The 144179-nt window shown below is 34.5% G+C and overlaps 4 protein-coding genes and 1 long non-coding RNA gene across 6 annotated transcripts; 4 read left to right on the top strand and 1 right to left on the bottom strand.

The window, feature by feature from the left end:
* Window positions 1–7579: 7579 nt before the first annotated feature.
* LOC105172215 (putative 3-hydroxyisobutyryl-CoA hydrolase 3) lies at window positions 7580–18037 on the top strand. Its single transcript, XM_011093586.3, has 15 exons — window positions 7580–7727; window positions 7853–7904; window positions 8597–8677; window positions 8907–8975; window positions 10062–10125; window positions 10210–10289; window positions 11744–11827; window positions 12560–12644; window positions 14211–14296; window positions 15718–15839; window positions 16605–16665; window positions 16783–16881; window positions 17371–17472; window positions 17558–17599; window positions 17728–18037. Exons 2-15 carry the CDS (start codon window positions 7866–7868, stop codon window positions 17860–17862), a joined length of 1149 nt encoding a protein of 382 aa, XP_011091888.1. The 5' UTR covers window positions 7580–7727; window positions 7853–7865; the 3' UTR covers window positions 17863–18037.
* A 4609-nt stretch (window positions 18038–22646) lies between these two features.
* Window positions 22647–23315, top strand: LOC148786671 (uncharacterized). Its single transcript, XM_088886225.1, has one exon. It carries the CDS (start codon window positions 22647–22649, stop codon window positions 23313–23315), a length of 669 nt encoding a protein of 222 aa, XP_088742351.1.
* An 8430-nt stretch (window positions 23316–31745) lies between these two features.
* Window positions 31746–34469, bottom strand: LOC110012748 (uncharacterized). Of its 2 annotated transcripts, XR_016067943.1 has the most exons (6): window positions 34351–34469; window positions 33012–33296; window positions 32844–32932; window positions 32464–32735; window positions 32285–32384; window positions 31746–32202 (listed from the first exon to the last, which is right to left on the bottom strand). It is a non-coding gene; the product is annotated as an uncharacterized LOC110012748 (long non-coding RNA). The 2 variants fall into 2 exon arrangements; XR_002287970.2 differs by lacking the exon at window positions 32844–32932.
* A 5543-nt stretch (window positions 34470–40012) lies between these two features.
* Window positions 40013–78096, top strand: LOC105172216 (putative 3-hydroxyisobutyryl-CoA hydrolase 3). Its single transcript, XM_088886079.1, has 17 exons — window positions 40013–40160; window positions 41215–41358; window positions 41453–41505; window positions 43248–43328; window positions 48633–48719; window positions 56736–56804; window positions 59814–59877; window positions 60009–60088; window positions 60544–60627; window positions 61331–61415; window positions 65557–65642; window positions 74416–74537; window positions 75057–75117; window positions 75235–75333; window positions 77292–77393; window positions 77474–77515; window positions 77705–78096. The coding sequence occupies exons 3-17, from the start codon at window positions 41467–41469 to the stop codon at window positions 77840–77842; spliced, it is 1239 nt and encodes a 412-aa protein (XP_088742205.1). The 5' UTR covers window positions 40013–40160; window positions 41215–41358; window positions 41453–41466; the 3' UTR covers window positions 77843–78096.
* A 44860-nt stretch (window positions 78097–122956) lies between these two features.
* Window positions 122957–124730, top strand: LOC105172218 (Seed maturation protein). Its single transcript, XM_011093590.3, has 3 exons — window positions 122957–123163; window positions 123243–123524; window positions 124132–124730. The coding sequence occupies exons 1-3, from the start codon at window positions 122981–122983 to the stop codon at window positions 124348–124350; spliced, it is 684 nt and encodes a 227-aa protein (XP_011091892.1). The 5' UTR covers window positions 122957–122980; the 3' UTR covers window positions 124351–124730.
* Window positions 124731–144179: the final 19449 nt, after the last annotated feature.

Below are 144179 nucleotides of genomic sequence, written 5' to 3'. Positions count from 1 at the left end.
CCCTATTAAGCCTCCTATGAATCTAGACATAGGGGGGATTAAGTACATGATTGGTTCCTAAAATATTAACAAATCATCAATCACATATTTAAAGGGATCCTTTCCAAAATTCAGCAGATTATTCCTTTTTTTCTCTTGCGAAAATTGCATCTTTCCTTTCTTCATCCGTGTTGACTAAATCACTAAGGATGGGCACGTTTAGTCAATCCTGCAGAACTGCCTTGAAATCTTTTCTTCCCTTTTTGGTGCCTTCAATTTTCGTTTTTGACTTGATTTTGCCATCTTTATCCCATATCATCCCTTTTTAGCTGAATATGCAATAAATTCACATGATTACGAATATTTTTAGCTCAAAAAGGGAGATTAAATCACTATAAGATCATGACAATTTGTTTAGTTATCAATGAGATATCCTCCACTCGCAAAAGCAAAGGAGAGCCACGAGGGCATTTCAACCCCCTTGATCCAAAGAATGAGCACTATACTCCACTCATCACTAGTCCTGCCAGAATGCTCATGGCGTCGATCGGCATCCTATCTTACAATGGCCTAAGGATGTAGAGGAAGGTCCTTAGCTCCCAAAATCTAAATATTTTTGCAGGTAAAACGGGGAGCATAGGCATGACTCCCACCAATGCCGTCTGTAGAGCAAGATCTAGGAGGCAGTTAGGTTAAATTCCGTGTCGATGGAGTGCTCCACATGTTAGCTACATAATAGAAAAGGAATATCATAATATGGACTTATCTAGATTAAGATATGACCATTTGACCAAGCCTTTCCTAGTCTTCCCGCCTATTTAGGGATGTAGTTTCTTACTGCTAAAGAGTCAATTTCAGTCGGCTCTTTTGGAGTTAACTGGAGATTTTTTTACTATGACATTTCTTAATGTGTTAGCCACCTGTATAATGTGGTCTCCCTATTGTATGGTGATAGCTTACTGGATTGGGCTCATTCTTTGGGCCTACCAAGTTAGAAAATGAAACAGTTTATTGGGTTTATACCTTAATCTTGGTCCAATAGAGCTTGGCTTGCTGGACACCCGTGGTAAGGCCTACTACCTACCTCTTGGGCTTTGAGAAAAAATATTTAAGAAGGTATCAATATGTAAATACGAAAAAGTGTAATTATAAGAAACTATTGTTCTCAAATTATTGTCATTAGATAAAAAGCATCTTTGATGAATGAAAAATCGACCATATTGATAATAATTTGTATGGATTGTTGAATGAGGCGTAGAATTAGAATGGCCTCAGCATTTTTTCTCCAAACCCTAACAGAAGGGATACTGTTATAAATAGAGAATTTTCAGAAGGGGCATAAGTGTAATTTCTAAAATTTTTGAAAAATAATATAATTTTTTATGTTTAGAGGACGTCTACGTGTAATTAAGTGTGGAAGGCTAGAGTAATTAACGTTGGTTAGTAAAATATACATTGATCAAAATAACCTAAGCGTATATATTCTTATTCATAATCATATCTTTCTTATATTTTCTATCAATAATATAATATACATATTGATAATACCCCTTCAATTTATTGGGCCAAACACACAAATTAGGCATACTAATCTAGCCAACTAGCTCAGCAGTAGGATCGATAAGGGCCCACCAACAGGACGAATAAAGCCCATCAGTAGGAAAGAAAGGCCCACAAGCTTACCTACTACTTTACTAAACTGGAAATTCCAAGAAATGAGCCCATTTCATCCGGACATATCACTATACAACTGGGAGGACACGTCATATAGCTTTCCAACACCTTTGTGCACCTCACCCTAAAACATCTCAAAGTGGTTTCAGGTAAATCAGTGATAAACGAACTAGAAAATCTAGAAAAACTAACTCCCGGATATTTAGGCAGATTTGGCAGGTTTTAGTTCAGCTAACATATCTCAGCCAATACTTATTATCCAAGTCACCAACGATTTATTGCGGATGACAGCTAACTCAATGAGCTTTCCAATGGCATATGGCACTTAGTAATTGACCCCGTATTCAGCTCTGTATGAGCCTATAAATAGAGGACTTATGCATGTTTTTGGTGACATGGTTCTACAATACACTTATTCCCAAACTCTTACTTTCTCGTATTATTCTCTATCTCGATTCTTGAGTTATTTCAAGTTTATATTTTGCACTGCACAAGTGTTTATCACTCTCACATCATATCTCACCATTATTCTCACTTAATTTCAAGTTTCTCTTTTATTTCTCCTATAGTACGTTACTGACTTAAGTATCGGAGTTCTAACCTCTGTTTTGCAGGGTTAGTCCTTTGATAATCTTAGAATTTTTCTAAAAATCCTTCGGCACTTGTGGTGTGGCCAAATTTTTAGTACACATCACATATATATAAAAAAAAGTTAGTAAAATTATGTGAAAATAATATAAGTTAGTTATTTATTTTATTTTTATTCTCTTTACAAAATTAAATCAATATAATAAAGTTTAGGTTACACATATTCATAGAGTGTGTACTAATAAAGTTGTATGTTTATGAACATTTTCCACTTATGACTTAGGGGGTGTTTGGCTAAACTTTTTTAAAATATCTTATAAGCTCCTACATGTTATAAGATATTTTAGGAGCTTATAAGATGTTGGATCTTATTTTAAAAATAAGCTCCCAAACCGTTTGGATAAAATAAGATGTTAAAACTTATAAGATGTATTACATCTTATAAAATGTTAGGGCATTTGCCATTATAAGATCTTTTATTGATAAAATGACCAAAAAGGACATGTTACTATTTAATAAAATAAGTTGTTATTTTTTGACATATTTTATATTAAAATATTTTTAAAATACTTTCATAAGAGGTTCACTTTAAAGTAAATAATATGATTTATTTAATATATGTAAACTAAATAATAATTTAAATTAATTAAAAATATACAATTGTTATGATTGTTAACAAAGATATTTAAATTTGGAAAGTGAACTTTAGTATATTAGTCTTTGTAGTGTGGTTTTTAGTTCAATGTTTCAACCCAATTTTATACTTTTTAGGAATTTAGATATTTAAATAAATATATTGATAAATTGTAGTCACCTCCCTTGAGGTTTTTATATACTTCTTATTATTTGGGATACAAATATTCTTTATTTTTAATGTCCATCTAACAATAGGTCTGTTTTGTCCACTAGGATTTCATTCAATTTTTATGGTGAATTGACTAAAATGTCCTTTTGGACTATAAATTTTAATATTATATACTTTTTGAATTTTTTGAAAATATTTTTACGAACTAATATGCCATATTGATTATGTACTTTATCCACCCTTAATTTTTTTTAAATTTTTCAAGTATTTTATTTTTATTTATTTAAATTAGCAAGGGTAAAAGTAGTAATTGTCACCCACTGTTTAGGTGCTATATAATTATTTTTCATTAGAGGGGGGTGCTTGTAATTTGCCAAACAATAATGGAGTATTCGTAATTGATGCTCCCTAAAAGCTCTGGGACAGGGTCCACAAGGTAGATTACCCAACTGGCTACTAGCACAGCTAGCCTATCAGCAAGGAAGTAAGGCCCATAAGTTTACCTCCTACTTTAAAGAACTAGCAGGATAAAAAAACAAGCTCATTCCAGTTGGACACATCATCATATAGCTAGACAAACACATCACATCTGCTTGCCAATATATCAGGACACATCATCCTAAAATATCCCTAGGTGGGTCCTAGTAGATTAATGGCATATGAGCTGGGAATTCACGAGTAATGGATTCCCAAATTTTCAGGTAAACCTGGCAAGACTCAATAAAGTTAATGTATCTTAGTCAAATCAAGTCCAAATTGTACACAATTTATTCGGTTAGTTAGGTAATTCAAATTGATTTCAAATGAACTATGACTCTCCACAACAACCCCGTATCCTATTAACAACATTAAAAATTAGAAAGGCCTGATTCTAATTAACAAATTCCTATGAGGATAATTCGTTTAAATTAGATCATGCATTTTTCATAACATAACTAACTACTTTGACATAATTAATTATGCTATGGTGCTACTAAGTATTAAACTAAACAAAAAATTATACGGATCTGTAAAGTTCAATTGGCTAAGCGAACCTTCTTGATAATGAACAACCGACCAAATTATTCATAAATCAGATGTTTGTAATAAGACAGAGAATAACATGAATCCTTATTTAACAAGCGTAAGATGCGCACATTAGATCTCACAACAATTTACCAATCAAGCAATCACCATAACCTTAACCAAAAAATAATAAATTTAACTGGACATGTTAGTGGAAAAACACACAAGAAAGTGGAATTCCATTAACTCTAGGCAATGAGTAAACACAAAAGAGAGAGTGAAAATAAAATTATCTATTGAATTCAAGGTGTCTCCACAAATTGAAAGACTCCCCCTATTAAGCCTCCTATGAATCTAGACATAGGGGGGATTAAGTACATGATTGGTTCCTAAAATATTAACAAATCATCAATCACATATTTAAAGGGATCCTTTCCAAAATTCAGCAGATTATTCCTTTTTTTCTCTTGCGAAAATTGCATCTTTCCTTTCTTCATCCGTGTTGACTAAATCACTAAGGATGGGCACGTTTAGTCAATCCTGCAGAACTGCCTTGAAATCTTTTCTTCCCTTTTTGGTGCCTTCAATTTTCGTTTTTTACTTGATTTTGCCATCTTTATCCCATATCATCCCTTTTTAGCTGAATATGCAATAAATTCACATGATTACGAATATTTTTAGCTCAAAAAGGGAGATTAAATCACTATAAGATCATGACAATTTGTTTAGTTATCAATGAGATATCCTCCACTCGCAAAAGCAAAGGAGAGCCACGAGGGCATTTCAACCCCCTTGATCCAAAGAATGAGCACTATACTCCACTCATCACTAGTCCTGCCAGAATGCTCATGGCGTCGATCGGCATCCTATCTTACAATGGCCTAAGGATGTAGAGGAAGGTCCTTAGCTCCCAAAATCTAAATATTTTTGCAGGTAAAACGGGGAGCATAGGCATGACGCCCACCAATGCCGCAAGCTGAGGCAAGAGATAGAAAGGTCTATCGAAATCGGCTACCTGAAGAACTACGTAGATAAAGAGAAGAGGTGTGAGCAAAAGAAAGGACGCACTCGTCAACCACTGCTCCCACAAGAGTAAGAAGTGAGCAGATGACCCTTCTAAGAGGGAATACAGAAAGAAGGAAGCCCGGCTGAGGAGATGAGCCCAACAAGAATCCCAGCTAAGGGTGTGATCTATACGATGGAAAGATGAGCCACTAATGGGGATTCCGGACGAGTCAAACGCACCCATGCGCAGGCTGCTAAAGTCATAATGGAAATCAATTACAAGGCACCAACAGGGGATCCAGTGATCCACTTTAATCCTGTTGACGCACAGGGAATACATCTACATCATAATAATCTGCTTGTTATGTCTACTATTGTAGTTAATTACACTGTTCAACGCATTATTGTGGACTCTGGCAGCTCTGTGGATGTCCTTTTTTACAAGGTCTACCAGCAGATGGAGCTAGGCGATATCCTACTAGAGCCAGTGGAAACCTCGTTGTATGATTTTGCAGGAGAGATAGGACACCCCTTAGACCAGATTATGCCCTCTTCCTAGGATCATAACCCACTAAAAAGACCAAGATGGTTCATTCCTTATCATAGATATATGCCTAAAATGTGATAATAGGGCTAACTGCCTTAAATACCTTCCAAGTGGTTGTCTTTACATACCACATGAAGTTAAAATTCCTTGCTGGAGCTAGAGTAGGAGAGGTCACCAGCAACTACTATATAGCCTGGAAATGTTATGCCGAATTGATAAAAGCGGGTAGGGGGAAAATATGGACGTAGACCCTTCCAACAAGGAGAAGGGCAAGAGGTCCATCTAGTATGATGAGCAAGGAACTGCAATTCTCGCTCACATGCAACTAGCTGAAAAATTACTAAGCATCCAGTTGATACCCGGAGAACCAAATGAAATCACCAGGATCGACTCCCAGCTAAGTCCTGCGCTAGCAAGACGATTAACTACATTTTTGCAGGAAAATGCAGATGTTTTTGCGTGGTCGGCTCACGAGCTCGTTGGCATTGACCTTAGCAAAGCATTACATAGCTTGAACGTAAATTCAATCTTTCCTCTTGTTAAGCAGAAAAAGAGACACTTTGACACAGAGAAGGATAAGGTTACATAAGAAGAGGTAAGTAAACTCCAGCTGGTGGATTCCACCTCTGCTAACCAATTATTAAGTCGAATTGATGTCTCGCAGGGTTATCACCAAATTATGCTTAATCCTGATAACTAGAAGTGAGTCGGCTTCATCACATCAGGGAGGACCTATTGTTATATTGTTATCCCCTTTGGATAGAAAAATGCAAGTGCTACCTACCAATACCTGCCTTTGTTTTGCAGGGTTAGTCGCCGTTCATCTTAGAATTATTCTTGAAGATCTTTCGATCCTGTGGTGTAATCAAAAATTTGGTAAGCATCAGTAATTTGAAACCTCAAGGAAGGTACCTGTAATTTATCCTAAAAATATATTTTTACAAACAAAATTATTTATGTTTTTAGGAGGGATGAAACTGCAATACAAAAAAAAGAAACTCAAAACAACATAAACAAGGGAAGGTGATTTTATAACATCAAGAAGGGTATTTCAGTCAAACTGGATTCAGAAGGCGGTGAAAAGATGTCAAAAATCAGTCCATTTTGTATTGAGCCCGCGTGAAATCCATCTTCCATTAGTTCCTAATAGAAGAGAGGTTTCATGTAGGAACTTTCAAAATACAGGATTTTGACTATACTAGAAGATTTTTAACTTTTTTTAAAAGAAACACGGATGGTAAAATAGACTTTGGCCATGTAAATTAAATTTTAAAAGAATGCAATATTAAACGAAATTCATACTTTTCATATATAGATTTAACTACCAATTATGGTCTGTTTTTTACAAAATTATAAATACACTCTTTATATTTAGGGGCAAAATTTTACGAGTACACTTCTTGAGGTAAATTACATCGGCACCTTCTGAGTGGTGTAATTTTAATTTTATATACGGGAAGGGATATTTTTAATAATTAAACTTAATTTTATGATGCATTGACACTGACTGAAATTAGGTCTAATTACAGATGTTAAAATGGATTTTGGCCTTGTAGATTAAATTTTTAAAAATATGTGATTGACTCCCTTAAGGTAAACCACGTTGGCATTCTCTGAGGGATATATTTCTAATTTTATAAAGGGGAAGGGTTATTTTTATAATTAAATCTAACTTTAGGGTGTGTTGACACTCCTGAAGTTAGGTCTAATTACACAAAAACTCTATTCGCTTTGTAAAATTACAAGTATATCCCTTCAAATTGTAGTTGTAATTACAAAAACACTCCTATTGAAAAATAAAATTTTACACAAATACATCCGTGTCCATTGCACTGATTAACCCTAAAGAGGTATACCAGTAATTTCATAAAGAGTGAGGAATTTATACACGTAACCAAACCTCATTGGGTGTGGACGTAGTTTTACCCTTATTTCATTTGTGTATCACTGTGTGCCCATGTCCTGCATATCTGAGAATTGAATGTGGTTGTTAGCTAGCCCTAGACTGGCTGCACAGTGGAATAAATGCGTACGTACAATGGGGAAGCTTTATAAAACGGAAAATGCAGAGACGAAAATGGTGCCGACTGCGAACCTTTTCTCTTTGCACCAGCAATAACCTCTGTAAGTTTTGCATTTTGAACTGTAATTTATATCCACATTAGCAAGTAATTTTTTTCTGATTTTTTCGTGCTTTTTGTCTTCTTGATCCTATAAAATGAGTTATTTTGTAAATGTTAATCCTGCAGCTCCAGGATTTCCATGGCTTCCCTATTGTCTTTCGATCGTGATCTTAATCAGGTGATCATACCTCTATACAAGTTTTTCTGTGTCGCTTTTTTTAGTAAAAAGTATTATTTTAGTCCGCTAAGTATGTCTAATTTTAATTTTAATCCGATAATTATGTCCATTTTTATTTAGGTTCAGTATCTTACGAAATTACTTACTTTTAGTCCTCTGACAGATTTTCGGACAATTTTACCCCTATGAGTGCATATGAACTAAAACTGCCTTTCAAAAGTTGCATAGAGATAAAATTGTCCGAAAATCTGTCAGAGGGACTAAAAGTAAGTAATATCATAAGTTACTGGACCTAAACAAAAATGGACATAGTTATCGAACTAAAATTAAAATTATGCATACTTAGCGGACTAAAATAATACTTTTTCCCCTTTTTTAAATTCGATTTCTTACAGCAATTTTTTTTACGGTCTATGAAATTCTAGTTCAAATCAAAATTGTTTGGAATGTGAACTAATTTACAACACGTGTTATACATTTATCATGTGATCGGTGCACATATAGAAATATAACCAATCACATATAGAAAAAACTTAAAGTCGGGAAAACATTATTTCTTTGTAGCTAAATAGATCTTTCTAATTTTCCGGTTCCTCTTATTCACTTCCTTCTGAATTAATATATTATACTCTTTTTTTTTTTTCCATTTTAGATACGTTTATTTATTTTAATACTCACGCACCCAAATTTAGGTACTTTTTGAAGGAAAGCATTGGCTACGAAAGGTTGTTCTCAACAGACCAGAGCAGATGAATTCGCTTACTCATGAAATGGTGAGAAACTCTCTTCATCTTTTAGTTTACAGGATTAGTGTGCTTTTTAATATTTTTAATTAATTTTTAAATAAAAGTGGGCAGAAGAATTAGAAATAAGAAAAAATTTAAATTATGAGATTATTCATAATAATATCACAATGAGACTAACCTATGAGATCAAAAATACAAATACCTCTGTTTTTATATCTAAGTAAAAGCGTTCAATAAAATTTTGTTCCGCACACAGGTTTCCGAAATGAAGAGGGCTTTGGAAGACTATGAGGTTGATGACACAATCAAGCTTGTAATGTTGACGGTACGCTCTCTATTCATTGTAGCTAATAATCCTACTTAATTTATGTACTTTATCATTTGGTTTATTCCGTTAGTTATTGGTTAAAGTACAGAGAAACGCAAGGTGGAGATCGAATAATAAGAAGTATTAAAGGTTACAATGCAATTTTGGTCATGTAGCGATAAGGGTGACACTATTTGTTATCCTCGATTTTTAATTTGTAATGATGAATTTTATTTTCTAATATATATATATATATATATATGTATTTAGTCTAGATGTGGTTGGAAAATGCCGATTAATGAAACACTTAGCATATACTTAAGACGTGGGCCCTTATAATTTTGGGTATTTTTAATTTTCCAGTCAATGTGACATTTTTGTCCCGGCAAAAGGAATGAAGCTTGTGAAGAGAGACCCACTAGTTCTTTTCAAAATTCAGTACTCCAATTTGGGAAAAACGACACTTGATTTGTCCTCATTTCTACCAGTTTTGGTTATTTTTCATTAAACTTGGCCCCTAATGGTATAAGACTACTCATTTTATACTTTTATTATGGCTTTAACACTAATTTTTCCCTTCAAAAGCAGTCTCTATCCATTAGGCTAAATGGTCAATTAATAGAGAGAGTCAATTTTTATGATTTTAAAAAACTTAGGGACCAAAATTTACAAAGTCGAAACATGGGGTACCAAAAGTGATTTAGTGCCTAATTTATGACCAAAAATGAAATTATTCCTTTAAAAAATACTTTAAAATCAATAAAAAGATTTTAAAATATTAAAAAAAAAGCAAGCTTGTGGGTGGAATCGTGAATAAAAGTATTTGGACTCGAGCTTGGCTCGTTACAAGTTCAAGCTTGTGTAGGCTCAACTCGAGTTCGACAATAAAAACTCAAATTTGAATTATACTATAATTCGAGTTGGCTCAAAACGACTTGTCCCCTAAATTGGTATAAAAACTCTAGCAAAAGCCTAAGTGTATGTTACCACTATAAATCTTCAAATCTACATATATACACTGGTGTATTAGTTCTGAAAAGGGCTGGTAACAATTATTACTCCACAAGTTATGTTTCAAGTGTACTTATAAAATCTCAAACACAGGGACAAGGCAAAGCATTCTGTGCTGGTGGCGATGTTGTTAGATCTATTCAACTCGTTTCAATAGGTATACCATTAACGCTCAAAGTATTATTACAGCAATCAGAATATATTAAACTTAGTTAATAATAAGTGATTCATTTAATTATAGGTCATTGGAGCTTGACTGCCATGTTCTATAGAAAACAACTCTTGCTGGACTATCTCATTGCAACATATAAGAAACCACTGGTAAGATATATGTCTACTTTTTCCGTCGTAGTTAAGAATTTCAATCGATGTCTTATTGCATGAGGAATAGTACATTGCTAATCAAAATCGTACAATTTTATCTTGAAAAGATATATTATTGTGGAGAAAAGATTTTTTAAGGCTTGAAATACTACATAAATAGATAATATATAAATAAATAAATTAACTGGTGACATAGGAAAATTATACTAATTATATGTATTAAATTCCAAAAATATTTATTTTATTATAAAAATATTATATTATATTACAACGTGAGACGCATACCAATATCATCATATTCTTGCATCACGTTTTGGGCTCAATCAATGCCACCTAGTTAGGTGCCCACCCAATTGGGTGGCCTATTGACATGTAGCCTGGAGGGCCCACGCCTTATGCGTTTCGGCTTTCTTCGGTCACTAGAAGAGAATAGAAGATTAGTCACAAAAGAAAAAAATGATGATTTTTGGCACTAATTATATATATTTAGTGAAAAGACTGTTTATTTTGTCATAATAAAATATTTTATTATTTTAATATTTACTATTATTTTGTAAAAATTATTATTAACATGAATTGTAACAAAAGATTATGTACAAAGTTGCTACTAAATACAATAAGTGACTCATATATAGCAACGATCTGGTGACAACAAATAATAGTTGTAACTATTGTATGTTGTCATTATAAATGTGTCACTAATTGTATTCAGTGACAACTTTATACGCATATAAGATAAAAATTATTGTCACTTAATATATATTATTAATGATAACTTTAAAAATATCACTTGATAGTTTGTCACTAATACTATATTTTCTTGCGGTGCGTCCGCACTTGTAAGTATTATTATATATTACATCTTAATTATAATAGATTTGGTTGAATTTTGTAAATCAACATCTTTAAATTTTAATTTAACATATAATATCAGATCACCGTATTTAAAATAAAAAAAAACGCTATTCGATGTTGGCTAGTACATACAACAAGTCCTAAAATAAAAATATTTAATGAAAATACAACTACAATACTCGATCGAATTAACTATAACTTCAAAAAAATATTATTCTATATTTTAATAAAATCAGTATTTCTGAAAATTAGCTAAAATTTGTTTTAGTAAAATTAGATTTGATATTAACTCATTACCTAAATATACAGATATATTTCTCACCTAAAAAAAAATACTAATGTGGAGAAATATTTTACTCTATGTCAGAATTTCGACTATAAGTAAAAAAAAAAAAGTGATATGAGATAAATATGTGGTAAATAAAAAAATAAAAAATAAAAACAAATAAATTCTAATTAATAACATAAAAAAATCAGGTTAAAAAAACCAAAAATACTACTGGGTGGGCACCCGGTCGGTCGGCGTCGACCGGACCCACGTTTTGGTTCCTTGTTTACCCTACTAACAAAAGATAAATTATTCCTTCTTTTAAAAGGTTATTGTGATGAATGGCGCCGTTATGGGGGGAGGTGCAGGACTATCCATGAATGCAAGCTTCCGAGTTGTCACCGAGAACACTGTACTATTTTCGAATTTTTTCACTTAATACGTATTTTCTGAGCTTAATGTAATTTACCACTATGATATTATAAATGAATAAATTATTTTTTTATATAAAAAATTAATTTATCCTTCTGTATTTTTAAAGTTAAGCAATTTATCTCCTTGTCTAAAAAGTTAAATTGTTTCATTTAAAAATACATGGTAAATTACTGTATTTTAAAAATATAAGAAGGTAATTACTTTTGTTTTGTTGTGTGTGTTTTTTTTTTTTTTTTTTTTTTGCATAAAAGAGTGACTTACTCATTACGATATCACATGGGTTGTTTGTATTTTTCTCCGTACTTTTAAGAATGATCGAAAAGTCATGAGAACCATTCTTATTTTTATATATATAGGGTGAATAGCAATTTATCCCCCTGTGATATTAAAAATGAACACATTACCCCTCTATGAAAAAAATATAGCAATTTACCTCCTTATACTTTTTAAAATGAAGCAATTTACCTCCTTATATAGGGAGATAGATTGCTTCATTTTAAAAATCATAGGGGCGTAAATTGTTGTATTTTAAAAAATATAGAGAGGTAAATCGCTATTTATTTTTTCACAAGGGGGTAATTTGCTCATTTGCAATATCACAAGGGGATTGCTTGCATTTTTTCCAATATATATATATATATATATATATATATATACCAAATGATGTCTCTTTTTCTCTATTATTTTTTCTTTTTAATTTTTTGCATAGGTGTTTGCAATGCCAGAAGCCTCAATAGGACTTTATCCTGATGTTGGTGCTTCCTATTTCCTGTCCCGACTGCCTGCACATTTTGGTAATGCTCTGCAATTTGTTGAAATTGACCCAATTTTCCTTTTTTTAATAGATTAGTAAATGACTCTGTTACCCTTGTGATGAGACAAAGGTGTCACATCATTCCATCATGTACTTATTTTGGGTTGGGAGAAAACATAAAATATTGAGGTCAAGCTTGGAAATGAAAATTAGGTCACATTGTGGTGGACCCAAATGATTAAATAATTTTGGACTTTAGGGGATTGTATCGGGCCTTGTCATAGAATAATGGGCCGATCCAAAAGTAAGTAAATAACAAATAAGTCACGATTGTGGAAGATATCACCACTAATCACTCAATGTAAATGAGCCTGAGCCCTAAAGGGTTGACTACATGGTTCTCCCGTACTACTAGTGGTCAACATTCAAATGGGTTTAATGCAATTTACTCTCCTGTAATATTAAAAATAAAAAAATTAAATAGCAATTTATCTCCATGTGTTTAAAAAGTAAAGTAACTTACCTTCCTGTCTAAAGAAGAAATTGCTTCAATTTTACATAGGGAAAATAAATTGCTATATTTAAAAAAATATAAAAAAATAAATTATTATTTTAATTTTTATAAGGGATTATTTACCTATTTTTTATAAGACAGATAGGTAGGTTGCAATTTATGGATAAGACTTTTTTTCTTTTATTTCTTTTTATTTTCTTTTGTCCTCCAGATATATATATATATATATATTGAATAATTTATTTGTTTTATAGAACGGAATTTATATTTTTCACAATATTGAAAGTAAATGAGCAGTATTCCTTATTGTAAGATTATATGTCAAATTAAAAAAGATAATTAAGATATAATACTGAAAAGTTTTAGCTTAGACTGACTTCAAATGGAATATAAAATAATAAGTATAATTTAATTATTATATAATTAATATACAATTTAAAATTAATAAAAAAATTTAACTCAACACAACTATCTAAACTAGAAAAGTGGGTGTCCGAACTCGATGGATACCTATCTTATTGTTAAAATTATAAATACATTTATTCGTAAGTTAAATTAATGTGAGAAAATTGAACTTATCAGAAAAAAAAAGTTAAGAAAATATTATTTTAAATATAATAATGAAATCAGATTTTGTATTATTGAAAATAGATAAGATAATTTAAAAAGTTAAACTAGCAATTCATACTAATTAAATGTGATAATAATATTATTTTTAACCAATCATGACAAAATCATAGTTTATGTAAGTTTGATAGTAATGTGCAAAATTGAATATACTTATTGTAACAGGGGAGGGCGTTGTACATATATGTCGAAGAAAATTGATATAAACATTTGACCAGACAGATCGGACGGCTGATTCACTCGTCTTTCTTATTTTAGAGGATGTTCAGTAGAGGATACTTAGTGCTACATTATCTCCCTCTGTTAGTTCTTATGCCATTTATAAAACATAGCGTATCTCTTGTCATGTCAAGTGAGAACTCACACTTTGAACATTGTTATACTATACGATTGTACCATTTACTTAATAAAATTTACATTGACCTAAAAAAAAATTGATACAAACAGCTTGAAATGTCTTTGCAGGTGAGTATTTAGGACTAACTGGATCAAGAATTAGTGGGGCTGAAATGTTGGAATGTGGTTTGGCCACTCATTTTGTTTTCTCAAAGGTATTTATTACTTCTTGGCTTATTTAATTTGCATGGGTTAATGAACCCACTATAAAAAAAATAAAAATGAATTACACCCTGTATGATAATGAATATGGTATTAAAATTATAGTAAATTAATATTTTCTACCACGATCAAATAAAAATTAATGCTAAAACTTGAATATTGATCGTAGGTAATCAATATTTATCATGATTTTCGATATGATTAAATATTTGTTATAATTTTTAATTAGGCTTAGCATTTTGGCTTCGACTGCAAAAAAAAAAAAAAGTAATATAGTTATTGAACAATTATATTTCATTAGCATTTGTTATAATTTTTTATTTTAAATCATGATATGTAATCACATAATTCAAATATTTTTTTACATTTTGATTGTAATTGAATCCAATTGGTTAAACATCTCAGGTGAGCTTTTATGTTTGGATTAACTCCAAAAGTATGATTTTTATGAGAAAAAATATCTGCTTAAAGAAAAAAAGGAGATAGATAAGATAAGTGAACAAACTAGTTAAGAACAAGTCCCCTTCCTTTATAGAGGACTTAATTATATATCTTGCAAAGGTCCAAATTTAAAGACCTCTGCAGGATAAATCTCATTAGAAAATTGAAGTAATAGAAGAAAGTTATTTAGTTATGTAGTTTCTCATATAATATATAGGGTTGATTATATTTAAACTCTATTAAAAAATACGAAATTATATTTTTTTAAAAAAAAATAAAATTATATTTATACACCATTTGAAAATTCTTCCTTTACACCTAACACCTTTTCGTTAGGATTTGTACGAAAAATGCTAATACTAACAAAAAAATCTTACATAGTTTTCAATTTATCCTCATTTAACATTCCTATGTATATTTTTGTAATTATGAAGGAAGAAATGTAATACATATATATATGTGGAGTGAGGTTAACATTATTATAATTTTCCCTTATAAGTATAAAATTATTACATGAGAATGTTAAATAATGGCTAAAATTAAAAATTCATATAATTTTTTTGCAAACATCAATATTTCGTCCAAATCTTAACGAAAGAGGGTCGGGCGTAAACAGTAAATTTTCAAAGGGGTGTGAGTGTAATTTTAAACTTTCTTTAAAAAAAGTTTAATTTCGTATTTTTAGAGACGGTCCAAGTGTAATGAACCCTAAAATGTATTCTTTCAGAGATAAGGTGAGCTTGAGTTCAGTTCTCGAAACTTTTTGGAGAACTTGATCAACTAGTTTAAGCACGTGAAATATTTCTTTTATAAATGAGTGACAATCATGAGATTCAAACCCAACACTTTTTTTTTTTTTTTTAACTTAGTGCTAATATTAAGTTAAACCACTACCTTATCTAAATATTCAATATCTTTGAAAATATGGCGTTGTACACTTTGAAAATGGTATATAAAGTTGATCTTTATGCAGGATCTAAAATCTATGGAAGATGAGCTAGGCGAGGCAGTGTACAAGGATGTATCAACAATTGCTAGTACTCTTGAAAAGTTTGCTCACAAGCCAAATTTGAAAGAAGATAGTGCTTTGACAAGGTAAAGCATGAAGAATTTTATGTTTTCACTAAGGACATGTAAATTAGTATGTTATTGTGTTTTGCTATCAATGAAATATCAAATATGTACTTTCAAGTTAGGCTGATAGCAACTTATCCCTCTGATATTGAAAATAAGCATATTATCCCTCTATAAAAAAAATATAGCAATTTATCCCCCTATACTTTTTAAAATGAAGCAATTTACCTCTTTATACAGGGAGGTAAATTACTTCATTTTTGAAAAATAGGGGCGGTAAATCGCTATTTGTTTTTTCATAAGGGGGTAATTTGCTCATTCACAATATCACAAGGGGTTGCTTGCATTTTTCCCTTTCAGATTAGTATTTTATATAGGGTGAATAGCGATTTATTCCTATAATATTGCAAAAGAGCAAATTATCCCCCTATGAAAAAAATAATAATAATTTACCTCTTTTACTTTTTAAAATGAAGCGGTTTGCCTCCCTGTCTAAGATGATAAATTGCTTCGTTTTAAAAAATATAGGGAGATAAATTACTATTTCTTTCATAGGGGGATAATTTACTCATTTGCAATATGACAAGGCATTGCTTTCATTTTTCTCTTTATAGTTTATATATACACATCATGTATGTAAAATGTTCCTTTAATATACAAATAACATGCATTATATATGTCTAGTATGCATATAAAGTAAATTATAAGATAAAATACGAATTTAAGAAATCGGCCAATTATAGAATTTCTTGTTTACAAAAGTTAACATCAATTATTCATGAACAGATTGGATATTATCAATAAATGCTTGTCGAAGAAGACCGTTGAAGATATATTGTCGTCTCTTGTAAGTTCACTTGTACTTGTCAAAATTGACAATTACCAATCCCCCCCCCCCCCCATGGATACTATATTCGTTGAAACTAGTTCTCATTAACCAACCTTTACATATTTCTTTTATTAGGAAACTGAAGTTGAGAGCTGCAAAGACAAGTGGATGGTCAAAGCAATCAATTCCATAAAATATGCTTCTCCAACAAGTCTTAAGATTTTCTTAAGATCCGTAATACCTTCGTACTCATTTTTTTAGGGATAAATAAGTTGACACCCCTCGATTATGATTTATTTACATAAATTACTTCTATTTTATTATCTAATTATATAAATTATCTGGCAGCCAAAAAGTAGAGGAATGACATTTTTTGTTGGAGGGGTGTGTGTGTGTTTTTCAAAACGCGTAGGTGGTTTATGTAGGTAATGTCGACATTTTTCGGAGGTGTATGTGTTATTTTTCTAAAGACAGGGATGGTTTGTGTAAATAGAATATAAGTCAGGGGTGCAGATTCAATTATCCATCTTTTAAGTATTATTGCATTATGAATGAAACATTAAATAGTATAAATTACACCATATTAATAGTAGGGATTCGATATTATACTAGTGTGGTGCGAGTTAAACAATTTGATGTTTTATTAGACTGGACACCTATGAAGAATTTTCAATAATCGTATCAGCATAATTTGTTTCCGTTAATCATGTTCTGATACTGCAGATTAGAGAAGGACGGAGCTTGACGATGGAAGAGTGTCTGAGGCATGACTACACTATTGTACGTCATATGCTACGAAGAACATTACACAATGATTTTTTTGAGGTACCAAAAGAATTCATCTAAATATTACTTTTACACATTCACAAATTTTGACAATCTAATTGCTATATTTGAATGTAATATGTAGGGTTCGAGGGCGATGTTCTTTGATAAAGATAAAAGACCAAAGGTAAAATCTAATAAAGTTTAAAATAATTCACTTGAAGTAATATAATAAACAGATTCCATGTTATTTGGAGGCATCTATGTCGTGTCGATTGCTAAGTAGAAAATTATGATCGGTTTTTTGTATTGCAGTGGAAGCCTCCGAGGTTGGAAGAAGTAAGTGAAGAATTTGTGAAAAACTTCTTCATCGGTGCTGATAATGATGAAGATTGGAATAACTTGGAACTTCCAGATAGAAACAGAAAAATGAAAATTTCAAAATTGTGAGAGTGAGTGTATGGGAAATTGCATGTTTTCTGTCCCATAACCTAGATCCAATATATTTTTATTATATTGCGGGATTTTTTAAAATAGTCCAATAGTTTGTAAAACGTCTCATTTTCAATCATCTTGGGAACTTTCCATATAAAAATGATGGGACCTGACCATTATTTTTTCAGAACTGAGGAAAATTTGCACGCTTTTGTTTTTTATTTTTGTCAATTTTTTAAATAAAATTTATAATAGGACTAAAAATGAGAACTTTCTACGTCATGAGACTGTTGCCAAGAATTTTTTAAGCATATGAAACAAACTAATTATTATAATGCACGTCTATATGTTGCCCGAATAATTGCTTGATTTATATTTGACTGTCTAAATGTACGTGTTCTTAAACATAGGGAACATATTAAAATATAAAAGGAAAATAAGAAAGATTAACTTTTTGTTCAATAATTACTACCACAATTAATATTCCAAAGTTTAGGTATAAAAAGCTTGCCCAACTTTTATGGAAAAAATGCAAGTAACTCTCTTGTGATATTATAAATGAGCAAATTACCCCTTTATAAAAAAATAAATAGCGATTTACATCCCTATATTTTTTAAAATACAATAATTTACCCCCCTATAATTTTTAAAATGAAGCAATTACCTCCCTGAATAAGGAGGTAAATTGCTTCCTTTTAAAAAGTATAGGGGGTAAATTGCTATATTTTTTTATAAGGGGATAATGTGCTCATTTTCAATATAATAGGGGGATAAATTGCTATTAACCCCAACTTTTATTATCGAATTAAACGTGTTTCTCTCCTTCAAACTGTTAACTACAAACGCACCTTCTTCCAAAATATTGGGAGACTTAAACTATTGTTTATAGTCTTCCAAAATATCACAAATTGCATTTTTGTGATATTTGTGAGTGGAATATAGTCCTAATATATTTTGTGCTGAGCTCATTTAATGAAAGGGTTTTGCTGTGCGATATAAGGGTACGAGGAAAAGAACTAGTTTGAAATTCCATTATGACTAAACAAAGGCTTCGACTTGATTTTAAAACGAAAAATCTTCAAATTATTTGATTCTCAAATAGTGTATTGTTTTCCATTAGAAAATAGTATATTTTTTGACGGAATTAGTTCTTTAAGTCATCTTTCCATCAAATATAATGGAGAACATTTTTACTTATTTTTAGACATTTCTTCAGAGCCAAAAATGGAGAACGTTGGCACATCGTATCACTTACAGATTGAGCTTCTGAATTTACCTAAAAATATATAGAATATTTATTCCTAGAAAAATAGCTTGAACTCAATTTTTGAGGTTTTTCTTTGCCAATGCTCTTCATTCTTGTTCTACAATGGGCAAAAATGACTACTTCCTTTCTAAACCTTTAAGAGGGCCACTTCGCAACAGGACCAAAAGACATCTTAGCTACCATGCAAAACTCATAGCAAAAGGCTAATTCGTAATAAAAACGAATTTGCTATGAATTTGGGTCATAGGGAAGATTGGCATAGCGAAAGGTTCGTTATGGACAAAATTTGTAGCCAAAAACATATTTGCTATGAAATATTTGCTTTTACTATGGCAACATCTTCGTAGAAAAAAAATAACAAAAATCACCATTTTTTGCTATAATTGTTGAGTCATAGCCATTGCACAAATATTTGCTATGAAAAAAATAATTACAACGAGATATACATAATAGAGGAACAATAAGAATCATCACCTTCTCCATGGAGTTTTGATTTTCTATTTTCTATTACAAGTATCGAGATGTTATTTTTAATATTTATTCTTTTTTTAATTATGTATATATATTTCTTTTGATAGTAATAATTGACAATATTCTTCAAATATCAATATCTCTAAAAATTAAATTACATTAGAACAATATTGCCTTTAACTAAATGAATATCATAAGATAACTTGCACATATACAACGGGTCAAATTCATTTGACCCCCTGTGAGATATGAAAATATCAAAAACCCCTATATGAAAATTTTAATATAAAATATCACCCTTGTATTATGAATAAATTATTACACTGCCTCCTGGTCAACGATTTTAGTCCCATGGATTTCATAAAATTTTGCATATTTAGTCTTTATTCACCTCTAATTGCGTGCTAATCCCCTAGCCTTGAAAAATGGTATCAGAGCCTAGGTTTATTGAAGAAATATATGATTATATTATATTTTGATATTATTTATCTACTAATGGAGGAAACTCTCCAAGAGAAAATCGAACCGAACGAAAGTTCGAGTTACTCTAAAAATAGGGAAAATTTTCAGATTCTGGAAATACAAAGAAGAGAATTTCTCATGAAAATTCTTGACAAGTGTGACAATGGTCCCAAGAGGATTGATCCAAAACTTCTCACGCCGGAAGAAGAATAAGAGTGGCTGAGAAATTTTGAAGTTCGACAAGTACTACCAGGAAATGTAGTGAGACGTCTACACTCCATCGAAGTCCATGGTAGAATCCCAGCCAGGAGAAGCGGAACGGATAAATTCCTACATAATTTCAGTTCTAAAAATTATGACTGATTGGAAAGAACTCGAGCCGGATACATCAAAGATCTTCCAAGATCTAAGGGAGTTACAAAAGACAATTCAAGACAATGGACATAGGTTAATCCATATACCTATGAAAATAAAATCTTTGAGCCAAAAGATGGACGAGGGCCTTAAGATCCTTCCCGATCTACACAAGAGCCTTACAGATCTAAGGACAGAAATTACAGATATGAAGAGAAACCAGAGGGAGAACCCTGAGACATCTAAATCCAGACAGGAGCGAATTAGGGACGCCCTTGGAACAGTACCTCTTCTACACTAGAAGGGGAAGACCACGAAGATTCCAAAGCCAGAAACCAGAGCGGATTCGATTATCGCATCTATCAGATCCATAAAATAATGAAGGCCATGAGAGCAAATCTATCAGATCTGCAAGAATTGACGGAATCCTTTTCCCAACTAGGGATTGTGGATTTGGTCAATATCCAAACAAATGAGATCATTCCAGCACTACCACCGCCGGAGGGAAGTACATGTTCTAATGATCCTCTACAGGATCAACCAATGAGAGAAAGTGCGGATTTCCACACTGATGCCACTCCAACGTTTGTAGGAACCAGGCTAAAGGAGAATCCAGGGAGAAATCCAAAAAGAGTGCTAGAAAATACACCTTGGGCAAGGACAATGCTCCAGCCGTTACATCCATATGGCGCTATACTGAATCTAGATATTATCGATTTTCGAAATATCAAGAAATTGATAGACGAATGGGTTGCAGCAATCAAGATAGTAGCAACTACCATAGAGCTCAACAAAAGAACACAGGGATTACTTTAAGTAAGACGTATAGGGAAGATATAGCCCTAGTAGCGTTAAGGGGTGCTACATTAGGTGGTATCAGAGTAGGGATTCGATTTTCTAGGGATAGTAGAGGAAATATAATATTATACATAAGGTGTGTATATCAGGAATCTACTCACATGTGTGCATTTCATATAGGATGTAAGCGTCATGAGAAAACGCTGCTGGCCCAACTGAGTCATTAGAGTCTATGCAGGATCATGATTCAGGATCAGAACATCAAGGGTTAGAATCCTAAAATAAAAATGCCCCACAACCAGAAATGAACCCCTTAATGCAACAGTTTCTAGAAATGATGTAGAGGATGGCTCCATCGCCACAACCCCAACCACATGATGCAGTTATTGATAAAAATTATGAAACAGTGAGGAGACAGGGAGCCAAGGTATTTGCAGGTACAATTGACCCTGCATAAGCAGAAGAATGACTGAGAAACACGGAAAGGGTGTTGGACAGAATTGAGTGTACTTTTGAGCAAAAATTGAGGTACGTAGTGTCCTTATTGGAGAAAGACGCTTTAGACTGGTGGAAAATAGTCCCGGGGAGCAAGAACCGACCTGTCAGTTTGATGTGAAATGACTTTTTGAAAAAATTTTCTAACAAATATACTCCACCAGTCTATAGAAACCATAAGAAAGTTGAATTCCTTGAATTAAAGCAGAATGGTTTATCTGTTGCTGAGTATGAGTTGCAATTTGTGAGATTGTCAAAATATGTTCCAAAAGAGATGAGTACCGATGAGTTGAGGAGAGACAGGTTTGAAAGAGGATTGAGACTCGAGATTCGGGAGAAAATAGCAATTAAACCTCCGAGTTATGGTGCTTTGCTGGAAGCGGCACTGAGGGCAGAAGAGACATCCATTGAAAGGAGTTCTATAGAAGCTAAACGGAAGAAATTGACAGGTAACCTGAATCCTAAAGCGGGACAAGGTGGTGCAGTTTCCTTTAGGGGTTGTGGTTCACAGAACGGTTGGTTTAGAGGCTGAGGAGTGGGTCAGACAAGTAGGTCCCCTTCAGTGTTTTCGAGTAGATGCGGCCCTACTTCAGTTGGATTTGGAGGAAGACAAGGTCCAACCAGATCGTTCAGTGGAGGATCTACTCCTTCTTGTGCTAATTGCGGTAGGAGACACATTGGTGAATGTTGGGGAGCCTGATCAATTGTATGTTATCGATGCCGTCAGCCGGGACATATTGTCAGGGACTGTCTTACATGGAGGGATAATTCCAAAGGACCTCAAACTTCAGAGTATAGCAGTGTGGGGGAAAACTCACAACGAACAGGTGTGAGTAGAGGACGAGGTAGAGGTGGTTGAGGTAGCGGGAATATTTCCACGACATCTACAAGACAAGGTAGTCACCCTCAAGCACAAGCAAGGGTGTATGCAATCACAAAAGAACAAGCTCCTATGGCACCCGAGGTTATCACTGGTTGCTTTTCTATTTGTGATTCTAGTGCACATGTGTTGATTGATCCAGGATCTACTTGTTCATTTATATCACATGATTTTGCATCTCGTGTACATGCTAAAATAGAACCATTTGGACATGACTTATATGTGTCTATGCCTGTCGGTGGGTTTGTATTAGTGAATACGGTGGTGAGATCTTGTCCAATAGTAGTGGAGGGTGTTACTTTATATGCAGATCTGGTTGTAATAGACCTTAGGGAGTTTGATGTCATTCTGGGGATGGACTGGTTAGCTAGTAATCATGCTTTAGTGGAATGTCAAGCAAAAGAGGTGATGGTTGAAGTCAATGGGAAGATGAATACGGTTATAATGGGGGAAAGAAAAGTGATACCCAACTGCTTAATTCCTGCTGTGACCGCTTTTAATCTAATTAAAGAAGGGTGTGAGGCGTATTTAGCCAGTGTGCACAATACCATTAAAGTTAGTCCGGGTGTATTAGACGTTCCAATGGTGAGGGAATTTTCTGATGTTTTTTCTGATGAATTATCTGGACTACCACCTCATCGAGAAGTAGACTTTGAAATAGATACTATTCCTGGGGCGGCACCTATTTCAATTGCACCGTATAGAATGGCTCCGTCAGAATTGAAAGAATTAAAGAAATAGTTGGAAGTGCTATTGGATAAAGGGTTCATTCGACCTAGTATTTCACCATGGGGAGCACCAGTATTATTCGTAAAGAAGAAGGATGAGAGTATGAGATTATGTGTCGATTACAGACAACTTAACCGAATCACAATCAAGAACAAGTATCCTCTGCCACGGATTGACGATCTGCTTGATCAGCTAAAGGGTGCCACTGTATTCTCTAAAATTGATTTGAGGTCAGGATATTGGCAACTATGGATTGAGGAAGAGTCGATCCCAAAGAGAGATTTCAGGACCAGGTATGGCCACTATGAATTTGTCGTTATGCCATTTGGATTGACGAATGCCCCTGCAGCTTTCATGGCTCTGATGAACAAGACGTTACAACCATTCCTTGATCAATTTGTGATTATATTTATTGATGATATTTTGATATATTCGAGTAGTGCCGAGGAACATGAACAACATTTACGAACATTATTTTACAGGTCTTGAGAGAGAAACAGTTGTACAGTAAATTCAGCAAACGTGAGTTTTGGATGGAGGAAATTGCTTTTTTGAGGCACGTTGTTTCAAAAGAAGGGGTACAACCTGATCCAGCAAAAGTTAAGGCTATTTTAGAATGGGAGCCACCTAAAAATGTGTTCAAGATCCGGAGTTTTCTTGGATTAGCTAGTTACTACAAAATATTTGAAAAGGATTTCTCTATAATTGCAAAACCTCTGATGAACTTGTTGAAGAAGAACACACCATTTAATTGGAATGACAAATGTGCTCAAAGTTTTGAGGAGTTGAAGAAGAGGCTCACCTCAGCACCTATCCTTACTTTGCCGTCTGGGGATGGAGGATATGTGGTATTTACTGACGTTTCACGACAAGGACTTGGTTGTGTTTTGATGCAGCATGGGAGAGTTATAGCTTATGCTTCGAGGCAGTTGAGGCCACATGAGATGAACTATCCTACCCATGGTCTGGAGTTAGCAGCCATAGTACATGCACTGAAGATCTGGAGGCATTATTTATACGGTGAGACATTTCAAACATTTACAGATCATAAAAGTTTGAAGTATATCCCAACACAGAAAGAGTTAAATTTGAGGCAAAGAAGGTGGATGGAGCTTTTGAAGGATTATGACTGCACCATTGACTATCATCCTGGAAAGGCAAACATTGTAGCAGATGCTTTGAGTAGAAAGACGATGGACCAACTTGCGGGTATGATCTGCTATAACATGGAGTATATGCGTGCCGAACGTGGAGGAGTTGAGAAAGAAAATTATGCACGAGGCGCACTATGCTCCGTATGCTATGCATCCTGGCAGTACTAAGATCTATCGGGATTTGAGACCCTATTACTGGTGGCCAACAATGAAGAAAAATATGTCAGAGTTTGTAGCAAATTGTTTAACTTGTCAGCAAGTAAAAGCAAAACACCAAGCACCAGCTGGTAACTTCATCCTTTGACTATACCTGAATGGAAGTGGAACAAGATTACTATTTGGGTGATTTTTGACAGATTGACTAAATCTGCACATTTCCTGCCAATCCGTCAAAATGATTCTTTGGATAAGCTTTCCGAATTGTATGTTTCAGAAATTGTGAGATTACATAACATTCCTACCTCTATAGTTTCTGATAGAGATCCTCAATTTACTTCTCATTTCTGGGGAAGCTTGCAAACGGCCCTGGGTACAAAATTGCATTTTAGTACAGCGTTTCACCCTCAGACCGATGGGCAGTCAGAAAGAACGATTCAGACATTAGAGGATATGATGAGAGCATGTGTAATTGAATTCAGAGGAAACTGGGATGATCATTTACCACTGATGGAATTTGCTTATAATAACAGTTTTCATTCCAGTATTGGAATGGCTCCATATGAAGCTTTGTATGGAAGAAAATGCCGAAGTCCAATCTGTTGGGATATTGAGGGATTGAGATAGCTTGAAGGACCGGAATTAGTTCAAGAAACAGTGGACAAGATAAAAACAGCTAAAAAGTGTTTGAAGGCAGCACAGGATCGGCAGAAGTTACGTCGATAAGCATCGCAGAGAGATGGAATACGAAGTGGGGGAAAATGTTTTTCTAAAAGTATCACCATGGAGAGGAATCTTGAGATTCGGGAAGTAGAAAAAGCTGAGTACGCTATATATTGGGCCATATAAAATTCTGGAGCGAGTTGGACCACTAGTCTATCGATTAGCATTACCGACAGAATTATCACAGATACATGACATGTTTTGCGTATCTATGCTACGACGATACCGATCCGATCCTAGTCATATTTTGCATGAGCCAAAGATGGGGATATCAGAGGGATTGACATATGTGGAAGAGCCAATGAAAATTCTGGACCGGAGTATAAAAAAATTAAGAAACAAAGAAATACCTATGGTGAAGGTCAAATGGAGTCGTCACTCTCCAAGAGAAGCCACCTGGGAAGTTGAGGAGAAAATGAGAGAAAAATACCCATATTTATTCCCTAAACCGGTAAGTTAGTTAAATTTCGAGGACAAAATTTTTATTAGGAGGGGAGAATTATGACGCCCCAAAAATTATAATATATAATTGAGGGATTAATTGGTAAATTTTATAAAACTTAGTTAATTAGTAAATAAATTATGTTCTCTAGTTGAGATATAATAAAACTTCAACAGGTTAAATTGGAGCTTGTTATAATATTTGAGAGTAAATTATATTAATTAAGAAATTAGGAGGGACATCATGCGTATTTTGAGAAAAGTCTAATTAAATAAATAAAGTAATAATAATATCATACATATATAATATATATATTACTAAATAATATATATATATATATATGTAAATGATATAGACATATTAGTAAATAATATGTTTACATACATATATATATATGAAAGAAAGAGAAAAAAAAAGAAAAAAACAAAAGAAAAAGAAAGGGTAAAGGATTTGGGGGTGAGCCATCATCCACCGCCCCACCTCTACACACACACACATATATATATATATATATATGTATGTGTTTACTCACAATCACAAATATACAACTTATCAAAATTGCAATTTTCATTTTAGGTTTCAGCAGTACGCAGCGGAGGTAAGGTTTCTATTTTAATTTTTATGAATTTATATAATTATATTATTTAATTAGTTCATTTATTAAATGTTGTTTATACTAAGCGATTTATTATTTAATCGGAATATTTTACGAGTTTGACTATTTAAAATAGTGTCAAATTGAATATCAAAGTGGATATAAAAGTGATATCGTTGGTTAATTAAATTATTAAATTTATTAGATTTGAATATTACTATAGCTAATTTATACAATTCCATCGGAATTATTAACCAAATACGCAATCCTATGTATTATTGTTCAATTAAAGAGTATAATAGCGAGAAATTGATTGAAAATTCATAGAAATATTCCGAAAATTATATTTAATAAATAGTATGTTAATAAAGAGGAAAAACGAAGATTTGTATTTCGATAGAAATAAAATACTAAAGAATTATTAGAAATTGTACAAATGATATTCAATATTATATTTAAAAAAAATTACGATATTTTTGATATATTAATTGTGTGTGGTATAACTCATTATAGGATACGGGGGTAAAGTGAAAAGACCGAACCACTACCTATTGGATAAATAAAAGCGTTGTAAGGTTGAGGTAAGTAAATAATTAGTATTATCTATATATGTCCCATTTATTTGTGGTTTTACTTTTATATAAATTTGTGGTTCATGCTGACATTGATTTATCTGAAAGTATATGAGTGATGAAATGATTTGATTGATTGACGATATTGTGTACGTAGAATGAGAAAATGCGTCGAAACATTATGTTTGTTGTTTGATGCGTTGTGGATGTCTGGAATGAGAATAAGTTGATATATTGCTTTACGTTACTAGTTGCTTACAAGAATGGTGATATGTGACAAGGAGGGAGTGGTGGAAATTGAATATAATTGTAGTGTGAATACCCATTGATGTATTAAAAAGCCTATAAGGCGAAAACATGATATGAAAAGAGCTATGTGCGAAATGAAAAAGCTATGTGCGAAATGAAAGAGCTATGTGTGCAACAAGATTGATAAGCCAGCCTGTCGAGGGGATTCACTTGAATTTATATAACGGTGAGATTGAGTTGATGGGAAAAACACAATATCACCTTCTGTTAAAAAAACTAGGAAAAATGAAGTTTGGTTAATTGTCTTATTATGAGATAGTCATGTGGTGTAATAATGCTGATTATGTTGGAATTAAATTGATTGTATTCTATGCGTGTTGCCTGTTTATCTTGTTTGGGCTGTGTTTCATATGCATAAATAGATAGGGCTGGTTATTTACTTACTGAGTGGCAGACTCATCCCTCTGTTGACGTTTTATTTCAGAAGTAGACTTTGAGGTGTCTGACTATTGAACAATAGGTCTATGCGCTATACTCAAGCAGGTCGGGCCAGTATGTTTTATCCTCTTAGTCAGTTAGAGTACAAATCACGTTTTGTTTGTACAGAGAGAATATAAGCGTACGGATTACTTGTGATGAATCACCTTGTGGTGTTTGATATGTCTATATATATATAATGTTGTGGGTTGATAATACCTGCTATGACGTGTTGTAATTACGTATGTAAATTGATTAGATGATTATGTGCAAATTTATATATATAAACACATGGATTACTTTAAGTAAGACGTTTAGGGAAGATATAGCTCTAGCAGCGTTAGGGGGTGCTACATAACTCATCTAGAAGGAGAAAGAAAGCAGAAGTCCTATCCTTTAAAGCAAAGGGAGCAACAAGAGGAAGATCAGGGATCCACTAGTGAGGGAAGGCCTACTGTCGAGGAGACAAAACGTAAAGAAAGCTGCCCTTCCAGCATTTGGGCAAATTAGAAGCAGACAAAAATTGCACCCCACCACAAGGGGTGAAATTAAAAACCCCAGGCTCAAGATGCTTTAATTGAAAATATTAAAAGAAGACCTTACTGGAAACAGAGGCACAGTTATACATAAGAAATATGGCGAAACTAGCCATTAGATGAAAAGAGTTCGGATCCAGTTGGTTGAGAGAGACTTGAAAAGGGGGGGCAACTTATTCATAGAAACCGAGGATGGGAAAGTGGAGGCCGGCTCGAAGTTGGGTGGTAAAAGAAGCACAAACAGCCAGGAGGAGGGGAGTCAGGGTGACTATAGGGAGAGCGGACATAAAAATTATAGTTAGAAGGAATCCCAAACTCTTCCATCAAACGACGGACTTTAGCCAGCTTAAGAGAGGTAGGGTTCCAGTCCCTCACAGACACAACAACCTTCCTTTCCTCCTCATCACTCACCCCCTTTGGATTGTCTTTTACTTCTTCTCCTGGGGGAAGAACCCTCGTCTTCCTCATTCTCCCCCGGTTTTCCTCTTCTCCCTCTAAAGATTCATCTATAAGGCGACAAGTGGTAGTGGCAGCCTGCCTTAGGCTTCACCTCTGTGCCCTATTAAAGCAAACGAGCTTGGGCCTATCCTTACAAAGTAGCCTTGGAAGGATAAACGCCAGCCAACCTCTCTTTCATGAATCTTACAGATTTATTTGAAGAAGCCATTAACACAGAAGAAACGCACACACAAAATTAAAAGAAGATGAAAAGAAGAGAAAGAAGGAGCAAGGCCAAAAAACATACAAGAAAGGAAGAGCCAGAAAAATGCTAAGGAGGAAAACTTTCTCTAGATGTGGGGGAAAGAAGAGGGAGAGTTTTAGAAAACGGAGGAGAAGGTGGGTGCTTAAATCTCTGTCAAGAAAAAATAACTGCCTCTCATTGGGTGATTACCAAGAGTATAGGGCATGTGCGAGGGCGGTTACAAGCGCCCTACGCAGGAAAAGATGACAAGTAGTGAACCATGAAACCCAAGAACAAGGCCTTTTATAAATTCCCCATGGACAGGCAAGGAGGTCCCTGTAAAAAGCTATCATCTCTAATGGAATGGAAAAGCTCCCCTCCTCTAGAAGAACCTCCTACTCTAAGAAGAAGCATGCTGACTTCCTCCTCAAAGGGGGGGTGGGGGACCTAAATGGTGTGGTCACAAATCAGTAGCTCAAATGTAGCTCAACGACGGAGTCCAGAAGGCACAAAATGGATAAAGGCATCAAGGAGGGCTTTCTCCAACCCCCTTCTTTTATAAAGGAACAAAGTGAAGGACGAGCCCAAACGAATATAGAACCTGAATAAGTCTACAGGCCTGAATCCATCGTGGCAACCAGCTAGGCACATGCCCAGGTGGAGAAAGGTCATTGGGTCCAGGTAGGACAAGGAGCTCCAAAGAGTTAAACTTTTGAGGATGTAGGCTGCTCCCCTCACTAAAGTCCCCAAGCCAAGAGGGGGACTCTTGCAGCATCCGCCAACTAGTTTGGATGAGGATATCATAGAGATACTTATCATGAATTAACCACCTCCCCAATCTTCTCGGAAACCAGTCCCCCTCACTGTTGGCTCCCTCATAGTGGAGGAGGTTTTTCTTTTTTTCTTCAAAGCATTTTAGTTGCAAAGCTCATTTCCTACACATATTATTCTTGATCCCATCATAAATCAACATATTATAATCATTTTGTTTTCTATTTCGAATATTCTTATCTCATTATCACATACTGAATTTGAGCATTGGAGTGCTAACCTCTTTTTGCATGTCCTGCTTTTCAGGTTTGCAAGTTATTTTGCCCGTCGACGAGCTCTAATCCATATTCAATTGGACCCGTACATTTTTTACACGCATCATAATCCAACCTTCAAAAACACAAAAATATAATATAGAATAAATTAATACCCTCAATTTTATTAAATTAAAATATTGTTGAAAAACTTGAGTCAGGTGGCTCCTACTAATCAATTTTATTTTAATATTAATATTAGATAATTATTTTAGACTGTAAACTTTTTCATAATATAATGGACTTATCATTTTGAGAATAGTAATAAGTCTAACTTATGATTAAATACAAAATAGTCAGAATCTCTTGAGTGTTTATCGTATTGTAAGAAAATATTTTTACCATTATTGGAGTACATTTTCATATTATCTCTTATTGGGTTATATTGATAATCTTTTATTAAATGGAACTTCTTATTAAAAAAATCTGAAATAAGGAGCTTTGACTAATTATTTTTATTTTACTATTGAATTTTGATTATTTTTATTTTCATTTTCATATTAATTGACTTGATACAAGATAATGAAATATAATCATAGTAAATACAAAATTTTAATTTTATAAAATATTTTTATTTAGTAGTACCAATTAAATTTAGAAAGTGAATTAAAAATAATAGAAGTAAATAGTTTTCTTATCGATTAAAATAATTATTATCAATTTATTTTGAAAATATAATTATATAATATTAATTTTTCAATAACAAAAACATAAATAATATCATAAACTTAATATTTTTATGACTAACTATAATAATATATTTGTTGGAATGGGTGATCAAAAGTCAATTGCAATGGTTGTTTGCATTCGCCGATCTTTATCAAATAATATTGGATTGATGATGTAATGTCTGTAGGTTTCTATACATAATTGAAAGACTAATTGGTAATTATTTAAAAAATTGAATTTAATTATAAATAAATTATATGTTGAAATTCGAATATATTAAATTTTTAAAGGAGTAAATTAGAGCTCATTATAATATTTGGGATCAGATTGTATTAATTAAAAAATTAACAAGGACGTAAAGGGTATTTTAGAAAAAGTTTAAATTAAATCAAAATAATATATATGTATATATATATATAGAATAAGTATGTGGTGGCTCACTACAAAAATATCATTTCATTGGAATGGCATTTTTTAATTTGTAACGCATTTTTTTTTGTAAGGAACGGCTAGGCCTATTGTGGCTAAATGAGACGTTACAAAGTATTTGTAACAGCTTGCACAAAAGTCGTTACAAATTGTAACAGCTTTTATGACGATCGGTTCTAGTCGTTACAAAAATAGTAACATGAAAAAAAATTAAGTTGGAACGGCTTTTGTTACTACTAGGTTGGATGTGATATAAATATTATTGTAACGGCTTTTGCAACACATTTAGGTATGATTTTGTTAAATATTTGGAACTGCGTTTGTAACACTCTTTGTAACTGTTTTGTATCATATTTGTATCTTTTTTTGACATTGCATTTGTAATTCATTCTTTTGCTTATTTTCTAACGATTTTTGGAACGGCCTGGGTTTTAATTTGTCACTATTTTTGGCACATTCTTTGTAATGGCCTGACGATTATACATTGTTTTTATGTGTTACAAAAGCTATTAGAAATGCTATTACAAAATTTATTATTTTTTTAATATATTTTAATATTTATTTTATTTAATTTTTTAAATTTGTTTAATATATTGCAAAATTCATTTTGTTTAATTATTTATTTAATATATTTTAAAATTTATTTTTATAAAATTAAGTAAATAAATTTATATAAAACACACATAATATAACAAAAAATAATAATAATTCAATTTACAAAATACCAAAAAGAATTCTAATCTAAATTATTATCCCCAGCGGTCGTTTGTTCGTCATCGTCATTGGGTGCTGGGGGATCAATTGGAGGCTCTGGCGCTAGATAATCGGGCCAGTTGGGACCGATGCTTCTGATGTAGCGCTAAAGTGCCAACACCCGATCTTCTATGTCGAAGCGCTGCAGCTGTGGTGGTGAAGGTGAGGGAGCAGTCGATTGGGTCGCTTGGGATGGTCCAACAACCGAGTGGTGGGCCTCAGAGCCTAGTCCGAGTACTCGGCCCCTCTTCCAGCCACCCACTGCTTACATCTAGACCTGCAGCTCGTTTGAGGTTACTCATCCTTGAGAGGACAATGGAGTCGCTTCATTGTTGTTCTGTTGCTCTGGCGTTCCTCCATCATTCTCAAGAATATGTCTTGCGAACATGTTAAATAATTAGATTAAAAAATAATATAAAATTAAAAGAATAAATTACGTAAAATTTTCTAATTACTTACCGCGACCTCCTTCCCCCTCGGTCCACTCCACTAGTCATCCTCCTTTTTATAAACCTTCTTGAACACTTCCATCTGAGTGACAGGGTGTCCGAGCTGTCTCCTGTTCAAAAAATCAATTCAAAAAATGATTAGAAATAAAAAAATTAAATGAAATTAATAATATGATTTGAAATACTTACCATCTTTCTCTTGTGCACCTCAACTGATGACGACCTCCTGTGGCAGCTGCTTTCGAGTTTGCTGCTCGGTTGACCTTATTTCTGGCAGACTGTGCCTTAAATTCTGGGCTCGACCAGAACTCCAGGAGCTCGCGCCAGATCTCCTCGGCTAGCCACAACAGTCGGGCCAACTGGTTTCGGGCGTTAGCAAACCGCTTCCGCAAGAACTTCCCTGCCTATGACTTGATGAGTTTGAACATGCTCTTGTGATTGCAGTCCCACGAATACGACATCTGAAAAATTGACAAATAAAAAAATATAATTATTCGATAAAAAATATAAATTTTAATTAAAAATAAATAGTATTATACTTCAACTTTTGGAACCAGAATAGCTGGTACTTTTGTGAGATTTGAGATATGTTGGCCTAAGGATGCGGATAGTGCACTTTGACCGTATTATTGATGGCCGTGTGAAAATCACGATCGGACTTGAAAATAATAATTAAATATTAAAATCAATTCGAAACAAAAAAATATTAAATCAATTCACTAAATTATTATACGTACCTCGCACCCTAAAGAGTAATGAAACGCCTCTGGGCCATTGAGGGAAGTAGTGGCGCTGGTGGTGGTGCATCCCATGGCTTCGTCGGGGCCTGTGTACTGCTGGCCCCCACAGTCGAATCTAACCCCACTGCGAGGGAGTCTGTAGGTATTGGTGGGAGCTCGGGACTCCGTCCGAGGATGGGGATGCTGGAGGTGCATCCGCTGACTCATCCTAGAGAGGGCTGGGAGGCCACGACCCCGACCACAACCTCAATCCGAGGGTGACAGAGCACCGACCATCATTATCTACGATATAAAAATTCATTAATATTTAAAACACATAATTGAATAAATTAATTTTTTTTGTAATTTTTCTAATAATTACAATACCGTCCAAGTTTGGCCTACAAATTGCATTCAAGTTTATATTTTTTCTAAAATGCATAATTTTACTAAACAATTGCAATAAAGTCCAAATTGCACCAAAAATTACAGTAAGGTCCTCTAATTTTCTAAAAATTTTACTTAGGTACATATTTCCCAATAAATTGCATTGGTGTCCTTAATTTTCTAATAACTTCATAAAATTTTTATTTTTCTAAAATTACATTAAAAGTCTTCTAATTTTCTAAAACTTTGATTTAGGAGCATAATTTCTCTAAAAATTGCATTGTAGTCCTTAAATTTTTAAAAAATTTATAAAATTTATATTTTTCTAAAATTACATTAAGGTCCTCTAATTTCCTTAAAATTTTATTTAGGTGCATAATTTCCCTAAAAATTATATTGTAGTCCTTAATTTTATAATAATTTTATTAAAAATCCTATTTTCTAAATTACATTAACGCCCTCTAATTTATATAAAATACATATGTAATAAAATTACACATAAAGTTGAGAAAACTATAGAAGATTATAGAAAGATGTATAAATTTTTAAAAGAAAGTTTCAGAAACCTACAGAAAATAAAAAATTAGAAATTATGAATTTTCTTAAAATTACAGAAAATAAAAAAAATTCTGAAATTATGAAAAACTTATGAATTTTTTTAAAATTACAGAAATTAAAAAGAATTTCAGAAACTTTTCAAAATTTCTAAAAAAATTTTAAAATTATGCAAAATAAAAAAAAATTCAGATATTTTTTCAAAATTCTGTAATTTGAAAATAAAAATAAAAAAAATTCAGAAAATTTCTGATTTATTGTAAATTACAGAAAAATATTTTTTTTAGAAATTATCCAAAATTTTCAAAAAAATTTATAATTACTGAAAATATTCAAGAAAAAATTAATACATTTAAAAACATATTACATACATTTAAAATTTCAAGAATAAAATTTAAAACAATAAAAAACTTACCTGGCCGGAGATGGTGGTGCGGAAGGGAGTGAAAGGGAGAAAAAAAAAGAGAGAGAGAGAGAAAGAGAGAGAGGGGCGGTGGGACAGGGTGGGGTGCGGCACGCGGCGGTGGGTAGAGGAGAAAGAAAACAAAGAAGAGGAAGGAAAAAAAATTGCAAGTGTTGTATATATATATCATTTTGGAACGGCCATGGCCGTTCGAAAAGTCGTTCCAAAGAGTGTTACAAAATTCAAGAAACCGTTATAAAAATCGTTACAAATTATATAGTGTAATATATCCGATTAAAAAGCTGTTACAAAAACATTTACCATGTAATGATAAGACGTCATTTTGGTGAATTCCGTTAAAAAAATCGTTACAAAAACCGTTAACATTTAATTAATTAATTTTATTGAAAATATTACAAAAAAAAAGATACCATTTTCAACGATTTAATGCTATGGAAACGTATAATTATACTAGAATAATATAATTGAAATACAATTAAAAAATAATTTTTTTTATTTGACATTAATAGATGTACACAGTTTGCAATAAATTTGTATATTCATAAATTTAGTATTACATTAATGTAACTATCATCTTACAGTGTTGAACTGTATGGGTTAATCAGGCCGTCAAAATTACGATCAAACCGTCATATATGATTACACTTACCAAAAAAATTCATTTTATCAAGTTGTAGCCTTATTGGGTGTACGATTTCAATATATCATTCCTGGAACGTAATAATACGCATTCAAGATGGTGTATTTCTAAATCAGGCCATGTGATTTAAAATCATAACGTCTAATATGATCGAATGGGCACATACTTATATATATTTACATTTGATATGAATCGAGTGTCTAGATGTAAAGATATCGTATTTTTCAATTTGAATTTATGAGATGACTCCTTTTTTGTAGCTGCTTCTGTAACAGCTGGTATAATTTAAGATTGTAACTGCATTTGTAACGGGCTTCGTAACAGCTGATCAAAATTAAAATCTCCACCTGTTCTTTTATTTTAATTTCAAAAAATTTTAGTTTGTAATGGATTTTGTAACGGCTTTTTTGAAATTGGGCCGTTACAAAATTTCATTTTTCACCTGTTGACCGCCTTATTTTGTAACGGTTTTTAATTGGCTGTTCCAAATAATAATTTTTTTAAAAACTAAAGAAAATTTATAATTTTTTGAATTTTACAACATTGCAATAGAAAAATTTTCATTAAGAAAAATACATGATGTAGCCTTGTATTCATCATTGCCAGTCTCGTAGTCCTCGAAGTTGTCTTAATCATCCTCTTTATCTTCATTATCAGTTTGACCAGCTTTAGTCTGCGAAGTACCTGCAGCCTGCTGGTTTGCAATCGAAAGATTGATCACAATTAAACCAGTGGGATTACACAGATCGTACAACTGATTTTGTACTCTGAACTTTGTGGTTTTGTATTTTCGGCAAGGACACCTAATTTTGTTTCCATCCATTTGTCTACACTGACCTTTTGCCCATTCTATGAAAGTTTTAAGCGTAACATGAAGATATATATCACTATATTCAGATATAAAAATATATATCTAATTGATTTTCTAATTTGACGTCCTACATATTTATAGATATTACGGTACTACGTACACTATTTAGGAGAAAATATATAATTAACATGAAATAAGATTAATAAGTAATGTACTACAATTAATTTAATTAAACACAATAAAGTATTAAATTAGTTTTTGTTACCTGGTCAACTAACTTAAGTGATGATTAACCCTAGTTGACGGTCCAAATTTCGAGTAATAATCTACAAGCTAGTCAAATATATATGTACGAAAATCAGAGTGTTGAGAGTATTTATGGTTAGTATAAGAATTTTTACAACAAATAAAATCAAATAATTAGATATAAGTTTTTTTATAACGACTTTTGTAACGGCTTTTGGAATGCCAAAGGTATCCGTTGAAGTCTAGCCGTTAGAAAATGTAGCTGTTATTTTGTAATGGCCTTCACAAAAAAAAAAACTGTCCACAATGTGACGGTTCTTGTAACATCGTTTCTTTGTATACTTTGAAACGGTTTTTGCCACTGCCGTTGTAACTGCTTGATATCTGAAAAATTATCTGTTACAAAAATAGCACAAAAACCATAGCATAATAGTAATGACCTACAAATTGGAACGGTTTTAGGCGCACACCAATTTTGTAGTGGGTGTCATAACGGTTTTGACTATTACAAAAGAATTTTTTTTATTATCCTCTTAATTACGTCAGTACGTCCAATCCGTTATAAAAATCGTGTGTATTGTGACCGTTCCAAAAAAATCATTACAAATTCCACCTTTTTTATAATGAGGTGGGCCATTACTCCCACCGCCATACCTATACATAATCAATTAAATATATGAAAAAGGAAAAACAAACCCATTTCCAAATTTTCACAAACACATTACAGACACACACTTAATACAAACATTTCGGGCAAACAGAGAGGTAAGATTTTGATTCTGAAATTTTATATTAATTTATATAATAATATTATTTAATTAGTCATTTACTAAATGTAATTTATATTGTCCCATGTACTGTTTAATTAAACTATTTTATGAGTTTGATATTTAAATTAGTGTTGAATTAAATATTTCAGTTGCTTTAAAATGTTATAGTTGGTTAATTAAATTATTAGATTTGCTAGATTTAATCACTAGTTACTTTAGTCAATTCCATTCGACCTATTAACTAAATGCGTAACTATATATATGATGTTTGATTAAATTATATAATAACGAGAAATTGATAGAAAATCAGAAATATTTAGGAAATATATTTGAGAAACATTAGAAAATTCTTATTTGAGAAATATTACAATTATTAAAAAGAAAACGTTGTTATCATAAATGTTATTAAGAACGATATGTATAAAGATACAAGGGGTTTGAATTCTTATGAGTTAGTTGCTAAATTAAATATAAACCTACAAAGTTTAGTTATTTAAAGAAAATGGAATGGAGGTTTGAATCGATATAAATGAAATATTAAAAGATTAGAGAAAACATACGAATATTATTTAATATCTTATTAACATTTATGATATTCTCAATGTATTGATTATATGTATAATACTTTATTACAGGACGTGACGACAAGATAGAAGGTGGATCAGCTCTTTGTGATAATTGAATCATTTTGAGATTTGAGAAAAGTATAGTTAATTGAATTTATAGATTTATATATATATATATATATATATGGATATGTATATATTTGGTTGTATACATGATTGTTTATTGTTGGTTATTTATCTGGACTACCTTCTTATCGGTGGACTTGTCATCACATGCTTATATATGGTTATGGTTTAAGAAAATATGTATATATATATATATATATATGTGTGTGTGGATGTATATGTACATGTGTTGTTTATGTGATCATGAATTGTGTGTGTTATACAAAAATCAGATGAATGATTATGTGATTGTATAATTGATTGTCCAGTGAAATCGAATGATCAAGTTATTGATGAGGAAATAAGTACTAAATGAAATTGAATGATGAAGTTAATGATATTGTTATTGTGAATTGAAATATAAGATGGCTTACCTAACTAGTAGGGGGTGTACTATAGTAGCTTATGATGATATGATTAATAACGAGCTGTGTGTTGTCATTGATTAATGGAGATGATGTGACATATCATGTGAGATATGATTGGTGATGGGATATTATACAAGTTGTGTGCTGTATGGTATCAGTGATGATGGGGTACCATACGAACTTTGTTTTGTGTGATATTGAGGAAAAAAAAAAAAGAAGTACTATGATTGAGATAATGATGATAGCTGGCAAATTCATTGAGTGATGCATTTCAAATTGGTTAAGTAGGGCCCTAAAAACATAAACTAAAATGAAACCATTATGTAGTAGGCTAATACATGATTATGAGCGTATGTTATTTCATATATCTACTGGTATTATTTGAAGAATATTGATTGGTTGATATGATTGTGTTATGTTTGACTTGCGATTATGTATATATATATTTATTGACTATACTTATTGAGTAGGTAGCTCATTTCTTTCCACGTACTTTTCAGAAGATAGGTCACACTGAGTAGCTACATTAAATTTTAAGTCGTGTCGTTATTCTTATTAGGTTGGTCTGAAATGTTCAAAGTCGAGGACCTCGAGATAAGGCATCGAGGGTCTTATAGAGACTTGCATTAAGTACTGCAGCTATGTTTCACCGGCAGGAGACGTAGGTTGTCTGTGTAATTTCAGTGGGCTAATTAGCAAGGTAGTCGACTGACTAAAGTGACTCACAGGAATCGTCATATGGAAGCCTCTTAAAGCTTGGTTAGTATGACGGGAATTTCCGATTTCGATACTACGAGATTAGTCCTCGGGCTTGAGGAATCATTGCAGTCATGTACATACAAAAACTGTATCTTAGATATGGCGAGCAATTACTGTGTCGTGAGGCATGGTCATCATAAGCCTTATCCACTGCAGTCGGAATATGTACCGAGGACGGTAGATTCCAAGAGAGGATTTGTCCCCTCTCAGTATGTAACAGTGAGTTCTCCTATGAGCTCAAAGATTATTTATACTCTAAAAGTCTTTATCCAAAGCAATTGATCGATCATGGATAGATTTCTTAGATCGGATCAGTAAAATAAACACGTCTTGAGTATCACACATAGTTGACTAGTCAAGAATGGGAACCAAGATCCAATTCCATGGCTTTAACTACGGCCGAGAGATAGTTGAAAGTAGGAATGTACTCGTATGGACTCGGAACATGAATGTTCACTCCCCTATTCATCTAATCTCTAGCGCCATGGACTGTTAATAGACGGGCACTCATGGTAACGGGTTATTTTCGATTATGAAATAATCGAAAATAATTAATTAGATTAGATTTAATTAATTTGTTAGTCACACACGTCCCAGTCTAGTTGGGGGTGAACCTAAAGAGTCACACCTTACCACTATAATAGGAAGGAATTAATTTGGAATTAATTCCAAAAAAATTAGATTAATTTAATTGGACAAATTAATTCTTGGAGAGAATAAATAATTGGATCATTTATTTAGACCAATCCATTGGATGGATAACTTGAAATTTAATTAATTGGATTAGTTAGAATTTTAATTTAGCCACTAAAATTAATTGAATTAATTTTCTTGGGCTTGGTCCGATTTATAAATTGAACAAGAGATAATAAAAGGTCTGAATCCTTTAATTGGATTAAAGGATGTTTTAATGTTAGTCTTGTAATTAAATTAGGTTTAATTAAGGTCCATTAGATGTGAACTTGATTTAATTTTAATTATCAAATTCAATCTATTAAAATACAAGCCCAAAATCTTGTTTAACTTAACGAGGAGTCAAAACTCCTCTTAGGGTATGTGTGCCCGAATTTGTGCCCTATGGTACACCACAATCGGCCACAAGGTAGCTTAATTGGCTAGGGTTGGTTTTAGAAGTCTTGCTAGGTCAAGACTTCTTGGTATCTTGTGACTAAGTCACATATATAACTCTAAAATCTACCCTAGCCGACCAGCAATTGCTGCCCACACATGCCACACGAATTTTTTTCTTCTTTTTCCTCTCCAAACTCTTTCAAAATCTTAAAGCTCGAAAGAGAGACAAAGAGTCAAACGTTAATCAACAACGTTGTTGTTCTTTGCACTTCTGTTGAGGTTTTGTAGCACGAAATCTCCACATCCTTTAGTGGTGGTGTGTCATTCTTTGGAAGATCTCCAAATCGAGATCGTGAACGAATTCGGAGAAAGGACGCAAGAAGTCTTACAATAAGAACGCCAAGGGTAAAACTACTATTTACATTTTTTGCCTCCTTTTATTTTTCTTGTTTGTTCTATGACCCATTTTTTTTAGAGTACCTCGAACGACCAAAAAAAGATCAAAAGTGTACCCTTGATCAGGATTTATTGTATGTTGAATCGTATTTTTTCGAGTTTTCACACTTTCACCATTATTGCCGAACCAATCCCCTAACTTCAATATTTACCTATAAAAATATATTTGTACACGTCAGGTCATGCTTCTTAGTTAATTAAAATGTCTCAAAATTTGAAAGCTGCTGTAGATAGATTTCTGTCCACCGGTTTGAGGAATTAATTAAAAATACAAAAAGTCAGCCAAAATAATTGAATGAATAGTACTATTCCTCAATTTAAATTAAAAAATCATAGTAAGATATACCTTCGATATAAGCATTTTTCTGTTTTTCTCAAATCAATCCCTCTATAACTTTTTATAAATAACATCCATATATTTTGAAATTAGACTTAATAATATTATTTTTTTATTTTTAATAAAATTATTGATACATCCTCTAAAAAGACGTCAATACAATGTACTACGGGAGTATTTATTTAAATTTTCGCCACTGAGTAAGGGCCCAACTTCTAATTACAACTACATTTTAAAGAAATATATTCATAATTTTTTAAAAGGGTATGAAATATTTATTTAATTAGCTCTAATATTAAAGGAGGTCAGTGTAATTTAGCCATATAACTTTTATTAATTTCAAATATGCATATTTATATTTATTTAGAGTTAATTATATTGGCATCCTCTAAGATTAGGTCCATTCATCAAAACGTTGTTTGTTCTTTATAAAATTACAAGTACACCCGTTATTCAAAAGTAAAATTTATAACTACACCCTTTGAGGTAAATTACATCAACACTCCATCAGGATTTACTTTGACTTTTTAAAGGAGATGGGTATTTGTGTAATTAAATCAAACTTGAGGGGTATTTACGTAATTTTACCCGTATATTTATACATAACATAGAAGTTGCACAAATTTCAAAACATATTATTTCATCTGTATCACTGTGTGTATACAGTATACCCATATCCTGCATCAACAGCATTGAATTGAGTTGTCAGCTTTTAGAATAAATGCGTACGTACCATGGGGAAGTTGGCTTTATAAAATGGACAGTGCAGAGAGGGAAATGTGCAATCCTTTTCTCTTTGTGCCGAAATATGTAAGTTTGCTAGCTTATATGATATTTCTTTGTCTTTTTTCTTCTTATTGTTCCTAAATTTTTTGAAATTATTTTGTAAACATTAATTGTACAGCTGCTGGGATTACCATGGCCTCCCCATTATCTTTCGATCGTGATCTTAGTCAGGTATATAGAATAAATATATATATATATATATGAATGTATGTATGTGTAATTTACCATGAGAATTTTGTGCGTAATTAGCATACTGCACCCTCCCAATCCATCTAACTTGCATTATGCACCTTAAAATTGTTTCTTGAACTTTTCGTTCTTGAAATCCGTAAAAAACTTAGCATTTTGTATCCTGAAGCCAATTCCCGCAAAAATTCCATGGGAAAATCTAAGGACCCTGACTTTGCAAGGGCTTTGTCACCTCATTTGTTTCTCTCTATGGTAAAAACACAAGTGATATTATTCTTTGGCATTCTTCGTAAGAGGTCTCATTTGACATGTACGAGAACCATTAAAACAACAATCATTGTTCAGAAATCGAAGTTGGTAGTTTCTTGAAAATCAGAAATGCATAGAGATTGCAAGAGCAGTACGAGGAGTGTAGGGTGGAAACACCTTGTGGTATTTTCTTTACACAAAGTAGACTTAGCCAACTATTACAATGATTTGGATTATGAAACTTGTTAATAATTAAAGACCAAGTATATAACCAGAAATATTAAACAAAAATTAACAGAATGAAAGAATATGAATATGAGAATAATAAGAGGCTTAGATAAACCAGATCCAAAGCCAAAAAGCTCAGAAGAAGATCACAGAGACTAAGTCACCACATATAGCCAAACCCACGGCTACACCACCAAAACCACACCACAGATCACAGAGATTTTAAACAACCACGGTCACAAAGACCCACTGTAGTATTCACTCAAAACCTTTTTTTGAAAAAGAAATTGAAAAGGGAAAAAAGCACTTGTTCAACATGAGTCTCCACGAATTTTCCCGTGGGATTTGCTGGAATTTGCTTTATAGGCTGCAAGATGTAAAGCTTTTATGTATTTAAGGGGTGTAAAGTACTTAAAGTATAATTTTAGGGTGCACAATGACAATGGGATGTATTTGCGGGTTCAGTATGACAATTGTCTGAATCTCTAATCTTAAAGCTGGGGAAATGATATTTTGTTTAGGGGTAAATGAAATTTATCCTCCTATGGTAAGAAAAATGAGGACTTCATCTGTTTGTGAAAAATAAAGTAGTAATTTATCTCTCTATTTATTGAAAATAGAGCAAAATACCCCCCTAACGCGTTTAGTGAATGACACGTATCTTTTTTATTTTCTGATTTAGAATTTAAAATAATATTTATGTCCTTATATAATAGCCATTGGATTTTGATCAATCTAAAGTCTAAATATAACTAATAAATCAACTATGTAGATTTTATCTGGGTGGAGAAGGCGGATGCCACCTAGATCAAGGGCCTAGTTGCACACCACATTAGAGTGTGGGCTACACGTGTTCAGGCTCTTTGGGGCGAATGACTTATTGGGCCTTGACTATGGCCAGGGCGTCACAGGCTGCCATCCTTCTTCCTGGGCTTTGTCGGTTGCTTGGGCTGCCTCAAGCTCCCACATCAATCTACAGTATGATAATTCTATTGGATAAAGATTATATTTAGATGTACATGAGGCTCATGTAGTGCACTGCTAGGCCTAGGGGAATAGTTTGCTCTATTTCTAATAACATAAGGAGATAAATTGCTACTTTATTGTTTATAGGGGTAAATTGCATTTTTTTTCCATTTTTTTAGCTATAAATTTTGCAATTTTCTTAAGTTTTTAATTTCTTCAATATATTGTACTTTTTTAATTTTTTGTTCTCCCTCTTCTCCACCCCCCCTCTCAACGTTTAGGTACTTTTTGAAGAAAATCAAGGGCTGCGAAAGGTTATTCTTAACAGACCACAACAATTGAATTCCCTTACTCTTGAAATGGTGAGACCGTTCTTTATCTTTTGATTTTCCAACTTTTCTTGCTTTATAATAGAAAAATATTTAGTTATTTTTTCAAGTTAATCATGAAACATGCATAGTTAAAATTTATTTAGGGGGATGCCGATGTAATTTAGTTAGGGGTGTACTTTAAAATTTTGCTCTGATAGGGGGTATTTTTATAATTATGATTACAATTTTAGAAAGTGTATTTGTAATTTTTTGAAAATTAAGGAGTGTTTGTATAATTAGACTTAATATCAAGAAGTGGCGATGTAATTTACTATATTTTTCAATATATACACAAGGTGGAGATAAATATAATGCAAATAAGTGCAGAATTCAAACTTTATAACACCTTAAGATTTCTTTAGTTCATATGTATATAGTTGTGTTTCACCTACTTAATTAAGGTACATATTGTTTTTGAGCTTGAAGTTTTCAGCTCATACCAATATATATTAGGGAAAACAAATTAGTTATTTCTTTTTACTCACTCCTTTTCTAAAATTACAATTTTCAATAGAGGACTACGATTAACCCCTAAATACAAGAAATTCCAAAGAATTTTAACTAAAAATTCTAAGTAAATAAGGAACGAAAAGATTCAGAGGATCGGGTATTAAAGCCAACTAATATCATTGGTCATCAAACCTATGAACTCATTTACTAGAAAGACAGGATCATGTAATAACTATTAATTTTCACATATATTATAAAAATCTTCTCGTCAAAACCCCCTCTATAGGTGTCTAAAACTCAGAAAACCTAATTAGGAAACTTTAACTTATACTGGAACATGATATAGGGGGAAGGGGGAAGTCCATCGCGAGGTGTATGAAACTAAGAAAACCTAACTAGTAAACTCTAATTTATACTGGATCGTGAGGAGGGGAGGGGGAGGAGGGCGCGGGCGGATCCATTAGTGCAGAATATCCTTGTGACAGACTTTCCGACAATAAAAAGTTCATCCTTAAAACTCCTAATAGACGGGCCATGGAAAAGTCGTAGCAAATATAGTGATGGGCATAAAAATCATGAAAAAAGTCATCAAGTTTGCTAAAGTTGATTGATTTGGCAACAATAGAGCAATTCGAGAGGATTTGCGATAATGGTTGGAACCTAAATTGCAACTTATAGGGAAAATGTATTAAGCAAGTGGGGAAACACCAAAATGCTATTTAAAAAACAAGAATATGCCCAAACACTTCAAGAATCTGCGTGTTTTTCAATGGATTGGATCTCATCCAACCCGTCTGACCCAACGCCCCTCCTTGTCGATCATGGATCTAGGACTCATCTGACCTCTACATTATTGACACATGACTCGTACAGAATCTAACACATAAGTATCCATAAATACATGGATAGTCCATTGTATAGGTTTTCATCTATTACTACCAGATCACACTCAACAAAATCATATTGACCCTTATAACCTCGAAACCTAAACAGACTTAAATTTTGGGGGTTTTAGTTAAGGGCCACTTCAGTTCGCGTAACGTTTATATGCAGGTCAACCACTACTACTCTAGTTCGAGATACTCACCTAGATCCGTACGCCTGATCATTGTCAAAGCAAATCCAAGTCATCTCCAGATCATCTCTAGGTCGCTGAGGACCTCGACCTGGATTAGTTAGTGTCGTCTGTGTAAAATGGTCTGAACACTATGGATCAAGACAAGGAGGTTCTAGGGATAATAGAAGATCAGTATCATTTGAGAGAACGCCATAAATAGGAGGAGAAGACAACTAGATGATAAATTTCTCAAGGAGGGAATTACAGCATATGATATCAGTTGCAAGAAGATATGTTTTTTAGGATTACAAAGACTCAACACGGGTATGGTGGCACAAAATTCGACATTTAGAAGGTCCTTGTTCTAGGAATAAGTAGGCCTGTTGAATAGGGATAAAGGTAAAGCAATATTTATTGAAGAGGTAGGAAACCAAGTTAACCCTAATCAATGAGGACAGGGTGCTAGGTCTGGGGTCCACCAGCATCATAAGCGGGATCCGATAGTGTGTACCATAGGCCCTCGACATCTGTGATATCTAAGGAAGAAACCGACAATATTGCTAGGAGAGTGGCGAAGTTAAGGCTAGAGATAAAGGAATTGAAGAGGAAGGGAATAGCCACTCTGCAAAAGATCTCATCGTTTCTGGTAGAGATCACTAGCGAAACCATGAAACAAAATTTCAAGTTCCCGTATTTGCCTAAATACGATGGGAACAAGGACTCGCAAGAGTATAAATTCCTATGCTTAATTGACTAAGAAATTCAATTTTCATTTTTATAAGAAAGAAGAAATCCAAAAGCTCTATAACATATCTCTCACAATCAAGCAAGGAGAGAATGGAACAATGAGAAATTTCATGAGTCATTTTAACAATGAAGTTTTGGAGGTTCAGGACTTGCGCATCAACATAATTGTTAATATCCTAATACATTGCTTGAAAAAAGGACCTTTTTCATCAGCATTAGCAAAGGACCCACCAAATGATGTCCAACACCACATGCTTGTGGCATAAAGATATACAGACAATGAGAAGATGAACATAATAAAAGACACGGAATTCGAAAGGTTTGTTAAAGGCCATAATTTAGAGATCAAGATTGCTGAGAGAGGCACAGAAGATCAAAGTCTGAAAGAGATCAAGAGACCCTTATGCAAAGTATCAAGACTACACCCCATTGGCCACCATGGGAGCAAGAGCATGGATGCTAGTTGAGAATGCAAATGTCCTGAGATGGCTAGAAAAAACAAGAGATACTCTATCTAAAGACAGATCGAGTAAGTATTACCATTTACATAAAGATAGAAGGCACGATATTGAGTATTATAGGAACTTAAAAGACGAAATACAAAATTTGAGTAGGGAAGGATATTTAAAAGATTATGTAGAAAAATGCCATAGTGAATTGAAAAAAAGAAGCAAGAGAAAAAGGGGATGGTGTGGATGAGAAATAAATCTCAAAGTAGAGGGTGTTTTGCTAGAAGGATAAAGGGAATGATCCTATAAATAAGGATAAAAGAAAAGACAATTCTCCAAATAATGCGCCAAAAAAATGGTCACACGTACGAAAGCGGGAAGCCCTACATCAGATGACTCGGATAGGGTCAGGAAGAGATATGACCGAAGTTGCTTAAAAAATGAAGGTGAAGGAAGTTGGATGATGAATATAGGTTATTGATGCAGATATAGCTAATTTGATATTTTACAAAATACTAGTAGACAATAGAAGTTTCATAAACATCATCTTTATGGATATGATAAGGAGGATGAACTTAGGGGTCACACATATTAGCCTTACTCACACCTACTAGAAGGATTTGGAGGATCTGAAATTAACCTAGTAGGCACAATTGATCGGCTTGTGTCTTCGAGGAAAGAGCCACCTATGAAAACGATGATGGTGAAATTCTTAGTGGTAGAGGAGCCATATAATGTCATTTTGGAGCATCCAAGATTGAATGCATTTCGGATAGTGGTTTCCACTTTCCATTTAGAAATAAATTTTCCTATGAAGGGAGGAATTGGAGAGGTAGTTTGCAACTAGAAGAAGGAGCAAGAATGTTATAATGTTTTGCAAAAAAAGTGAGGGATCGTGTTGAGGATTGAGGTGTATTATTTCAATAAGAGAGATTCTAGAGATTGAATAACAAGGGTGCAATAAAAAGAAGAAAGACGAGGTACGAATTGAGCGCGCGAGAAGTACAGGGTGATCGAGTTGATACTGGAAAATAGTGACAAAACAACCAAGGTCGGGTGGCAGATGAGCTCGAAAATGGAGGTGTTAATGAAATTTTTTTAAGGAAAATGTAGATGTTTTTGCATGGAGCCTTGAAGATTTTCAAGGGATATATCTGGAGGTAATAGTCCACAAACATAATCTAGATCCGGAGTTTAGACCAATAAAACAGAGAATAAAGTTTTGTTGCTGACAGGAATAAGATAATTGAAGAGGAGAATAAACTTCCGAGGGCAGGGTATGTAGTCAAGGTGCAATTCAGGATGGTCATTGAATGTGGTAACTTCGCCCAAGTCTATGAAAAAATGGAGAATATGTATATATTTCACTAATTTGAAAAAGGCATTCCCTAAAGACCTTTGCCTGCCAAAAGGCCAAATATGCTCTAAAGGAGCTAGAATGTATTTATACTTCTCTCGCCAATTGCCAAGGTTCAAAGGAACTACGGAAACAAATATACAATGGGTGCGAGCGGTTAAGTAACAAAATCTCTCTCACCAGTTTTCTTGAAAGAAGTTAGAGTATAAAGAGACCAAATATTTTCGAAACTAGGCTCTAGATCTAAGAATTTATTACAATGATGAAAATAATGATTGGGGAATCCTATTAGGGGATAACTAGGTACCACAGTGATCAAGTCCATTAATAATTAATCCAATAGAATCCGAAATAGAAAACTTGAGGGCTCCTTCAAGCATAGAAATGTAAAAGGCCCAAAAACTATCGAATGTGTATGAAGTTTCTCATGAGGTTAGGGGGAAGATAACTTCATACTCAAGAAGGATATGAAACTTAGACTCACATTTGATGTTGGCCGTCTAAGGAGGAGGGGATAAAAACACAAGGGCTTTCAACATGAACGTTATGTTCATCTAAGAGAACCTCAGAGTTTGTTGTAAGAAGATGAAAAGGAGTCCTGATCTCTAAAGGCTAGCATCTACCTCATCATTTAGACTACAGGTCATGGAGAAGTAGCTGAAGAACCTAAAGATTCTTTACAGAAACTAGAGGTTGTGGTCGAATTTGAACTCAATCCATACATACAAGAAATCTTGGTTTTTTAATCCTATAGAAGTGAGCTCCAAGCCGGTGTATCCTGAATGATCCACCAAATACAAGTCGGTGCATCTTAAATGATCCATCAAATGGTGTTTAAAACCTGTCGAAATGAGCTCCAAGTCAAAATAGAAGAAACAAATACCATAATTTTGTTACTTTAAATCACATTTTAATTATTTTCTTTAAAGGAAATCTATTGAATACTCAAAAGAACACCAATAGTATCAAGTCATTAACACTCACATGCCCATTTGGCCAAAGGATGCACAGAAATTGAAATATGATCTATTACAAGGTAATCAAGTAAAACATAATCAAGTAAAACATCTACTATCATCAGTTTGGCGGATATACCTGAACAAACTGGACAGTGATAGCTGAGTTTGGTGACTGCCTTCAAAGAGTAATTTACTTCTATTACCCCAAATTCCCAAAATGAGAGATAAGGCCATGCAGTACTGATCAAACGTGCATTTCTCCGCCATTTCTTGTAGCCAGATTTCCGCCGAAACTTCCCAAAAAGAGGTAATAGCCCAAGGGACTTCCACCAATACCAAAGATTGTCGGGCAAAATGACAAAGGTAGAAAAGATGCTCTTCATTTTCCTCTGAATTGTCACAAATTTGACACTTAACCTCAATCTTAGAATGAAGTTGGCACAAATTTATCTAAAGCGGTAATGTTCCATGACACAACCTCCAACCAAGCTGTTTAATTTTTCTCGAGAGTTTGACATTCCACAGAAAGTGCTTTCCTGGATTTCGTTGAAGTCCAGAGGCTTTAGCCAATACTCCATTTTGTCTTAGATGCTCTCTTCTAACCACCAAATAAGCATTTTTGACAATGAAAATACCAATAGTCGTATAGGGCCAGATAATATGATCAAAATGTGAACTATACTCCCGTGTGATTGAGGTAATGCATTGTAACTTTGATAAATCCCAACCTTTCCCATCTGGTTTAAGAAAACTACTTACTGTAAACTCTTCACAATCATGGGGTTTGAGGGAGATTGGATGGAAATGAAAAGGTCTAGGAAGCCACCCATCCGTCCAAGCTCAAATTGTCGTGTCATCACCAATTTGCCATCTACAGCCTACATCAATTATAAATTGAGCCTCCATGATGTTGTGCCACGTCACCGAAGGGTTATAGCCAACTGAAGCCTCACCAAAAGAAGTCCTGAAAATAATATGCTTGAAGGACTCTTACAAACAGGCACTCCGAATTCATTATAATCTTCATGATTGTTTTGCTAGTAATGCCAAGTTGAAACCCAAAGATCACGAAATTCCAAATCACCACTTTGCTTCCTTATGCATAAACGTGCCCACGCCACCTAGTGAATACGTCAGTGTTTTGGGACACTCCACAAAAATTTAGCAAATATAGTCTGGATCTCACTTAAGTGGGTGTGCGAAGTAGAAAACATTTCATGATATACGTCGGCATTGTTTGGAGGACTGCTTTAAGAAGGATCTCTTTCCCTGCACTGGACAGAAATTTCTCGTTCCATCCCACGATGAAATTTTTTTTTATTTAGCCCTTCCCACAACAGTCGGGAACCCCAAATATTTCTGCAACTTGGTCACCACGACTACATTAATAATACCCACGAGGAAGAGTTGTTGATCAGTAAGCACATTAGACTAAATACAATCCACGATTTTTCGTAATTCCCCATTTGTCCCAAAACCATTTCTTATATGCTAAGAATAGTCCCAATCCCCAAGATGGCCTCTTCAGTTGCTTTACAAAACATTAGGGAATCATCAGCAAAAAGGAGGTGAGAAATCCATCGAGCTCGCCTTGCCACTACAATCCCTTCGATAACACCTCTAATCTCGACATCCTGCAACAGTAACTAAACATCCGAATAGATAATGAACAAATACGGTGAAATGGGATCACCATGTCGAATACCCTATCGTGCTTGTAAGTATCCAAATTACTGACCATTTAACACAAAGGAAAAACTAACAGATGTAAGGACATATCATAATCAACTTCGTCAGTAAAGCCCAGTCTATGTAAAGCAAATTCGACTAAAGACCATTCAAAGAGGTCGTACACCTTACTCATATCCAACTTTAAAGCAAAAAATCGTTTATTCCCTCTCCGTTGGTACTTTAGAAAATGATTACACTCAGAGGTCAAGAGCACATTATCCGAAATAAGGCGTCACTAACAAAAGCCGATAGTGAAGTAGAGATAACATAATCCACCACTTTAGTCTATTAGCAAGAACTTTTGACACTATTTTGTAGAATTCATTACATAAACTAATAGGTCGAAATGAGAAACATACTCCGAACATTGAATATTCAAAATTAACACTATGTGAGTATGATTTAGTTCGGGGGGCATCACATGAGAATTAAGGATATATAAGACATATTTAATAATATTCTTAAACTATATTCCAGTACTGTTGAAAGAAGAACGGAGGAAAACCATCTGGACCCGGGGATGAGTGGAGTCATAGAGAAGATAACAGCTCGAATCTCCTCAATCTCAAAAGATCAGGAGAACTCTTGTTTCTGCTCTAACAATATCTAAGGCTGCACATTTGCTACCATAGCATGTAAATCTATAAAGATAGCCCTGGATATTGAAATAGATTGTAAAAATAAGAAGGGATCAATTCTTGAATATGTTCATTGTTTGAGCACCAAGAACCAGTACCATTCAAAATCGAAGAATTCAATTGACCTTTGCTTGTGAAGAAATTGAAATGACAAGCGGATCGGTCTGGGAATGCGCTAGTGGAAGTGAGGGACGAAAATAATAAAGTACCGTAAAAAATAAATATAAGTCGTTCGAAGCAAAGGGTGTACTCTTAGTGTTCTCGGGCGTTCGATGTAGTATGAAAAGGAGAATACAAAAATTCATACGCGACTATGGTTATAAAATCGAGATGAGAGGTATAAATAAAAAAACGAGAGTATCTCTTGAATGATTTAACTTTTCAATCGACCAATAGCATTGAATTGTTCACCCAAAATTCCAACGCAATGATCCACACTACACCGGAGTGAACGAAGTCTTGATCCCTTTGTTAGAAGGGATCAAAGCCAAACTCTCACCAAGTGGGGGTGGGGGGTGGGGGGGGGGGGCAGAAAGTGAGGGGAAGGGAGAGATTTTTTTGTGTGGGTTATGTATTGCATAATTATTTTTTTAAATAATTTTACACAATGCATATATATTCCTTGTATACATGAGTAGGAATGTGTTTAGATACATTCCACTCACCTATAAGATAACACGGTATGATCCAATTATGCCATATAAAAAGGTGTCTAATTATGGCCAAGTATATACTTTCCAAAAGTAAAATTTCTTGGTCAACTCTCTTTCCATCAATTTGCTAGTGACCCGAATTTATATAAAATAAATTCAAGGTCCAATCAATTTTAACTATATCTAATTAAAAAAAATTCAACTAATTAAGCCTAACAGTTACTTAGTCCAATTAAATACACAAGTCCAAAATATCTCTTATTAATTAATAAATTAAATTCATTAATTAATAAAGAAAAGTCCAATTAAATTAATTCAACTAATTTAATCTTGAGTTATCCATCCAATGGGCCCCCATGTGTGGGTACCAATTGTTTTCACCTTATGGAATCAATTCCAAATTAATTCCTTGTTCTTTCTCGATGATTTGTATATGACTTTTTATATTCACCTTTCAGCTAGACTGGGGCTAGTATCCAACACTTTTGATTAATTAAATCTAATTTAATTAATCATTCTTAATCAACCCTTGATCAAGAAAGCCCGCTACCATGGGTGGTCGTCTAGCAATGATGCATGGCACTAGAGACTAGGTGAATGTCTGTGTGAACATTTAGGCTTTCGAGTCCATACCGGCCTTAGTCTAGGGCATGGGATTTGGTATCAGTTTTCATCCTAGACTAGGCGGCTATGCTTTAATACTTGAGACAATGTCACGCTTAATTGTTACAAATAGGAAGCACTTTTTCCTATTCGATCAATCACTGTGGCCACAGGTTCATAAGGCGTGAACGCGTCTCCAAGTGTGTAGAATACCTCTGCCATATACTGTCAGGGGATGGATCCTCTTTTCTGGAACTCATAGTCCACGTTACATACTCTTACTACAGTAGACAAGGCTTGTGATGATAATATCTGCAACATAATCACCTCTCGTGCAGATTCAAGATATAGCATCATACCTATGTGACTGTCATGATTTCTCAAGTTTGAGGACTACTCCCGTACTATCGGAGTTGGGACTCAAGTCATACTGACCTAGCCTCCAAGGCTTTCACATTACGATCACCACGAGTTAGTTCATTCAATTGACCATCTTGTCAACTAACGTACTGAAATTGCATAGACGTCTGATGTTTGTCGTCAATGAAACACGACACTCATCCAATGAATGTATTTTGCAAGTCTCAATATGGATCTCGATACTTAGTCTCGAGGTTTTGACTTGGACCATTTCAGACCAATCCTCGAAAGTTAGGTTGATAGCCGCCATCCAATGCGTAGCTCAACTACATGGGTTATCTATGGTCAGTGGGCATCTATTGTGACATTAAAGCAGTGCTTAATGTAATTGGTAATCACAACAGGCACATGTACCATAGACGAATACTTACCATATCCATCGGGACTATATTACTTAAATAAAGATCGCTAGAATAGTTTCCAAAAATCGCCCATCCAATTGGGCTTTTTAGTCACGTATTCCAACAAAAATCCGTCCATGGAAATACTTCGTATTTCGATCCCTTTCTCTCATCCAATGGATTTTGGCCCTCTGCTGCCACTTAGTAGTTTCATCAGTTACAATAGCTTCAAACTCATCTCCTCTCCAAGAGTTCACGTCTCGAGTCCTCTGTCTAGCTTTGTTATAATTTTACAACTTTATTGTTGGCATAATTTCTTTTTTTGAAAAACTTACATATATAGTTATGTAATTACAAGGGTCGTAATTTTGGTTTGTTGAAGTCAATTTTGATAATTTGGTCCTACAATTGAAAGAAATGATAATTTTGAGGACAATTTTAATAAAAAATTCATAAATTTTGACCAAAAAAATATATGTGTTATGCACGTAACATGCTAATTTGGGGATCATTTTCTAACAAGTTCTAGTTTAGTGCCGAAACTATGCTCCAAAAATTATGAGATTTTGAATTTTAATTCCACTAGAGTTGTTTTTCAGACAAAGGTAAGTTACATTAAAAGAAAGAATATAAAATCATCTTGTGACACACCGGAAGCAAGGGCTCCTATTCATTAACTATAATCCTCCAAGTCCTATAGAGAGCCTTGAAGTGATGGAACCAATTGTGTACTAACAATACCAAGTTTAATCTAATTTAATACAATGTTAGTAACCTCTACTGGACTTCGATCATTCCCTTGAAAACGACGTCTAGCATGACGTTCTTGCCAAGTGTGGTAGATTAGCAAAGCTAATAACGCAATGTACGCTTCATTGATCAAGTGCTTTTTCCACCACTTAGCCGCTGCCCAAGCAACTCCCAAGTTCCATTGATCATGCGGCCACTGGAGCTTGACTTGTCGTTTGCAATGGACAAGGCAAAAATCTAGCAAAACTGATTCGAAGTACAAATGTTGGCGCGCCTCTAGTATCTGATCTTGACAAGCAACAAAACTCATTCTCATGGTGTAGCCTCAACTTGTCGAGCATTTGTAAGCTTCTCTTGAATTGCTAGACAAAGCACAAAAGAGTTACGACGGATTTTGAAAGTTCCGTCAATCAATCTGTGCCACATGGGGTAATGAACTTTTGGAAACAAACGTCAAGCTAAAACTGAAGAGAAGCCCTGTGCACCACGCTTCCACTCCACAGCATCAACTCCACCATGTATAACAGGTAAGTGTCCAAGAATTGCAACAACTACACAGCTCCGAACTTGAGGCCATTGCCAATCCCCAACAACAATGACAGGGGCTTAGCCGTGGCTGGAGCTGAGTACCAGTGGTCATTTGCCCTCTGGGTAGTTGATGAAGCAAATCTCCTATTGCATGCACTGGATCATGACATAACCAAATTAAGGTTCCATCTCCAATATGAAAATGAAGTGCTCTTGCTGCACAACATTCCTGATTTTCAGCATCTTTTTCCAGCTTCACGTACCATTCATTGGGCCGTCTATAGTGATATATTATGTAACCGATGGCTTTTAATCCATCTAACTGAAACAGTAGGTCTGTCCGTCACCAAATCCCAAAGGTGCTTACCCATCAAAGGCTTATTCATTGGCATCAAGGCTTGAATACCCGACCCTCCCGCCTTTAGGGGCGAAACCAAGCTCCGTCGAGCCCTAGCAGCCGATAGGGCTTGGCTCGGACTTTGGTCTATTAGCCTATAAGGCCCTATGCCTATCCTTATCTTGCCTATTAATAAAAATAATAATGAATATATATACTAATTTATTTAAAAATAATTTCTTCCACATTTCATATTTAGTTTCTCTTCACTAGTTAGAACCACACGGTTTCTAATTAGCCAAGAAGACAAGTTTGCTATCTTGTTATTTGCTCAACACTAGATTATAAATCTTCTAAAAATTCCTCCTTCTTGTAAATATGAACCCGTCACTCGTTGTCGGAAAAATAATTTGTAAGAATTAATTGTACTTATATTATTGTATTTATTTAATTTATAATGATTATTATATTAATTTAATTTTTTAAGAATTGAATATTTTTAATTACGGTTAAATGCAAAGTACCCCTGTGTTATATGAAATGAGAAAATTACCCGCCTGTGAAAAAAATAGCAAATTACCCCTTTATATTTTTCATAGTAAAGCAAATAAGCCCTTCATGCAATTTCATGCCATTCACACGCTATTTTGGATATTTTATTTTTAATTATAAAATTATATTTACATCCTTATATTGTTGGATCGGCTTAAATTGAATTAGCAAGATCAATAGTCCAAATTAAATTAAAATTGATCAATGATCTAGATTAAATATATATATATAATATATCTAAATTACATAAAATTTAATTAAAAATTATATATGTATATATATATATATAGAGAGAGAGAGAGAGACGGGGAGGGGGGAAGGTGGGGGAGGGCCGACGAGAAGGGGTAAGGTGGGGGAGCGACGTCGCTGATAGGGAAGGGGGCGGGCTGGGGCGGCTGATTGGTGGGGGGAAGGTGGCGGGATGGTGGATGGGGGGGGGGAAGGGGGAAGCAGTGGTGAGGAGAGGGAAGAAGGTAGGGGCCGGCACCGACGAAGGAGAAGGGAGTCGGGCTAGGGCCACCAATTGGTGGGGGGAAGGTGGGGAGAAGGCGGCAGGATGGTAGATTGGTGGGGGGGGTGGTGGGGGGGAGCAGTGATGAGGAGAGGGGGAAAGGTGGGGTGGGCGGTGCTGGAGACGAGGAAAGGGGGGTGGGCGATTGGTGGGGGGGAAGGTGGGGATGGGAGGCGGGCTGGGGCGGCGAGGATGGTGGAGTGGGGGGGGGGGGGCGTGCTAAGGGAAAGAAAGGGTGGGGGAGGGGGTTTGTTTTTCTATTTTAATTTTTTTAAATAAAAATATGTATATATTATAAATATTATATATAATAATATTATTATATATTATATTTAAATATAAAATATATTTTATTCTTAAAAATCAATTAAAATCGCACTTAAAGTTCGTGTAGGTTACTTTCAGGGTCAGGGAGATAAATTACTTTATTTTTAAAAACACAAGGTGATAATTTGATATTTTTTTAGCACATGGAGATATTTTGCATATTTCATATATCACAGGGATGACATTCATTTTTTCCTCTTTATTCACCAAACCACTTTCAGAACTCGGTAAAAACGCCCTAAGTCATTTCTCAATTTCTTTGATCACATCTTTCTGCAAGAAGAATGATGAAGCCCAGTAAGTTGAGAAGGCAGAAAGCACTATTTAATTAACTGAACCCTTCCTGCAAATGACAGCAAGCTATTGCCTCATGCTGCAATTTGGTTAGCGATCAACTCCACCGGAGTTGTTATCTATTTATTTCCATAGTACTTGATAGTAAATTGTTAACAACGACTAATAAGAACTACAAGTTCTGTTAATGATTTTAGGAAAAAGTAAAATCCGCTAAATATGTCTAATTTTAATTTTAGTCCGATAATTATGTTCCAGTAACTTACGAAATTGTTTACTTTTAGTCATCTAAGAGATTTTCGGATAATTTTATCCCTATGCAACTTTTGAAGGACGGTTTTAGTTCATATGCACTCATAGGGGTAAAATTGTCCGAAAATCTGTCAGATGATTAAAAGTAAGTAATTTCGTAAGTTACGGAACCTAAACAAAAATGGATATAGTTATCGTACTAAAATTAAAATTAGACATACTTAGCGGACTAAAATAATACTTTTCCCATGATTTTATACACAGATGATGTAAAATTTATCAGGAAAAAAAAAAAGAACACTACTATACCTTATACTTCAATTTTTTATGATTGAAATCAGAGAATAAGGATGTTAACGACACTGTCACTCTCAAAATATATGCTCTTACGTCCAAGTAACTTAAAGCCTCTGATGTAAGGGTAAAATGTTTTCAAACACAGATTTCGCAAATGAAGAGGGCGCTGGAAGAGTATGAGGTTGATGATACCATCAAACTAATAATACTGAAGGTATGTGTCTGTTCGTTTTAGTTAATCATACATAATATATAATCATTTTACCATAATCTAAGATCATTTCTTATATTCGATTATGTTACTTATGCATTAAAATAGGAAAAATGGCGCGCGCACACACATATATATAAAATTATAATTTTGATCCTGTAATTTATGGGGATGTATTTTTAATCCTACACAAATGGTTTTTAAAAATTAGTCCTAAAACTTCAAAATTTAGGCAATTTTCATCATTTTCAGGCAAAATTGGTTGGAAAATTGCATGTGACTTGTAAATGGCCTAATTAAATTGTAATATTAGTACTATATATAACTTAGGTACTACACAAATTATTTTACAAGATGAAAATTACGATTTAATTGGGTCATGTGCAAGTCGTGCATATTTTTCAGTCTAATTAGCCGGAAAATGATTAAATTGCTAAAATTATATGAAGCTACAAGACTAAATTACAAAAATTAATTCGTAGAGAGCCAAAAATGCCACCCTTAAATTACAAACCTAAAATTGTAGCTTTTCTGTATATATATACATATATGTGTCATAGATACTTATACACACATAATGTAGACTGTTTCTTTTTCCCCCTTAAATTTAGAGTGTTTTGTACCTATTTCGATTTTCATTGTGGGGTAAATTTAGAGTTGATGATACATTCAAACTTATAATACTGAAGGTACGTTTGTGTTCATGATAGTTAATAATACATAATTTATTATCATTTTACCATAATGTAAGATCATTTCTTATATTCGTTTATGTTTGTTATGCATTCAATAGAGAAAAATGACACACACACTTATATATAAATATATATGCGTCTATAGATGCTTATACGCACATAATACGGGCAAAATCTTTTTATGGTCCTGTAAAAAAAGATCGTTTTTATTTTTGATATCATAATTATGGTGAGTGTCGCTTTTGATACCATAAAACACAAAAACACGCTTTTTTGATTTCAAGTTAACGACAGAGACCATGTGCCTCACACATGAGTGTTAAAGACCGTTATCTACTATTCACTCATGTGACTTTGACTTCAAAATCATGTTTAATGGTACCAAAAGAATAAAATAAATATTTTTTTGGTACCAGTGAAAGAAAAAAATATATTTTGACCAACTTTTGCCACAAACTATAAGAATTAAAATTTGGTCTAAAATATATTAATATTTGAGCACAAACTATTAGAATTAAAATTTTTGAATAAAAGTATTAGATAAATTTTATTTTATTAAACAATAAATTAATTTTTAAATTATAGTTATTTATATTAGAGATAAATATTAGAAATAAAACTAAAATTTATTTTTTACTTTTTTTTATCAAAGTTTATTAAAATATTTTTAGAATAAATGATAAAAATAATTAAAATATGCTAGAATTCAACTAAAATAAATAATTATAAATTATAAAATATTTTATTATTTATATTAAATAATTCTTTATGTTTTTTATTTTTTATAACTTATGGTCAAAGTTTATTTATTTTTTCAAACAAAATAAAATGTTAATTTAAAAAATTAATAGTTGCTACAATTTATCTCGAATGTAAATAATTTTAATTTAAAAATTAATTTATTATAATAAAAAGATATATCTAATACTTTTACCCAAAAACTAAATTTTAATTTTTATAGTTTGTGATAAAATATTAATATATTTTTAGATCAAATATAATTTAATTTCAAAAATAGTAAAAAAAGATCTTAAAAATTATTTGAAATACAAATAATTATAATTTTAGAGCTATTTTATTATATATTTTAAAATAAAAATTTTCTAATATTTTTATTTATGAAAAAAATAAAAAAAAATCTTATAATTTGTGTCAAAGTTGGTCAAAATATTTTTTTCTTTCAATGATACAAAAAAAAAAAAAACACATTTTTGGTTGTTTTGGTACTATTAAACATAACCTTTGAAGTCAAAGTCATGTGAGTGAATAGGAGATAACGACCGTTAACACCCATGTGCGAGGCACATGACCTCTGCCTTATTTTTATTTTTTATGGTACCAAAAACAACACTCGCCATAATTGTGATACCAAAAACAAAAATAACATTTTTTAAAGGGATCAAAATAGGATTTTGCCCCACATAATATATGCTGTTTTTTCCCCTTAATTTATAGTGTTCTTGTATCTATTTCGATTTTCATTGTGGGGTAATTTAGATTTAACCTTACCTAATATAAAAAAGATAAATTATAATGAATTTTTTAAAAATTTAACATAATTATAGATATGGTATTTTTGTCTGAAAAATTACCAATATATAGTTCTTGGATCTCCTTAGAAATATCCACTTTTCTCTTGCTAGTGTTCTTTTGGTAACACAATTTAAGAAATCGTAAAAAAAAAGTTGATGAGGTGAAATTTTCCTCTTGCCCTTCTACTTCATACAAAATTATTACAAAAACAAAAAAAAACAAGTAAATTATTTCATAACTTTAAAATAGATATAAAAACCTAACTAAAAATAACGAATTGAACTAGTTAATGGAAGAACATTAAAATTAGGGTACTAGTAATTTTTCAAATAAAGATAAGGTGTTTATAATTATTTCAAATCTCAGATGAGCTCGTCGTAGTTCACCCAATATAAAATTCTCAAAATTATATTATATGGATACTCACTAGAAATATAATTTTCTCTTATTGTTAATTACTATAGCAAAAAACAGCAAACTGTGGCAAAATACAAATTAATCACGACTGATCGTTGTTTTTGCAAGTGTAGCCAAAACATTAGCCATGACCAAAATTATGGCAAAATGTTTTAGATATGACCAAAAACCATGGCTATATTATCGTGGTAAAAATTAAAATTTTTGTTTTGATTTTATTTAACCGTGATTAATATAATATTGGTTTACCACAAGTTTTAAGCCGTGTCCATTTATAATATAATGAAAACTCAATTTTATCTCTTTTTGTAGCGAGCACATCAAATTTCGAAAAGTAGTTTTGATTATCTAATAATCTGAAACACAGGGACAAGGGAAGGCATTCTGTGCTGGTGGAGATGTTGTTAGATTTGTTCAACTCGTTTCGGAAGGTAACGACAGTATACATTAATGGCTGCCCGAAAATATTAAGTACCGAAGCAATATGTTAGAAATCTCTCTCTCTCTCTCTCTCTCATCTTAGGTAATAACTGATGCATATTCATAATGTAATTAATTATAGGACATTGGAGCTTGGCTGCCAGATTTTACCAGAAACAACTTTTGTTGGATTATCTGATTGCAACATACAATAAACCATTGGCAAGTTATACTTCTCTACTTCTTACATAATAGGGAAAATTATTATTTTCGTCCACTAAGTATACCTAATTTTAATTTTAGTTCGATAACTATGTCCATTTTTGTTTAGGTCCAGTAACTTACGAAATTTGCTTACTTTTAGTCCTCTGCCAGATTTTCGGACAATTTTACCCCTATGCAACTTTTGAAAGGCAGTTTTAGTTCATATCCACTCATAGGGGTAAAATTGTCCAAAAATCTGCCAGATGACTAAAAGTAAGCAATTTCATAAGTTACTAGACCTAAACGAAAATGGACATAGTTATCGGATTAAAATTAAAATTAAGCATACTTAGCGGACTAAAATAATATTTTTCCCTACATAATATATAAGTTATTCAAGAATCATTTTGTCATTTTCTTTTTGTTGTTTACCCTAATTGCAAAAGTTGAATTCTTTTAATTCTTCTTTGAAGGTTGTGCTGATGAATGGCGTGGTTATGGGAGGAGGTGCAGGGCTATCCATGAATGCAAGCTTCCGAGTCGTCACAGAGAACACTGTGCTCTTCCTCAACTTTTCAACTTCAAATATATTTTCCAACTTCCAAGCATATTTTGGTTTTAGCACTAAAATGGCAAGCGAGTTTATATATTCTGTCAAAACATGTCATAAAATATTTCAGAGTTTATAAAATTTTTTAAAAATTATTTAGTAAATTTTAAGCAAATAAACTTATAAAATCGAAAGATTAGTTGTTAGTAGCACGTAACCTCCTGTAGCTAGACAAAGGGTGAATAGCAATTTATCCTCCTTTGATATTGAAAATGAGCATATAACCCCCCCTATGAAAAATATAGCAATTTACCTTTCTGTACTTTTTAAAATGAAGCAATTTACCTCCTTATATAGGGAGGTAAATTGCTTCATTTTAAAAAGTACAGAAAGGTAAATTGTTGTATTTTAAAAAATACAGAGAGGTAAATCGCTATTTATTTTTTCATAAGGGAGTAATTGGCTCATTTACAATATCCAAGGGGTTGCTTGCATTTTTCCCGCTAGAAAAAAGTTAGGAGTTTCGTTCCAATTTATTTTAAAATCATATCGAATCTTTTCATAACTGACATTTTGTAAGCTTCGTAATCTTATTTTGTTAAATCGAATTCAAAGTTTTTGTATAATTCTATGATAACATTTAATATCTTGTAAATTAAAAATATTTTATAATATTATTTTATAATTCAAATTTTGCAATGATGATACAGGTGTTTGCAATGCCGGAGGCCTCGATAGGACATTTCCCTGATGTTGGTGCTTCATATTTCCTATCCCGATTGTCTGGACATTTTGGTAATTAATGCTCTCACAATTTATTTTTAATTAGACTTAAAATATATTTTTGATTATGGAATTTTAGTATTTTTTTTTTTTTGTAAAAGAATTCTGTAATGTTTTGACCTTTCGTAATTTCGGTCCTTCGCTGTCGGATTTTGCAAACGTTGCCTAATAAATCATGTACGTCTCTCGTGGTTCATTAAATTAGGACTTAATTATTCTTTGGTTGACTTTTGTCAATATAGATGAACAATTAAAGAAAAATGTGGTACATGATTTATTCCAACCACTTTCGCAAAATCTGGCACTAGAAGGACCAAAATTGGAAAATATCAAAATGTTATAGGACTCTTTTGCAACCCGTAGAAAGATAAAGGATAAAAATACTAAAGTTGCCAGGAGCACATAATTTATTCCGACAATTTTGCAAAGTTCGACATCGGAAGGATTAAATTGCAAAATGTCAAAAAATTACAAGACTATTTTGCATTTCTAAAATGATAGAGGATAAAATGTCAAAATTGTAGGATAAATTTTATAAGATAAATTCTCAATAAAATTATTATGTTATAGTTATAAGATAAATTTATAACTGAAAATATATTAACTTAATTTAATAGGTACTTTTGTAAATAATAAATATTATTGTTGCAAAGTAAACGCATATAGTTAAAAAATAACATATCTTTTCTCCACTTTAATTATTATTTTTATATTATAAATTATATTTTTCTCTACTGACAATATATGCATTCTTTTTTGTATAAGTTCAATTATATAAGTAAATTTAGATCGAGATAAATTATATAAATACACAACAAATACATAAAAAACACACACACATTATATGTATGTGTGTCTGTGTAGAATATACAATGACTAAAAGTCATAAATAAAAAATATATAATGATTGATTTACTTATATAGAGAAGTATATAATGCAAAATAAAAATTTAAGTTTGTGCATATAAAAATACATTAAAATAGATAAATATATTTATTTAATTTTTGCTTTAATTGGTGCTTTTTAGTTGTAAGTTAATATTTATTGTCAAATATTTGTTTAGTAAGGCTATTATATTCTTAATAAATATTATTTTACCTTGCTGATCACATTACAGGAACAATTAATGAAAATAATTGTTTTTTCTTTTCTCTTTCGATTTTTACATTTAAATATTTCGTCTTATTAATTAGCTCTAATTAGATAAACCATATATAAAATGAAAATACAATATTGTATATAGAATAAGCATAAATATTCTAGTTTCTAATTGAACTTTATTTTCATTAAACTTGGGGTTATACTAAAACTTTTTTGACTTATGAAATAATATTTTAATTTTTTTTTTGGTTGTGCAGAATTTAGAAAAGAAAAAATTTATTAAATGGTCATTTCATTTAGTTTTTATTTTCTTTTTTTTTTACTTCTAGTATTAACTATTTCAAAGTTATTTATAACATAATTTTCTCATTATAAAAATTTTATTTTCTTCAAATTGATTAAACCGATTACGAGACCGATTTACAATGGAATAATAAGTATTAAAATTTCTAACTTAGACGATATAAAAATAATTATTTCAATTTCAAATATTTAATCATCAAACTTCAATTTATTAAATATTTAAGAGTCCAATTGTTGGACACTATGAATTAGACATCCATGATTTTATTTTATTATCATATAAAATTGTATCTATTATGTAATTTTAATAAGATTATTTTCGTCATGACCACAAAAATTTAAAAACTAAAAAAATTTCAGGTTTACATATTTTATTTTAAAATTTAAATTTTATTCAATTAACTATACATAACACACATATATATCATCTTATCTTATAATCTAAATTATTTTGTCTCAATCTCCATTAGAATTCTATCATACCAGTTAACTTTATGTGTTTAACACCTAATAGAATACTAATTATATTATTAGTAGGAAAAACAATTCAATAATTTATATTTTGTATCAAGTTCATTTTTGAATTTTAATTTTTGTTTTTGTGAATTCAATGTTTTAAATATGTATTATATTAATTACAAAATGTATTAAATGAAAATTAGATTCATCATTAAAAGGATGTTTATTAAAAGATAATAGTATATATAAGTGAGAATTATTAAAAAATTATTATTAATTAAATTAAATTTAAACTTTCTTTTGATCGAGATCAATATATATATCATGTGCATAAAACTTTAAACGCGTTACGAAAGACCAACTCAAAAAATTTCATATGCTAAAATTGGAAATATGAAATTTCTTTCAATTAATTATAATAGTAATACGTTTCTTAATAAAAGTAATATTATTAGTCAATTAAGATCAAGAAAATAAAAACTATTGTACTAAACTAAATAATTTTCTTTCTCTAGGCTACTAGAACATTAAACTTATAATAAAAACAATATTATAGAAAAACATATAAATAAAAGATTATTCCATTAATCAATTCACAACGTATATATAGTTAAATAAAATAATTTTTAAAAATAAGTTTGGAACCTTTCTTTTGTACATTAGATAAAGGTCTTTTACAGTCTTTTTTCCTTGCTTTGGCATTTCTATGTATCTTTCAAATTCCATCATTAATTCTTATATTAGTGTTTTATGATTTGAGAAATATAATACAAAACATAGTTATGAAACTATAGGGAAAAGTATTATTTTAGTCCCTTACGTATATTTAATTTTTCAATAACTATGTCCATTTGTGTTTAGGTCCAGTAACTTACGAAATTGCTTACTTTTAGTCCTCTGGCAGATTTTCGGACAATTTTACCCCTATGAGTGCATATAGATTAAAACTGTCTTTCAAAAGTTGCATAGGGGTAAAATTGTTCGAAAATCTGTCAGAGGACTAAAAGTAAACAATTTCGTAAGTTACTGGACCTATACAAAAATGAACATAGTTATCGAACTAAAATATAAAATTAGGCATATTTAGCGGATTAAAATAATACTTTCCCCACACAATATAACAAATTATCAAGTCATTCATCACTTATCTTATTTCGCAATCTGATTTCGGCAATATACATTGCTGAAAAGTTCTTTCCATAGATATTATTGCCACAGAAAATGTCAACGCCAATTCAATAAAATGCCACATGAATGAAAAAATCTCAACAATCTTGATAGGAAGACTTGAAAAATCACGACAACTTGAAAACTCAAAACTTCGCCTCATATTGAAAATATATATTTCGAGTTACTTTCTTAATAAAAAAATATTATGAGAAGAGATATCATCATAATGAATCTTAGCAAGACGCATTTATAAGTTCTGTGGTCTCTTAATAGCAAATTTATCCATTCCCTTAAAATTAAAACCTTTATTTCTTTAATCATAAATTTCACAATCAATTTTTATATTTAAGTTTGTTTATTTGTCCACTTCAATAAAATATATGAAGAAACAAAAATATTACAAAACTAACCAAAAAGCAAGTTGGTCAAAAATTAAAATTAAATAATATAAAATACAAAAACAATAAAAATTTGAAAGAATTATTACCTGATGTTGATGGTTAAGAAAATTGTGAGACGGAGCAAACTTTTTTTCTTGACTAAGTGAAAATTATGTGGTTGTAATTACTAGTGGGGATAGAATATCTAAAAGTGAGGAGATGTGAGAAAATAGTTTTTCCAAAAGAAAATATAAATTTTTATTTTATTTTAATTTTTACAAAGCTTCTGCCTCCTTTGGTCGTTGAGTTTCTTGAGTCCCAATTCCTTTTTGTTCTTTTCCGTCAATTTTTCATCATATGTCAAGTTATTGGCTTACAATTTCAAAAAAATATATATCAAATTAGGTATTGGATCAAAGCCTTCGATCCAAAACCCTATCAATACCACTCGATGCATAAACTCAGACAATATGAAAAATAATTAATCATAGATTAGTAACCCTTGTCTTGGTTCAAGCCCTGTCGGGGCATGTGATTGACAGGATTTGGACCCGCCCCTGTGTGGATGTGCCAAAATGAAACGATAATTCTTTGTCGCAAAAGGAAAAACATGCAGTCGAGTTGTTTAGCCTGAAGCGACAAATTGATGATTTTTTAATCACTACAAAAATAATAGTGACAATTTGATTGGCACATATTTACGAAATTAGTGACACAAATATTTTTGAATATGTTGTAGGTGAATATTTAGGACTAACTGGCGCAAAAATAAGTGGGAGTGAAATGTTGAAATGTGGTTTGGCAACTCATTTTGTATTTTCCAAGGTATGTATTCACTGTTTGTGTATTTGAGTCATACATGCATGTTATGTTGTGATTGTAATTGGTCGGTTTTAATATGCTTAAGATATTAGTATTAAATGATTTTTTATTTTAATAATTTTAATTTTTAGATTAATTGATCAATTAATATGGTCTTAGAATTAGGATAAATAAAAAGTTTTTGAGTTCGAATATGTCATTCATTTTGTAAAAAAAATGTTTCATATATAAAGTTTGCATGTGAGAGGAACGTGTTGAGATATCTATACCTTTATATGATTGGAAAGCACCTTTTTCGATATCTTTAATAATTTTGGTCCGTCATTTGTTATTTTTTTATTTTTTATTTTTCCCCCTTTTCAACTTCGCATTTGTCTCTCTTCTCAACTCTCACGTATCTTTTTATTTCTTCGCACTTTTTCCCAATATTTTCTCATTAATTTCTCCTATTCTTTAATATTATTTATTTTCCCAGTTAATGCTTATACTTGTTATTAGGATAGATAACTAAAACATTAATTAGATTGGCCTAGATGTAATCTGTTTTGACAATACTCGGTATCATGTAATGTGTGTGCTGGCGCAGCCCTCTAGGCTTCAGGCGCGCAAGTTATGGTCAATGTCTCAGTCTCAAGATATACTTTTTTGCAGCAAAAATATTTGAATTTATTCAGACATGAAAATAGTTTTCAGTAAAAATAATTTAAAAACCTACGTTTAAATTTTTGACCGGCCATTTTGAAACTGCCAGCCATTACTGGCCATTTCGGTCATTTCACCTAAACATTAATGTCTCGATCTTAATGTTGTGTTTATGGTGCTGCTAGGGGAGTGCCTATAAAAAAGTTGATCCCTCTTCATTTTCAATACAACACAACTCAAATTCTCCTCTTCTCTCCGGCTCTCGAGTTCTCTTTAAAATTTCAAGTTTTGAGCTCTAGATTCGGTAATAAGTGTTGGTCGAGGTGTTTCTTAGTATAATTTTCGGGTAAAATTTTTAAACGCTAACAACAGTGGATGAAAATATGGTTGACAATGAAAGGGCTTTTGACAATGATTTAGGTGAATAGAGTTAAACCAACTAAAACTGATCCCAAAATTGCGGAGATCGGGCAGCGGACTGAGCGGGATCAAATAGGCAAAGGAGCTATTTCGTCAACACTGTCAAATCCGCTCTTCGATGTTTATTGTTCTGACTTTTACATTGCAAAATCTCTGTGTATGAGTTGGACAGAAAATATAATACTGAAGAGCAAGGAATTGAAAAGTATTCTATTTTGAAGTTCATGAGGTATCAAATGGTCGAGGGAAGGTTTGAGGCTGAACAGACACATGAGTATCAATCTTTAGCATGCTTTGTCTGATGCCAAGATGAAGCTTCCTGAGAAGTTTCTAGCTATGTCCATAGTGGATAAATTTCTCAAATCCTGGAAAAGTTTTGGCATGACGCTCAAACATTAGAAAGTGAGACTGTCCCTTGGAGACCTTATGGTAGCGATTAGTATTGAGGAAGAGCACAAAAATCAGACCTATAAGATGCCTGTTGAGCATCAACCCAGACAAATTTAATAATGGTGAATAAGAAAGTGAATAAAATGAACCTCAACTGGAAAACTATTGATAAAGGCAAGGTCGTCAAAATAAAAAAATCAAAGGCAAACAAACCCTGCTGGAACTTGGGCAGGTTGGGCACTGGGCCAAGGATTGCCCTACTAAAAGGCTAAAACTAGGCAAATAACTGTCAATATGGTTGTGGGAGGTTTTAGCGATGCTAACACCTTAGAAGCAACTAAAGGGTATATTTCTGTACAATCCAAACTTCTAGCTATTTATGAACCTTTTGATGGTTGATAGACACTGGAGCAAAAGTGCATATTTGTGCTGATAAATCCCTATTTTTGTCTTATCATGCCATCAATGGAATGACAATAAGCATGGGGAACTCCAATACAACTGATGTACTTGGGATAAGAAGTGTGGACTTGAAATTTCCTTCAGGCCGTGTTCTGTCTTTGAAAATATTTCATCATGTACCAACTATTAGGAGAAACATAATAAGTGGTTCTATAATAGTTAGCGATGGATATGAATTATCCTTTAAATTTAATAAAATTGTAATTCAACAATTTGGTGTTTTTGTTGGGAAAGGTTACTTGTCTGATTGTTGTTTAAAGTTCGAGTTGAAAATAATAAAATTGATGTTTTTGATTCTATTATTTTGAATGTTGAATCTTGTACCTTGTGGCATAGTAGATTAGGTCATTTAAATTTGGATTCAATGAAATAAATGATGAATCTTGATTTATTTCCTAGTCATAATATTGAACGAAATCACAAATGAAAAGTTTGTATATAAGTTAAACAAGTAGGAAACCCTATCAATCAGTTGAAAGGGATTTGGAAATACTTGATTTAGCTCACACAGATACTTGTGAATGCAATGGAATTTTGACTAGGGACCACAAATGTTATTTTATCACCTTCATAGATGATTGCAATAGATATTGTTCTGTTTTTGTCTTTAGAAATAAAGATGAAGCCTTAGATAAATTTATTTTGTTTAAAAACGAAGCAGAAACCCAAACTTGTAAGAAAATTAAACGTATAAGGTCTGATAGACGAGAAGAATATGAATCGAGTAAGTTCAATGAATATTGTCAAAATTTTGGCATTATTCCCGAAAAGACTCCTCCACATTCCCCTTCATCTAATGGAGTAGTTGAAAGAAAGAATAGAACTTTTAAGCACATGATTAACTGTCTTCTGTTAACCTCCGGGTTACCAAAGTATTTGTGGGGAGAGGCTTTGAATACGGCTTGTCATATTCTCAATAGAGTCCCTCTTAAAAATAATTCGAATACTCAGTTCGAGTTGTGCAATGGTAGAAAATCAAGCCTCAAATACTTTCAAGTGTGGGGGTGCCTAACAAAAGTGTTGGTCCCAGAACATAAAAGAAAGAAATTGGGCCCTAAGACTATTGATGTTGTGTTCTTGGGCTATATGGAGATAAATTATGCTTTGAGATTTCTGATTATTAAATAATAACTTCCAAGCATTGAGGTCAACACAATATGTATTTCCTATAAAAACAAGAATACCTTCAAGTGTTTCACTTGATGACTCACTTGCCTTCACTTCTATTCTTGAACATGTGGAAAAGAGTGTGGGGGTTAATCCTAATAGTACTAGTCCGATTCATGAGGAGTCAGATGAACCTAGACTGAGTAAGAGAGCTAGGGTGGTCAAGAATTTTGGAAGTTATTTTGTTACTTACAATATCGAGGATGATCCAATAACCTTCAGAGATGCTATGGCTTCTTCACAGTGGAAAGAAGCTGGCAAAAGTGAGATAGACTCCATTGTTTCTAATGAAACATGGGTGCTAGTTGATCTCCCTTCAGAGTATACTACAAGTAAGTGGATCTTTAATAAGAAACTAAAACCTAATGAGACCGTCCTTAAATTTAAGGTCAGATTGGTGGCTAAGGGTTTTAAACAGGAGGGAATAAACTATTTTTTGATACCTATTTTTCGGTAGCTCGGTTTACTACAATTTGGGTGCTCATAGCACTTGCTTCTGTGTATACTCTCCCGATTCACCAGATGGATGTAAAAACAACCTTCTTGTGTGGTGAACTCCAGGAAGAAATATACATGGATCAGCTTGAAGGATTTGTACCTCATGGTAACAAGCACAAAATTTGCAAACCTCTTAAACTTCTCCATGCACTTAAACAAGCACCCAAATACTCTGCATGAAAAGTTTGATAAAACTATTCTTGCATTTGACTTCACTATAAATGAAAGTGATAAATGTATTTAATGTAAGGTTAAAGGAGATAAAATTATTATTTATGCCGGTATATAGATGACATTCTATTAATAGGATCATGTTTAAATATAATAACCGAAACTAAGTCATTTCTGAAAAATAAGTTTGAAATGAAGGATATGGGTGAGGCCAATGTAATTCTTGGTATCAAGTTGATTCGTTCAACTCATGGGATAGCCATTTCTCAGTCTCATTATGTTGAGAAGATAATTGAGAAATTTGGTGATCAGAACAGTAGAATTGCTAAGACCGCATATGATCCTTTTATGGCTTTATTAAAAAATGAAAGTGGTGTTTCGATACCACAACTAAGATATTCCAAAATCAATGGGAGTTTGCAGTATCTGGCAAATGGCACGTGACCAGATATAACTTTTTCTGTCTCAAAGCTGGCTAGATGCACTAGTTGTCCAGACAGAACCCATTAGGGAGCTCTGGATAGGGTACAAAGTTACTTGAAAGGTGATACTAGCTATACATTATCGCAAATTCCCTGCTTCTCTTCTTGACGGATAGTGTGATACTAGCTGAATAGCCAAAAATTTCGATAGTAATAGGTATTCAGGATATGTTTTCCTTAAGTAGGGGTGCAGTCTCCCTGCAAAATAGACTTTGATAACCCGTTTCTACTTTTGAAGTCGAGTTATGTGCATTGCATACGACTGGTACTGAGTCAGAATGGTTACATAGGTTGTTATCAGAATTTCCCATTGTAAGCCAACCTCTTCCACCTATTGTTGTACATTATGATAGTCAAACCACAATTGCAAAGGTTCGAAGTCGTAAATACAACTAAAAGACTAAAAGACAGATCCAAATTAGAGTAAAGTCTATGAGGGCATTAGTGTCAGACAGAGTTACAGGCATTGACTTTGTGGCAATAAAGGACAATGTAGTTGATCCTTTGATGAAAGAATTAGCTCTTCACAAGTATAAAACTCCGGATTTGGGATGGGATTGAAAACCCATCAATGACATATCTATGATAGCAACCCAATCTTCTATGTGGAGATCCCACAAAGAAGGTTTAATATGGTATTAACAAGTTGTAGGTATATGTTAAGAGCACCAAAAATAGACCGATACTTTTTATCTGGAGTCTATCCTCTATAATTCTGGAAGGTGCAAGTATAATAGGAGTTTAACTCTGAACGGGGTCAAGTCTATTGGACGAGATGTTACCAGTACATCCCTGTTGATGTGCAACTAAGTGAATGTAGCTGTTTAGCTGCAACTAAGTAATTAGGTAATTACTGAAAGCATTCATGACCCCGGATCGGGACATATGGCCTAACGTGTCAACCCTAAAGATCAACACAAAGTTAGTAGTTTGTTGTTACTGACGGATGCTGTGACAATCACAGGCTCACATTCAAGGCTTAGTTTTGTTTGACTTGATCACAGCTGACGTTAGATAACTTGGACAGTGGTTCAAATCGGAAGGTACTATTATTGAAAACAAGCTACAGAAACTTGAGTTTAAATATATGGATTTGTGCGGGATTTGTGGGGGATTTTTGTCACAGAAACAAGCTACCATTGTTGATACTGGCTGTTTCAGGCCGTTTCACTCGAACATTAATGTCCTGATTTTAATGCTGTGTTTATGGTGCTGCTAGGGGGTGGCCATAAAAAGGTTGATCCCTCTTCATTTTCAACACAACACAACTCGAATTCTCCTCTTCTCTCTACCTCTCAAGTTCTCTTTAAAATTCCAAGTTTTGAGCTCTATATTCGGTAAAAAGTTTCTGAGTGTTGGTCGAGGTGTTTGTCAGTATAAGTGCAATATTGAACAAATGGGAACCATCTTATCCTGAAAGGAATTACGTAGTACCCGGTGTACTTTAGACGGACGTATACATTCTCTTTTAATTTTATCGTAAAAACAACATATCTAACTGACTATTATCTCTGATGGTCAATTCAAAATGATATTAAAATTGTTTATACTATTTTCCTAACAGAATTTTGCTATCCACTATGCAGAATTCCTTCTCTGTTCAACTCCACAGAATTTAAATAACTCAAGAGGTTACAAAGCTCTTAAACTGTAAATAAGTATAATAATTCATGCACATCTAGGGGTGGCACGGCTCGAGCTCGAGCTCGAGTTGATGATGATTATTATTATTACTACTACTACTACTATTATTATTATTATTATTAAATTAAATTAAATCATGGGATCGACTCACCAAATTTTTACATAGATATAGTTGAAATTAATATATGTTCACAATCTGCAAAATTTATATATTTATAAATATTAGTATAACATTGATGTAACTATCATTTTATAGTGTTGAACAACATGGGTTAGTTGAGCCATTAAAATTCAGATCAAATCGTAAGATATGATCAAACTTATAGAAAAATACATTTAGTAAAATTTTAGACTTATTGGATATAGGGATATCGACATATCGTACTTGGAACATAAGAGTAATCATTCAAGACGGTATATCATTGAACTAGGCCATGTGATTTTAAATCATACCGTCTGATATGATCTAATAGACACGATCTTGTATATATTTAGATTTAGTATGAATCGGGTGCCCGAATTTTAAGATATCATAATTATTGATTAATTTTTTTTTATCTTATTATATATAATAAAATAATAATTAAGAATTGTTGAACTATCGTCATCGTCATCATCATCATCATTATTATTATTATTATTTTTATTATTATTATTATTATTATCATCATCATCATCATCATTATTTTTAGATTAATTCATAGGAATTATTAAATTTTGACATAAATTTATAAATTATAAAATAGATTGCATAATGCATAGTATGTATCTTGATATAAATGTAAAACTTAAAAATAGATAAAAAATCATAAGTGAATTACTTGTCAATTTAAAAAAATATAACGCAATACAAATATATATATTAAAATATAACATAAAGTTTATATGTGTCATATTAAATAATAATTTTGATTAAAAAATATTATAATTTACTAAGTTGTGCATTAAATTTCTTTTTGTATAAAGATCAAATGTATAAATAAAAGTACCATAATTTATTATTATCCAAAATAAAATATATGATATTGATTAATAATTATAATATATGGTCAATTTTGAGTGTAAAATTGATCAAATATTGAATATAAAATTAAATATATAAAAAATTCAAAATAAAATATATATAAAAAATAAAAAAATAGAAAAAGCTCCCGAGCTATGAACAGAAATAATTGTGCTCGAGCTCGAGCTAACTCCATTCATTTGCCACCCCTAGTACATTGTATGTATCTTTATAATTTTTAAAAAATATTACAAAATATTATTTTAATTAAATTATTAATTTTTTTGTAGTGTTAAAAAATTATGACCTAAAATGTAAGATAAAATAAGATTATATATATAAGATAAAAATGCATGAAAAAAGAACAAACTATACCAAAAATTAGTTATGAAAGATCGCAGTGAATGGAGAAGTTAAAACCAATTGATTAATATAAATTAAATATTAAAATTTACTTACAAAAATAATAAAGAACACTAATTCACTCCTCCCTCTTGTTGAAAAGAAAGCATTTCCCAATAGAGTTGGACTTTTTACATTTTTTTTTTGTAACAAATCACATTCCTTCTATAAAAAGGCTGCACATATATTTTTGAAATCCAACAAGTGTCAGAAGTGTCATTTATGCTCGCTTGCAGCGACCTGTAATTAGCCCGTGGGTCACGATTTTGTGTCTGCATTTTCAATCACCTCTGCTTTGGTGACAGTCCGTCTGTCACGAGTTACATTGGAGCCATTTCTATCATTTTTTTGGTGAAAAACTATTATTTTAGTTTATTAAGAATATTTAATTTTAATTTTAATTCGATAATTATGTTCATTTTGTTTAGGTCCAGTAATTTATAAAATTGTTTATTTTTAGTCATCTGGTAGATTTTCGGACAATTTTACCCCTATGAGTGCATATGAACTAAAATTGCTTTTCAAAAATTGCATAGCGGTAAAATTGTCCGAAAATCTGCTAGAGAACTAAAAGTATGCAATTCCGTAAGTTACTGGACTTAAATAAAAATGGACATAATTATCGGATTAAAATTAAAATTATGCATACTTAACGGACTAAAATAGTACTTTTTCCTCTTTTTTTTTTTTTTTTTTTTTTTTTTCTGAAGATCTCTTTTCTTGAAGCACTTAATTCCAATCAATACCCTCAACCATCTTTTTCTTAATGAAATTCTTTTCTTTCCAAATTCACATCTCTCTCATAACAAATACCAAGGACATGATTGCTTGGGAGATAGAGAGAGAAAAATAGAGATAAGTAAGTGTATGTTGGAGATCGATGGTATGTCTGAATTTGTGTTTTGAGGTAATTTAAAATATTTTAAAAATAAGTAGTGCAGATTTTATGTTGGGATTTTGGAGACAAAAATCACTGTTTATTATCAAATAATATCTCTTATATATATTTTTATATATAAATATGTATATATATATAAATATTGTATGTTTAATATTGTATCTTTAGGAGATAAAAATCACCGTTATTGTCAAATCATGTCTCTTTTATATTATATATATAACTGTGCATATATGTATTATATATAGAAAGTTGAAAAATAAAAAAAACCACACAAATAAGGTATAAAAATACAAAAATAAACATTAGATGTGTTTTATTTTATCTCGAAAAATACAAAAACATGAATTCAAACATAGTGTTAAGCTCACGTTGAACCTTACTTAAGTCGGATCTACTGTATGAAGTACAGCAACACAACGATGTAGAGATTATTTCAAGCATGATAATGTTATTTTGCATCGTTATGGAAGAGGATTAAGGTAAATAGAATAGTTGTTAGCCCTTATAAGTAAACTTTCATAATAAGTAACTTATAATATTTTCAGAACTGTACATTTTGATAATCATATTAAATTAAACAAGTTTTATATGCAGGATATTAAATCTCTGGAAGCCGAGCTAAGCAAGACAGCGCATGATGATGTGTCAACAATTCCTAGTACACTTGAAAAATTTATTCACAAATCAAATTTGGAACAAGACAGCGCATGGACGAGGTAAATTAATCAGCATAAACAATTTCTTCCTATTCTTTTCACAAAGGACATGTAAATAATGATGGGTTTGATGTAATTTACCTCCTCTTTGTGATATTATAAATGAATAAATTATCTCTCTATGAAATTAAAAAATAATAGCAATTTACCCCTCCGTGTTTTGTAAAATGAAGCAATCTATCCTTTGTCTAAGGAGGTAAATTGCTTTATTTTGAAAAATACACGAGTCCAAATTGCTGCGTTTTTAAAAACATAAAGAGGTAAATTGCTATTTTTTTTTTTCATAAAGGGGTAATTTGTTCATTTGCAATATTCCAAGGAGCTTCAGCACATGTCAAATCTATATTTTTGAAGTTGTATGTCGTCGTATAGTTCACTTTACATATACGCATCATACATATAAAAAGATCTTCAAATGAACAGATTATTAATGTGGATTGATGGATAAATAAAATGAAATACAATAATAAACAACAATTAAGACAGATATCTCAACAACAAAAGTTGTTTATGAAACAGGTTGGATATTATTAATAAATGCTTTTCGAAGAAGTCCGTTGAAGACATATTAACATCTCTTGTAAGTTTCTTACATTCTCGTTGAAATTCATTATCATCTTTTCTTGTCTTCCCCTCCCTTTTACTGTATTTTTTAAACTGTCACAGTCATTAACTAATCTTTACATATATGCATAAGGAAACTGAAGTTGTGCGTTGCGGAGACAAGTGGATGGCCAATGCAATCAATTCCATGAAACGTGCTTCTCCAACAAGTCTTAAGATTTGCCTAAAATCTGTAAGAATTTCATACACATTCTTGATTCTGTCGACAATTTGATTGTTAGTTAAAGTAATATTTGAATTATATGCATCAAGAAGGGCAAAAGACAATTTTCGTCCCACAGCTATAGGCCATTTTCGTTTTAGTCCCGTAAGTTTCTAGGGTTTCAATTTGGTCCCGTAAAACTGAAAAATTCGCAATTTCAGTCCAAATTTGGCCGGAAAATTTTGTGGCTCGCCGGAAAAAGTCACATGCGATGCATGTGACTTTTAAAATTGGGGGCTCGATTCTGATTGGCTGGAGAAGCTGATGTGGCGCATATGTGGCGCATACTTGGAAATTAAAAAAAAAAAATTGATGGGAAATCAAAGTTGTGAAATCCCCGCCATTCGCCGCCACCTTCTCTCTTCAATTCCGCCGCCGTTACTTGGAATTTTTAGCCACCACATATACCATTCAATTACCCATAGTAAGGAGAACAAAACCCCTCAACCAATTTTGCGATCCGACCACGACAGCGACTGGGCTTTGAAATTGACCGCCGCGGATTATTCTCGTCGATTCGCCGGCGACAGGACGACCCACGATTGCAGATTGGTACCATTGGATTCGTCTCCTCACTGCGGTTCTAATGGGACCAGTCTCATCCATTTTCATCAACTAGGTGCAAAGATCCATCGTTTTGAAGATCTCAGTCGTCGTCCGCCGCGACTGCACCTTCCGCCGGCGTTTTCTCCTTCGTCTGAACGAACCACCGGCTCAAAAGACCATCGTTGAATGCCTCTCGTTCTGGCGAATCTTTTGAGACCAGTCCCATCAATTTTGATCACCTTTGTGCAAAGATCCGACTAAAGCCGTCCTCCGCCTTTGCCATTCTTTTGAGATGAGTCAATTTTTTTTTTTTTTAATTTCCACGTATGCGCCACATATGTGCCACATCAACTTCTCCAGCCAATCAGGATTGAATCCCCAATTTTAAAAGTCACATGCATCGCATGTGACTTTTTCCGGCGACCCACAAATTTTTCCGGCCAAATTTGGACTGAAATTGTGAATTTTTTAATTTTACGAGACCAAATTGAAACCCTAGAAACTTACGGGACTAAAACAAAAATGGCCTATAGTTGTGGGACGAAAATTGCCTTTTGCCCCATCAAGAATGAAGACATTATATAATATGAAAAACAATATTTTAGTATCAACCAATCTCACACTTTAATGATGTGGTGTGAACTTCATGTTTGATGATTTTACATCAAATGCTTCATTTTTAATCGGGATTAAATGCAATTTACCGGTGAAATGTGAAATGAGCAATTGAACCTCTGTGAAAAAAGAATTAGCAAATTACTCCCCTGTGTTTTGAAAAATGAAGCAAACTGCCCCCTATCAATAGGGGTAATTTGATTTATTTTTCCGAAACACAGGAGGTAATTTTCTATTTTAGTTTTTACAAAAATTTTGCTGCACATTTCTCATATCACAGAGAGTAAATCGTATTTTTCCATTTTTAATACTGGTATGTAATTATGTTGTGACATGTCATGAATTATAATAAATACTTGTTAATTTTGATATTTCTCACATATATATCCAAGTTAGTTCAGTATGCCCACCCTATATATATATATATATATATATAGAAAAAAATACAAGGAACTCCTTGTAATATCGTAAATGAGCAAATTACCCTTTATGAAAAATAAATAGCGATTTACCTCCCTGTATTTTTTAAAATACAACAATTTACCCCTTATGATTTTTAAAATGAAGCAATTTACCTCCCTGTATAAGGAGGTAACTTGCTTAATTTTAAAAAGTACAGGAGGATAGCTTGCTATATTCTTTTCATAAAGGGGTAATGTGCTCATTTTCAATATTAAATGTAAATTGTTATTCAACCTATATATACAATTATGAAGCGTGAAAAGATAAACCATCATTCTGCTGCATTCATGTTTTAATACTTTTAGATCAGAGAGGGACGAAGCTCAACACTGGAAGAATGTCTGAGACGTGACTATATCGTTTCTCGTCACATGGTACGAAGAACATTCAACAACGATTTTTTTGAGGTACAATATAAATTTATCAAGCATTATCGTTATACTTATCAAACTTCACATTTAATTGCTAACTTGAGTGCAACATGTAGGGGTCGAGGGCAATGTTCTTTGATAAAGATAAAAGACCGCAGGTAAGAACTAATAAAATATACGACATTCCACTTGAAATAACAAATTATAGACGTTCTTAATTATCTCTATGATGGTTTTATATTTGATTTGATCATACTAAAATTAAATTTTTATTATCGACTAAAATAATTTTAATATAAATTGCTATGCACCCGAATTGTGTATGACAAGGCTTTTTTATATTACAGTGGAACCCTTCGAGATTGGAAAACGTTGGTGACGAGTTCGTGAAGAAGTTCTTCAGTGACGTCGATAATGATGATGATTGGGATTGTTTGGCACTCCCAAATAGAAAAATCAGAAAAATAAAAACTTCTAAACTATGAATAGGAGGAAAAATAGTTTAGGTCATAATGCACTTTGATCTATGGAAGTGGACGAGAACAGTAGTTGTGAGAAAGATGCATTAGAAACTCAGTTGAATGTTACAAACATTCTAAACTAGAGATATAGGGAGTTGTATTGTTGAATTAAGTGTGAGTGTCACTGATGACAATGTAAGCGTAAGAGTGTTTAACTCTTATAAAAACTACGTTGTACTTCAAACTGATGAACTACAAATGCACTTCTTTGTAAGAAACTGGGAAGCATAGTGTGTTATTTTTCTTGGGCACACAACCAATACACTCACCTATACATGTAGATTACTTCTCGTTAAAAATTTTGAATCGTCAATGGGTTGTCTCGTGTTGTATTCAACTGTATGATTCTAGAAAGTGTAACTTGTATAAACTGGTGGATGAATCAAGCTGTGATAAAAGATTGAGTGGGAGCTTATCAAAATTTGTTGGTTTGTCCTACCAAATTTCTGTGGACCTAGAACGCAGACCCTGCTAGACATGTTTTATGATTTTAAAAATACTAGAAAATAATTTTTCAAAGACAATTCTAAAAAATATCATTGCAACGTAAAAAATATAAGATATATATATATATATATATATTTTCTAAAATTAGCTATTTTAAAAATTTAAATGGGCATGTTGTAGTTTTTCAAAATTATGAATTTCAAAAATATATTTTGGTTTATATTTGGGAAAAATACAAGTGAGCTCCATGTTATATGGGTAATGTGCAAAATATTCCCCCTGTGAAATAAGAAATACCGAATTACCTCCTAAATTGAAGCAATTTATCCCATTAAAGAGAGGTGTGTGGTTAACTTGTCCCTCATGTGACCTGACATGATTTCTTTAAGAATAAAATATTATTTTTTAATATGATATATTATATCTAAAATTTATTAATAATATAATACATATTTATTTTAAAAAGTAAAAATAATCATTTTTATGAAATATATAATATTTTTAATAATATACATTATTTTAGTTAAAACAAATAAACAAATCCTCTACCTCCTCAAGGGTCGCTGCCACCCCTTCCTCCTCAGCCCATCGCCTCAACATCTATGCCCGTCACCGCCTTCCACGCTAGCCGATGTCTCTTGTGCCACCACGCCATGCCTAGACCCATCTCCGCAACCTCCTCCCGCTTCCCAACTCCTGCCCCCCCCCTCAAAAAAAAAATAAAAGGATAAATTACATTTGTCATCCGAAATATGCCCATTTTTACACTCTGGTATCTAATTTTTTTTTCTGTGTCAACTTACCATTTCAACTTTATAAAATTTGTATTTTATCATATATGATCATTTTTTGTTGAGTTTTTTGCAGGAAAGATATCACATACTGTGCATATATGAAAAATATCACATCACGTAACCCTTAAATATTACATGTGCATTAAATGTGATTTTTTTGACAAAAGAATTGATGAAAAAATAGATATAAATGAGTCAGATGGTAAGTTAACACAAAAAAAAGTTTAGATGCCAAAGTGTAGAAACGTTCATAGTTTGAATGGAAAAATATAATTAACCTAAAATAAAAACCATGACCTGTTCCACTCCCCCTCGCTGCACCTTCCTACCCCGCCCCTTCCCCAGTGGCCGTGCCTAAACCACCTCCCCGACTCACCGTTGCTGCCCCTTTCTCTCTTTCTCTATTTAAAAATATATCTATATATATTGATATATATACATATATATATATACACAACTGTAATTATGAAAGTAAAAGGCGAGTGGATCGGCCGGAGAACACGCAAGCGGAAGCGATATAAAAAATTCACAAATTAGAAATCAAATAATATAAAATCATGATTCCAAAGGGTGAACCCTTGGAGTTCCCGGACGTTCGATGTAGTTAATAAAATAAGAAATAAAAACTAAATTGGGGCTTATGGTGAAACTAAAATCAAAAAGTGCAAGAAATGTAAATCAAGGATTACTTTTTTGTTTGATTTACTTCAAATTACTTCGAACCTCCTTTTGTTGATTCGTTCACGCAAGACTCCAACGTAGATGTCCTCTAAAGACACGTCAACACCACACTAGAATATAGGAATCCCTTAATTCTCTTTGTAGAAGAGAATAAGGGAGAAAATAACACAAAGTGTGTTGAGAGAGAAGGGGGCAGCCCACTGGGGGTGGTGTCTAGGTTAGGAGTAATTTTTGTGTTGTGTAATCATCATTAGTTATTTCAAACAACTAATATAAATATCTTGTATGGATGTACTAGAATGTGTCTAAGTTCATTCCATAATCTATAAGGTAATATATTCTTTATTCCAAATAAAGAATGACCAATATAACACTTTTCAAAAGTAAGAATCGTTAGTCAATTATTTTCTTTTTTAGAATATCCAATGAGTTTAATTAGGGGTGCTTGGCTATTTTTAATGAAATAAAACAGAAGGCCCAACTAATTTTAATTAAATTCAATTTAATTAAAATCCACCTAATTAAGCCCATCATCTATTTAATTCAATTAAATACATGAGCATAATAATCCGTTATTAATTAATAAGTCCAACTTATTAAATAATAAGGGCAAGCCTAATATAAATCAATCCTATTGATTTATCCTTGGGCTCTTCCATCCAATGGATCTCTCTCATTTGTAAGTAATCCAGTTACTTATGGAATTAATTTTTAATTAATTCATCTTCCCTTCTTGATAATTTTGTATGTGACTCTTTAGGTACACCTTTCAGCTAGGCTAGTGTCAAATGCTATTATTAATTAAATCTAATTTAATTAATAATTCTCGATCAACCCTTGATCAAGGAAGCCCGTCATTATGGATGGCCATCTAGCAACGATCCATGGCACTAGAGACTAGACGAATATCCATGTGAATTTTTAGGCTTTGGGTACGGTCCTTTCATCTACCGTCTCCTAGTTTTACTCTAGGGTATGCAATTGGGTATCGTCTCCCATCCTAGACTAGGCGTCTATGCTTAATACTTGAGATTACGTTACACCAAGTTGCTCGACATAGGCACCTCTTTTCCTATTCGACCAATGACTGTGAGCACAGGTTTATAAAGCGTGAACGCATCTCCAAGTGCATAGGAGATACCGTTGTCACGTATTAATAAGGGATGGATCCTCTTCCTGAAATTCACCATCTCTACATGCTATGACTACACTTGAGACACGATTATCTCGCGCACATATCCAAGATGCAGTCATCGAACGCAGGTGACGTCCCTGATTCCTCAAGTCTGAGGACTGCTCCTATACTATTGGAGCCGGAGATTCGAGTCATACCCACCAAGCTCTAAGGCTTCCATACGGCTATCCCCACGATTTAGTTTAATCGATTCGACACCTAGCCAATTGACCCACTAAGATCAATAGACATCCCACATTTTTCGCCGATCAAACGCGGCACTTATCAAATGAATACGGCTCTTAATGTTAGTCTCCATAGGATACAAGATACCCATTCTCGAGGTCCTCGACTAGGAACATTTCAGATCCAATCCTTGACAGTTGATTTCATTACTGCCATCCAATGCGCAGTCTAATTGTTGCACGATTGTCAAAGTGGTCTGTGGGCTTTGTTGTGATGTCGAAAAGAAATGCAAACATATACAATAAGCACAACAAAGGAAACACCAATAGCGAATACACATTTTATTCAGTAAATAATATTATATAGAATTGAGTTATTGTCACAATGGATTACAAGTATGCTAATCTAATTAGCTTCCAGGTCACCTATTCCAACAATCTCGCACTTGACCTAAAGCCAATCATCCATCGACCTCAAACCCATCTTATCTAGATGTTGAGTATGGGCTATTAGAGACATCGACTTGGTAAGTGGATCCCCTGTGTTTTCTGTTGAGTTGACTCGGTCCATCTTGACGTCACCTCTGCTCACCATCTCTTAAGCAGATGGTAGCTTCTAGGAATATGTTTAGAATAATGATGAGATCTTGGTTCCTCTGCCTGTGCTATCGCCTCGTTGTTATCACAGAAGATAACTATGGGCTCAGTAATGCTAGGCACCACATCCAACTCTTGGATGTAAGTTTTCATCTAAATCACTTCCTTAGTTGCTTTTGAAGCTGCTATGTATTTAACTTCTATGGTGGAATCTGTTGCTGTATCCTGCTTGAAACTTTTCCAAGTAACCACACCACCATTTAGCTTGAATACAGAACTTAATTGAGACTGCATCATCATTGCCTGACTGGAAGCTAGCGTCGCTATAGCCTTCTAGTATCAATTCTCCATCACTGTAAATTAAGAATATATCTTTAGTGCTCTTCAGGAACTTAAATAAAGTTTTGACTACGTTCCAGTGCGCCTCCCCGGCGCATGCCTGATATCTGCTTGTAACGCTCAAAACGTACACGATATCGGGGCACTGGACAACATACTGAATGCTTCCTATAGCTGAAGCATAAGGGATGCTTGATATCCTTTTAAGTTCCTCATCAGTCTTGGGAGAGTTTTTCTTGGACATCTTAATCCCATGCCTCATTGGAAGGAATCCTCGTTTTGAGCTCTGCATCTTGAATCTCTTCAAGACTTTCTTAATATACGAGGATTGTGTCAATCCTGACATCCTTCTAGATCTATCCCTATAGATCTTGATGTCAAGGATGTAAGAGGACTCACCTATATCCTTCATGAAAATTGTGTTGACAATCATGCTTTAGTGTCACCAAACATCTTGATATCATTCCCAATGAGCAAGATATCGTTCACATAAAGCATACGATATGCAACCGTGCTCCCGTTGATTTTTGTATATAGACAGGGATCAAATTCATTTTTGATAAAATCATAACCCCATATAACTTCATCAAAATACGTGTTCTGACTTCGGGAAGCTTGTTTGTGGTCATAGATGGACCTTTAGAGATGGCAGACCTTCTATTCTTCTCTAACGAAAGTGAAACCTTCGGCTGATCCATGTAGATCTCTTCCTCAATGAAACTATTGGAAAGGCCGTTTTCACGTCCATTTGTCATATCTCGCAGTCATACCATGCTGCTATGGCAAGTAGAATCTGAATGAACTTGGCCATGGCTATGGGCGAATAGGTTTCCACAGAATCAACCCGTCGTTGAGTGTATCCTTTTGCTATGAGACCTTGAAAGCTGTAACCTTGCCGTTAGCTCCAAGCAGGTTTAGCACCTTTAGATAGGTCTATAAGAGTCCAATCTTAATTTAAACACATCAAGTACATTTCGGATCTCATGGTCTCAAGCCACTTATCTGAATCGATGTCTAACATTGCTTCTCTGTATATCTTTAGATCATTTTCTAATTGACGAGTCAGTCTTAAGAATTCGCCTTTCAGGCGGTCGTGATTACCTGGTCGACCAATAGAGGACTGGAACAATATCAGTGAAAATTATAGGTTCAAATGATGTTCCTTCATTCTATTGAGGCGCCTCACTTGTTTCCTCAAGTATCACTTCATCGCGTCGGCTATCCGTAGGGAAACCTTTTTCCAAGAACACTGCATTTCTTGAGATAAAAACCTTTTGCTCAGATAGACCATAGAAGTAGTATCCTGCAGTTTCTTTTGGATATCTGACTAACCTGCACAGACTAGACTTTGAATCTATTTTGTCTCCCACTAGCCTCTTGACATATGCAGGACTACTACCCTACACTCTCAAGTACTTATAGGATGCAGGCTTGCCATACCATATCTCATATGGCGTCTGGGGCATCGTCTTAGATGGCCCTATTTTAAGCAATTTGGCCACTGTCTCAAGAGCGTGACCTTAGAAGGAGAGCGGCAATTCTGTAAAACTCATTATGGAACGAACCATGTCTAACAGGGTCCGATTCCTCCTTTCAACCACGCCATTAAGTTGTGGCGTTCCAGGGGGAGTTCATTGAGAGAGCATTTCATCCTCTTTTAAGTAATCAATGAATTCACCACTTAAATAATCTCTGCCTCAGTCTGATAGAAGGGTTTTAATTTTATGGCCAATTTAATTCTCGACATCAAGTCTGTACTCCTTGACGAAAGGCCTCAGACTTGTACTTCATTAGGTAAACATAACCATACCGTGAGTGATCATTGGTGAAGGTTATGAAGTATGAGTATCCTCCTCTAGCCGGAGTATTTAATGGTCCACAGACGTCTGTATGGATCAAATCCAAAAGATTATTGGCAAGCGTACTTTGTCCAACAAAAGGCTTCTTAGTCATTTTCCCTTTCAGACAGGATTTCGCAAGTTGGTAGGTTGTCCAAATCGTCAACCTCTAGACTTTTTGAGTCTACCAACTTCCTCATCCTATCCTTTGAGATATGGCCTAGCCTTGCATGCAATAACTGTGCGTTCTCATGATTATCTAATTTTTATTTGTGTTGGGCAGTCATAATCTGATTAGATTGTTAGGAGAATATAAAGACCATTGACTAGTGTACCAAGCATATGAGAATTATTATGAATCATCAAATAAAAATTATTTTTATTGATCTCAAATTTATAACCATCATTGTCTAAAACAGGTATGGAAATATATTCTTGATCATGCCCGGTACATAATAATAGTCTTTTAATTTTATCCGAATATGATCACTAATAACTAAGTTGAGAGATCCCACGGCTTCCGTAGGAACAGCCTTCCCATCACCTAGCCTTAGAATTATCTCATCCTTACTTAGTCTTCTGCTTCTTTCCATCACTTGCAAGTTATTGCAGATGTGAGCTCCACAGTCGGTACCTAATACCCAAGAAGTAGAAGTTATCATATTCACTTCAGTCACAAACATACCTGGGTTGGAGAGGAGTTGTGGGTACTCTCTCTTGCAATGCCCTTTCCTTGGCAATGCATGCAGACATTTATTGCCATCGACCACTAAGAACCACCAACCTTCCCTTTCCTCTTTGCCCATTCCCATGGGAGCAGTAAGGGTGCTTGAAGCGCTAGCAGTGGCTGCGACAACTTTTTCCTTGCCCTTCTTCCTCTTCTAGTGTCTGACCTTCTTGCCTTTCGCGTTGGAGATTGAAGCCTCTCATACCAATACTACCGGCGTAAACTTGTGGGCGTCACCTTGTATTGGACCAGCATATTAATTAACTTATGAATAAACTTCTCAAGTCCGTTAAATGGGTCATAAGACGGAGGAAGTGACTAAAGGATAACGTCAATGTACGTGTCATTGTCAAGCCCAAGTTTGAGGTTTTCGAGTTTCTCCACTAGGGATAGCATCTTAATCCCGTGACTTTATACAGATGATCCTTCGGCCATCTTGGTCCAGAATGCTTTTGTGGTGGCATATCTAATATGCCTATCAAGAACTGTATAAGCTTCCATCATGTGGAGCATTATTGAGGAAACATAATGCAGCCTATCATATTGCTTTTGGATGTCAGTGGACATCGAAGTCAATATGATACTGGGAACCTTGTGGTTGTGCTAAAACCATTCTCGAACATGACACGCTATTCGAGCGAGGATCCTTCCGGCAAAGCTGTCGAGAGTGGCTTGTCCAAGACATAGCCCTGGTTCTCAAAATCTAGGACAATCCTTAGATTTTTCAGGCAATCATTATAGTTCATGCCATTGAATTTGTTAGTCTCTATAATCATGGTTAAAGGATTCTTAGACATTTTCTAGAAAATAGATAATAAATAGAAATCAACGAATGATTGTAATACTATGAATAAGCTTAATGACTTGGACTTTAGTCTTTAACTCTCCACTATTTATATGAAAGCCAACCACTCTCAAGTAGGGTTTTGGGAATAACATTTTCTAGTGGGTTTGGAATCCACAAGCAAATTTTTCATGCTCCACTTTTATGATTCACATGGAAAATGCCTCATGGGAGGCATCCAATACCATTCTAGTTTCATGAGTTCCCAAGATCCTTTACCTCACCTCTTCACATGATTCCGAGGATTCCACGCCAATCATGTTACTCGGTGTTAGGCCTAACCCATCAACCAAATCACATTTCATTGGTCGCCCCCAACAACTCGTGAGACAGAAAAACAATGAATATGTTCCTTTGTTCACAACAATGGTGCAACTTTCCTCTATCTGAAACGTGCCACGACTCGTGAGATCATACTTGGGTATCGGTAGCTTCCTCACCATATTACTGTGAATGGAAGGCTTGGACAGATCAAAACCATTTCGATCCAAGTCCATTATAAGCCGAATGTTTAACTTGGTCCAACGAAGTGAGTTAATATTTAGTTTTAGACAGAGACCTCATCACACAATAGAATTGCATGCATAAATATCAAATATTTAAAGCATTAAGTAAACGCATCGCACACAATGTAACCTAGCATACCTTGTTGGATGATCACGAGCCCAACCTATGCGACCCACTGAGCCTGCAGTGAGTCTAAGGACTGTCTCAGGTGGCCCTATGTTATTACAATGATGATTTACCCATCAATATATAAATGGGCCTTGAAACTCCTCCCTCCTTCGCGGGCCTTCATCTTCATGGGCTTGCTTTTACATAGAAATTGTAAAACCTCACCAAAAAATCTATGCTACTTTCATTACAATTGAATAAGAAACCCTAATTAGAAGTCGGGGGAGTACATAGCCGGGAGGAGAGCAAGCCTTAATTCCAAGGCATAAAACGAGAGAGAGAGAGAAAGGAGAAAAATAAACCACAAGGGCACATGGGCCCACCCAATAAAATTAAAAGACATACATGCAGTCTAGGGCTCCGTGATTATCCATCCACATTCAGTTAGCACGTAATATCAATTAATCATGCTAGATATGAAAAAAAAATAATATCCCAAGAAAGGACAACATGATATCCAATATCACGAAATACAATTATATGCAGAAAACAACAAGTTTAAAATTTACAAATTAAAAGGATGACAAAGTTCCGTACATCCAATGCACACAAACAAACCAAATTAATTAAAGCAATTTAGTTCTATAAAAATCCAATTTTATCGAAAATTAAATCAGCAAAATTAACATCTTTCAAAAAGTGTGAAGAAATCAGAAAATCAAATATTTTGGAAGAAATGACAAAAAACGGCCCAACCGTCGGCCGTCAATCATAGCAGGACCCAAGCGGCCGCACAGTAGGCCAGGCGCGCGTAGGCGGCTGCATTGCGAGCGTGCAGATAGCCTATGCGCATTGCCTGTGCATGCGCTGGCCAAACTGCACCGCAGGCTCTCGCCCTCACTGCCTGTCGGCAGTGCACTGCTACAGTACGGAAGATTTTTTTTATTTCTACATAATAAACTGAAAGAAAAAGCAGGTATTTTACCAGAAAATTTATTTTTCTTGAAATACTTAAAATCATCCCAAAATTACAAAAAATGAACAAGTTAATTTTCTCATATAATTATTCAAGAATAAGCAAAATAAATAAAATGCTTCAAAAGCAATAAAAAATCACGTTATCATGCTTGTTCACATAAAACAATAGCCCCACATCGAACCGGGCTCTGATACCACTTGAAAATAAAAGGCGATTGGATCAGCCTGGGAATGCGGAAGTGGAATCGGTAATTAAAAAATTCATAAATTAAAAATCAAACAAAATAAATCATGATTCGAAGGGGTGTATGCTTGGAGTTCCCAGGCATTCGATGTAGTTAATAAAATAAGCAATTAAAACTAAACCAAGGCTTATGGTGAAATTAAAATCGAGGAGTGCAAGAAATGTAAATCAAGGATTACCTTTTTGTTTTATTCATTTCGAACCTCGTTTTGTTGATTCGTTCATGCGCGACTCCAATGTAGAAGTCCTCTAAAGAGATGTCCATGCCACACCGGAATATAGTGGATCCCTTAATTCCCTTTGCTAGAAGAGAATAAGGGAGAAAGCCATACCAAGTGTGTTGTGAGAGAATGGGGTGGCCGATTGGGGATGGTTTCTAGGTTAGGAGTATTTTTTGTATTGTGTAATCATCTTTAGTTATTCCAATAACTAATATATATACCTTGTATGGATGAGCTAGAATATATCTAGATTCATTCCACAATCTATAAGGTAATATGTGACGTCCCATAGATTATAATACATAATTGTAGGATTAATTGATAAATCTTTATGAAACTAAGTTAATTAGTAAATAAATTATAGGTCATAATTAAAATATAATAAGACTTGAGCGGATTAAATTGAAATTTGTAATAATATTTGGGGCCACTTATATTAATTAAAAAAATTTAGGAAGGACGTAATGGATATTTTGAAAAAAATCTAATTAAACAAATCAAATAATAATAATATTATATATATTAGTAAATAATATACATATATATAAAGAGAGAAGAAAGAGAGTTGAAGGTTAAATAAATAATATATACATATATATATATATACACGTAAAGAGAAAAGAAAGAGAGTTGAGAGTGGGAGGTGGGGCCACTAACCCCCACCGCCTCACTCTACCTTTTTTCCTTGTACACAACACACACACACCCACATACTCAACACACAACACTCGCACATTAAAATTGCAATTCTTCCTCGCGAAAAAATACAAACAGAGGTACGAAAATTGCATTTTAATTTATATTAATATATATAATTATATTATTTAGTTAGCTCATTTATTAAGTGTTGATTATATTATGCGATGTACTATTTAATCGGAATATTTGACGAGTTTGGCTATTTGAAATAGTGTCGAATTGAATATCAAATCCGATATGAAAATGATATCGTTGGTTAATTAGATTATTAAATTTGTTAGATTTAAATATTACTATAGTTAATTTATACAACTCCATCGAAATTATTAACTAAATACATAATTCCACGTATTACCGTTTAATTAAATTATATAGTAGCGAGGGATTGACAGAAAATTCATAAAAATATTTTGAAATTATATTTAAGAAATATTATGTTATTACAGAGGAAAAATGAGGTTTTTAATGATAATCTAATTTAGGGATGTTATTAAAAATGCTAGTCATAAATATATAAGGGGTTGGTTAAATGAATCCCTCCAAATTGATAAATTATAAGTATTTTTATGAAGCCTAGAATGTCTAGTTATTAAGAAGAACTAGAACGAAGATTTATATTTCAATAAAAATAAAAGGATCATTAGAAATTGTGTGAATAATATCTAATACTCTATATAAAAGAAATTATGATATTTTCGATATATTAATTGTATGTGTTATAACTCACTATAGGATATGGGGATAAGGCGAAAGGACTGACAATTATCCATTGGATAGATAAAAGCGTTGCAAGGTCGAGCTAAGTAAAACATTAGCATTCTTAATATATGTTTCCATTATTTATGGTATTACTGTTATATGAATAGTGATTCATGCTGAAGCTGATTTATCAGCAAATATATGAGAAGTGGATGATTTAATTTGATTAACGATATGGTGTATGTAAAATGAGAAAATATATTAAAATATTGTATTTGTTGTATGATGTGTTGTGGGTGTCTGAAAATGAGAATATATCGATACATGGTTTTACGTTATCGGTTGCTTACAAGAAGGATGATATGTGGAAATGAGGGAGTGGTGGAAATTGAATATAATTGTGATGTGAATACTCCTTGATGTTATTGAAAGCCTGGAAGGCGAAATGAAATGAATATAGCTATGATGCGATGTGAGAAAGAAATGAAATGGAAAGAGCTTTGATGCGATATGAAAATAGCTATGATGCGATATAAAAGAGCTATGATGCGAAATGAAAGATCTATGATGCGAATTGAAAGAGTTCTGATGCAAATTGAAAGAGCTGTAAAGCGAAATGAGATTGATAAGCCGGCTGTCAAGGGGATTCACTTGACGTTATATAATGGTGAGATTGAGTTGACGGGAAAAACACGATATCACCTTCTGGTAAGCAAACCAGAGAAAAAAAAGGAGTTTAATTGATTGTTTTATTGCAAGTTAGCTATGTGGTGCAATAAAGCTGATTACGTTGGAATTTAATTGACTATATTCTATGCATGTTGCCTACTTATCTTGTTTAGGCTACATTTGATATACATATATAGATAGGGCTAGTTATTTACTTACTGAACGATAGGCTCCTTCCTCTGTCGATATTTTTTTTTCAGGAATAGACTTGAGGTGTCTACCTGTCGAACACTAGGTCCAAACGCTATATTCAGTCAGGTCAGGCCAGTACGCAGTTTTCTCCTCATTGTGAGTTAGAGTACAAATCACATTTTGTTTCTATAAAGAGAACGTAAAAGCATGGGGATTACTTGTAATGAATCAACTTGTGGTGTTTGATATGTATATATAATGTTGTGGGTTGATTATGGATGTTATGTCGTTCGGATTACATGTGCATATTGATTAGATGATTATGTGCATATTTATATATATAGATATAAGGGTTACTTTAAGTATGACGTTTAGGGAAGATGTAACCCTAGTAGCGATAGAGGGTGCTACATAATATATTCTTTATTCCAAATAAAAGATGACCAACATAGAACTTTCCAAAAGTGAAAATTACTAGTCAATTATTTTCTTTTCTAAAATTATCCAATGCGTTAAATTAGGGGTGCTTTTCTAATGAAATATAATATAAGGCCTAACTACTTTTAGTTAAACCCAATTTAATTAAAATTCACCTAATTAAGCCCATCATATATTTAATCCAATTAAATACATGAGCCCAATAAGTCTTTATTAATTAATAAGTCCAACTTATTAAATAATAAGGACAAGCCTAATATAAATCAATCCTATTGATTTATCCTTGGGCTCCTCCATCCAATGGATCTTTCTCTTTTGTAAGTTATCCAACTACTTTTGTGTTTAGTTATTATGTAATAATATTATTTCAAATAATATTATGTACAATAATATATATATATATACCTTGTATAGATGTGCATAAATGTGTCTAGGTACATTTATTCATTATAAGTTAAGCTTCTTAATTCCAAATCAAGAAGATGATCAGAATTGCACTTTTTCAAATTGCAATTTGCTAGCCAATAATTTCTTTCTATAGAATTTTCACATGTGCTCAATGGGGTGTGTTGGCCGATTTTTATGATTAAAAATATAAGGCCCAATGAATTTTTTATTTAAATCCAACTTAAAAGAAATCCATCAAATTGAGCCCAAAATGTATTTAATCCAATTAAATATATCATCCCATATTGCCTTTATTCATTAATAAGGTCCAACTTATTAAATAATGAGGACAAACCCAATACAAATTAATCCCATTAATTTATCTTTGGGTCTTCCATCCAATGGATCTCTCATTTGCAAGTAATTCAATTACTTGTAGAATTACTTTCAAATTAATTTCTTGTTCTTTCCCGGTGATTTGTGTGTGACACTTTATGTTCACCTTTTAATTAGATTTGGGCTAGGGTCTAACACTATTATTAATTTAATCTAATTTAATTATTAATTCTTGATTAACCCTTTAATCAAGAAGGCCCATCACCATGGGTGGCAGTCTACCAATGGTCCATGGCACTAGAGACTAGGTAAATGTCCATATGAATATTTAGGCTATCGAGTCCATACGGGTACGGTCCTTCCATCTACTGTCCCCCAGCCTTAGTCTAGGGCATGCAATTTGACGTTGGTTCCCATCGTGGACTTGTCATCTATGCTTTAATACATGAGACCGCGCTACGCTTAATTGATCGACATAGGAATCTCCTTTCCTACTCGATTAACCATTGTGGGGACAAATTCATGAGGCGTGAGTGCATCTCCAAGTGCATAGGAGATACCTCTATCAAATACTGATAGGTGACGGATCATCTTCTTGGGACTCACCGTCCTTACTACATACTCCGACTGCATTGGACGAGGCTTATGATAATCATATCTGTGATACAATCACCTATCGCACACATCCAAGATACAGTCACTGTATGCACGTGACTGTCGTGATTCCTCAAGTTTGAGGACTACTCTCGTACTCTCAAATCGGGGATTCGAGTCATACCGACCAAGCCTCCAAGGCTTCCATACGACGATCACCATAGGTTAGTTCAGTTGAATCGGTACCTAGTCAATCAACTCGTCAAGACCACATAGACACCCCATGTTTGTCACCGATTAAATACGATACTGACTAGTTAAATGCGACTCTTATTGCAAGTCTCCATAGAACTCTCGATGCCTAATCTCAAGGTTTTTGACTTGGAACGTTTCAGACCCACCTTTTTGGTAGTTGGTTTCATAATCGTCATCCGAATGCGCGGCTCAACTGCACGATTGCCAATTGGATGTGGGCTTTGTTGTGATGTTCAGGGAGATGCAAACATACAGAACGAGCAGAACAAAGTAATTGTCAAATAAGCGAATACTCATTTTATTCACTAATTACATAATATTGATTAATTGTTAGAAGAGAATTCATCCAGACTAATCTGATTGGATTTTTGGTCATCTATCCTAAAAATCTCTCACTTGACGTAAAGCCAATCACCGATCGACCTCAAAACCCATCTTATCAAGATGTTGAGTATGGGCAATTTGTGACACTAGTTTAATCTGTGGATTTGTTGTGCTTTCTGCTGAGTTAACTCGGTCCATCCGTATTTCACCTCTACTCACCATCTCTCTAGACACATGGTAGCATCTATGAATGTGTTTGGAATAGTGATGAGATCCCGGTTCCTTTGCATATGCTATTGCCCTATTGTTATGGCAAAAGATAACTATCAGTTCAGCAATGGTAGGCACTATACCCAACTTTTGGATGTAGTTTTTTATCTGAACCGCTTCATCAGCTGCTTCTGTAGTTGCTATGTATTCAGCTTCCCTGGTGGAACCCATCGTGGCAGCCTGCTTGGAACTCTTCCAAGTAACCACACCACCATTCAACTTGAATATAAAATCTGACTGGGACTTGACATCATCATCATCCGACTGGAAACTAGCATAATTGTAGCCTTCCAGTATCAATTCTCCAACACCATAGATCAAGAATATATCTTTAGTCCTTTTCAGGTACTTAAGTATGGTCTTGAGCGTACTCTAGTGTGCCTCACCAGTACACGCCTCATCTGCTCGTTACGCTCAAAGCGTATGAAACATCAGGCCTTGTGCATTTGACAGCATACTAAATACTGCTCACAACTGAAGCAAAGGGGATGTCCTACATCCGCTTAAGTTCCTCATAACTCTTAAGAAACTGTTTCTTGGACAGCTTAACCCCATGCCTTATTGGAAGGAGTCGTCATTTTGAGTTCTCCATCTTGAATATCTTCAGGACTTTCTCAATATACGAGGATTGGGTCAATCCTAAAATCCTTTTGCGTCTATCCTTGTGGATCTTGATGTCAAAAATCTAGGAAGCCTCACCCAAATCCTTCATGGAAAATTGAGTGGACAACCACGCTTTTACGTTTTCCAACATCTTGACATCATTCCTAATGAGCAAAACATTGTCAACATAAAGCATAAGGTATGCAATTGAGCTCCCATTGATCTTCTTGTATACGCAAGAATCAAATTCGTTCTTTATGAAATCATACCCCCGTATGACTTCCTCAAAACGTGTGTTTCGATTTTGGGAAGCCTGTTCGAAGCCATAGATGGACCTTTGGATATGACAGATGTTTTGTTCTTCTGTAGCAGAGGTGAAACCTTCAGACTGATCCATGTAGATCTCTTCCTCAACAAAACTATTTAGGAAGGTCTTTTTCACGTCCATCTACCATATCTCATAGTCATATCATGCTGCTATAGCAAGCAGTATTCGAATGGACTTGGCCATGACCATGGGAGAATAGGTTTCCTTAAAGTCAACCCCATGTCGTTGAGTGTATCGTTTTGTGATGAGCCTAGCTTTGAAGGCAGTAACCTCCCCGTCAGCTTGAAGCTTACGTTTGTAGACCCATTTGCAACCAGCTGGCTTAATGCCTTTGGGTGGGTCCACGATGACCCAAACTTGGTTTGAACCCATCGAGTCCATTTCGAATTTCATGGCCTCAAGCCACTTATCCAAGTCGATGTCACATCGCTTGTCCGTATGTTCTTGGATCATCATTCAATGGGTTAATCAAACCTAAGAATCCATACCTGTCTAGTGGTTGGGATACGCTCGTTGACATATGGAGAACTTAAGCACTATTACTGGGAACCGTAGGTATAGATGGCATCGCATTATCTTGATGAGGTATCTTACTTGATTCTTCAAGCAGTTCAACATCACGTCGGCTATCCATAGGAAAATCTTTTTTCCAAAAGTACAACATTCCTCGAGATAAAAACCTTTTGTTTCCATGGGTCATAGAAATAGTACCTCGCAGTATCTCTCAGATATTCGACAAACCTGCACAAACTAGATATTGACTCTAGTTTGTCTTCCACTAGTCTCTTGACGTATGCAGAGTTACCCCCACACTCTCAAGTACTTGTAGGATGCAAGTTGTCGTGCCATATCTCTTATGCCATCTAGGGCATAGCTTTGGAGGGCGCCATGTTGATAAACTTGGTCGTTGTCTCAAGAGCGTATCCCAGAAGGATAGGGGCAATTCGACAAAATTCATTATGGACCGAACCATGTCCAATAGGATTCGATTTTCCCTTTCGGCGACGCCGTTAAGCTGCAGCGATCTAGGAGGAGTCCATGGAGAGATAATTCGATTATCTTTTAGGTAATCCATGTACTCACCACTTAAATATTCTACACCTCAGTCTGACCGAAGGGCTTTGATCTTACGGCTATTTCGATTCTTTATTTCAAGTTTGAATTCCTTAAACCTTCCAAAGGCCTCAGACTTGTACCTCATAAGGTAAACATAACCGTACCGTGAGTGATCATTAGTAAAGGTTATGAAGTACGAGTATCCTTCTTTAGCCGGAGTATTAGTGTCCACAGACGACTGTGTGGATTAAGTCCAACAGACCAGTGGCAAGCGTACTTTGTCCAATTAGAGGTTTCTTGATCATTTTTTTCTTTTAGACAGATTCACAAGTTGGTAGTTTGTCCAAATTGTCTACCTCTAGACTTCTTGATTCTACCAATTTCCTCATCTTTTCTGTGGATATATGACCTAACCACGCATGCCAAATATGTGCGTTTTCACGATTATCTAATTTTTATTTGTGTTGGACAGCCATAGTCCAATTTGAATGTTGAGGAATATGAAGACCGTACCAAGCAGATGAAAGTTATCATCAATCATCAAATAAAAATTATTTTTATTAATGTTAAACACATAACCATCATTTTCTGAAGTAGGAATGGAAATAATATTTTTGATCATGCTGGGTACATACTAACAGTTCTTTGATTCTATCCAAATATGATCACTAATAGCTTATTGAGAGATCACGGCTTCCGCAGCAATGATGTTGCCATCACCGAACCTTAGGATCATCTCGTCCTTATGTAACCTTTTGCTTCTTTCCAGCGCCTGCAAATTATTGCAGATGTGAGCTCTACAGTTTGTATCTAATCCCCAAGAAGCAGAATTAGTTATCATAGTTACATCAATCACAAATGCACCTGGGTTGAAGAGGAGTTGTGGGCACTCCCTCTTCCAATGCCCCTTTTCACGGTAATGAATGCAAACATAATTTGCCCTCGACTGCTATGTACCACCATTCTTTCCTTTCCCTTTGTCCTTTCCCACTGAAGCAACAGGGGCGCTAGTAGTGGATGTGAAAGTTTTTTCTTTTTCCTTTTTCCTCTTTTAGCTTCCGGCCCTCTTTCCTTTCGCCTTGATGTCGAAGCCTGTCCTATTAATACCATAAGCGCAGACTTGTGGGTCATTGCCTCGTCTTCGACCAGCATATTAATTAACTCATGAATAGACTTCTCAAGTCCATTCATGTTGTAGATGATAATAAACGGATCATAGGACGGAAGAAGTGATTGGAGGATCACATCGATGTACGTGTCATTGTTAAGCCCAACTTTGAGGTCTTCGAGCTTCTCCACAAAGGATAGCATCTTGACCCCATGACGTTGCACAGAGAATCCCTCAATCATCTTGATCCCAAAAAGTACTTTTGTAGTGGCATATTTAATATGCCTATTAGGAATTACAAAAATCACTTTCATGGGGCATTAACGAGGGAACATCTTCCAAGCTATCATATATTTTTGGATGTCATTTGTCCTTGAAGCTAATATGATACTGCGCATCTTGTGATTGTCCTCACACGTTCTTTAGGGTAGGACCCTTCCAGCAAGGTCACCGGGATTGCCTTGTCCAAGATCTAGCCCTGGCTCTCGAAATCTAGGACAATTCGTAGATTCCGTAGCCAGTTGTTGTAGTTCGTGCCATTGAATTTATTTAGTCTCTATTATCAGGGTTAAGGGGTTCTTAGATATTTTCAACATAATAAAATTAAACAGAAATCAACAGGTGATAGAAATATTATTGATAAGTTCAAGACATGGTCTTTAGTCTTTAACTCTCCCACTATTTATATAAAATCCGACCGCTCTCAAGTGCGGCTCAGGAAAACTATTTTCTAGTGTGCCTGGGATCCACAAGAATAGTTTGTCATGCGTCGCTTTTACAATCACATTGAAAAATTATTTTGGGAGGCAACCAATGCCATTCTCATTCCATGAGATTCCGAAGATATACCTCTTCACATGATCCAGAGGACTCCAAGCGAATCAAATTACTCAGTGTTAGGCCCCACCCATCAACCAAATCACACTTCAGCCGTCACCGCCCAGGACTCGTGAGATAGGGAAACATTGAGCGTGCTTCTTTGTTCACAATAATGGTGCAACTTTCTTCAATTCCAAGTATACCACGACTCGTGAGACCACACTTTGATATTGACAGTTTCCTCACCACATTGCTACGGATGGAAGGCTTGGACAGATCAAGACAATCTTGATCCAAGTCTCTTTTGGGCCTAATATTTAACTTGGTCCAACCAAGTGAGAATTACGTTTGAGTGTTTGACCAAGACCTCATCACATAATTTTATTGCATGCATAAACATCAAATGAAGCGATAAAAAAATCATTGCATGCAACAGAATATAGCATACCCCTGTTCGATGATCACGAGTCCACCTACACAACCCACTGAACCCGCAGTAAGTCTGAGGTCTATCTAGGATGAGCCTATGCTATTACAAAGAATTGATTTACCCATAACATGCTAATGGGCCTTGTAACTCATTCTTAGGCCTCCTTCCTTGGGCTTGCCTTCTTCTTCCTTGGACTGCCTTGTAAAAATAAAAAATCCTCACCAAAAAAATCTATTCTACTCTCATTACAATTTAACAAGAAGCCCCGATCAGCAGTCGGGGGAAACACATAGTGGGGAGGATAGCAACACTAATTATTCCAAGGCAAAAAATGAGAGAAGAGAGATATAAGGGCCATACGAGCCCACCAACAAATATAATGCATAAATAAAGGTCTAAAGCTCTGTGATCATCCTTTATCATTCAAACAAATAATAATACATGCCATGTATAATTCAAACCATGATATCCAATATCACAAAATTAATCATACAAGTTCAAAATTTGCAATCAAAAGGATGACTAAAAATCATGTGCATCCAATGCACATAATAAATCTAGTTAATCATGCAATTTTAATTTTAGAAAAAATCCAATTTTATTCCAAAAAATGAAAATAGCATAATGAATAATTTATAAAAGTCCAAGAAATCAAATTTTCAAAAAAACAATGAAAATACAGCCCAACTGTCGGCCGTAGGCCTGCAGCGCGCACTGCCGATCCTGGCCCCCCGCGCGCGGGGCTGCATTATAAGCATGCTCCCGTGCATGTTGCCTGCCTGCGAGTGTTGTACGCGCGCTGGCCTTGCGGAGGCAACGGTAGTTCTGCTGCAGTTCTTTTTTCTATTTGTCCAAGTATAACCAAAATCAAGCATTACACAAAAAATTGTAAATTTTCAAATGTTTGAATAATCTAATTAATTGCAAAAATAAAACGAGCAATTTTTCATCATATAATTACCAAAAAAAAATAATAGAACATGCTTCAAAAGCTGTAAAGAGTACATCAACGTGCTTATTACATACAACCATCAACCGTTGCATAGAACTGGGCTCGGATACCATTTGAAGGATCGAGTGGTACGGCCTGCAAAAGCGCAAGCGGAAGCGGGAGCAATGAACACATGCAGCAATAAAATTTAAAGTGCAAAATAAACGAATTTAATGGGTGTACCCTTGGAGTTCCAGTCATTCCATGTAGGATTAACACAAAGTGAACTGTGGTAAAATTGCCAAAAGAAACCAAATACAAATAAAACGAACAAAATTTTGCCTTCGTTGGAATCTGCCTATTTTAAGCATTCACGCTAGGATCCAATGCAGGAATCCTCTAATACGTCCACACCACACAGATACTAGAATCCCAATGCATCCTAAGAAAGCAATAGAAAAAGAACTCCAAGAGAGAGCGAGGTGGCCGAGAATGAGAGGAAGACTAGGAACGAAAATATTTTTTGTGTTGTGTTATTGTGTAATAATAATATTTTGAATAATATTATGTACAATAATATATATATATACACACATTGTATAGATGTGCATAAATGTTTTTAGGTACATTTATTCATCTATAAGGTAAATCTTCTTAATTCCAAATGAAGAAGATGATCAAAATTGCACTTTTCAAAATAGCAATTTGCTAGCCAATAATTTCTTTCCGTAGAATTTTCACATGTGCTCAATGGTGTGTGTTAGCCGATTTTTAGGATTAAAAATGCAAGGCCCAGTGAATTTATTATTTAAATCCAATTTAAAAAAATCCATCCAATTGAGCCCAATATGTATTTAATCCAATTAAGTACATAATCTTATATTGTTGTGATTAATTAATAAGGTCCAGCTTATTAAATAATGAGGACAAACTCAATATAAATTATTCCCATTAATTTATCGTTGGGCCTTCCATCCAATGGATCTCTCATTTGCAAGTAATGCAATTACATGTGAATTAATTTCAAATTAATTCTTTTTTCTTTTCCGATGATTTGTGTGTGACTTTTTAAGTTCACCTTTCAGCTAGACTTGGTCTAGGGTCTAACACTATTATTAATTAGATTTAATTTTATTTATAATTCTTGATTAACCCTTAATCAAGAAACCCGTCATCGTGGGTGGCCCTCTAGCAATGGTCCATGGCACTAGAGGTTAGATTAATGTCCGTGTGGATATTTATGCTCTTGAGACCATACGGGTTCGGTCCTTCCATCTACCATGTCTCGGCATTAGTCTAGGGCATAAAATTTGACATTGGATTTCATCCTGGACTAGTCATTTATGCTTTAGTACTTAAGACCGCACTGACACTTAATTGATTGATACAGGAACCTCCTTTCGTACTCGGTTAACTACTGTGGCCACAGATTTGTAAGTCACGAGCGCGTCTCCAAGTGCATAAGAGATACCTCTATCAAGTACTGATAGGGGACGGATCCTCCTATTGTAACTTACTGTCCTTGCTACATACTCTGACTGCACTAGATGAGGCTTATGATGATCATTTCTGCTACACAATCACCTCCCACACACATCCAAGATACAGTCATCGTATGCACGTGACTACTGTGATTCCTCAAGTTTGAGGAGTACTCCCACTCTATTGAAATAGCAATTCAAGTCATATCGATCAAGCCTCCAGGGATTCTATATGATGATCCCAGTGAGTCAGTTCAATTGATTCGATACGTAGTCAGTCAACCCACCAAGACCGAATAGACGCCCCATGTCTGTCACCGATGAAATACGATACTCAGACTGAATGCGACTCTTAGTGAAAGTCTCCATAGGACTCTTGATGCCCAATCTTGAGGTCCTCAACTTAGAACGTTTCAGATCCGACCTTTTCGTAGTTGGTTTCATGACCGTCATCCAATGCACGACCCACCTGCTCAAATTTCTAATTAGTCTGTGGGCTTTTTATGATGTTCAAGCAGATGCAAACATACAGAATTAGCACAACAAAGTAAATGCCAAATAGGAGAATACTCACTTTAGTCACTTAAAATAATATTACATAATATTTATTAATTGTCAGAATAGAATACATCCAGACCAATCTGAGTGGCTTTTTGGTCAAAAATCCTAACAGTTTTGGTTCCTCCTTAGCCTAGCAATGGTCTAACCAAGGCCTTGGGCTTAAATTTTAATGGACCGGGCTTGATTAATAAAAATTAAATCAAACCCACATCTAATGGACTTTAAATCAAACCTAGTTTAATTTATAACCCCAACATTAAAATATTCTTTAGTCCAATTAAAGGATCCAAGCCTTTTATTATCTCTCTTTCAATTTATAAATCTAATTTATAAATCGGACCAAACCCAATAAAATTAATTCAATTAATTTTAGTGGCTAATTTAAAATTGTAATGAATCCAATTAATTAAATTTCAAGTCATCCATCCAATGGATTGGTCTAAATAAATGAATTCGATCATTTATTTTCTCGAAAGATTAATTTAATCCAATTAAATTAATCTGACTGTTCTGAAATTAATTTTAAATTAATTCCAGCCTATTATAATGGTAGGGTGTGACTCTTTAGGTTTATCCTCAACTAAACATGAGTGTGTGTGATAAATATAATTAATTAAATTAAATTAATTAATCCCGTTACCATGGGTGGGTGGCTGTCTAGCAACAGTCCATGGTACTAGAGATTAGATGAATAGTGTGTGAACATTCAGAATTCGAGTCCATAACGAGTACTGTCCTACTACCAACCGTCCCCCGCTCTTAGTCTAGTGCATGGAATTGAGTATCGGTTAATCCTTAACTAGGCAACTATGCTTAGCAGTCGAGACGCGTTTGCTCCACTAATCCAATCTAGAAACCTATCTCTAATCGATCAATCGCTTTGGCCAAGGACTTTTAGAGTTTAAACCATCTCATACTAACCCTCAAAAGTTGGTTTCATAGCCACCATCCAATGCACAACCCAACTACATGAGTTATTCAATTGGTCTGTGGGCATTTACTGTGACGTTAAAACACCATTCAACGTAAATAGTAAGCACAACAAACAAATGGTGCCACAGATGAATACTTAATACATTCATAAAAATTGCTAAATGGTTCCCAAAATTGCCAATCTAATTAGTTTTCTAGTCACCTATTGTAATAATCTCCCACTTGACCTAAAGCCAATTGCCCATATCCCTCAGACCTATTTGAGTGAGTAATTTGTGCTGCTCTGTCTCACGGGTCTACCATATTTTCTGCTGAAATGACATGGTGCAACCATACGTCACCTCTTCCTCCCATTTTTCCATGCTGATGGTGGCGTCTAAGAATATTTCTTGGACCTGTGATGAGATCTCGGCCCTTTAGCTTGTGCCATAGCCTATTTGTTATCCTTTAGGTAACTACTGGTTTGGTCGTACTAGACTCCACATTCAACCATTGGATGTGGATTTTCATCCAATACACTTCCTGAGCAACTATTAAAGCCACTATGCATTTGACTTCCATGGTGAAAACTATTGTCGCATCCCACTTGAAACCATTCCAAGCCCCCACATCACCATAGAGTCTAAATGTACATTCAAATTGAGACTAGTCACCATTCACATATAACTGGAAGCTAGTATCACCATAGCCTTACAAAATCAACTATCCATTGACTTGCATCAAGAACACTCCTTTAATTTTTATTCAAGTACTAAAGAGTGATCTTGACTGCTATGCAGTGCCTTCTTAATACACTTCCGATATCCATTGTTATGCTCTAAGCACACACAACATTCGGCCTAGTGCATCAGACCACATACCCCGTTCGTCAATGACAAAAGACATAGAGGATGTCAAAGATCTTTCTAAACTTCTCATCAGTCCACGAAGACTGAGTCTTGGACGATTTATCCCTATGATAAGGGAAGGAATCCAATTCCTTCATAGAGAATTGTGTGAATAATGTTTGTGCTTTAGTGTTTCCCAACATCTTCACATCATTCAAAATGAGTAAGGCCTTCACACCTAAAACACTAGGAACATAATTTAGCTCCCACTGACCTTCCAACTCATTCTCGACCCGAATCATACCCTGTATGACCTTGTCTAAATGAATATTCCAAATACAAGGAGTTTCAAATCTAGTTTGTACTCCATGTTGAATCTCATGGCTCCAAGCCATTCATCAAACCTGATGTTCTACACCGCTTCTCCTTAATGTCTTTGGATCATAATCCAATTGACTGATCAAACTCAGAAACTTGTACCTATTAGGTAATTTAGGTGTTCTAGTCATCCCTCAAGAGGCTGGATATAGTGAGTTAGTGGAACAAGTCGATTACAAATGATGTTTGCTACATTTGACTAAGGTGTCTCTCCATTTGATTCCTCAAGGAGCTACTCCTCACGTCAGTTATCCAATGAAATTCAATTTCTCTTAGGATAACAAATAAACCTGTACAAACCTAGTTTGCCTCCAGATAGTCCCTTAATGTATATAGGACCTTCTCATATACTAAAGTACGTTTTGAAAACAGGCTTGCCATGCCACATGACCAAGGTAGTTCCGTAAAAAAACAGTCGAACCAAGTCTAGCAAGGTTTGATCCCTCCCTTATTAGAGACACCGTTCAATTCTGGCACTCCAAAGAATAACTCCACTGAGTGAGAATTCCATTCTCACCAAATACATCAAGAACCCCCACTAAATACACACTACCTAGATCCAAATCGAAGGATTTAATTTTGTGATCAGTTTGGTTCTCCACTTCAAGTCTAATTCTCTAAACCTTCCAAAGGTCCTTAGACTTGTGAACCCCCTTCTGGCTCTGTGTATTCATTGACCCATAGATGTCTTATTGGATCCAATCCAATAGACCATTGGCAAGCGCTTTGTCCTACAAAGTGCTTCTCGGTCCTCATTTTGCTCATGAAGGACTTGCAAGCTTGTAGACCCAACTTGTCTATTTCTAGACTTATTGAATTCACCAACTTCCTTATCCTAACTAGAAAAATGTAACCACCTTCGCATGCCAAATCTTGATTATCCATTTTACCATTTGTTTTGTGCATTCATAACCCAATTACGAGATATTGTTGAAATAATTACATAAACAACCTAGTAGACAAGAATAACCATTCTTTGTGAAATGAAATAACCATCATTGATCAAACTCATGTAATCCAAATTGTGCAACAATGAAAAAACATAATTTGATCATGCTAGGTTACGCAATTATATCCTGTCAACTTTATCCTAACATGATCACTAATAGCTAAGTCAATCTAGTCCTTTAACCACAGTAGCAACAACCCTGCCATTGCTAAGTTTTAGGACCGTTTGTCTCAACCTTCTACTCCTTTCCAGCACCTGCAAACCATTTGCAGATATGAGCTTTACAGCTCATATCCGATACCCAAGAAGTGTAGTAGAAGTCATGTTAATGCTTAATAATGATTATACCTTAACTATAGAGGACTTTGGGACACTCCCTTTTCTATTGCCCCTTTTCATAGCAATTAATGCAAACATCTTTTGAAATCTATGACTATCGAACCACCTTCCTCTTTCCTTTGCCAATGCCCAGCTGGGCAACAAGAGCGCTCTGAGCGCTTGCACTAGCTGATTCTGTCTTACCCTTCTTCCTCCTCTAGCGTCAGGCCCCTTTGCAGCGCTTCTGAGGTCGAAGCCTCCCCTACCAATCCGATGGCGCAGACTTTTAAATAGTTGCCTCGTACTAGATCAACATGTTTATCAACTCATGAAGGTCTTTGTCAAATGCATTCATGTTATAGTTCACGATAAACGGGTCAAAGGTGGAAGGAAGAGATTGAAGGATCACGTCAATATACGTCTCCTTTTCAAGATCAGTCTTGAGGTCCTTGAGCTTCTCCACAAGGGATAGCAACTTAACCCCATGCTCCTATACGGAAGACCCTTCAATCATCTTGGCACCAAAAAATACTTTTATGACAGCATATCTAATATGCCAATCCGAAACCGCATAAACCTGGCTCATGCAGAGCATCATTGATTGGACATCATCATGCCTATCGTACTGTTTTTGGATGTCATTGGTCATTGATGCCAGTACGATACTGCGAGCGTTCCGGTTGTCCTCATGCCACTTCTCAAACGTCAAACGTTCTTCGCATGTGGACCCTTCTGGCAAGGCCCGAGAAGAGACCTATCCAGAACATAGGTCTCATTCTAAAAAATCTAGGACAATCCTAAGATTTTGCAGCCTATCATTGTAGTTTGTTCCGTTAAATCTATTAGTCTCAAGAATTGCAGTGGGTGGATTCTTAGACATCTACATCAAATGTAAATAGAAATTTAGTAGATTATTGTAATATTAAATATCAAGTTTAAGACTTGGTCTTCAGTCATTAACCCATCCCACTATTTCTTCAAAAAATCCACCACTCTCAATTGAGATTTTTGGGAAACCATTTTTTAGTGGACTTGGATCCCATAAACGCATTTCTCCATGCCCCGCTTTTACGATTCTTATGGAAAAAAGGCTTTATGGGAAGTAACCTATACCATTCTCATCCAATGAGATCTCCAAGTTATTTTGCCTCACTTCTTCACGTGATTCTAAGGACTCCAAGTGAATCACGCTACTTAGCGTTAGGCCCGACCCATCAACCAAATAAATATCTCACTTGCCGCCCCCCACGATTCATGAGATAGGGAAACATGAGTACATTCCATTTGTTCACAATAATATTATAGCTTTCTTCCATTCCAAACGTGCCATGACTCGTGAGACCATGAACGGGTGAAAGTAGCATCCACATGACATTGTTGTGGATGGACGGCTTGGATTTAATCAAATCGTTTGAATTTCAATCCATTCTGGGCCTAATATTTAACTTGCACCATCCAAGTGAGAGTTAAGTTTGTTGTAATTGAGATCTTATCATTATAAGATTTTACATGCATTAGTTTTAATCATTGAGTATAAACAGATGCATTCCAAACACATCATACTTCAAATATTAAAACATACACCACATGCAAAAGCAAGCCTAGCACGCCCCTATTGGATTATCACAAGAAATGACCTATTGAGCCCGTAGTGAGTCTATGATCAGTCTAGGGTGTGGCCTAACTACTACAGAATAGTAACCCATAATCATTCTAATGGGCCTTCCTCTTTGTTCTTCTTCCGTCGTGAGCTCCGTCTAACAGGCCTATGCCTTCATCTCTTTGGAAGATTACATTTATTCAAAATGAATGAAATCTCACAATCCTAACTACACTCATTACAATCGAAATTGGAAACGCCAATCAAAAGTTGGAGGGAGTACAAAAGGAGGGAGAAAGCAAGCCTTATTATTTCAAGGGTAAGAACGAAAGAAGGAATTATAACGAAGAGGCACACAGGTCTCACCCAACATAAAATTAAACCATGCATTCGACCAATGGGGTTTGTGATCATCCCCTTTTTTATCCAATAAATAACAATTAACATATTTATACCAAATATAAACTTGTTAAACAAATAAACAAAATTCATGTATTATCCAATATCATATACCAAGAACATGATTAAATGGAGAAAATAACATACAAATAATGCAATTAAAAGAAGAATATCATCCATACATCCAATGTACAAATTGTTTTTTGTTTTTTCGGAAATCAATTTTAAATTAATTTAAGGCACAATTTAATTTTAAAAAAAATCTACTTTACCTAAAATTAAAATTGGCCAAAATTAATAATTTCATAAAAATTACAAAATTAGAAAAATTCAATTTTCCAAAAGAAAAGGCACAAAACGACCCAGCCGTTTGAAACAATAGATGACCGTCTGTTGTCGGACTGGGCTCTTATACTAGTGAAAGAATCTGTATGGTCCGGGAACACGACGGAAGCTTGAAATAAAAAAAAAAAACATGATTGAAACAGTTCAAAAGGGTGTTTCCTTTAAAATTCTCGGGTATTCAATATTTGTCAAAAGCATAATTATAAATATATAAGCATGCTAGACATATGGCTAAAGGATGAAACAAAAGCATAAAAACACAACATGTAACTTTACCTTTTGTTTCTATAGATGAACAGCAACGTGCTTTGTTTTCTTTTTCGTTCTCTTCCGTTCACTTCAGGGTCCAAAATAGTACCCCTCTAATTTGTCTACACCACACTAAGGAATAGATACAGTTGTTTTTCTTTTGCTAGATAGAACAAAAAACAAGGAGAAAAACATCTCCAAACTAACACTATCGTATAGTGCTTTTGGATTGTTTTATGTTCTAACTTGTGTCCAATTCAATATAGAACAAAAAAGGAGAATATTTTTGAGAAAAATTCAGCAAATTTTGTGGCTCATTAGTTGGTTATGTTGGATATGTGTGTAGTTTTGCATATTACATACGATTAAATTCAAAATTCAATAACTACCAATTTTGCCTCGAAGGCAACCTATACACACATGTATATAACTTTCAACCATGATGAAATAACCACTCTATTATGTTCATCATGGTGAGGAGTTTCAACTCCTTCATAACATGCTCCAACCTCCCTCAAATGGGCTTGGACTTTAAGCATGAATCAGGCTTGATTTGATCAAATTAAATCAAGCCCAAGCAAAGTCCATTGGACGAAAATTAATTAACTAAATTTTAGCTCAATAAAGTCCAAAGATTCATTTAATCCAATTAAATAAATCTAAGCCTAAACACTAATTAATTAATCCAATCAATTGATTAAGTCAAACCTAATAAATTAATCCAATTAATTTAAAGGTGTTAATCTCAAAATTAATTAATCCAATTAATTAATTCTTGAGACATTCATTAAATGGATTATTAAATAAATGATCTAATCATTTATATATTCTCCTTGAATTAATTTAATCCAATTAAATTAATTCATTTCTTATTGAATTAATTTCAATATAATTCCACCAATTTCATAGTGATTTCTGTGTGACTCTTTAGGTTCACCCTCAACTAGACTTGAACATTGTGTTCACCACAAATAATTAATTAAATCTAATTTAATTAACCATTAATGGGACACCCGTCACCATGGGTGGCCGTCTAGCACCGGTCCATGGCACTAGAGACAAGGTGAATGTTGGCGTGAACATTTAGGTTCTCGAATTCCATACAGGTACGGTCCTTCTGTTGACCATCCCCCGATCTTAGTCTAGGGCATGGAATTGGGCATCAGTTCCCATCCTCGGCCAGACAACTATGTTGAATATTTGAGATGCATTTACTCTATTGATCGATAAAGGAAATAATTTCGTATTTGATCAATCGTTGTGGTCATAGACTTAGAGAGTATATACCATCTCAAAGCGTATAGGAGAAATATCCATCATATACTGATAGGGGATGTATTCTATCTAAAATCCACCGTCCTCAATACATTATCCGTCGACACTAGACAACGCTTATAATGACCACGTCGAATACACAGTTATCTCTTGCTAGATCCAAGATATAGCCATCATATGCATGCGACTGCCATGATTCCTCAAGTCCAAGGACTAGTCCTGTACTATCGGAGCGGGGAATTCAAGTCATACCGACCAAGCCTCCAAGGCATCCAGATGATGATTTTTGCGAGTAAGTTCAAGCGGTTAACATCCTTGTCAATTAATCTACTAAAATTGCATAGACATTCCATATCTATCACCGATGAAACACTGCACTCATCCAATGAATGCAATACTTAGTGCAAGTCTATATAGGACTCTCGATGCCCAGTCTCGTGGTCCTCAACGCATTTCAGACCAACCTTTAGAAGTTGGTTTCATAGCTGTCATCCAATGCGCATCTCAACTACATGTGTTATTCAATTGGTCTTTGGGCATTTTTTGTGAAATTAAAACACCATTCAATGTAAATAGTAACCACAACAAACACATGGTGCCACAGATTAATGCTTACTACATTCATCCAGAGCTTATTACATTTATAAAGATTGCTAAATGATTCCAAAAATCGCCAATCCAATTGGCTTTCTGCTCACCTATTCTAACAATCTATTGATAATTATGTGTTGAAGCTTGGTTTTTATTTTTTCAATTTAATGTGTGGAATAAAAAAAATTAAGCACTATAGTAGCGCACCATCGGTCGGCGTTGTACAACATATATTAGATTAAATATATGTTGGGCTCAATTAGATGAATTTATGTGGATCAATTAAAATTAATTGGGCCTTGAATTTTATTTCGTAAATCGACCCCTCCTTTGGGCCCATTGAAAACTTCTATGGAAGGAAAAATTATCCCACAAGTTGCAATTTTGGGAAGTGCATTTTTATCAATTGAGGGATCCTCTTAATTTGGAATAAAGAAGAAATACCTTGTAGATGAAAGAATGTATCTAGACATATTCTTATTTATCAATACAAGATATATATATAAGGTGTATAATTATATAAAATAATTATCACATAGTATTACACAAATAAAAAATTTCCCTCTCCTTCCCTAGCATCCAATCACCCCTTCTCTCTCTTTCCTTGGAGTATTTTTCTCTTGTTCTCTTCTAGCAAAAAGATCAAGAGATCCTAATTTCTGGAGTGGTGTGGACGTATTTAGAGGGTTCGTACATTGGAATATCGGGTGAATGTTTCGTCTAAGTTAACGATTCCTAAAAGGTATCATCTTCTCCCTTTTACTTATGTCTTTTCATACCACAGTCTTGTATGGTTTTATTTTGTGCCTTTTCATTTCCATACTACATAGAATGCTCGGGAACTCCAGGGATACATTCCTTAGTACGTTTGTTTGATTTTTATTTCTATGTATTTGCTTTCCCCTTCCGCTCGCTTGTTTCCCAGCCGATTCGCTTGTCCCTTCAAGCGTATTAGTCTAGTTCGATGTAGAGACTATTGGTTCTATGTGATTATCATGTTAAAATGTGTTTTATGGCTTTTAGAAGCATGTTTTATTACTTTTCTTATTGGTAGTTATATGAAGAAAATAACTTGTTTGAATTTTTTATTAGATTGGATGATTCAACTATTTTAAAAGATTTGTATTTTCTTAAAGTAGTTGTATTTTATTTTTGTTGGTGAAACAATAAAAAAATTAACTGCATCAGTAGCGTTGCAGGCAGCACCGCATGGTGCGCGTGCAGGCTTTCAGGCCAACACTAGCACTGCAGGGGCCTGTCGCATAGGTTGGGCCTTTTCTCGCCAATTTTTTGAAAATTTTGGTTTAGTGGATTTTTTGGGATATTAATTTTGCTATTTTAATTTTGGAATAAAATTATATTTTTTTATAAAATTAAAATTGCATTATTAATATGGTGTAATGTGTGCAATGGAAGCACATGATTTTGGGTCATCCTTTTAATTTCGAATTTCAAACTTGTGTTTTCTTCATATGATTTATTTTATGATATTGGATATCATTGTCTATATTTTACATGAAATTTATATTGTATGATGATTGATGATCATGGAGCCCTTGACCACTTATATGCGTTATAATTGCTGGGGGGGCTCGTATTTTTGTATTTCTTCGCTCTCATCTCATTTTTTGCCTTGGAATAATAAGGCTTGCTATCCTTTCCATTATGTACTCCCCCAACTTCTGATTGGAATTTTTTTTTAATGTAATGAGAGCAGTATAGGATTTTTTGGTGAGAATTTTACTTTTTTTTTTTTTGTAATAAAGCAAACCATGGAGAAGAAGGCCCACGGAGGAGTTACCAGGCCCGTTCATATGTTAATGGGTAAATTACTTTTGTAATAGCATAAGACTACCTTAGATAGACCTTGGATTCACTGCGGGCTCAGTGGGTCGTATAGGTTGGGCTCGTGTTCATCCCACAGTGCATGAAAGAGGTTTATGCAATTTCTAATAGGCATATTAGATATACCGCCATAAAAGCATTATTCAGGACTAAGATGACTGAGGAATCCTCTATACAAAGTCATTAAGGTCAAGATGCCTTGACAGGAAAGGGCAAAGGGAAAGGGAAGGATGGTGGTTCACAACGGTCGTAGGCAAATGATGTCTGCATTCATTACAATGGAAAGGGGCATTGGAAGAGAGATTGCACACAACTCCTCTTCAACCTAGGTATGATTGTGATTGAGGTGAATATGATAACTAAGGATAAAATGCATAAAACCGCCCTGTGTTTTAAAAAGTCTGCAAAAAGTACCTCCCTATTTTCAGAATAGGCTAAAAGCTCCCATGTGTTTTGTAAACTCAGCTCAATCGCCCCCTCTCCGTTAAATCCAACTAACGGTGTTAATGTTTTAGAAAATGACCATTATACCCTTACTTAATATATATTATTTCTTATTCTAATGACCGTTGAATTTTTTTGATCAAATATTGATTGTTAGATCTATTCAATTAATCTCAACCGTTAGATTTTGAAAAAATAAAAGGTCTAGATTCAACATATTATTTAATTTATATTATATATAAATAATTTAAAATTTTAAAAATATATTATTATTATATATTAAAAAAAAATAACTAACTACCCCACCCACCCCCTTCCCCCCCCGGCTGCCCCCCCACCCCCACCCCCTTTACCCTGACTTCCCCCCCGACCACATCTCGTCGCCAGCGACGAGATTTCGATTAAATCATCATATCTCCATAAATTCTTTACCAAATTGAGTGAGGCTGGTCTCGTTAGAATCGTCTTAAAGAGACGAGTCTGATGGTGCTAGTTTGAGACCGAGATTCGATCGGACGGAGACAAATCGATGAAAAATATGTTCGGCGATCGTTGTTTGAGCTCACTCTCTATGATCGACGAAAACTCAAATTGAAGGTATGAAAATATTCGTCTTGAAGAGAGGATTCTAATGGTACCATTGGGCGTTGGAAATTCGTCCGGACGGCGTCGGAAAATTGTTTCGAAGTTTCCGGCGAAAGTGGGCGAAATACCAAATTTTCTTTCTTTTTTTTTTAATTTTTTAATTAATTTTAATTATATTAGTTAAAATATGTTTTAGTAAATTAAGAATATTTTAGATAATTATAATAATTAAATGTTTTGGCTAATTAATAATAATTATTGTAATTAAAATATATTTTAATTAATTAAAAATAATAGTTAGATTTAATAATTAACAATTACAAAACTATTTGAATTTAAATATAATTTAATTTAATATTTCAATTTAAATTTAATATGACAAAATTTAATTTATTTTTTAAGGTGAAAAATGACAAAAAGAATACACAAAACAAGCAAAAAATCCCTTTGTGTGTTATATAGACCCATAGAGGGGTATTTTGGTCCAAAAAATTATTGAATATCAACCTAAATCGCAGAAAAAGACTACCAAACGCAGCAGACGCGCGTCTTCTCCACTTCCCGTTAGTTGCTAACAGAATGGGGGTTTATTGCTGACTAAAACAAAACATGAGGGGGGTTTTAGCCTATTCTGAAAACAGGGAGATGCTTTTTGCATACTTTTTAAAACACAGGGGGGTTTTATGCATTTTGTCCGATAACTAATTATGCTTCTTGGTTATTGGATACCGACTGTGGAGCTCACATCTAAAATGATTTACAGGTGCTGGAAAGAAGCCGAAGGTTACATAAGGACGAGATGGTCTTGAGGCTCAATGATGGGCAAGGTCGTTGCTGTAAAAGCCATGGGATCTCTCAAATTAACTATTACTAATCATATTCGGATAGATTAATGAACTGTTATTATATACCAAGCATGATCAAGAATATTATTTCTATTCCTATTTTAGATAATGATGGTTATGCATTTACATCAATAAAAATGGTTGTTATTTGATATTGATAACAACTTTCATATGCTTGGTACATTAACTAATAGCCATTATATTCTCCAACAGTCTAATTGGATTATGACTGCCCAACATAAATGAAAATTGGATAATCATAATAACACACAGATTTGGCATTCGAGGTTAGGCCATATCTCTGAAGATAGGATGAGGAAATTGGTGTAGTCCAAAAGTCTTGAGCTAGATGACTTGGATAATCTTCCAACTTGCGAATCCTGTCTGAAAGGGAAATGGACCTTGAAACCTTTCATTCGACAAAGTACGCTTACTAGTGGTCTGTTGGTTTTGATCCATACGGACGTCTATAGACCAATGAATACTCCGACTAGAGGAGGATACTCATACTTCATAACCTTTACCGATGATCACTCACGGTAGGGTTATGTTTACTTTATGAGGTACAAGTTTGAGGCCTTTGAAAGGTTTAAGGAATTCAAACTTGAAGTTTCAGATCAAACTAGCTGTAAAATCAAGACCTTCCGGTCAGACCAAGTTGATAGTATTTAAGTGGTGAGTTCATGAATTACTTAAAAGAGAATGAAATTCTCTCTGAATGGACTGCTCCTAGAACATCGCAACTTATGAAACAATCGGTATGGTATCCACTGGAAAACCCTTTTCCAAGAACACTGCATTTCGCGATACAAAAACCTTTTATTCGGAGGAATCATAGAAATAATACCCCGCAGTTTCCTTAGGATAACCTACGAACCTGCACAAACTAGACCTTGAGTCCAGTTTGTCTCCCACTACTCTCTTGACGTATGTAGGGCTACCCTACACTCTCAAGTACTTATAGGATGCAGGTTTGTCGTGCCATATCTGTTATGGATCTGGGGCCACGATCTAAGAAGGCGCTATTTTCAACAGCTTGGCTGCTATCTCAAGAGCATATCCTCAAAAGGATAAGGGCAGTTCGGTAAAATTCATCATGGACTAAATCATATCCAACAAGGTTCAGTTCCTCATTTTAGAGACACCGTTAAGTTGTGGCATTCCAGGAGGATTCCACTTAGAGAGAATTCCATTCTCTTTTAGGTAATCTAAGAATTCCCTACTTAAATACTCACCACCTCGGTCCGACTAAAGGGTTTTAATTTTGCGACTAGTTTGGTTTTTGACTTCAAGTCTGAATTCTTTAAACCTTCCAAAGGCCTCATACTTGTACCTTATTAGGTAAACATAATCATACCGTGAATGATCATCGGTAAAGGTTATGAAGTAGGAAAATACACCTCTGGCTTGGGTATTTAGTGGCCCACAGACGTCTGAAAAAATCAAATCCAATAGACCAATGGCAAGCATACTTTGTCCTACAGAAGGCTTCTTGGTCATCTTCTCTTTCAGACAAGACTCATAAGCTGGTTGGGATCCAAATCATCTATCTCTAGACTTTTTGAGTCTACCAACCTTTTAATCCTATCTTGAGAGATGTGACCTAGCCTTGAATGCCAGATCTGTGCATTTTCTTGATTTTCCATTTTATGTTTGTTTTGAGCAGTCATGAAAAAATCGTGTTGTTGGAGAATATAAAGACCAGATGTTAAGAACCATTCTTCATCGAATAAAAAAAATAATTTTTATTGATCATAAACTCAAAACCAACATTGTCCAACAATAAAATGAAAATGATATTCTTGATCATGCTGGGTACAAAATAGCAATCTTTCAATTCTATCCTAACTTGATCACTAACAGCTAAGTGGACTATCCTACAGCTTCAGCAGCAACAACCTTACCATTGCCAAGCTTTAAGACTACCTCATCTTTACTTAGCTTTCTTCTTCTTTCCAGTACCTGCAAATCAATGCAGATGTGAGCTCCACAACCGGTATCTAATACCCAAGAAGCATTGTTAGTTATCATGTTAACCTCAATAACAAATGTACCTGCACCGAAGAGGAGCTTGGGGCATTTCCATTTCCAATAGCCCTTTTCCCGGCAACAACAAGACATCATTTTGCCTTATTGCCTTATTTCCTTTTCCAATAGCCCTTTCTTCCTCTTGCAGTGTCTGGCGCCCTTGCCTTTCGCTTTAGAAGTTGAAGCCTCCCCGACCAACACCGACAGTGCAGACTTTTTGGTCGTTACCTTGTATTTGATCAACATGTTAATCAACTCATGTATGATCTTCTCAAGCTCATTCATGTTGTAGTTTACGACAAATGGGTCGTAAGAGGGAGGAAGTGACTAGAGGATTACGTCAATTTATGTGTCATTATCAAGCCCAGCTTGAAGATCCTCGAGGTTTTCCATAAGGGAAAGCATCTTGATCCCATGCTCTTGCACAGAGGATCCCTCAGTCATCTTGGAGCCAAGAAATGCTTTTGTGGCGGCCTATCTAATATGCCTACCCAGAACCGCATAAACATCTTTCATGCGGAGCATTATCGACGTGACATCATCATGCCTATCATACTATTTTTGGATATAGTTTGTCATTGATGGCAGTACGATTTTGTGGATCTTTCGGTTGTCCTTGTGCCACCTTTCAAACATCACACGTTCTTCAGATGTGGACCCCTCCGGCAAGGTCCTAGGAAGAGACTTATCCAGAATGTAAGTTTGTTTGTCTCCATTAACTCGCCAAGATAGTTCACTCGTTGTTTTCCTATCTCGAGAGTCGTGGGGGCAACAATTGAGGTATGATTTGAATGACAGGTTGGGCTTAACACTGAGTAACATGATTCCCTTGGAGTCGAGATCATGTGAAGAGGTGAGGTAAAAGATCTTGGGAATCTCATGGGATGAGAACGGTATTGGATACCTCCTACGAGGATTTTGCTATGTGAATCGTAAAAGCAGGGCATAGCAAATTCACTTGTGGATCGCTAGCCCACTAGGAAAGACTATTCCGGAAACCCTATTTGAGAGTAATGGGCTTTCGTATAAATAGTGGGAGAGTTAAAGACTAAAGACCAAGTCTACAAAATATTACAATCATTTGTTGATTTCTGTTTAATTTTCTATTGTCTAGAAAATATCTAATAATTCGTTAACCATGATAATGGAGACTAATAAATTTAATGGCACGAACTTCCTAGATTTCGAAAACCAAGGCTATGTCTTGGACAAGCCACTCCCAACGGCCTTGTCGGAAGGGTCCTCGCACAAAGAACGTGTCACGTTCGAAAAGTGGCCTGAGGACAACCGCACAGTCTGCAGTATCATATTGGCTTCGATGTCCAACGACACCCAAAAGCAATATGATAGGCTGAATGATGTTCCCTCAATAATGCTCCGCATGAAGAAAGTTTATGCGATTCATGATAGGTATATTAGATATGACGCCACAAAAGCATTCTTCGGGACCAAGACGGTCGAAGGATCATCTGCAAAAAGTCATGGGGCTAAGATGCTATCCCTAGTGGAAAAGCTCGAAGACCTTAAAGTTGGGCTTGACAATGACACGTACATTGACGTGATCCTTCAGTCACTTCCTCCATCCTACGACCAACTTATTATTAACTACCACATGAATGGACTTGAGAAGTTTATTCATGAGTTAATTAATTTGTTGGTCCAGTATGAGGTGACGACCTACAAGTCTACACCGACGGTATTGGTAGGAGAGTCTTCAACCTCCAAAGCGAAAGGCAAGAGGGCCGGACGTTGGAAGAGGAAGAAAGGCAAGGGAAAAGCCATCGCAGCCACTACTAGCGCTTTGAGCACCCTACTACTCCCGTGGGAATGGGCAAAGGGAAAGGGAAGGTTGGCGGTTCTCAGTGGTCGAAGGCAAATGATGTCTGCAATCATTGCCAAGGAAAGGGGCATTGGAAGAGGGAGTGCCCACAACTCCTCTCCAACTTAGGTATGTTTGTGATTGAAGTGGACATAATAACTAATTCTGCTTCTTGGGTATTGGATACCGGCTGTGGGGCTCACATATGCAATAACTTGTAGGTGTTGGAAAGAAGCAAAAATTCTAAGTAAGGATGAGATGATTCTAAGGCTAAGCGATGGGAAAGCCGTCGCTACGGAAGCCGTGGAATCTCTCGACTTAGCTATTAGTGATCATATTTGGATAGAATTAAAAGACTGTTATTATGTACCGAGCATGATCAAGAATATTATTTTCATTCCTGTTTTAGACAATGCTGGTTATATATTTACGATCAATAAAAATAATTTTTATTTGATGATTATAATAACTATCATCTGCTTGGTACATTCGTAAATGGTCTTTATATTCTCCAACATTCTAATTGAATTATGACTTCCCAACACAAATAAAAATTAGATAATCATGAAAATGCACAATTATGGCACGCAAGGTTAGGCCATATCTCAAAAGATAGGATGAGAAAGTTGGCAGAGTCAAAGAGTCTAGAGGTAAACGATTTGGACAGCCTACCAACTTGCGAATCCTGTCTGAAAGTGAAAATGACCAAGAAGCCTTTTGTTGGACAAAGTGCGCTTGCCAACGATCTTTTGAATTTGATCCATGCAGATGTCTGTGGACCATTAAATACTCCGGCTAGAGGAGGATTATCGTACTTCATAACCTTTACCGATGATCACACACAATATGATTATGTTTACCTAATGGGGTACAAGTTTGAGGCCTTCGGAAGGTTCAAGGACTACAAACTTGAAGTTGAGAATCAAACTGGCTGTAAATTTAAAGCTCGTCAGTCGGACCAAGGCAGAGAGTATTTAAGTGGTGAATTCATATATTGTTTAAAGAAGAATGGAATTCTCTCTCAATGGACGCCTCCTGGAATGTTACAACTAAATGGAATGGCTGAAGGGACGAATCGAACCCTATTGGACATGGTTTGATCCATGATGAGTTTTACGGAATTGCCCCCTTCCTTCTGGGGTCACGCTCTTGAGACGACGGCCAAATTACTTAACATGGCGCTATCTAAGACGGTGCCCCAGACGCCATATGAGATATGGCATGGCAAGCCTGTGACCTACAAGTATTTGGGAGTGTGGGGTAGCCCCGCATACGTCAAGAGGCTAGTGGGAGACAAATTAAACTCGAGGTCTAGTATGTGCAAGTTAGTCGGATATCCGAAAGAAACTGCGAGATACTATTTCTATGATCCATTTGAGCAAAGTTTTTTATCTCAAGGAATGCAGTGTTCTTGAAAAAGGGTTTTCCTGCAGATAGCCAACGCAACGAGGTGTTACTTGAGGAGAATAAGTGAGACACCTCAGCAGAACAAAGGAACATCATTTGAGCCTATAGTTTCGACCGATGGTGCTCCAATTCTCCGTAGGTCGACCAGGGAATCGCGACAACTTGATAGGTACGGATTCCTGGAACTGACCAGTCAATTGGATAATGATTCAAGAATGTACTGAGACGCGATACATCGATCCGGATAAGTGGCTTGAGGCCATGAAATCCAAAATGGACTCATTGGCTTCAAATAAAGTTTGGACCCTTGTAGACCCTCCTAAAAGTGTTAAACCTGTTGGGTGCAAATGGGTCTACAAACATAAACTTGGAGCTTATAGAAAGATTACAGCCTTTAAGGCTAGGCTCGTGGCAAAAGGATACGCTCAACGACCTGGAGTTGATTTCGCGAAAACCTATTCGCCCGTAGCCATGGTCAAGTCCATTCGGATTCTGCTTCCATAGCAGCATTATATGACTATGAAATATGGCAGATGAAAGTGAAAATGGCTTTTATCAATGGTTTCGTTGAGGAAGAGATTTACAAGGATCAGCAGGAGGGTTCCACTTTCCTTGGAGAAGAACAAAAGGTCTGTCATCTCCAAAGGTCCATCTATGGCCTAAAACAAGCTTTTCGAAGCTGGAACACACATTTTGATAAAGTTATACGGGGTTATGATTTCATCAAGAACGAATTTTATATGTGTGAGACCGCGGTTGCGTACCTTGTGTTTTATGTAAAAGACATCATACTCATTGGGAATGATGTTAAGATATTGGGCGACATTAAAGCATGGTTTTCCATATAATTTTTCATCAAGGATATGGGTGAGGCCTCTTACATCCTTGGCATCAAGATCTACAGGGTTAGATCTAGAAGGATCTTAGGGTTGACCTAGTCCTCGTATGTTGAGAAAGTCTTGAAGAGATTCAAAATGGAGAACACAAAACGAGGATTCCTTCCTATGAGGCATGGGATTAAGATGTCCAAGAAGCAGTCTCTCAAGATTGATGAGGAACTTAAAAGGATGTCGGACATCCCCTATGCTACAGTGGTAGGAAGCATTCAGTATGCTGTCCACTGCACCAGGCTCGATGTTGCGTACACTTTGAGTGTGACGACCAGATATCAGACATGCGCAGAGAAGGCACACTAGAGCACAGTCAAGACAATAATTAAGTACCCGAAAAGGACTAAAATTATGTTCTTGATTTACAGTAATGGGGAATTGATATTGGAAGGCTATAGCAGCGCTAGCTTCCAATTGGACGATGATGATGCCGAGTCTCCATCGGATTTTGTATTCAAGCTGAATGGTGGTGTGGTTGCTTGAAAAAGTTCCAAGCAGGATACCACAGCGGATTCCACCACGGAAGCTGAATAGATAGCGGCTTTTTAGAAGCAGCTAAGGAAGCGATTTGGATGAAAAACTACATTCAAGTGTTGGGTGTGGTACCTTGCATTGCTGGGCCCGTAGTTAGCTTCTACGATAACGGGGCGATAGCACAAGCAAAGGAACCGAGATCTCATCACTGTTCCAAACACATTCTTAGACGCTACCATCTGCTTAGAGAGATGGTGAGCAGAGATGACGTCAGGATGGACTGAGTCAGCTCAGCAGAAAACACAGAGGATCCACTTACTAAGCCGATCTCGGCATCTAGATAAGATGAGTTTGAGGTCGATGGGTGATTGGCTTTAGGTCAAGTGGGAGATTTTTAGAATAGGTGAGTTGAAAAGCCAATTGGATTGGCATGCTTGTAAACTATTCTGACAATAACTCGATTCTATGTAATATTATTCAGTAAATAAAATGAGTATTCGCTGTTGGCATTTTATTGGTTGTGTTCATTATATTTATGTTTGTGTTTCTGTCAAACAACACAACAAAGCCCATAGACAACCTTGAACAATCGTGCAACAGTTGGACTGCGCATTGGATGGCAGTCATGAAACCAATTGTTTAGGGTTGGGTCTGAAATATTCCAAGTTGAGGACCACGAGAATGGGCATCGAAGTGTCCTAGGGAGACTTGCATTAAAAGTCTCATTCATTTGATGAGTGTTGTGTTTCATCGACGACAGACGTGGAACGTCTATGCGATCTTAGTGGTTCGATTGACTAGGTGTTGAACCAACTGAACTGACTCGCGGGGATTGTCATATGGAAGCCTTGGAGGCTTGGGCGGTATGACTTGAGTCCCAGCTCCGATAGTACGGGACTAGTACTCAAACTTGAGAAATCATGGCAGTCACATGCATGCAATGATTGTATCTTAGATTTGTGCGAGAGGTGATCGTGTCTCAAACATGATTATCATAAGCCTTGTCTAGTGCACTCAAAGTATGTAACGAGGACGACGAGTTCCAACAAGAGGATTCGTCCCCTATCAAAACGTGATAGAGGTATCTCCTATGCACTTGGAGATGCGTCTATGCTCTATAAAGTTGTGGCCACAGTCATTGATCGAATAGGAAGAGGAGGTTACTATGTCGAGCAATTTGGCGTAATGCGATTTCAAGTATTAAGCATAGGCACCTGGTCTAGGATGGGAACTGACACCCAATTTCATGCTCTAGTCTAAGGCCGGGAGATGGTAGACGGAAGGACCATACCTGTATGGTCTCGAAAGCCTAAAAGTTCATATGAATTTTCACCTAGCTCTAGTGCCATGGACCGTCGTTAGACGGCTACCCATGGTGACAGGCTTTCTTGATTAAGGGTTGATTGAAAATTATTAATTAAATTAGACTTAATTAATAATAGTGTTGGACACTAGTACAAGTCTAGCTAAAAGGTGAACCTAAAGAGTCACGCACAAATCACCAAGAAGGGACGAGAAATTAATTAGGAATTGATTCCGTAAGTAATTGGATTACTTATAAATGTGAGGGATCCATTGGATGGATAAGCCTAATGATAAATTGATTGGATTAATTTATATTAGATTTGCCCTTATTATTTAATAAAGGTTTGTTGGGCTCATATATTTAATTGGATTAAATATATGATAGACTTAATTAAGTGGGCTTTAATTAAATTCGATTTAATTAATTGGTCCTGATATTTTAATTAATTAAAATCGACCCAAGCCCATTAATTAAGTTGGTGGAAATAATTGGAAAAGGAAATTATTGACTAACAAAATTATTTTTGAAAAATGTCATGCTAGTCATCCTTTATTTTGGAATAAAGGATTATTACCTTATGGATGGTTAAATGAACATAGACATGTTTTCATGCACCCATTCAAGGTATATATGTGTATTAGTTATTTGAAATAACTAATGAATGAATGGATACACAAAAATAATTTCCTCTCCTTCCAATCATTCCACTCGGCCGAACCCCCTCTTTTCCACACTTGGTGTGTTCTTCTCCTCAATTCTTTTCTAAAAAATTGAATTGAGGAATCTCAAGTTCTAGTGTGGTGTGGACGCGACTTTAGAGGGTCTCTACGTTGAGGCCTTGGGTGAACGAATCAATGAAGGAAGTTAGAAATAAATCAAGAAAAGGTAATTCTTGATTTACGATTTTTGTTCCATTTGTTTTTCATTATACCAATAGCCCCGTTAATTTTATTATCATTTAATTTCATTAACTACATCAAGTGTCCGGGAACTCCAAGGGTACACCCCTTGGAATCATGATTTCATTGCGATTTTATTTTATTTTACGCAATTTATTTTAATCGCTTCCGCTTAAGTGTTCTCGCGCCGATCCACTCGCACCTCGCGGTGCCTTTCACGACCACCCCAAGTATATGGTCTTGGTTATCATCTAGAAAATATTTCTCAAATATCTCAGATAAGTGGGAGAAAATCTCATTAAGAAGGGAAAAAAGACGAGCGTCCCTATTACCTAAATCAACTGGGGGATCTCGACAGCAAGAGTAGGGGGATCAGTGAAAGGATTTGGGGCACCGTCCAAAACTACCTCGAATCAAGAAGGACACCTCCTCCCATATTGGAGGATATTCATGGGCTGCGAATTGTTTCAAATAGGTTTGAAAGCCATACTTTAAGAATGGTCCTGTTATCCTCGCCATTGTAGGAAGTGGATCGGCCCAGGAAGCGCGACAGAAGTGCAAAAAGTAAAAAAATATCGAATTAAAGCATATTAGTACTCAATCAAGGGGTGTACCGTTGGTATTTCTCAGGAGTTCGATGTACAATAAACAAGAAAAACAGGCCATGATTCAAAGTAAGAAAACGAGAGACACAAAACTGAAAAGAGAACTTTACCCTTGTAGTTTTTTTGAACCGCCTACAAGCAGTTGTTCCCTTTTCAACCCGATCTTCCTCCACAAGGTTTCAACCTTGAAACCCTCTAAATCAATCCGCTATAATCACCAGAGAGTTTTTCCTATCAAGTGCTAGCAAGACTAGGAACTGAAAGGAAAAAATCGAAAACACGCTATGAGTTAATGGCCTCGATCTCTCTTCATTCCTTCTTTGATTCAAAGAAACAAAGGAACAATTATACAGATAGATGAGAGATTGGTTTATTTTTGAGAGAGAGAGAGAGAGAGGCAGAAATTCGTTCTGTTAGGTGTGGGTGAGAGATAAGAGGGTTTTATAGTGTTTTGACCTAGGCAAAAACCACTAGATAAGACCTAGCCAGTGCAACTTCTCTTACTCACAAACCATAGCCTAAATTTTTAGCTTTTCAAGCTCTAAATTTCGTGCACCACCGCTCCTAAAATCAACAAACATGTCATTTGACATAGATAAAGGTCAAACCAGATTATGGACTTGGTCTAAAAATGGACTCGACTCCACGAAAACAAAACCATATTCAATGGACCTAAATTAAATTAAATTTAATTTTAATTTTTTTCACTTTAAGTCCTCTAATCTAATGAAAAGGCCCAAGCTCATTTTCTCATTTAATTAGTAGATCCAATCAATAAATTTAAATCAAGCCCAACTAAATTAATCCAATTAATTTAAAAGGCTTAAAGTCCAATCTAATTAATTTAGTTAATTAATCTTTGAGAAAATCCAACCCATGGATATTTATGTATATGATCCAATCATTGATTCTATTAAAAAATTTACTCTAATCGAATTAAACTAACCTCTCCCTTTGGAAATTAATTCTAAATTAATTCCATCATAGTGCGGTGATTAGAGTGTGACTCTTTAGGTTTACTTTCACCTAAACTTGGGCGTATTCCCAATACAGTTAATTAAATTTAATTAGATTAATTATTTTTTATTATAACATAACCAGAAAGAGCCCGTTTTCATGGGTGGCCGTCTAGCAATAGTCAATGACACTAGAGAATGGATAAATAATAATGAATATTTAGGCAATTGATTTCATAAGAGTAAGGTCCTTCAATTCATCGTCTCTCAGCCTTAATGTAGGCATGGAATTGGACACCGATTTCCATTCCATAACATGCTATATTTATGATTTAACTGAATTTAGTCATTTTTATTTTTATATGTACTTATTTTATATTTTCATTCATGATAATCATTTTACTCCTTTTATTTTTTTGTTCCAATTGATGAAATGATATTGAAATTTTGAAATTATTTCAAATTACTTTTTCTTTCTATAGTCCATCTTTCTTCCTCCAACCCCTCCCCCCAGTTGTCGTCCTTATAACTCATTAATAGAAGTTTCTATTCTTACTTTGTATTTTATTTTTTATAAGGAAAATCATATTAGATTATTTACTTTAATATAGTTTCTAAGGAAGATGAATTATATATAACAAACAATACATTTAACTAATTTTCTATTTTTATTTTTATATATGATTGGAAATATGTAAAAGCCGATTTATCTATTCAAACCTTCTATATTTTACCCATTTAAAATAAAAATTTTAGTTTGTATAAAAATATTATCTATAGCATCATATATTATAAAAAAATTATTAATTTGAATTAAAAAATATATATAAAGTGCATATCAGGAGTTCTACTCTACTATATTAATATGGGCCAAACCCTTCTTTTCTCCCTGCAGGCCAGTTGAAAACTTTGATTTAGGCTATTAATGTATTTCGCAAATGAAAGCCACACATGCGTGCATATATAGTTGTCTAAGCGTTCAATGAGGGGCCAGATCCTAGTTTACTTCATCAAAAGACCAAGTCTCAAGTTACTAAAGATTTTTTGGCACTTGTCTCTCCTTCAATTTCCACCATAACAATTAAAATTGGCTATGCATAGCATCTGCAGGAAACATCAACATGGAATTGACACCATCCACGTGTTGGCTTAGCCATGGAATTTGCTCTTTTTACCTTAAAAGATTTTGTTTAAGTACCACCCTTTATAAATTCACCAATCTCAACTTATGTTTATGAAACGTAGATACATGCAATCTAAGTGAGAACAAAATGAGCCAGGAACAACTCATCAAGAATGTTGAAGATTCCAAACTGTACAACAATAATTTTAAGGTGGATGGTGATGCTGCAACTGCGACAAGGAAAGGCCATTTGCATGAGATGGCTGGTTTGATAAGCCAGAGCAACGCACACAATGTTGTAGCTAACCCGACAGAAATCATCGGTGTCCAGGTAACCAAATTTCCATTTCGTTCACCATTTTGTATATGTTTGAGTATTTGAAACTAATACTCGGTATGAACTAGTGAAGGTGGTGAAGCCAGACAGCCAGACAACTGGACCACTTGGATCACAACCAGAGCAGCGAGGGGACATCACCATCGGTGAAGCACTTGAAGCCACTGCCCTGACGGCAGGGCACAGACCTGTGGACTATAGCGATGCCGCCGCAATACAGGCGGCAGAGGTTAGGGCAACTGGACGTACCAATATTGTGCCCGGTGGCGTGGCTGCTGCCGCTCAATCCGCCGCTACCCGCAATGCTCGAGTGCCAAGAGATGAGGATAAGACAAAGCTCGGGGAAATTCTTTCGGTCATCTCCTCATCCTTTCTCTTTATCTATTAGAAAATTAAATCTAAGGAATATTACTGATCTTTTGATCCTATGATGAGGGGAAGGACGCTTTTGGTGTCTCTCTCTTTAAAATAAGATCAAAATATGTGCAAAAACTGAAAACACCAATAAAAATTTGGTTGCACTTTTAGTCGTGTAATTATAGTTATTTAACACTTGAATTTTGTAATTTCTTGGAGTTGTTAAATGGTACTTCATTTTTTTTCTTAATTTTGCAATTTTAAGACAAAATTGACAGGAATTTTCAAAGTTGGCGAGAATTATGATATCACTTTCCAGCCAATTTTGACCTAAAATTGTGAAATTGAAAAAAGTTGAACTAATATTTTACAACCCTAACAAGTTATAGGACCAACATATCAAAACAATATTATATAATCATAGGACCAAAAATTGCAATTAAACCCACGATATACAAATTAAGTAGACGTCCCATGTAACATGTTATTTCCTAGTAGCTAGGATTCGCACAAAAAAAATTTCTCAAGAGGAAAACAAAGACAAGTTTTGGTGATTATATATATATAGATGTTAATGATGTGTTATATTAATCGTAATATTACAGGATGCAAGTTCAAAGCTGCCATCCGACAAACCAGTGACACGAAGAGATGCGGAGGGAGTCATAGGCGCGGAGCTAAGGAATGATCCCAACCTCTGTACCCGTCCAGGAGGCGTAGCAGCCTCTGTCGCTGCGGCTGCAAGGCTTAACCAGACTAACTCTCTTGCTTCTAATAATAACAACAATACTAACATTATTACCGATAACAACAAACTAAACTAATGAAGTTTTAGATCCTGTCTTTTTCGATCCTCTCTGCTGATTAATTTTTACATCAGTCTATGGGATCCTCAACCATAAAAGGAAAAGGTCAATTGGATCCTATATTAATTACTCCATTTGTTATATCTCCTACAACATAAATAAACTCAAATGTTCGATCGAGTCATTCACTCAAGCAGCAAATTAAATAAAAAGATCTTTAGTTACCCGATGTGGGTTTTTTTATCTCAAAGATCTTTATGTTATTTATAGTTAGTTTTGATATATAGGATGCCATCGTTGGCTTCTTTTTATTTTATCGTGTAGTTTATTGAATTTTGTGTTATTGTACATCTTTCTATTCAATAAGTTTTGATTATGTACTTTAATTAAAAGTTTACTTAGACAGTATTCCATGCACAACGGGTAGGATCAGCCTTTCCAGATATGTTCATCTTTTGTTAAGTTATGCTAAGACAGTCCAATTTGTCGGTGGTGTCCATTTAATCAGGATTATTTTTGTGACATAGTAGGAAAAGATTAAGTACCAACTTGTTTACTTTTTACTAACTTATTTGTTACAATATGATTGATTATTATAATTTCATGTTTACAAGCAAATATGAGACAAGTGATTAATTGTAAATTTATATATTTGTCCCCATTAAAGAAAGATATAACTGTTTTTTCCGTACCAATTTCCCTGCTGGATTTTTATTTTTTCTTAGCAATTTTGTAAGAACGTTTTAGGCTTTTTTTCCTTTTTTTAAATTATCTTTCCCAAAACAAAAAAATTAAAAAGAGAAGATAGAAGCCCATATTTTTTCTAACCAAAAACAGATTCCGTAATCAAAGTACTCGCAAAGTTCAAGGACATGTATGGAAGAATTACAAAGATATTTCAACCCAACAGACAACCCCATGTCGAGTTATTTATTTTTTTATTATTAAAAATAAATTATATTAATATAATTTTTTTAAATATGTTAACATTAATATGTCGAGTCGTGATTGACTAAAAAAATAAATTTTTTTTTACCAAAAATGGCCAAGTCGAAATTTGTAAATGCGACTTGGTGTCGTGATTTGTAATCACGACTTGGGCCATTTTTTATTTTTTATTTTTTAATTCTGTTTAATTAATTTTTTTTATAAATTAATTATATAAAATTAATTTTTAACAACATATTAAAGTTCAAAAATCATAATATTAAATTTGTAAATTTAAAAAATCATAATTAAGTGTACAAATATAATCGTGTATATTTTTCGTACAATAAGTATAATGAAGTAAATAATTATTCTTGGCAATCCGGTACCAGCACATCTGATTGTGTAGAAAAAAATTTTTGTTGGGCTTGTTGCCTTGCACGCGTTTGCGCCCAATCCATCTCATTGTGAATACGTAACGTTTGATTTCGAATAGGGTGCAAAAAGATGCGAATAGTATCGTGGACCAACTCAAATCTCGATACATCCCAATAATATTCGGATTTGCAGAGGTTCAAATGACTTGGAATATGTAGTCTTATAAGCCATTATATTATAATAATCCTTCACCATTGATGCATCATTAATCATGTATGCAACGCATACCTTTTGACCGTGACTCAAGGAATACCAAATTGAGTCCACTTGGCGCAAGACCAATCTCGGGCAATTTTGACAACATGGGTATTGACTCCATGTCCACTGTGACGTCTTGTAACAATCGAGATGGACTGTTGGAACTGATGGTATTTGGTAACGGTATGCTCAAAAGAATTTTGATACCAACATTTGAACATCTCCTGTGCAAAATCCGTCCACAGTTGGTTGTTGACCAACATTACATAACTTTTCGCTAACCTCTCACGAAAATAATAGACACTTCGCTGAAACGTCATCTCAGCAATTACTGTCAACGGTAGGCGGTGAGCCCCTTTTAATACTCCATTTATGCATTCCGACATATTTGTCATCAGAATTCCGCATCGCCATCCACCATCATGAGATGCTGTCCATTTTTTCTTGTTGATCATGTCTAAATACTCAAACGCAGATAGTTTCTGGCTCTTTATCTCTTTCATAATGCGATTGAATTTTCTAATCTGATATTCAGAGCCTACTCTCCAATAAAGATCCTTCAACACGATTTTTTTGTGTTGAATGTTGAAATTGGAATGCACATGCCTCAAGTAATACCTGTGCACGCCGTTAGATGGCACGAAATCCGGACATTCATATACAGCGTTACCGATACCAGCATTGCAGTTAGAAATAAGGCAGATACCACATCGCTCCCGTATAATGTGTCTGCTCAATTGTCTAAGAAATCACTTTGAAGATGAATATGATTCTTCATCGATAATTTTGTGCTTGTACTTTGTATATAAATGGGTCCCATCTACACTGATAAGTTTGCGGCAGTATTGGAACTCTTCAATACACGGCTTGAACGCCCAAAAGATGTATCCTATCTCATATGCACTAGTTGATGGGTCGCGGACTTTGTGTTGCAATTCAATAATCATTCCTGGATCATATTTTTGGAGAGCTCCCAAGTATTTAGGTAACTTTTGAACTGAGCTCTTCCATGTGGCATAAACAATTTCACGTGACATCTTTAAACTGTACCATGCCTTTTGGTATCGTATATCGTACCCTGTATGCTCTTTCATAGTTTGGATGACATGCTTTATTCCGTACGCGGGGTTGCATTTCACCTGTCCTAAAAGTAAAGAAGCAATATAAACCTATCTAAATTACCATGTTCGAGAGACATTTGATTCAATATACATGTATGGTCCCCCCATATTTTGTTATTGTCCACCTTCTAATTTTTTGTTTCAAAATCCCTCCCAGCTCCCATGTACACCACATATCTGCAAAAAATAAATATGAATCAGTCGACTAATTTTGTATGCTTAATACTTATACAAATATATATATATACCTGGGTTGCTATGCTTACAACATACTTTCCACTTGTCCTTCGAACGCTCAGCTACCCAATACTCGTGTCGTGCATATCGTATCAAGTGATCTTTCAACCCCTCAATTAAAGCTTCTTTATTTTTGAAAACCATTCCCACATCAAGTCTGCCTTCGTTCTTGTCATAAAATTTTGCATACTTCATGTCCAGTACATCAATCAAATTCACTAGTACCTCCGAGAATGTTTGTTCGAAAAATGGTATAAAGCGGTAAAATGTTTGCTGAGTAGTTCGATGTGGCATAGCAGGTTCAGAGGATGTTGACGTACCTTGTGCAAAATTTTCAGCCGCAATATTTATGTCAACATCCTGTTATCCATCCTCCCGTGGAATTGGATAATCCACTTCATTCGGTTCAGAAGCAGCCTCTGAATCATAAGCAAAAGTGTCCGCAAAAGGGTCTTCTGGCTCAACCTCGTCTTGTGCAAAATTTTCGGCAGGGTCTTCTGCCTCAACATCATTTGGTATAGAATTGGAGGTGGAGGTAATATGTGAGTGGGTAGGCTCTGTGTAATTGAGTTCAATATTATCGAGCCCTTGAGTAACAGATACCATATTAGGAGTATACACACTGTATCATAATTTGATGTGCCTGTACCAAAATCGGTGTTCGAAGTACCTGCATCAAAATTAGTGTTATATGTACCTGTGAAATTTTTGAAGATGGAAGATGAAGGGAATCATTGGCTTGATAACAACGCCATGTATTCCCCCCATTGTTGACTCATCTTTGAGTTATCATCTCCCCACTGCTAATAAAAACACAGCTGATTTAAACTCCCAATTGTGGAGGTCATCATGTCCATTGATATTCTACGCAATAATTGAAATGCATAGTCCCGAGCGGGTTCTTCACCAATTCGGGATGAGGCAAAATATTCCAGAAGCGACGGATACCCGGGATATGAGCGTCCATCAGATCTCCCGTAAAAATCATACGGTCACAGATTGGCACCTGCAACACATACAATACATTGCTAGATGGCAAAGACGATATGACACGGTTGTACAAAGGCCACCCATTTTCAATAGAAGAAAAACAAAACAAGGTTATTGGGTATGGTACTACATCATAACAAGAAATTTTGTAGCGTCATCTACTGATAGATGTGTGGAAAGCGGGTAGCAACCTGGAGAAGCACCTATGTTGCAAGTTGTGGTACGTTGTTATATAATATAACATATTATATTTTAAATAATTTTTTTTACAACACAAGGCTCATTATTTTTCTACAATCTTCAAACAGATGAGGTAAATGCCCTTAAAATTTTGTGTTGATCTAGACTACCAAATATTTAAGGATATAGTTAATTGGTGGATAGATTCGAACACAAGTTACATATTATCAAGGAACTCATAACCCAACAGCCACAACAAATTGCTTCTCCATCCGATGGTACTCCCACAACATCCCACAAGCAAAGAAGAAGTCCTAGCTGAATGTCTACTGATTCAGTTGAACGTCATGATGTTGGGGTGGACATAGCTGGTCCTTCTACAGTATATAGACCTCAAGATTATTACGTGGTTCAACCGCCTCAAGATTATTACATGTCTCAACTGTCTCAAGATGATTGGTTTCAATCGACTCCATATATGCCAAACCAAACACAATATTATTTTTCACAAGTACATCTTGACCTTGATCTTTGTATTAATTAACCATATGCACAAGGATACAATATTTCACCAATTCCATTTCCATCGTTTAGTGCATATCGTGACAATGTGGAGTCTAGTTCTGCAACAACATCTAGTCGGTTCGGTGGTGATGAAATGAGGCGCAAAATGAGCTAGTGCAAAATGTGGGCGAGGAAATAAGAAGACCTCGGCGTCAACGTCACAGACGCAATTGTTGAACGGGTGGACATTTTTGGCATTTGAATTATATACTTCATTGTATTTTTTACAATTGTACAAAAAGAATATATATTTGTACGCTTAATTGTAATTTTTTAAATTAAGATAATTTTAATATTATAATCTTTTGGACTTTAATATGTTGTTAAAAATTAATTTTATATAATTAAATAAAATTATATAATTAATTATACAAAATTTAATTAAACGAGAAAAAAAAATGGCCAAGTCGTGATCTAGGATCGTGACTTGAACTTTTCAAGGTAAAAAAAAATAGTTTTATACTCTAGTCGCGATTTACTATAATTAATATATTAAAAAAATTATATTAATATAATTTTTTTTTATAATAAAAAAATAAATAACCCACCCCCGTCCACGAAAATGCAACAAAGTTGAAGGACATACTAACTAAAGCCATGTAGAGAAGAGGTATGAGCATCAGAAAATGCACTTTCGTTCCTATCTCGCTAGGAAACACAGCCAACGGCCCCTATTTCCCAAGTTGTCTTCTTCGACCAAGAAACTGACTGTCGCGCCACGTCCTGCCCAGATGCGGCCATCGGCAATGGGTAGGGTCTTACCCTATCCGAATTCATAATATAATTAAGAGACTTAGGTCCAAACTCAATAAATTTTTTAGATCCAAATTCTGACTCATTGAAAAAATATAGATTGGGTCTCTACTCATCTATACCCATAGGTCTTTGACTCAATTTGGACACAAAAAAAGTCCTTTTTTTTGCGAATTCAATTGATTATTATTTATTAATCGATCTACTAAAAGTGTGCAATTTTCAATTAATCGAGAGAAAACCGACTAATCGATATTTCGATTCGATGTTACTTACTTTTTTTAGAATTTGATTATTCAGTTTGTTTTAAATTTTTTATACAGGTTAATCGAATCTAATCAAATACTGAATTTAAAATATATGTGTATACATATAAATACAATTCAAATATAAAAAGAATAAATATTAAATATCTTAACATGAGTATTTATAATAAAACATAATAATCTTATATGACGTGTGCAATTTTAGCACGAGTCCAACGGTCATGGATCTTGAAGATGAATTTGGGCTGATTAGACAAAAGAACTTGAGAAACAGGACTTGCTAAACAACACGTTAGCATTCCGACACTTAAATTAGTTCTGAATTTAGGAATAAATAATTATAAAAATAAATCGTAATGAGAAATTGTGATGACAATAAACATTTGAGCAAAATTTGATTAGAGAGCAAGTTGAGAGTTGCAGCAAGAATAGCAAAGCAATTTTCAGATTTTTTAAGGTGTGTCAATTGGGGAATGCTGCCTGTATATATATATATATATATATTTTTTTTTTGAGAAAGCCGCCTGTGCCTAGGCGGGGGGTTTGGCGGACCCCTACCTGTTTATTAATTTAAAAAAATTATAGAGTGTACAATTGAAAAGCGGTAAACAAGGAGTACTTACTCCCTTTACAGTCAAAGAAAATTCTAATCTATGTGCAACATCAGTGATTAACACTAAAAAATACAACACAACTCTATTGAGCCTAGAAACCAAGTAGAATTTGGCCTGTAGACATGCCCATCCCACTAGTACAACTGCGTAGTGCCCTCGCCAATCTCTCCCCAATGCCCGATCTCAAGCTCACCGGCGAAGGTATGGAGTGCCCATTTTATCAAGTCGGATAATGCCTCGCAGTACTCCCGTAATGTCCTCTTGATACATAACTCGAGTCAACTGGCGAGAAGCGGCATCCTTCGCCAGATGATCAGCCGCTCCATTAGCCTCTCGAAAAATATGACGTACGTCCAATCCTAATTCCTGCTGGAGCTGCACAATGCACATGATCAAATGCTGCACTTCCCATATCCCAGATGGCCTAGACTGTAAGAGTTGGAGAACGACTGTGGCGTCCACCTCAACCACTATGGGTGCTAAACTGTGTGCTCGAGCTAGCTCTAAACCTCGCCAGACAGCAGTAAGCTCTGAGACTACACTAATGGCTATGCCCAAAGCGAACTGGTATGCCAAACGCACCTGTCCATCTGCATCCCAAAGCGAAAGAATCCCTCTTTCGTGGGAACAATACATGTTACTTGCATTTTCGAGAAAAAGGGCAAGAAATCTATAGATAAGACACGATTTCATTTTATCCATAGCTTGATCAGCACGCTTTTGTTTGAAAGATGACTTCTTTTATGCGAGGACTCCTACTATGCAGAGAGTCCTTCTAGGTCAAGGAGTCCAGAGCCTTGGGGGACGCCCTCCTTCTCCTGGGCTGGGCTTTGGAAGGCAGACTTGTAATCTAGCAAGCCTCTTACTAGGCTTCCCTCTTGGGCCGATTTTGGTAATTTTCTAGTGGGCCGCCTTCATCATGGGCTGATGGGCTCAATTTGGACTTCGTGATCTCTTTTGGACCAAGCGCTTTCTGGCCATACATATCAGTATAGTTAATACATACTTAATTATTAATAATTTATAACAAATAAATTAACATTATATTTTTTATTATTTTTTATTAATTCGGTACAAAAATCGAACTAAATAAAAATAAGTTCGATTTTTGTTGAATCAAACCAAACATTTTGGTTCGGTATTCAGTACGCCATTTCGGCATATCGAAATTTCAATTAATCGAACTTTCGGTGCATTCGATTAATTGAATTCAGTACCCCTGTGATTTACATTCAAATGAACAAATCTAAAAAATTTAAGAAAACATAATATTATTTATAGTTTAATTCTTTAAGCATATATATTTTTAAATAATAAATAATTAAATAATTAATTATAACTATATTATCATGCTGGATATATTTTTCAATATCTTCATAGGCAATATTATTAGTTTGAAGACTTGAAGAGATAAATTTAAATCAAATATGTAGATTTGATACTTTTTTAAGATTATTTTGTAAATGGTATAATAAAGGATATAATGTTTTAAAACTTCTATTGAAAAAGAGTTATTTGTGAATTGATTACAATAATTCTAAATTTATTGATAAATTATGAAAAATAAAAATAAAAAGAAAAAGAAAAAAATTTAAATTAATTAGAATGATTTAAAAAAAAATTAGAAAATAAAGAAATTAGGTCTGGATCCGACCCACCCTACCCAATAACTGGGTCTTAGTCGGGGATAGAGACCCATGAGTCTTCAATTGGATTTAAAGGTGTGTACAATTTGTGTATAAAATATTCTTTTAGATTTTCATTGGGTGCGGGCTTGAGTAAAAACTTATCCGAGGTCTAAGTCCCCACAACACCGTTTTGAATCAAATGAAACCAATTCGGATTTAAGAAAAAACGTAAAATAACATAAACACAAAAAATGTCGTCTTCTCCCTAGATATGCCGCCTCCTTCCGATAACGGCGTGCCACCATTCTCCCCTCTGCGGCCGCCACAATCGCGCAGTCACCACATTTCCGCCCTGATCGTCGCATTGAAGAGGCCATACATTGTTTTCTAGAAAATAAACCATAAATAGGGCAGCAAGCTCTTACCTGAGATCAAAAGAAAATGGCGGAGGGAGGAAGAGTGAAAGTTTGACCAATTAAATATGGGAGACAAGCATGTCAGAGTAATTAACATTGTGGGGGGCAAAATTGGATGCAATTTGGGCAAAAATTGGGGGCATTTTTCACAATACACGAGCGGAAGTTGGGGGTAGGGTTGAGAAGGCCCAAAAGTTTGCTCCTGGTCTTGGCACCAAGTATAGAGCCGCTGAAAAATTTTGTGAACGCCGGGTTGCTCTTATCTAGGCCAGTGCATGGTAGTGTAAACATGGATTGAGATGAGATGGTTGTCGTGTAAATAAGTCGAGTTCGATCTTTTTTTGTGAACTTGAGCTCTTACAGTTCGAGCTCGAACTCGAGTTTGATTTTATGAGCTCGAGCTTGAGCCAATATTTTTTATTATTATTATTATATTAAATCATAGAAATCACCAAATTTTTATATAAATTTATAAAAAATAAAATAGATTGCATAATGCATACTATATTATAAATATACCAAAATATAGTATGATATTTTAATTTATTGTTATAAATATAAACTACTAACTAGTTTCGTAGTACACTACAAAAAAAAAGGTGGAATTCGGCATGATCAGAGCACCCGTTCCAAAGGCCGTTCCAAGTTGGAACACTTATGGAACGAATATTGAAAGATGACATCAGGTGGAATATTTTGGGGGTTACAAATTTGGAACGGTCAAGTCGTCCCAAGTTGTGTTCCAAACGGTCAAAAACCGTTCCTGAAGTACGAATTAATGGCTACTTTTTAACAGCTATTTGTGTGTTCCTATGCCCGTTCCTAAGGCCATTCCAATTTTTTCTGTATAAATGTATTCCTCTCTTTCTATTTAATCTCACTATCTTATTCAATTCTTCTTGTTCTCTCTGTAATTAAAATTAAGTTTGAAAGTTATACTTCTAGAAGTTTTAAAATTAAGTTTGAACTTGCAATATCGACATTGTTTTTCGATATTTCTCTGGATGATCTCCTACATAATTTCTTCTCGACCACTGCTAATTCCTCATCAACTCCGACACATTCTCATTTTCATAATTAATGTTGTCCAATAATCAAAAAAGCTAGTATATTCTTTTTTATTCACATATTAATATCAATAATTAAAAAGTGTAGACTAATACTTTTATATAATTAGTGTAGATAATGTCTAGTGGTATGCCCCTCTCCTGTGTGGTCGAGGGCATAGTCGTGGCCCCAATTGTTGCCTGCCACTACCACCAGTACCGCGGGAAGCATCCCCTTGACCACCCACACCACATGATACGCCCGCACTATCCCCCGCCACGCATACTCCAGATGATGCTGGTAAATCTGGACCTGCATGTACGACTGCGAATGACGTGTTACAACAGCCTGCCACACAAGCGGCTGCTCCACCACCACCACCATCAATCCCCCCACTAGGGGTGTGCATAAACCGGTTTGGCCTAATCGGAACGAACCAAAAATTCGATACGGACCGAAAATCGAACTGAAATTTTCGGTTCGGTCATCGTTATTTTTTTTTAAAAAAAGAAATTGGTTTTTGGTTCGATTTTTTTGTGACCAAACGGTTAACCGAATAGAACCAAAAACTGATTTTTTAAATATTATATTAAATAACATATTTATTATATATATTATATTATATTTATATATTAATGTTATATTATTAATATATATTATTATTAGTGTACACTTGTGACTTGTACTATTAAATTAGAATTTAATTTTGGTATTTTGGTATTTGTATTTTTGGATAAAATTTAAAAAATATCAAAATTATTTATATATATATTATTTTAAAAAAAGGTTTTTTAAACCAAAAAAATATTTTGGTTCGATTTTTGGTTTTTGAAAAATCCCGAACCGAATTTTCAGTTAATCGAAAATTTGGTTCGGTTCGGTTAATCAAAATGCACAGGCCTATGCCCCACCATCAGCGCACTAGTACATCAGCCTCGATAACGCGAGGTACTTTTGTTAACTAATTTTTTATTATTCATTATTTTATCTTAAAAATATTAATTAATTGTTTAATATTAAATTAAATTAAGGTCTGACCAGCGGTTCCATGAGCGCATCAATGCGTTCATGCGGGGATATTTTCCCCACCCGTGGTCGTGTCTGAGGCAGGTACGCCAGAGCACCAGCATTTCTGGTTCGAGAGCATGAGAGTAATTAGTTTTAAATTAATTTACTTTTATCTAATACATAATCTAATTGTTTAATTTATTTTACTAATATTTTGTTTAATCTTATTATTGCAGATGACCTACTGGTGGGACTGTGACGATGAGTCCATGTTTCGAGTCTTCCACATGTGGGCCAGGAAGTACATCCGAAAGACCTTCTCCGTCGCCTGATCCAGCCTGGTCAGGCCACCATTGCCGACCAACGAGGTCCCTCTCCAGCTCCAAGCATACTGGGCAAGCGAGAACTTCCAACAGCAGTCTCCAAGAATAAGGCGAACCCCACGGTATCCTCGACTGTGTACCGGGGATCTTCCTCAGTGGGCACGCACAGAAAAAATTGGTGAGTAAGTAAAAATTATTTGCGTGTCATATCATTATTTTTAAATATGATGCTAATTAATTAAATATTTTTTCTTATATAGGAGATAGAGCTGAGACGACCACACAAACAAATGGAGTTATTTGAGCTCTATAAGAAGAAAGACGAGGGGGGTTGGAGCGGGCCGAGGGCGGTGGAGGTGGCGCTAAGTAGCTGATTTATTGATATTATTTTTGTTAATAATTAATTCTTCATGTAATAAATTACTAACAATTTTTTTTTGTTTTGCAGGAGACGTTCAAGAAGATGTTGGAGAGGATCGTCAGCCATAACCGATGACCACGACCACGATGCTCCTGCCGAATTCGAGACTTTGGTGGCGATGATGGAGCAGTAGATGTGTGATGGGTGTCGAGACCACAAAAAATAATTCCTACAACACTTGTAAAAGTGGGAGTAGGGTTGAATCCACAGAGACTGGCTTTAAGTTGATTTCTTTAAGAGAAATAGAAAATAATGGGGGGAGATTTGATGATAAAAAGAAATAATTAAAAACTAAATAAGCTAGAAAATAATTGAAATTACCTGATGAAGATACAAGAGAGAGATCTTCCAGTTAAGGCTAGAATCATGCTTGATTCTTGTCAGTTGATCATTGATACAAAAATAACACATATATAAACGAATAAATCAGTTATAGTGTTGGTACGACCTAACAACCTCACCTTTCCTTACCTTTTCGTCAGCCAAGGTACGACCGTTGGCTAGATCCCTAATTAACAGACAACCCTGGGAACATCCACAAGATTTAATCTATTAACAACATTAAGAATTAGAAAGGTCTGATTCTAATCAACAAACTCCTACGAGGACAATTCGTTTAAACTAGATCATGCATTCCCCATAACATAACTAATTACTATGACATAATTAATCATGCTACGTTGCCACTAAGCATTGAACTAAATAAACAATTACACGGATTTATAAAGTCCAATTAGCTAAGCAAACCTTCTTGATAGTGAACAACTGGCCACATTATTCAAATATCAAACGTTTGTAATAAGAGCACAGAGAATAGCATGAATATTCATATAACAAGAATAAAGAGAACAAATTAGATCTCACAGCATATTACGAATCAAGCAATTACCATACCTTAACCAGAAAATAAGGAATTTAATCGGACATGTTAATGGAAGAACACACTAAAAAGTGGAATTCCATTAATTCCGATTATAAAATAAAAAAAAAAGAATGAACAAAGAATTCTATTGAGTTCCAATTAATAACTGACTCCCCTCAAATGAAGAGACCCCCCCTATTTATAATAAAAGTCTCATACGAATCTAGACGTACGGGGAGATAAATACATGATTAACTCTAAAAAGGTAAATAAATCACAAGAGGTAAGTTTTAAAGAATCCTTTCTAAACCTAAACACTTCATTCCTTTATCTTTTGCGGAAATTACTCGTATTCCTCCTTATCCCGAGTTGACCACTCCACTAAGCGTGGGCACGCTTAGTCAATTCTGCAGGAATTTTTTTGTAATCTCCTTTTTTCCCTTTTTGATGCCTTCAATTTCGATTTTAGCTTGATTTTTGCCATCTTTGCCTCATATCTTCCTTTTTTGCTGAATATGCAATAAAATCACATAATTAGGGATGTTTTGGCTTAAAAAGAAAGATTAAATCGCTATAAAATCATGACAATTGCAGAGTTATCAATGTGGATGGCAGCAGTTGGGGGCAAGAACAAGGGCCAAGTATTCAGCCTTAGTTCTGAGGCCCATGTCTCCAGCCGCACATTCACATCACACCGCCACCGCCACCGCCAAACCTAGCCATGGAGAACCGCATCAATCGTCTCGAGATGATGATGGTCGACATGATGGACATGATGCAGGAGATGTGGGCCTCCTCGTCCACTACAGCACAGCCTCTGACGAATCCCCCCGATCGAGAATCAGGACGATGTTGACGAGGACCATTTAGATTAGGTTTTATAATTTTTTTTATTTTTGTAATTAAATAATTTTTTATTTTTATATAATATTTTTTAATTATTAATCTTTTATAATGTTTATTAAATTTTATTATTTTATATATATTCAATTAATTAAATTTATAGATAAAATTAATTCAAATTTCATTAAATTAAATTAATTATATCTAAAAAATTTATTCAAGCGTATCTCTCAATACTTACTACGACAATGTTTTACCATAGGCTTGTCTATACACCACATCTCCACCACTTTTGAAATATGCACATATATAGATCAAAAGGTCTTTAATTTTGATTGTAATGGGGCTTTGGTTTAGGGTAGGATAAAAGGGCAATGAGGTTAAATTCCAAGAAACTAATTAGAGCATCAAAAAATTTGAGTGAACAATAATTCGAAGCTCTCAAAGTTTACTCATCTCCGTTCAAGATCTTTCGATAATTCCTTGAACTATGCCTTTCTTATTCCTTTTGGAGAGTTCATACATTTTTTGTTCTCTTTTTTTTTTTGGTGGCAAGAAAATTGCTTTCTTTTTTTTTCTTTTTCTCTTTTTGTTTTCTTTTTTTCCTCTTTATTTTTTTGTGATAGGCATAGACCAAAAAAATTGGTGTCGGTTCCCACAAAGTAAAGAAGAACATAATATTGGAACCCCCACACACATTTCGAGATACATCTTTTAAACACATAAATCACAAAGGTTAATCCCCCATATTCAGAATTTGTTCTTTTGAAAATAAACCCATTTTCCTTGATGCTCTAATAGTTCTTAGAGAGATCAAAATCACGATTTCAAACAAACGACGGGATAGGTTCGTATATGACGGGTTATTCAACAAAATAGGTCAAAAGGCTCAAAGGAGTTCTCTAAAGTTAAAATGTGTTGGGTAGTTAAAGAAGGCCGAAAGTAGTTTCTAATGCCTTTATCGTATCCAAATAAGTGCACATTTGTGTGGCCTCGATGTGGTTGAAGGCAAGTTTTAGGAAGACAAAGCCATAAAAGTGTTATTCTTTCAAGAAAGAATGAAATTTTTTTTATGGACATATCAAGCTCAAAATCTCACGAGGTATGTTTTAGTCCACTAATCCTATATCAAAAGATTTTAACTCAAGTCATTTTGGTAAAGACAAGTTTTCAACTTGTGAACTATCCTCAAACATAAAACATGTATTCTTTTTGCACATAGCACTATCAAGCCAAGAGTCGTCTAAAATTGAAAGGGTTTTATCATGCCAAAGTTTTTCCACCAAAAATTGTCAAAAAGTTTCTCTTTTGAATAAGAAAAGGCATAAATTTTCGCTAGGCACAAAGAAAATTCGTCTACCACCAAGGACATCAACAAAAATTATCAAGTATAAGCTCAACAACCACACCGCCACACTTAAAATTCACATTGTCCTCAATGTGGACATTGACATGCAACTCAAGGATTAAAAATTAAAATGAGAGAGAGTTTAAGGAAGCATCCCTGAGTGCATGTCACGAAGAGTTCATGGCGTGGGTGGGCTGGTGGCAGATGGTGGCGGCGACTTCCGGTGAGATGGCTTTGACAGAGACAGAGAGTTCTTGGCAGATTTGAAGTTGTTGTGGGAGAGCTGTGAGAGATAAAAAAGAAACTATCGGTCAAAGATTTGGAACTGTGATGGAGAGATTTGACTGATATCCTTTCTTTTGATTTTTCGAATTTTTTATTTATTTATTGTTTTGTAAATATAAATAAATAAAATAAATGAAGGTAATTGAAGGGAATAACAGCCTAGGAAGTGTGACTAAGCGTGGGCACGCTTAGTGAAAACTTCAAGTCTGTCCAATTAGCGTCCAAACAGATTTGGATGCTTCATTAAGCATGGCACGCATCGCAAAACTTGAATAAAAATATGAAAACTAAAATCAAAAGAAAGAGAAAAGAAAGGGATAGAAATTTCATGGGTTGCCTCCCATGTAGCGCCTTTCTTTAATGTCTTTGGCTAGACATTATTGTGCCTCAATTTCAATAAGTTGGGCACTTTAAATTCTCTTCTTCTTCGTCGTCGTGCACCCAAAGATGGTGTGGGCCGAGGAAAACCTTGAGGTTCATGAGAGAATTCTTCCTCGAACTTATTTTATCGTGAAATGCTTTGTTCTTATAAGTTCTCGGACCAAAGACATTGAGGAACTTTGCATAGTGAGGTACTCTTTTGATTGCATCGATCAATGGAATTTTTACCACCACTTCGCTAACAGTGTCAAGTGTTCCCTTCGTTTCCCCTTCTTCCTTTTCAGCAAATCCTTCCGGTAATGGAGGTTTGACCACCAACGCATTGTGATGTTCACTGTCGGTTGTTTTGGGCTTGTTGGTCTGCTTTTGAAAAATTTTCATCTTTTGATCTGGTTCACCTTACTGGACATGCACATGCTTGGTGTCATTTTCGTCCATGTTTGGTTGCAACTCTTTTTCACTGCGAAGGACAAAAACACTAGTGTTTTCTTTGGTTTGCGTTTGGGAAACTTCCACTTCTTGTTCTGTTTCACCTTGGGACTCCAACCGACCAATAGATGTTGCCAATTAACTTATCTGAAACTCCAAATTCTGAATGCTTGCAAGAGTTTCCTGTTGAAATTGTCAAGTGTTAGTAACAAGCATTTTCATCATATCCTCAAGAGACGTACCTGGCTTGGAGTCGGATTGAGGTGGTGTCCAAGTTTGAAATTGGGAAGCATAGCTAAGATTGGGGTAATCCGTCCATCCTGGATTGTACATGTTAGAATAAGGATTATATTTTCTTTGTTGTGTTCCAAAAAGTCCTCCTACAACATTGGCATGCTCGATGGTTTCTTCTTGAAGCATAGGGCACAAATCGGTGGGATGTGCCATGGAATTGCATATTTAACAGGCCCTAACCCATTGAGATTTTTCTTCGGCAGATCCTTCAACAAGGGATAAAAGTTTGTCTAAACGATCATCAATGGAAGATACATTTACCTCATTCACCGGTGGACTGCCGTATCTAGTCCCAAACTGTTGAATGTTGGACCACATGATTGCAATTGGGTTGTGTGCTATGGTTCACTCCAAGTGTCCAATATCTCTTGTGCTAACTATGGCTCGGAAGAAGTGGTTATCCTTTCAACTTGTTACTTGGTTTCCTTTCGAAATCTCCGTCCAGTCTTCTCAATCTTGAATCAGATTCAAGCTCACCTGTATGAGAAGATTTTAGTATTAAACCAAGTAACCAAAAAAGTCAAGTAACAAGAAAAGAAATCTTCTTAAAAACGCCAGTCCCCGGCGACGGCACCAAAATTTGATGGGTGTCGACACCACCAAAAATAATTCCTACAACACTTGTAAAAGTGGGTGTAGGGTCGAATCCACAGGCACTGGCTTTAAGTTGATTTCTTTAAGAGAAATAGAAAATAATGGGGGGAGATTTGATGATAAAAAGAAATAATTAAAAACTAAATAAGCTAGAAAATAATTGAAATTACCTGACGAAGATACAAGAGAGAGATCTTCCAGTTAAGGCTAGGATCATGCTTGATTCTTGTCAGTTGATCATTGATGCAAGAATAACACATGTATAAACGAATAAATCAGTTATAGTGTTGTTACGACCTAACAACCTCACCTTTCCTTACCTTTTCGTCAACCAAGGTACGACCGTTGGCTAGATCCCTAATTAACAGACAATCCTTAGAACATCCACCAGATTTAATCTATTAACAGCATTAAGAATTAGAAAGGCCTGATTCTAATCAACAAACTCCTACGAGGACAATTCGTTTAAACTAGATCATGCATTCCCTATAACATAACTAATTACTATGACATAATTAATCATGCTACGTTGCCACTAAGCATTGAACTAAATAAACAATTACACGGATTTATAAAGTCCAATTAGCTAAGCAAACCTTCTTGATAGTGAACAACTGGCCACATTATTCAAATATCAAACGTTTGTAATAAGAGCACAGAGAATAGCATGAATATTCATATAATAAGTATAAAGAGAACAAATTAGATCTCACAGCATATTACGAATCAAGCAGTTACCATACCTTAACCAGAAAATAAGGAATTTAGTCGGACATGTTAATGGAAGAACACACTAAAAAGTGGAATTCCATTCATTCCGGTTATAAAAAAAAAAAAAGAATGAATAAAGAATTCTATTGAGTTCCAATTAATAACTGACTCCCCTCAAATGAAGAGACCCCCCCTATTTATAATAAAAGTCTCCTACAAATCTAGACGTACGGGGAGATAAATACATGATTAACTCTAAAAAGGTAAATAAATCACAAGAGATAAGTTTTAAAGAATCCTTTCTAAACCTAAACACTTCATTCCTTTATCTTTTGCGGAAATTACTCGTATTCCTCCTTATCCCGAGTTGACCACTCCACTAAGCGTGGGCACGCTTAGTCAATTCTGCAGGAATTTTTTTGTAATCTCCTTTTTTCCCTTTTTGATGCCTTCAATTTCGATTTTAGCTTGATTTTTGCCATCTTTGCCTCATATCTTTCTTTTTTGCTGAATATGCAATAAAATCACATAATTAGGGATGTTTTGGCTTAAAAAGAAAGATTAAATCGCTATAAAATCATGACAATTGCAGAGTTATCAATGTGGCTGGCAGCAGTTGGTGGCAAGAACAAGGGCCAAGTAGATGTGGGCCTCCTCGTCCACTACAGCACAGCCTCTAACGAATCCCCCCGGTCGAGAATCAGGACGATGTTGACGAGGACCATTTAGATTAGGTTTTATAATTTTTTTATTTTTGTAATTAAATAATTTTTTATATTTATATAATATTTTTTAATTATTAATCTTTTATAATGTTTATTAAATTTCATTATTTTATATTTATTCAATTAATTAAATTTATAGATAAAATTAATTCAAATTTCATTAAATTAAATTAATTATATCTAAAAAATTATTAAAATATATAAATTTATTTATTTATTCAACTTTAATAAATATATTAATAATTTATAAAAATTTGTAATGTTCAAAACTTAGGAATGGGTTTAGTAATACTAAAGAAAATGCTACAAATTTTATAGAAACCCGTTCCGAAATCCTTTACAAAGACTGCCCCAAAAAAGTATTCCTAAACTGGATGAACCGTTCCAAATTAATAGATAACCATTCCAAATAGAATTACTAATCAGTATCTAATATGTGTTCTAAATTATATAAATCGTTCCTAATTCTATTAGTAAAACAATTCTACAAATGTGTTCCAAATTCAATAATCCGTTTCAAAAACTGTTCCAAATACCGTTTCTAAATTGATCCCAATTGAAAAAAAATAGTTTCAAAATTAAATCACGAGTGTTACAAATACCAGTCCAAAATTTCACCTAAAAATATTAAGTAACCGCTCCAAACCACGTCCCTACCCATTCCAATTCCTAAATTAAAATTTTCTTGGACTAACTCGATATTAGGAACGGTTTGTGATGACCAATACAATATGTTGGAACAGGTAACCAAAAGTGAAAGATTGGCGATTTTGAGAATCCTTCAAGCAATCTTTATTAAAGCAATGTTGTCCCGATGAATGTGGTAAGTATTCGTCTTTCACGTGTCTGTTGTACTTACCAATTTACGTCAAGCACTGCTTTGACGTCACAACAGATTCCCACGACCACTTTAATAACCCATATAGTTGGTCTGCACATTGGATGGCGGCTGTGAAACCAACTTCTGAAGGCTGGTCTTAAATGTTCCAAGTCGAGGACCTCGAGACTGGGCATCGAGATTCCTACTAAGACTTGCAGTAAGAGTCACATTCATTTGATGAGTGTTGTGTTTCATCGCCAACAGACGTGGGACGTCTATGCGATCTTAATGGGTGGATTAGTTAGGTGTCGAATCAAATGAACTCACACGCAGGGATCTTCATGTGGAAGCTTTGGAGGCTTGATCAGTATGACTTGAGTTTTCGGCTCCGATAATACGGGAGTAGTCCCCAAACTTGAGGAATTGCGGCAGTCACGTGCATACGATAACTGTATCTTGGGTCTATGCGAGAGGTGACTATGTCATAGATACTATCATCATAAGTTTTATCCAGTGTAGTCAGAGTATGTTGCAAGGACGGTGAGTTCCAAGAAGAGGATACTTCTCTTCTCAAAACGTGACAGAGCTATCTCCTATACACTTGGAGATGCGTTTACGCTCTATAAAGTTGTGGCCAACAGTCATTGGTTGAATAGAAAAAAGAGGTTCCTATATCGAGCAATTTGGCTTAACGCGATCTCAGGAACTAACTATAGATGCCTAGTCCAGGACGAGAGCCGACACCTAATTCCATGCCGTAAATTAAGGCCAGGAGACGGTACACGGAAGGACTCTACCCGTATGTACTCGAGAACCAAAAAGTTCACATGAAAATTTGCTTAGTCTCTAGTGTCATGGGCCGTTGATAGACGGCCACCCATGGTAACGGGCTTTTTTGGTCAAGGGTTGATCAAGAATTATTAATTAAATTGGATTTAATTAATAGTAGTGTTTGACACTAGTCAAAGTCTAATTGAAATGTGAACCTAAAGAGTCACACACAAATCACCGAGAAAGGACGAAGAATTAAAAATTAATTGAGAATTAATTCCATAAGTAATTAGATTACTTATAAATGAGAGGAATCCATTGGATGGAGAAGCCCAAGAATAAATTAATAGGATTAATTTATATTGGGCTTGCCCTTATTATTTAATAAGTTGTACTTATTAATTAATAATGACTTATTGGGCTCATATATTTAATTGAATTAAATATATGATGAACTTAATTAAGTGGACTTTAATTAATATTAATTGGACCTTGTATTTTTAATTTTATTAAAGTCAGCCCAAGCCCATTAATTAAGTTGGTGAAAATTCTTAAAAAAAGAAATTGTGGACTAACAAATTCACTTTTGGGAAGTACCATATTAGTCATCCTTTATTTGGAATAAAAGATTTTACTACCTTATGGGTGATAGA

The sequence above is a fragment of the Sesamum indicum genome, linkage group LG10 (genome assembly GCF_026168435.1).
Source record: "Sesamum indicum cultivar Baizhima isolate 11 linkage group LG10, ASM2616843v1, whole genome shotgun sequence".
NCBI classification, from domain to species: Eukaryota; Viridiplantae; Streptophyta; class Magnoliopsida; order Lamiales; family Pedaliaceae; genus Sesamum; species Sesamum indicum.
The sequence above is the reverse complement of the archived record's forward strand: the minus strand, read 5'-3'. Positions and strand labels throughout refer to the sequence as shown.

Coding starts and splice junctions, on each gene's coding strand:
- LOC105172215 (XM_011093586.3), top strand. CDS start 7,866: ATGGCTTCCCTATTGTCTTTCGATCGTGATCTTAATCAG. Junction 10,290..11,743: donor CAACATATAAGAAACCACTG/GTAAGATATATG, acceptor TTCTTTTAAAAG/GTTATTGTGATGAATGGCGC. Junction 12,645..14,210: donor CCGACTGCCTGCACATTTTG/GTAATGCTCTGC, acceptor ATGTCTTTGCAG/GTGAGTATTTAGGACTAACT.
- LOC148786671 (XM_088886225.1), top strand. CDS start 22,647: ATGGCACCCGAGGTTATCACTGGTTGCTTTTCTATTTGTGATTCTAGT.
- LOC105172216 (XM_088886079.1), top strand. CDS start 41,467: ATGGCCTCCCCATTATCTTTCGATCGTGATCTTAGTCAG. Junction 61,416..65,556: donor CCGATTGTCTGGACATTTTG/GTAATTAATGCT, acceptor AATATGTTGTAG/GTGAATATTTAGGACTAACT. Junction 75,118..75,234: donor AAGACATATTAACATCTCTT/GTAAGTTTCTTA, acceptor TATATGCATAAG/GAAACTGAAGTTGTGCGTTG.
- LOC105172218 (XM_011093590.3), top strand. CDS start 122,981: ATGAGCCAGGAACAACTCATCAAGAATGTTGAAGATTCCAAACTGTAC. Junction 123,164..123,242: donor CAGAAATCATCGGTGTCCAG/GTAACCAAATTT, acceptor GAACTAGTGAAG/GTGGTGAAGCCAGACAGCCA. Junction 123,525..124,131: donor AGCTCGGGGAAATTCTTTCG/GTCATCTCCTCA, acceptor GTAATATTACAG/GATGCAAGTTCAAAGCTGCC.